At 35.8% G+C, this 144,179-nt stretch overlaps 9 protein-coding genes, 2 long non-coding RNA genes and 4 pseudogenes across 12 annotated transcripts; 8 read left to right on the top strand and 7 right to left on the bottom strand.

Moving 5' to 3' along the window:
* Window positions 1–7,125: 7,125 nt before the first annotated feature.
* On the top strand, window positions 7,126–22,979 carry LOC133868878 (uncharacterized; annotated as a pseudogene).
* Window positions 22,980–34,916: 11,937 nt separating this feature from the next.
* LOC133868877 (G-type lectin S-receptor-like serine/threonine-protein kinase At1g11330) lies at window positions 34,917–38,446 on the top strand. Its single transcript, XM_062305883.1, has 6 exons — window positions 34,917–36,204; window positions 36,661–36,818; window positions 36,894–37,104; window positions 37,323–37,560; window positions 37,652–37,802; window positions 37,881–38,446. Exons 1-6 carry the CDS (start codon window positions 34,917–34,919, stop codon window positions 38,160–38,162), a joined length of 2,328 nt encoding a protein of 775 aa, XP_062161867.1. The 3' UTR covers window positions 38,163–38,446.
* Window positions 38,447–43,128: 4,682 nt separating this feature from the next.
* LOC133868054 (putative methylesterase 11, chloroplastic) lies at window positions 43,129–45,750 on the bottom strand. Its single transcript, XM_062304858.1, has 4 exons — window positions 45,120–45,750; window positions 44,345–44,488; window positions 44,065–44,196; window positions 43,129–43,868 (listed from the first exon to the last, which is right to left on the bottom strand). Exons 1-4 carry the CDS (start codon window positions 45,369–45,371, stop codon window positions 43,581–43,583), a joined length of 816 nt encoding a protein of 271 aa, XP_062160842.1. The 5' UTR covers window positions 45,372–45,750; the 3' UTR covers window positions 43,129–43,580.
* LOC133868053 (cell division control protein 48 homolog B-like) lies at window positions 44,355–50,161 on the bottom strand (annotated as a pseudogene).
* A 2,622-nt stretch (window positions 50,162–52,783) lies between these two features.
* LOC133868876 (uncharacterized) lies at window positions 52,784–60,779 on the bottom strand (annotated as a pseudogene).
* Window positions 60,780–61,729: 950 nt separating this feature from the next.
* Window positions 61,730–65,233, top strand: LOC133868051 (G-type lectin S-receptor-like serine/threonine-protein kinase At1g11330). Its single transcript, XM_062304856.1, has 7 exons — window positions 61,730–63,162; window positions 63,334–63,441; window positions 63,606–63,742; window positions 63,818–64,028; window positions 64,247–64,484; window positions 64,576–64,726; window positions 64,805–65,233. Exons 1-7 carry the CDS (start codon window positions 61,809–61,811, stop codon window positions 65,084–65,086), a joined length of 2,481 nt encoding a protein of 826 aa, XP_062160840.1. The 5' UTR covers window positions 61,730–61,808; the 3' UTR covers window positions 65,087–65,233.
* On the bottom strand, window positions 64,936–66,686 carry LOC133868055 (uncharacterized). Its single transcript, XM_062304859.1, has 2 exons — window positions 66,541–66,686; window positions 64,936–65,530 (listed from the first exon to the last, which is right to left on the bottom strand). Exons 1-2 carry the CDS (start codon window positions 66,663–66,665, stop codon window positions 65,329–65,331), a joined length of 327 nt encoding a protein of 108 aa, XP_062160843.1. The 5' UTR covers window positions 66,666–66,686; the 3' UTR covers window positions 64,936–65,328.
* A 12,935-nt stretch (window positions 66,687–79,621) lies between these two features.
* LOC133868060 (uncharacterized) lies at window positions 79,622–81,873 on the bottom strand. The gene is made up of 3 exons (XR_009900279.1): window positions 81,626–81,873; window positions 81,184–81,552; window positions 79,622–79,758 (listed from the first exon to the last, which is right to left on the bottom strand). It is a non-coding gene; the product is annotated as an uncharacterized LOC133868060 (long non-coding RNA).
* On the top strand, window positions 81,793–99,037 carry LOC133868057 (G-type lectin S-receptor-like serine/threonine-protein kinase At1g11330). The gene is made up of 7 exons (XM_062304862.1): window positions 81,793–83,229; window positions 83,405–83,535; window positions 83,680–83,817; window positions 83,895–84,105; window positions 84,324–84,561; window positions 98,479–98,629; window positions 98,716–99,037. Exons 1-7 carry the CDS (start codon window positions 81,879–81,881, stop codon window positions 98,995–98,997), a joined length of 2,502 nt encoding a protein of 833 aa, XP_062160846.1. The 5' UTR covers window positions 81,793–81,878; the 3' UTR covers window positions 98,998–99,037.
* Window positions 99,038–107,243: 8,206 nt separating this feature from the next.
* On the top strand, window positions 107,244–109,956 carry LOC133868052 (G-type lectin S-receptor-like serine/threonine-protein kinase At1g11330). The gene is made up of 5 exons (XM_062304857.1): window positions 107,244–108,628; window positions 108,804–108,911; window positions 109,054–109,211; window positions 109,289–109,499; window positions 109,718–109,956. Exons 1-5 carry the CDS (start codon window positions 107,281–107,283, stop codon window positions 109,954–109,956), a joined length of 2,064 nt encoding a protein of 687 aa, XP_062160841.1. The 5' UTR covers window positions 107,244–107,280.
* Window positions 109,957–110,054: 98 nt separating this feature from the next.
* On the top strand, window positions 110,055–110,558 carry LOC133868874 (G-type lectin S-receptor-like serine/threonine-protein kinase SD1-13). The gene is made up of 2 exons (XM_062305882.1): window positions 110,055–110,198; window positions 110,277–110,558. The coding sequence occupies exons 1-2, from the start codon at window positions 110,055–110,057 to the stop codon at window positions 110,556–110,558; spliced, it is 426 nt and encodes a 141-aa protein (XP_062161866.1).
* A 3,151-nt stretch (window positions 110,559–113,709) lies between these two features.
* On the bottom strand, window positions 113,710–117,321 carry LOC133868873 (pre-mRNA-splicing factor ATP-dependent RNA helicase DEAH10-like; annotated as a pseudogene).
* Window positions 117,322–119,902: 2,581 nt separating this feature from the next.
* LOC133868332 (G-type lectin S-receptor-like serine/threonine-protein kinase At1g11330) lies at window positions 119,903–123,401 on the top strand. 2 transcript variants are annotated; one of them, XM_062305186.1, is made up of 7 exons: window positions 119,903–121,247; window positions 121,420–121,527; window positions 121,692–121,828; window positions 121,904–122,114; window positions 122,333–122,570; window positions 122,662–122,812; window positions 122,891–123,401. In XM_062305186.1, exons 1-7 carry the CDS (start codon window positions 119,906–119,908, stop codon window positions 123,170–123,172), a joined length of 2,469 nt encoding a protein of 822 aa, XP_062161170.1. In that variant the 5' UTR covers window positions 119,903–119,905; the 3' UTR covers window positions 123,173–123,401. The 2 variants fall into 2 exon arrangements, with proteins under 2 accessions (XP_062161170.1, XP_062161169.1); XM_062305185.1 differs by having other exon boundaries at window positions 121,671–121,828.
* Window positions 123,402–127,931: 4,530 nt separating this feature from the next.
* On the top strand, window positions 127,932–142,750 carry LOC133868872 (uncharacterized). The gene is made up of 14 exons (XM_062305881.1): window positions 127,932–129,443; window positions 130,027–130,137; window positions 130,270–130,505; window positions 130,593–130,803; window positions 130,922–131,159; window positions 131,259–131,406; window positions 131,510–131,818; window positions 138,694–139,996; window positions 140,580–140,690; window positions 140,816–141,051; window positions 141,146–141,356; window positions 141,475–141,712; window positions 141,811–141,958; window positions 142,062–142,750. Exons 1-14 carry the CDS (start codon window positions 128,162–128,164, stop codon window positions 142,371–142,373), a joined length of 5,094 nt encoding a protein of 1,697 aa, XP_062161865.1. The 5' UTR covers window positions 127,932–128,161; the 3' UTR covers window positions 142,374–142,750.
* On the bottom strand, window positions 135,503–136,862 carry LOC133868337 (uncharacterized). The gene is made up of 2 exons (XR_009900320.1): window positions 136,387–136,862; window positions 135,503–135,817 (listed from the first exon to the last, which is right to left on the bottom strand). It is a non-coding gene; the product is annotated as an uncharacterized LOC133868337 (long non-coding RNA).
* Window positions 142,751–144,179: the final 1,429 nt, after the last annotated feature.

Here is a 144,179-nt window from a genome sequence, read left to right as displayed (position 1 = left end):
AATAGAAAACAGAAAACAAAGTGCTACGGTAGGAAACATGACTGCAATAGACTAGTGTTAAAAATAACAATTATACAATCACTTAGTTTCGAAATTTAACTGTTAATCCAACAATCTTTAACTGGTATAATAGTAACAATATGTCAACAATTATCAATTTCTATCAAATAATTATTAATGATTATTTTATTAATAGCTATTTGATCGTAATTATTTAATTTCAACCGTTAGATTAAAGTTGATTTGACTTTACAATTTGCTTTAGTGATGATCATTAAATCCAACCACTGATCTACCTAAGAAGCATTAGATGGTATAAATCAAACTATCAGATCAAATGATCTTAACCGTCCAAAATTAAATGGTCATGATCAGATTGCTCAGCATCAAGTGCGTCATCAACGTGCCACTAACACCCTATATCTCACTGCCACGCACATGCGCACGTGTCCGGTGCTTTGCACTAAACTAAAGTACACATACAAGTGCATATACCCAAGCATCACTTTATGTCAATTGCTTAAGAAAGCAATTTCTATACGGTTGTGGCAAAAACAAGGACTTTTTTGCCTTCTTATGAATAGTTGACACATCAATGTGAGGAAAAAAAAAAATGTAAAAACACTGAATCTAGTCTTTTTAAGTTTAGCTTTGCTAGGAAAAAACTCTGGAACCACTACAAAAATACTATCAATTTGACGCGTGTCTACAGTACCCGTTACTGTAGACACGCGTCCAATTTGACACGTGTCATTAAAGACACGTGTCAAATTGTAGAGCCGTCCAAAATGGACACGTGTATTGAATACACGTGTCCATTTGGACACGAGTAACTAATACACGTGTCCATTTGGACACGTGTATTTCATATGCGTGTCCAACTGGACACGTGTATTATTACACGTGTCCATTTGGACACGAGTAACTAATACACGTGTCCATTTGGACACGTGTATTTCATATGCGTGTCCAACTGGACACAAGTATTATTACACGTGTCCATTTGGACACGAGTAACTAATACACGTGTCCATTTGGACACGTGTATTACATATGCGTGTCCAAATGGACACGTGTATTATTACACGTGTCAGCTTTGGACGCGTGCTTCAATACACGTGTCCAATTGGACACGTGTATTTCATATGCGTGTCCAATTGGACACGTGTATTAATACACGTGTCAAAAATTTATTAATTCGCCAAATATATATTAAAAGAAAAAATTCTGTGTTGTATTAATTATTTAAAAAAAAAAATTTAAAAAAAAAACTCTTACATTATTAATCATACAAATCTAATCCAAAAATACGGTGTAGATTACCCTAACCTAATTTACATATTGTACTATATGCTATATGTAAAACCCTAAACCCTGAGAAAGTAAAACCCTAAAGCCTAAACCCTAATCCTAGATCCTTAAAAAAAATAAAAAAATAAATAAAAATCAAAAAAAACCTACACTTTCTAAAAAAAGAAACCCTAACACTAAAAACAAAAATCCTAACCTTAAACCCTAAACCATAAACCCGGCCTTAAACAAAAATATCCTACACTTTTTTTTAATTAAATAAAATTTCTACAAAGGGGGACGTGTATTTTAATTACACGTCTCCCGCGCGCCGCCGTTTTAAAATTCAAAATAATATATAGTACATATACTTAGGGTTAGGGTTAGGGTAGTATAGTATATATACTTATACTTAGTGTCATGATTTAAATTTAGGGTTTATATTTAGTTTTAATTTATAGTTTATGTTTTAGTTTTAGGTCTTAGGGTTTAGCAATGTGTACATGCAGTACATGCAGTGCATACACGTTCTGGGTTGCATGGGTTTATATGAAATATATATAATATATTAAATATATATATATAATATCTCGCTCCGTCTCTCCCTCTCTCTTCCTCTCTATCTCTTTCTCTCTCTGTCTACCTCTCTCTCTCTATCTCTTTCTCTCTCTGTCTAAAAGTTTATACTATATATAGTATATAGTATATATACTATATAAAGTACAATTTCTTTGAGGGTTAGAGTTTAATTTTTTAGGGTTATGAGTTAGGGTTTATGACTATATATATACTATCCCTTAAGGTTATAGTTTATATCTATATATAGTATATACACTTAGGGTTAGAGTTTAATTTTTTGGGCCATTAAATTATTATTTTATAAATAATATATATATATATATATATATATATATATATATATATATATATATATATATATATATATAAATATAATTATTATTTATTATATATATAGATATATTTATTACTTTTTTAATTAAATACAATTTCTACTATGGGGGACGTGTATTTTAGGGTTAGGGTTTTTTGCTATATATAGTACATACAGTTAGGGTTAGGGTTTTTTGCTATATATAGTACATACAGTTAGGGTTATGGTTTTTTGCTATACAAAATACATACACTTATAATTAGGGTTTATATGATGAGTTATATATATATATATATATATATATATATATATATATATATATATATATATATGGTGTACTTATAAGTACGTAAACCCTAACCCTAAATTGACATATTGTACTATATGCATAATTAAACCAACTTTGTGAAGCATATATGTAGACCCAAAAAAAAAAAAAAAAAAAAAAACTTTGCAACATGAGTTCATGCAGTGCATGTACATGCAGTACATGCACTGCATGAACTTAGGTTGCATGGGTTTATATAAAATAGATATAATATATATTAGGTTGCATGGATTTATATAAAATAGATATAATAAATATATATATATATATATATATATATATATATATATATATATATATATATATATATATATATATATATATATATATTATATTAAATATATATACCATTTGGAGACGTGTATTTATATACACGTCTCCAATTGGGCACGTGTACTAAGTACACGTGCCCAACTGTTTGGCCAGATGCTGCGCGGGAATTCTCCCGCGCGCCACCTGGCCAAACATTATATATTATATAATGTTTATATAATTTAATAAATTAAATATAATATATATTATATTAAATTAAATGTATATTATAATTTAAATGGGTAGCTTCCAGAGGAAGCTACCCATTTCGATCGTCTCTCTCTCTCTCTCATTTCTTCTGTCTCTCTCTCTGTCTCTCCGGCGAGCTCTTCCGGCCGGTGTACGTGGTCACCTCTCCCTCTCACCGACTGTCTCTCTCTCTAGCTCACCGACCTTCCCTCTAGCTCTCTCGCTCTCCCTCTCTCACAGCCGGCTCTCTCTCTCTCTCTCTCTCTCTCTCTCATTTCTTCTGTCTCTCTCTCTGTCTCTCCGGCGAGCTCTTCCGGCCGGTGTGGTCACCTCTCCCTCTCACCGACTGTCTCTCTCTCTAGCTCACCGACCTTCCCTCTAGCTCTCTCGCTCTCCCTCTCTCACAGCCGGCTCTCTCTCTCTCTCTCTCTCTCTCTCTCTCTCTCTCTCTCTCTTTCTCTCTCTTTCTCTCTCTTTCTCTCTCTACTGGGACGTCCCTCCGGCAGCGCGAGCAGGCCGTCGGTTCCCTTTCCTCCGGTCCGGTCAGTGGCTCTCTCTCTCTCTCTCTCTCGGTTCAGTCGCCGGTTAACCATTTAGTGTTATATATATGTTCTTAATATTATTTGCACATAAATTTAGTGTTATATATATATATACATTTGCTAACTTTTTTTTTTTTCTCCATAATGTATATCTGAATATGCAGGTATATATATATAGAAGGAGTCCTAAATTCATAGGAGATACCTACCATCGACAGTGAGTAAATTTCCCCTTAAATTTGTATTTCATTTTTTTTTTCAACATGTAAATGAAATACTAACTATATATATATTGTAATAATTTTTATTGTAATAATTTGGACATTTGTTCTTGATTGATAATTGGTTATGTTTTTTGGACTGTGTTATAATTTTTTTTTTCAATTTTGCAGAATTAGTGTAAGCTTAAATTTCTGTTTTTTTTTTTTTTTTTTCAATTTTGCTGAATTAGTGTAAGCTTAAATTGCTATAGTTTGTGTTTTTGTTTTCACTATTACTGCATGTATTTTGAAAGCCATGTTCTTTTTTGCCATGTTGTGTTTTTTTTTGTTTTTAATTTTTTCTGTCCTAAGTTTTTATTTGAGAGGTTATATATATAGATATTTTTGAATGTGTTATTATGGACCACAATGTTTTTTTGTTAGTCAAACAGAATCAATCAATATCCGATATTAGTTTAGCGTTATAAACCAACGATGACACTTTTGAAAATAATAAATGGGACAAACAAATAAAATGGGTACGAATAAAATAAGATAAAAATTAAAATTGACCGTTACAGTTTACCCAAAAAAAAAAATTATATATGTTCTAAAAATAAAAACCCTAACCCTAACCCTAAACACTTTACACACAATTCAAAAAAAAAATAACAATTATACACTTCCTAAAAACCCTAACCCTAAACCTTAAACCCTAAACCCTAAACAAACCCTAAACCCTAAAGCCTAAAAAAAAATATCCTACACTTTCTAAAAAAAGAAACCCTAACACTAAAAACAAAAGTCATATCCTTAAACCCTAAACCCTAAACCCTAAAAAAGAAAAATATCCTACACTTTCTAAAAAAAGAAACCCTAACACTAAAAACAAAAATCCTAACCTTAAACCCTATACCCTAAACCCTTAAAAAGAAAATTTCCTACACTTTCTAAAAAAAAAATTCCTAACACTACAAACAAAAATCCTAACCTTAAACCCTAAACCCTAAGAAACTAAAACCCTAAACCCTAATCCTAGATCCTAAAAAAAAGAAAAAAAAATTCCTACATTTTCTATAACCAAACCCTAACCTTAAACCATAACGAACCCTAAATCCTAAACCCTAACAAAAAAAAATATCATACACTTTCTAAAAAAAGAAACCCTAACACTAAAACCCTAAACCCTAAACCCTAAAGCATAAACCCGTATTAAAAAAAAATCAAATAAAACCATAAACCTATACCCTAAACCCTTAAGAAAAAGAAAAAAAACCAAAATCATACATTTTTTTTTTTTAAAAAAAAAAGCCTTAAGAAAAGAAAAAAAAAAAACAAAATCCTAACCCTAAACCCTAATCCCTTACAAACCCTAACCCTAAACCCTTAAGAAAAGAAAAGAAAAAAAACAAAATCCTACACTTTTTTTTTATAAAAAAAAAAGCCTAACCATAAACCCGAACAAACCCTAACCCTAAACCCTAACAAACCCTAACCCTAAACCCTAAAAATTATTTTGTTCGTAAATATTTGCTTGTTAACGAATATGTTATTAATTATTTGTTTGTGTAGTATGATTTCGTGTTGGTTTTGGGTAAAATAAATGTTGCGTTATTTGTGGTCGAAAATTACAAAATTTCAAAAATTAAAAAAAAATTTTAATTAACCCAAATAAATTTTAAAAAACAATAAATAAATTATTTTTTTTAAAAAAAAAAACCCAAATTCAGTTTTTTATTTAATTAAAATTTTTATTTAATTTTTTAATTGTATTTTTAATTAAATTAAAAATACAATTAAAAAATTAAATAAAAATTTTAATTAAATAAAAAACTGAATTTGGTTTTTTTTTCCAATTAAAAACAGTTTGACACGTGTATAGGAATACACGTGTCAAATTTGACACGCGTATTCCAATACACGTGTCAAAACATTTTGACACGCGTATTGGAATACGCGTGTCAAATTTGACACGTGTATTCAGATACACGTGTCAAAACATTTTGACACGCGTATTGGAATACGCGTGTCAAACTTGACACGTGTATTCCTATACGCGTGTCAAAATGTTTTGACACGTGTATTGGAATACACGTGTCAAATTTGACACGTGTATTCCTATACACGTGTCAAAAAAAATTTGACACGCGTATTGAAATACACGTGTCAAATTTGACACGTGTATTACTATACACGTGTCAAATTGTGCAGTTTGTAACATGCACATTTGACACGCGTAATACGCGTGTCAAACTACACGTGTCGAAATGTTTGACACGTGTACGACACTGTACACGTGTCAAACTGCACGTGGCTATTTAATGCGATTTTTGTAGTGAACATCACTCTCCTTCGCACAGGCATAGCCAACTACACTTCCACTTTTTTTCATAATGGACTCGTCTTATCCAATGTTCTTTAAAACATTTTGAAAACACAAAATAAATATATATACAAATTAATTTCAAAAATACTTTAACAAAAACTAAAAGTTAATAAAAAGTCAAACCACGTGCTGCACTCATGGTCAAGCGGACACTTGAAGCGTAAAAAATGTTCATGTAATCATGTTAAAATATTGTAAAAAAAATATACATACCTCTTCTAACTATCATTCTATTATCAATGTCATCATCAAATTATTAATTATGTCAATCTCTCCTTTAAACTAACAAAACAATGTCAATGTCCACCTCAAAGAAAGAAAAAAAGACAAAAATGACCTTAAAAAATTGTCAATAAGTAAAAAAATATCCTTATAAATTCGAAAAAAAAAAACTAAAAAAACTATTTAGAAAAAAAAAAAAAGAAAAACATAAAAATTAATTAATTGCTTTGAAAAGTAAAAATAAAAATGAACAAATAAAAAAACAAATAAAATAAAAATAAAATGATCGCCTTGGTTTTTCAGTTTTTTTAGTTTTTAGAAAAAATAAAATAAAATATGGTTTTTTATTTTATTCATTTTATTTTTGTTTTTTTTTATTTATCATTTTTTTTAGTTATATTTAAATATTTTTATAACTTTTAGTTTTTAATTTTTTTTTTTTATATAATTTTATGAAGGGTATTTTTGTCAATAAAGCACATTGATTTTGTTTTGGTGATTTAAGAAGAGATTGAACAATTAATAGTTTGTTAAACATTATCAATAAGTTGGTAGTTGGGTGTACTTTTCACTAAAACATTTCAACCTGCAGTCTAAACGAGAAGTTTTGAGTGATAGAGAGTTTAAACCATCGACAAAAAAGGCTTTGATAGAAATATCTGTCAATAAGTAAGAGGACGAGAAGCAATGAATCAATAATGCTTTCAAAATCTGCATCCGGCCATCCAAAATCTGAATTCTCAAAAACCAGAAGTGTTGAACCAATGGGACTTGTTCGAAATACCAACTTGTCAGCTCTTCTTGTCTTGCTATCTTGCTTTTGTTTAAAGTTTGGCTCTGCCACAGACACCATTACAGCCGCTAGGTTCATCACCGACCCTGAAACCGTAGTCTCTAATGGCGGTTATTTCAAACTAGGATTTTTCAGCCCTGTAAATTCAACCGATCGCTATGTTGGGATATGGTATGCTCAAATTTCTGTGCCCACTGTCGTATGGGTTGCTAACAGAAACAAGCCCCTCAAGAATTCCTCTGGAATTCTAACCATATCCCAAGATGGCAATCTGGTGGTATTAGATGGGCAAAAGAAGGTTCTTTGGTCATCAAATATTTCAAGTTCTGTAGTCAATTCGAGTGCCCAGCTTTTAGATTCTGGAAACCTTATCTTGCAAGGAAACACTACAGGGACAATCATATGGGAGAGTTTCCAACATCCTTCTGATACATTCTTGAAAAATATGAAAAGTAGTACGAGTAAGAAAGTGCAGCTGACATCATGGAAAAGTCCTTCTGATCCATCCATTGGAAACTTCTCTTGCGGTATTGATGTTCGTAAACTACCCGAAATTTTTGTTTGGAATAACGGTAGCCCATATTGGCGGAGTGGTCCATGGAACAGCCGGATCTTTATTGGAGTACGGCAAATGAATTCTTCATATCTTAATGGATTTAGTCTTACAGATGATGAAGGAACATTCTCTTTAACTTTTTCCTATTCGAACGACCCTCGCTACCAGGATTTTTTTGTCTTGAACGGACAAGGAAATCTACTGCATAAACATTCCGAAAATGGGGAGGATTGGGAGGTCAAGTGGTCAAGTATGGAAACTGAGTGCGATGTTTATGGCAGGTGTGGGGCATTTGGAAGCTGTAATTCAAAGAATTCACCAATTTGCAGCTGTTTACGGGGGTTTGAGCCAAAGAATACAGAAGAATGGAACAAAGGAAATTGGACTAGTGGATGTGTGAGGAGGACACCCTTGCAGTGTGAGAAGGTGAACAATAATGGCAATGAAGGGGAAAAAAAAGATGGATTTTTGAAACTGACGACGATGAAAGTCCCATACTTGGCAGATTGGTCAACTACTTCGGAAGAAAATTGTAGAACCCAATGCTTGGAGAATTGTTCTTGTATAGCTTACACATATGATTCTGGTATTGGCTGTGTGATATGGACAGGAAGCTTAATTGACTTACAGAAATTCTCGACCAACGGAGCTGATCTTTATGTTCGTTTGGCCTATTCAGAGCTTGGTGGGTTGTTTTTGTTTTCTCTCTAAATTTATCTTATTAAGAGTAAAGATAATTCTGTTTTATTTTGGATGAGTTAGTTTGATGTTTTCTCTGATTTACAGACAAAATGGGAAATGTGAAAGTAATCGTCACAGTCACAATAATCATAGGAGTAATATTCACTGGCATCTGCACTTACTTATGGTGGTGTTGGAGTTCAAAACAAAAAGGTAAAATTGTCAATATGATCTTTATAGCTACTTACAAAAAAAAAATTAAAAAAAAATGATGATATGTAAATTCTTATTGGCTTAGTAAACTAAGAAATGTTACAACATTTCTACATAGAGATTACTAACTACTATTGTATAAACACTCAGCATCGAAATTTCATGGTGAAGACAAGCTTGGAGAGAACGTGAACCAAGTTAAACTCCAAGAGCTACCATTATTCAATCTTCAGGAGCTGGCAAGTGCAACAAACAACTTCCATCAATCAAATAAGCTTGGGCAGGGTGGATTTGGTCCCGTATACAGGGTATTGGTTGTTCTTTTAGAGAGTTATTGTCTAACAATTTGAATATGTAATCAGTTGGTTGTTGTTTGTTTATAGGGAAAAATGTCAGATGGACAAGAAATTGCAGTAAAAAGACTTTCAAGAGCCTCTGGACAAGGGCTAGAAGAATTTATGAATGAGGTGGTGGTGATCTCTAAACTCCAACACCGGAATCTGGTTAGACTCCTTGGTTGCTGTGTTGAAGGGGAAGAAAAGATGTTGGTCTATGAATACATGCCAAACAAAAGTTTGGACGCATTTCTCTTTGGTTAGTTCATGATGCTGATGCCCTTTGTTAGTATTTTGCAATATTACAATCTAAAATAATCTACGTCGAGAGGAAAAAATGGAATTATATTCTTTGGTTGTGGTATTCTAATGTGAGTACTTCACCAAATTACTTGTGTTAAAAACATGATGTTCACTCACCTTAAAAGTTTAATCCGAATGCATTTTCTTTCTTCTGTTTGGTTTGAAAATTTTCATTAGATTCAGTCAAACCAAAACTACTAGATTGGAGAAGACGATTCAACATTATCGAAGGAATTAGTCGAGGTCTGTTGTACCTTCATAGGGATTCCAGGTTAAGGATTATTCATAGAGATTTAAAGGCAAGTAATATCTTGTTGGATGAAGAGCTAAATCCAAAAATATCAGATTTTGGCATGGCTAGGATTTTTGGAGGCAATGAAGATCAAGCCAATACTAAAAGAGTCGTTGGAACATAGTAAGTATATACCTTTGTTTGGCCAAATTGACTAAGATAGTAACCCTAATATTTGATATAACAAAATTGGGATGTGTCTTATTGTGAAAATTCAGCGGCTACATGTCCCCTGAATATGCAATGGAAGGGCGATTTTCAGAGAAATCGGATGTCTTTAGCTTTGGAGTGTTGTTACTGGAGATAGTTAGTGGAAGAAGAAACTCTAGCTTTTATGATGATGGGCAGGCCATGAGCCTTCTAGGATTTGTAAGTCTCCCCTATCTCATTGCATTATTTTTTAGAACTTCTATTGCTTGTTTCTAAGAATTTCAATCTTGTTTCCATGTTTCCAGGCATGGAAAATGTGGAACGTAGAAAACATATTGGCATTAACAGACCCGGTGATACGACAACCATGCTTTGAAATGGAAATTTTGAGATGCATACATGTCGGGCTGCTGTGTGTGCAAGATTTTGCTAAAGATAGGCCAACTGTATCCGTTGTTATTTCCATGCTTAAAAGTGAGACTTTTGATTTGCCTCTTCCAAAGCAACCTGCATTCGTCGAAAGGCAAATTTCCCTAGATGTTGATTCCCTTAACAATGTTACTGTTACAATGGTTCAGGGCCGATAGCTTGCATGTGTTTGTTTTTTAATTAAACAAAACACACAATCAGCTCCTGCTACAATGGTTATTCAAGTTGAAAGACTTTCAAGGTTATATTGCCTCTGGAAGGGCAAGACTTACCAAATCACCAGCAACCTTTCTTTAGGATTATTTGTACAAGTCTTTGATTTGACTACTTTGGGTTGTGAGCTTGTTGTTCCTGGTCCAATTTGGAAAGAGATTATAGTTGTTAGAGTATGTGATAAGGATAGAAATCCTTTGTGATAAATGAAGATTGATTACTCCAAGATTAGGATTAGAATACATTTGAAATTATTCAAATCATTTGTAAGCTCTATAAATAGAGTGTTATACACAATCAGATTAGTGAATAAGAGCATAATGTATCGCTATTGGCCCTTTTCTATTGGTGAACGTGAGTGTCCTTGTAAATTTTGCTCCTCTTCATGTCGCAAGTTTTTCTCCAAGCTACCCATATGGTTTCAAAACAAGCTGCCAGTCCCTCATAATTCATTCCTTTTAACCATCATTCTTTAGAATGTTAGAGTAGAACAGGCACAAAAGGAAATACAAGATAACGTTAAGGTATTTCGAGAGGTTACTCTGATAAAGGAAATAATACAAAAATCAACAATTCGATTTGTTCGTCCCCGTCCTCTAAGGTTGAGCCCATATTAAATTGCCCACTACCACTTCCAAACTTTCCACAAAGGTAATTACCAACTTAAACAAGATAACTCCCCATGAACTATCAATTGATTTGTCTTTCCTCTTTAATTTTGTTATCATTTAATTTTAAAAAATATCTAAATGATATGGATAAGATTCTATTTCAAAAAAAAAAAAACGAAAGAAGAAGTTATTGTGAAATGCATTTAAACAATAGAATAAAATGTTGTTTAATTTTCTAAATAATTTAGTAACCTATGCACCCTTAAATATAAAATAATAAAATTTGACGTGTGGAATGGTTTCTTCATTTCAAAACGGAGAGATCCTTTTCCAATTGAAGCGTCCAAGATGTTTATATCCACATATTTGAAGCTGTAGTCTAAAGAGGCAACTTTAATGATAGAAAGTCAAAACATCGAGGTCTAGATAGAAATATCTATCGAAGAAAAAGTATCAAGATGAGAAGCAACGAATTAATAATCTGTTAAGAGTCTCACATTGTATGCCTGGATTGTAGATTTTATAAGTCTTGAACAAATCTTTTATCTTAAGGTGCCTTTTGTGGAAGAGTGAGTCTCAATAGACTTTATCATGATATCAGAGCTTCAAGGTCTTGAATAATGATGGGTCTTCTTTCTCATTGTACAAGTGTTTGGACAATAGTGTCTTACGTGAGGGCGCGTGTTAAGAGTCTCACATTGCGAAGGAGGTGCATGAGTTATGAATAAGCCTTGAACAAACCTCTTCGCTTAAAGTGTCTTTTATGAAAGAGTAAAGCTCAATAGATTTTATCATAATATGCATTCTCACAATTCACAAACAAAAAGCGTTGAACCTATGGGACTTGTTCGAAATACCCACCATCAGTTCTTGTCTTGCCATTTTGCTTTTGTTTTGAGTTTGGCTCTTCCACAGACACCATCACAGCCGCTATATTCATCAGCGACCTTGAAAGGCTGAAACCATAAAAGGTTGTACGGGTGTGTGTAAGATGAAAAAAAATGAGAGATTTAGCCATGTAGGAAAAAGGCAGTATTCGGGGAAAATTTGACTTTTAAGAATTTTATAGAATGATGAATATGTATTTTTATTTTAAGTGTTGATATTTAATTATTTTAATTTTAGAAACGAGTGACACAAGCTAAAGGTATGGTAAATTCCCGTCGTAGTAGTGCAGGAGTTTAAGGTAAGTAAAAGTGTATATGAAAATAATATGCCCAAAATCAAAGTTTTTTAAAATAAAATATAGTTTGGTGTATATAATTGTGCATAAGTCGTATTATTATGAAATTTTAAAAGAGTTAATTTTTGAATAAATCCTGCAAATAAAGAGTCGAACTATATTTTGATCACACTAATGCAAAATGTGATATTTATAGTGGGTACCATCGTGAAATTTATATGTGAAATTTATATAAGTGTGAATTCTATTGTTGATTTAGAGAGGTACTGGCTTACCAATGTGACATATAATATTTTTATGATGAAATATGACACAGAGGGTTTAGGTATTGGAGATCGGCACCTTATTTATAGTTTATGAATGATTAATATTTGACTGTGAACATCTTGATTATTATTTGATGAAATGATGAGTCAATGAATCAGTAAGAAATCAATCTGATGTTAGTGTGTGACTCGTGCACATTTCATGCCATATATACATATAACAGCTTGCTAAAATCCATAATTCATTTTTTCTGAAAATGTTCATTTGTTATTCTTGTCACACTTTTATGAAAACCCTAAAAAACCTTTGGCTAAACATTTTCTTGTAATTAACTTTCACTAACTCCTTTAATAAAACTTGACTTGCAAAACATACATTTCTGTTTATCATGAAAGTATTCTATAAAACTTACATCATCCATAGAAACACTACATGTTACTATAAACTTTAAAAATGGGTGGCTAATGGGCTTCTTTTCTTTTCTTTGCTTTGCTTTATTTTCTTATTGTTAAACTTTTCCTTTCCTTTTATGTTTGTGTGCTCTGTAGAACCCCTAGAGCATAGGTTGTACTTCTTTCGAAATCAACCGTCTCAAGAAAATTGGCCCGCTCAACTTCTCTCTACGGTCGCCTTGTATGCTAACTCCCTTTGCTTAGTGCTTTGGCGGGAGAAATTTCCACCACAGGCCACACCCTATAGTGTGTTGCAATGTCCAATTTTGAAATTTATAACCCTTTTTTACCACCATGTCCTGTTCAATTCATTTCTTTATTACGATTACTTTCGTTAACCTTTATACATACATAATACTTAATTAGTTTATATCAAATTTAAACTGTATCTCAACCTTACGTTTTCCATCACTAGAACCCTCAATGGCTTACACAAACTTTCCCATTTCTTCCATTAAAAAAATGAAATAAACCGAAAAAAAAAAAAAAAAAAAAAAAAAAAAAAGCTTTTAAAAAAGGAAAAAGTATACATATCCGCTTAAATTACTATTTAATTGTAATGTTCTCCAAACTATCAATTGTGTTAATGCCCTCCTTCAGACTATTAAAAATGTCAATATTCTCTCTAATGACAAAAATATCCTTCATAAAATTATTAAATATTTTTTTTAAAAAAAATATAAAATATAAAATAACAAAAAGTTATACAAAAAAAATAAAAATAAAAAATAAAAATAAAACTTTTTTGTTTTTTTTTTTTTTTTTCATTTCATTAGTACATTTTTGTCTTATAAAAAAAATTAATGTCATTTTTGTCTTTTTGTTAGTCTTAAAGGGATATTGACATTTTTTAGTAATTTGAGGGAGAACATTAACACAATTGGTAGTTTGGGAGACATTGACAGTTGAATGATAGTTTGAAGAAATATCTGTACATTTCCCTTTCAAGAAAGTGGTGTGTTTTTTGTACAACCTCTTTTACACAACTTTCACACACTCAAGACACATTGGTATGACTCATGTATGTGGTTCCCATTAGAGAAGTGATTGGTGCACAACACAAGACACATGGAGTGGGACCCATGTGTGCACAAATTGTGTAATGTTGTTGTGCAAGAATATTTTTTTGTTTTCACTATGCATAAATTCTACCAATATATCTTAATTGTGTGAAAGTTTTATAAAAGAGTTATGAAATAATTATTTTTCTTTAAGAAATAATTTGGAGCCTGAAGTAAAACTGTGCTCGTCTGTACATGAAACTATATATATATATATATATATATAAAAGAGAAATGCTAGGGCATCTCCTGGTGTTCTCCTGGAATGGCATAAATGTAATTAAAAAAAAAATTACATCTATGCCCTTTTGGATGGTATAGATGTAATTTTTTTTTCCTCCAGGAGAACACTAGAAGAACACCAGAAGATGCTCTAGCATTCCTCTCTCTCTATATATATATATGTTTGCCTTTTTGTTTTGGACTCCGAGACGCGTCCAGCTAAATGGCGTTTGAAGAAATTGAAGAGAACAAAACGACTCCGTTGAACCATATTCTAGAGGGAAGAACCCGATGACCAGTGGGGTCCCCTCCCTGAGATTCACTTACACGGAGACAGTCCAAATCCAGGGCATTACAGCGGTCGTCCAACTTAGCTCAAGGTGACTTTAACCATAATAAAAGCCACTGTTTTTCTAGGTTGTTAATTCCGCAATCAATTGAGGCCGGCCTGTTTTGTTTCACGTGGAGAAGTCAACGTCTTCCATTATTTCAACTCACGTGCATTGGGGTGGCCGGTGGGGTCTAAACCTTTTCAACTTTGGTGTTCGGAGCGGCCAATTATGCTCTGTTGTTTTTGCTTTGCGGTGGAGAATCATATCAATTTGCCTTTAAACTATATTTGTTTATCAATCAAAGAGAAACGTTTTTTGGTTTAAAAATAGCCATACAACTGCCCCAGTTTTTTTCTTTGTTCTTTTATATATTATGTAGATATAACAAAAGAACAAGTTTAGTTGAATCGAGTAGTTACTATTTTGTTGGTTTTGTTCGAGGTGAGCAAAAAGAAAAAAAAATCTCATAATCAATTTAAATCAATTTTTTTGGTAAATTATGATCAGTCTCAGTCTTCCTATTACTAAAGAAGGGATTATCTGCCCAAACATGTTTTTTGTGCAAAAATTGTGATTCTCCCCTCCATGTGCCCAACTTGATCCTGTGCAAAACTGTTTTACATGAAAACTTGTAACGTCCTACCCTAAAATTTAAAGGGTGAATTGTGAAATTTTCTCAATTAATCATGATGGACTACTTCTACATTCTTAAAATGATTAACACAATGAAAATACCTGTAATAATTTTAGCTTTTGAATTGACCTAATAAACATATCAAACAAAACTAATCAGAGCGTCTATATCATTACTCCATATTAATACCATCTTCAATTACTACCCCATTGTACAAGTCACTACCATATAATGTTAAGTAAACTTCTACATCACGACATAAGGAGAAGATAGGAAGAGAAAGGAAAGGAAGAGGGAGGGAGAGGGACAGAAGAGAAAGGAAAGGCAAGTAAAGATAAGGAAGGGGGAGGGGGATTTTTTCTTTATCAAAGATAAGGGATAAGATATCTTCATAGCCAACTACAGCCTGACATGTATGTGATAGTAGATTAAATTTCCTTTTTATTTGAAGGCATCATCTTTTATAAATTATCGTATTTCTCCACCTCATTTTAATTATGTTTTTTGTTAATTAATGTTTGACCCCTTATTTAATCTAACTACAATTTACCACCTACAATTAATTATTTAACACCTTAAAACATATTCCTACTAGTTTATTATTCTAGTAAGTATATATATATATATATATATATATATATATATATATATATATATATATATATATATGTGTGTGTGTGTGTGTGTGCGCGCGCGCGCGTGCGTACTTGGACTTTGATCCCCAAACTATTAAAAAGTTTTTCAAAGGTCCAATTTGTCAAAATATACCTATAATACCCTTGTCACGTGTCATTTTTTAATTAAAAAAATAATTCTTTTTTAAAAAAAAAAATTAAAAACTACAAAAAAAAAAAAAAACTAAAATTTTATTTATTTATTATTATTATTAGTGTTTGGGGATGGTAGCCACCCCCCTAAGGCCAGGGGTGGACATCTTTGGGTGTATCCCATTTCTTCTTGAGCCGAAAGAAGCAGCACTTCGTGTAAGAGAAGAAAGAAAACGAACAAAAAGACCGAAGCCATCCCAAAAATGCCAATTCACAAGAGAAAACAAAGAACACCACCAACAACTTGTTGCTCTAGATTGAAATAACGTGTTTGAATCTTTCCTTGTTTCTTCACTATATGACATTGAGTACGTTTCTCAGTTTAACACGGTAGTTGATTTGGAAATTGGATATGGAAGACTAGTAATAGAGGCTGAGATTAGAGCAAGTCGGGGGTACCCATGTCATAATTTGTCTCTGCTTTGGGAAATTCATTAACACCACAGCCGAAGAATCTATTGAGGTGAGGGATTTTCCTACCCATCTTCCCCATTGAACCGCATTAGAAGACTTTGACTCCTCGACTCTTCAAAACCTCTCAAAATTCAAAAAAATTGATGGAAATCAAGGCGGCTGGTTTCAATCGTCCAATCTTGATGATGACTAAAACCATAAAGAAAAAGACTTCTCATCAAATAGACATGGGAGCACGGCAGCCGAGTGAGTTCGAGCCCAATGATAATTTCTTCCGTACAAATGATGCACTCTCCGATCAACTCAAAACCATCTTCAAATGTTACCTTCTCCAACCGCTCAATCGCAGATTGCATGGTCGGGATGGGTCTCCGGCAATTAATATTCTTCAATTAATTAATATTCTTACGGCACGAACTAGTGGTTGGAGTCTATGTACTTGACGACTTTGAGGGAGGGGTATTAATATTTTTAAATTTAATTTTTATTATTATTATTTTTTAATTGAAAAATGATACGTGACATGAGTATTATATGCATATTTCGACAAATTGAGCATTTTTGCAAGGCTAAAATGTAAGTTTTCCTATATATATTATTAGTTTTTGCATAGTATTGAACTGTTAGAAAAAGTAACAAAAAACAGAAAATCAAAGTGCTCCTGAGGTAGAAAACATGACTGGAATAGACTAGTGTTAAAACTAACAATTATACGGTCACCTAGTTTTGAAATTAACTGTTAATCCAGCGGTCTTTAACTGTTATTATAATAGTAACAATATGTCAACAATTATAAATTGCTATCAAATAATTATTAATGATTATTTTATTAATAACTATTTGATCGTAATTATTTAAGTTCAATCGTTAGATTAAAGTTGATTTGACTTTACAGTTTGCTTTAGTGATGATCATTAAATCCATCCACTAATTTGCCTAAGAAGCATTAGATGGTATAAATCAAACCACCAAATCAAATTATCTTAACCGTCTAAAATTGAAGGGTCATGATCAAATTACTAAGTGTCAAGTGCGCCATCAAGGTGCCACTAGCACCCTACATCCCATTGCCTCGCACATGCGAGCGTGTCTTGTGCTTTGCACCATACTAAAGTACACATACAAATACATACACCCCAGCATCACTTTATATCAATTGTTTAAGAGAGCAACTTCTATAAGGTTGAGGCAAAAACAAGGTCTTTTTTGCCTTCCTATGAATAGCTGACACGTCGGCATGAAAAAAAATAATAATAATAATGTTAAAACATTGGATCTAGTCTCTTCAAGTTTAGCTTTGCTAGGAAAAAACTCTGAAACATCACTCTCCTTCGCACAGGCACAACCAACTACCTTTCATCTTTTTCTCATATTGGACTCTCCTTATCCAATGCTCTTTAAAACATTTTGAAAACACAACATAAATGTATATACAAATTAATTTTAAAAATACATTATCAAAAACTAAACGTTAATAAAAAGTCAAACCATTTGCTGCACTCATGGTCAAGTGGACACTTGAAGCGTAAAAACTATTCACGTAATCATGTTAAAATATTGAAAAAAAGTACGCATTCCTTTTCAAATTATCATCCAATTATCAATGTCTTTTTTAAATTATTAATTATGTCGATCCCTCCCTTGAACGAACAAAATAATGTCAATGTCCACCTCAAAAAAATAAATAAATAAATAAAAGACAAAAATGACCTTAAAAAATTGTCAATAAGAAAAAAATATCCTTATAAATTCGAAATTAAAAAAAAAAACTAAAAAATCTATTTATAAAAAAAAGGAAAAAAATTAATTAATTGCTTTGAAAATAAAAATAAAAATAAAACAATTAAAATAAAAATAAAATGATCGCCTTGGTTTTTCATTTTTTTAGTTTTTAGAAAAAATAAAATTAAAAAATTTAATTGTCTTGGTTTTTTATTTTATTTTATATATTTATTATTATTTTTAGTTATATTTAAATATTTTTATAACTTTTAGTTTTTTTTTAATTTTTTTTATAATTTTATGAATGGTATTTTTGTCATTGAAGCACATTGATATTGTTTTTGATGGTTTGAGAAGAGATTGAACAATTAATTGTTTGTTAGACATTAACATTAACAATAAGTTGGTAGATGGGTGTACTTTTCACTAAAACATTTCAACCTGCAGTCTAAACGGAAAGTTTTGAGTGATAGAAAGTTCAAACCATTGACAAAAAAGCTTTCGATAGAAATATCTGTCAAAGAAAAAGGTAAGAGGAAGAGAAGCAATGAATCAATAATGCTTTCAAAATCTGCATCCGGCCATCCAAAATCTGAATTCTCAAAAACCAGAAGCGTTGAACCAATGGGACTTGTTCGAAATACCAACTTGTCAGCTCTTCTTGTCTTGCTATCTTGCTTTTGTTTAAACTTTGGCTCTGCCACAGACACCATCACAGCAGCTAAATTCATCATCGACCCTGAAACCGTAATCTCTAATGGCGGTGATTTCAAACTGGGATTTTTCAGCCCTGCAAATTCAACCGATCGCTATGTTGGGATATGGTATGCTCAAATTTCTGTGCCCACTGTCATATGGGTTGCTAACAGAGACAAGCCCCTCAAGAACTCCTTTGGAATTCTAACCATATCCGAAGATGGCAATCTGGTGGTATTAGATGGGCAAAAGAAGGTTCTTTGGTCATCATATTTATCAAGTTCTGTTGTCAATTCGAGTGCCCAGCTTTTAGATTCTGGAAACCTTATCTTGCAAGTAAACACTACAGGGACAATCATATGGGAGAGTTTCCAACATCCTTCTGATACATTCTTGGAAAAGATGAAAATTAGTACTGATGTTAGAACGGGTAAGAAAGTGCAGCTGACATCATGGAAAAGTCCTTCTGATCCGTCCATTGGAAACTTCTCTGCCGGTATTGATGTTCGTAATCTTCCCGAATTTTTGGTTTGGAATGACGGTAGCCCATATTGGCGGAGTGGTCCATGGAACGGCCGGATATTTATTGGAATACCGTTCACGAATCCTGTATATCGTGATGGATTTAGTCTTGTACATGATAAAGAAGAAGGAACATTCTATTTCACTTTTTCCTTTTTTCCTTTTTCCTTTTTGGACAACTCTTTCCGACTGGATTTTGTCTTGAACGAGCAAGGAATTATGCATGAAAAATATTCCGAAAATGGGGAGGATTGGGTGGTCACGTGGTCAACTTTGGAGACTGAGTGCGATGTTTATGGCAGGTGTGGGGCATTTGGAAGCTGTAATTCAAAGAATTCACCAATATGCAGCTGTTTATGGGGGTTTGAGCCAAAGAATACAGAAGAATGGAACAGAGGAAATTGGACTAGTGGATGTGTGAGGAGGACACCATTGCAGTGTGAGAGGATGAACAATGGCAGTGAAAGGGGGAAAAAAGATGGATTTTCGAAACTGACGAAGATGAAAGTTCCAGACTTGGAAGATTGGTCCTCAGATTTAGATGGGGATTGTAGAACCCAATGCTTGGAGAATTGTTCTTGTATAGCTTACGCATATGATTCTGGCATTGGCTGTATGACATGGACAAGAAGCTTAATTGACATACAGGAATTTTCGACTGACGGAGCTGATCTTTATGTTCGTTTGGCCTATTCAGAACTTGGTGGGTTGTTTTTGTTTTCTCTCTATCTTATTCTTGAAATTTGTCAATGTTGCAAAATTGGTAAAATTGTATTTCAATACAACCCAACTTCCCAAGCTAAGTAAGTCCTTGTAAAGATAATTCTGTATTGTTTTGGATGAATTAGTTTGATGTTTTCTCTAATTTATAGACAAAAAGGGAAATGTGAAAGTAATCGTCACAGTCACAGTGATCATAGGAGTAATATCCACTGGCATCTGCACTTACTTACTGTGGCGTTGGAGTTCAAAACAAAAAGGTAAAATTGTCACTGTGATCTTTGTAACTTCTGATCCTCTCTCTTCTCCTCTCTGTTCTTTCATTACTAACAAAAAAAATTGATGATATGTAAATTCCAATTAGCTCAGTGAACTAAGAAATGTTATAACATTTCTGCATAGAGATTACTAACTACTATTGTATAAACACTCAGCAACGAAATATCGTAGGGAGGACAAGCATGGAGAAAATGTAAACCAAGTTTTACTCCAAGAGCTACCATTATTCAATCTTCAGGAGCTGGCAAGTGCAACAAACAACTTTAATCTATCAGGGTAATTTGGTCCCGTATACAGGGTAATATGGTTGTTCTTGTAGAAGGTTATTGCCTAATAATTTGAATATGTAGTCAGTTGGTTGTTTGTTTACAGGGAAAAATGTCAAATGGAGAAGAAATTGCAGTAAAAAGACTTTCAAAAGCCTCTGGACAGGGGCAAGAAGAATTTATGAATGAAGTTGTGGTGATCTCTAAACTTCAATACCGGAATTTGGTTAGACTCCTTGGCTGCTGTGTTGAAGGGGAAGAAAAGATGTTGGTCTATGAATACATGCCAAACAAAAGTTTGGACGCATTTCTCTTTGGTTAGTTCATGTTGATGCCCTTTGTTAGTATTTTCCAATATTACAATCTAAAATAATTTACATCGAGAGGCAAAAATGGATTTATATCCTTTGGTCGTGCTATTCTGATGTGACTTCATCAAATTACTTGTGTTAGAAACATGATGTTCGCTCTTCTTACAAGTTTAATCTGAATGCATTTTCTTTCTCTTGTTTGGCTTAAAAATTTTCATTAGATTCAGTCAACCCAAAATTATTAGATTGGAGAAGACGATTCAACATCATCGAAGGAATTGGTCGAGGTCTACTGTACCTTCATAGGGATTCCAGGTTAAGGATTATTCATAGAGATCTAAAGGCAAGTAACATCTTGTTGGATGAAGAGCTAAATCCAAAAATATCTGATTTTGGCATGGCTAGGATTTTTAGGAGCAATGAAGATCAAGCCAATACTAAAAGGGTCGTTGGAACATAGTAAGTGTATACCTTTGTTTGGCCAAATTCACTAAGATAATAACCCTAATATTTGATATAACAAGGTTTGGATGTGTCTTATTATTAAAATTCAGCGGCTACATGTCCCCTGAATATGTAATGGAAGGGCGATTTTCAGAAAAATCGGATGTCTTTAGCTTTGGAGTGTTGTTACTAGAGATAGTTAGTGGAAGAAGAAATACTAGCTTTTATGATGAAGAGCAGGCCATGAGCCTTCTAGGATTTGTAAGTATCCTCTATCTCATTGCCTCATTTTTTAGAACTTCCATTGCTTGTTTCTAAGAATTTCAATCTTGTTTTTATGTTTCCAGGCATGGAAAATGTGGAATGCAGAAAACATAGTGGCATTAACAGACCCGATGATACGAGAACCATGCTTTGAAATGGAAATTTTGAGATGCATACATATCGGGTTGCTGTGTGTGCAAGATTTTGCAAAAGATAGGCCAACTATATCCGTTGTTATTTCCATGCTTAAAAGTGAGACTATTGATCTACCTCTTCCAAAGCAACCTGCATTCATCGAAAGACAAATTGCCCCTCATGCTGGCTCCCTTAACATTGTTACTATTACAATGGTTCAAGGCCGATAGCTTGTATGTGTTTTTTTTTTCAATAGAAAAAAACACACAATCAGCTCTTGATACAAAGGTAATTCATGTTGAAAGACCTTCAGGGTTATATTGCCTCTGAAAGGGGAAGCCTTACCAAATCCACTAGCCTTTCTCTAGGATTATTTGTACTAGTCTTTAATTTGATTAATTTGCTTTGTAAGCTTGTTGTTCTTGGTCCAATTTGAATAGGGATTGTCGTTGTTAGAGTATGTGATAAGGATAAAAATCCTTTATGATAAATGAAGACTAGATTACCCTAAAATTAGGATTAGAATGCATTTGAAATTAATCAAATCGTTTGTACACAATCAGATTAGTGAATAAGAGCATAATCTATCACTATTGAACCTTTTCTATTGGTGAATGCGAGTATCCCTGTAAATCCGGTGTCTTCATTTTCTTGATTTCTTTCTCTTCCTCTTTCATTTTCCATTTACTTGGAAACTTCTTCAACCATCGTCCGCTTTGTTGGGCTATATGGACTTCAACCATCATTCACCTTGCCACACAGTAAAAGATTGAGGAAAGCTACAATGGACGTGTAGCACCCAGTTCAACAAAAAATAAAAAATAAAATGAGATACTGGCCCTTTTTTTTTTTTTTTGAATATATATATATTGTACCTCAAGTTTCTCTCCAAGCTAACCATATGGTTTCAAAACAAGCTGCCACTTGATGTGCACAGTGTTACCTTACATTCAGAATCCATCAGCGGCAGAAAGCAATTGGTGCTAGGAGGGCTATTGAATTTGCTAGAGAAATGGGTTTTTCCTCAATTGAGCTTGGGGGTGATTCTCGAGAAGTTGTTTTGGTTTTGGGGAGCTCAGAGGAATGCTGCGGCTTTTATGGGAATATAGTAATGGAGACTAGGCTGTTGTTAGGTTTGTTTCCATGTTGGAGGATTGATCATGTGGGACGTGATGGGAATAAGGTTACTCACTGTTTGGCTAAGCTAGTTGTTTCCCAGTATAGTCAACATGTGTGGGTTGATGTTTGTCCCTCAGTTGTATTGGATATTGTATGTGCTGAACAGTTTTAATGAAAAGATTCAATTTCCCCTAAAAAAAAATTAAAAAAAATAAAACAAGCTGCCTCTCTCTCACCTAGTTCATTCCTCAAAATTTGAAGAGCCTAAAGGAGCGTGAGTCATATATTCTGCGAAACGCCATTCTTTCGAGATTTGTTTTAGATATTTAATACATAGATTCCAATAAGCATATCTTGGGTTGGTAAGGCAATGGGATCCCCAATAGCCAGAGACGAGATTCATATGAGAAAACATAAGTACACGAGCCTTTGCTTGAGCCTCTAATGATAAAGGTACGTGAACCACCATTCGATCCCCAACAAAATTTGCCTCTATTCTTCTCTAGTTATCAGGGAGACGATTCCTTTGTTTCTATCGCATTTTATCTCATTGTATCACATTCTGTTCTGCGATATTATTTAGGAATCACCGTTAATACCTTTGTGGCGACTTTTTTTTTTTTTTTTTTTTAATACAAACAGAAATGAGTCATTATAGTGACACGATTACTTGTCTCTCAAAAAACATGTGGTACACAACCCATAATATGTACCTGATGCATAGAGTCATATCCATGCAACGAAGCATAAACATAACTGAATAGAGAAAAATACATTTATAAATATAACTGTATACACCAAAGAACCATACATAAGTCTATCTAATAGACATAGCTCCACAGATACATGTGTCATAGGCGACACTAGCCAATACAAAAGACTATAAAATGATGGACAACCCATGATCCAACAATTACAACCGTCGCGGTGACCTTTGGTCGTAATATCTCAGATACTGTGCTACGTGGTCATCCTCACATCTGCTGTACCTGCAGCCAAAGGAATATCATCTATATGGTTGTGGTGTTAGCATTCACAACAATTTCTCAACTATTTTTCCTAGATATAGGAAACAAAACTACTTTTTACTTCCCTATAAAAAAACACTCCACGATAACTTCTTTTTATCTTTGCTTATAACATAAAAATATTGTTCTTAATTTTTTTTCTTTTGCTTTTTTATTCATTTCTTTTCTTCTCTCTCTCTCTCGTTGCCTTGTCTCCGTCTTCCTTTCGACGCAAGATGCAGAACCCAGCCGTCGATATATACAGACGAGATGCGGGATACGCTAGCAGCTGATTTTTTTCGACCAAAGACGAAGAGGTATATCTGTAAGCATAATATATAAATAAAATGCTATAAAATAAATAAGCCGCGGAATTATAAATACTTCCAGCCATAATTTGTTCAAGCTTGATGAAGAACGAAGAACGAAGAAATTTTCTGCAACACTAAGTATTCTGAAAAGACAAAATTTAGAGAGTTCTTCTGGCCTGTGCCTATAAGTGTCCCAATAGATAGATACACATGGCTCTTTATATAGGTAGGCTAGGGACCCTCATCATCAATTAGATAGCTGATTATTCTCCTCCCATCAAGGAGAATAAATCAGAAAATTAACATAAAAACCGTTTTAAACCGTTACGATTTCATATAACTTAATGTGGAATAAATCATATTCAATCCTTATATTAAATAATTATTGTTATGATAATTATTTAAATTCCAACCGTTACAATAAATTAAATAATTACCGTTATGATAATTATTTAATTTCAGCCGTTACAATGAATTAAATGTGTCTAAGGGACACATATGTAATTTCTTACAATATCTTGATTGGAAGGTGTCATAAAGCTGAAATTTTCAAAATTCCATGACACGGCACCGTTTAATAACTCTTGCACTTGCTATCTCTCTAGAGGCCTCCGCCACATAGGAGTTGCAATCCTGCATCTCCATCTTCAAAGCCTTTGACGCACCTTCATCTCTCCCTCTCAAAATCAGAAAATCTAACCCAAATGAGAACATATGCGGAAGCTTCAAGATGGGATGGTTTTTATGTGATTATTATTTTTCTAGATCTGATGTATTTTATTTCTTCACAAGGAAAAGAGGAGCAGAGATAGTCGGCGATTGGAGAGAGAAAGGAGCAGTGATTCCGATGACAAGTATGAGAAGGAGAGGGAGAAAAAGAAGCAGAGAGAAAGGGAAAGAGCCAGAGAGAAGAAGAGGGAAAGAGAGAGGGAAGATACAGAGAGGAAGAGGAGATGCGTGTTGCTGTCAGAGAGGAGAGAGGCATCAAACATAACTATAGTTTAAAAGTAATATGAATAACTTTTGGCTTGTTGGATCAGCTAGTCTGCTTATTACTTGTACTTGCTCAATTATGACAATGTCTTATGCATTTCACACACTCAAGTTCAAGCTTCATGCTCAAATCAATAAATTTTTACATTTCATGTTCATGCATTGAGCACATAATTTTCTCATAAAAACACACAAATATTTCAACGGGCCATTTTCGTAATCACAAATCTCTCCTTTTATATCTTAAATTCTGTATACAATAAAACTCATTTGAAATCTATATCAATTCATATTTTTCATTTCAAAACTCATAAAACTAAGTCAAAGCACACTTCAAAATATATTTTCATATTCATATCATTTTCTCCATCACAATTTGTGTAATTTAAATCTCAACCCTAGCAGGCAATAAAACATCAAAACATATCTCAAATCATGTTTACATACTCATATCTCAAATCACTTAAACGTCATTGTCATATCTCAACATACTTGAAAATATTGAAATCATCCAAAACACATCATCAACATATTGTCGGTTCGAATCAAAACGACATATTATATGACATTTTTATAAAATACTCAAAACATAGTAACTTTTCTCACTGAGTAGAATACTCACCTTTAGCTATGCGGATATTAAGCTCAACTATAGTTTCTTATTCAATAACTTGCAATGTATTGCTGCATTTCATAATGCAATAACACATTAAAACTAAATTGAAACACTTTTAATTCTAAACACCACATAGGTTCTTTGTTTACCTCAAGAACCCATCACTATGACAACCTATGTAGTTTCTAGGGTTTACTTTTATTACTCATTAATTAGTTAGACCAATACTTAGAACACTCATTGGTTTTTAATTAAAAACCCCAATTTTATAGAACTCATTAACATTAGGACCTAACCCCATAATTACCCATATTCTCTGGAACCCATAGATAACATAGGATTACTTAGCACTCTAAATGCAATTATCCACAAGTTAATAATTTAGGGTTTAAACACCTAAAACCCCAATTTAACTTAACCCATCAAATTTAAGGTTTATGCCCATACTTCAACAACTAATAGAATCGAAATTTTGATATTTGAATCCAACAAACCATGGCTTATATAGTGTATAGGAATTCACTATACACAAAAGCCTTAAACTAATTTTAGCAATTTAGTCTAACACCCAAAATCGACCGAACTTAGACAAAATTAGGGATTACAAAATTACCTTAAAAGAATCGGTAGATTGGAAATTCTAACACCAATAATCGTTACCCAAAGCTCAAAAACAATGAAAACTTTGATTTGGAACTACACCCATGCCAAAAACTGAATCACTTGTTAAAGAGGGGAAGAGACTCACGGTTCAGCCCAAGAAGCACAAAAATATAGCTTCAAATGTTGAGACTCATAGCCTGCCCACAATCCATGTGAAAGAACAAGAGAGGAAAGAAGAGTTTAAGAAGCTTGAAAAATAGGCTAGTTGTGCATGAAGAATTGAGAGATTTTTTTTTTTTTTTTTTTTGAGTTGGGAAAATGATTTTTACACAACAAGTGCACAATCCACGTGTATAAGTCCCACCCATATTTCTTATTATGCACATGTTATGCACACATTTTGCTGTCCATGTATCACTCCTCTTTGAATTAAGTGAAGCAAAAGTGAAGAGGTGTTCAATGCAGCACGTAAGAAGTGAAAAAAATCAAAGTGGTGTTGTCTTAGGGCATCTCCAGCAGATGCTCTATTTTAGCCAAAAAGTTAAATTTAACTATTTTTGGCCTTTTTTCTTTTCCAGCAGATTAGTTACTTTAACCATTTTTTCTTAACAGTGAACAGTAAATAGCCAACAATGGCTATTCACTGTTCAACACTACAAACATTTTTTATTAATATTTTCTCACTCTCCCACTCTCCCTGTTCGTCCCAACACTACAACCCCCAAGTTCTCACTCTCCCATTTTTCCAGCACCGAAAGCGCAGTGTCCCTCCTCTCCTCAAACCCACTTCCGGCCACAGTTGTTGCCCCGCATGTCTTGTAGAGCAACTCCATGCCTGAAATCTGAGTAAACCCAGAAACCTCATAGAGAATGGAGCAGCCAAGGAGCTGGACTCTCGCGGCTATGGTTTTGCACAGACTTTTGGTCAAGATTGGTACAGAAAATCAGAGAGAGAAGAAGGAGAAGTGGCAGGTTTTTTATGGGGGGTTATGAAAAGTGGGTTTTGGTGAAACTGAGGGAAGGATCTGTCATCGCATCAATGGGTTGTGTTTGATTCTTTGATTTCTGCAGCTTTTTTGCTGGGAAGGGTTTGGATTTCAGATTTGGGAAGGGTTGCCCTTTGGCAACTGCGCTTGGGGTTTGGGGGAAACCGGAGAGTGAGAGGGAGACGTGAAAAAAAATAAAAAATAAAGAAAAAGATTAAAAAAATAATATTTTAAGAAAATGAAGAATGGAATAGAAATTATTGTTGGAGTATTTTTAAGATAGCCAGTGGTTAAAGTAGAGATTGGTACTTTTTGAGTAGCTATTTTAACTCCAACTACTGGAGATGGCCTTAAGTGTTGAAAAGTCAAAGTGTATAAAAAAGAGAAAGGATAGAGGAATGTCAGAGCTCTTTTTAGTGTCATTATGAAATCTTTCTATTTTGGCATGGCATTTTATTTTTAATAAACAAAAAAATTACAACTTGATTTCTCTCTCCAGTTTTTATTAAAAAATACAGGATGTCATTTCAGTATAGAAGAATCCCATAAGGTTACTTGAAGGAGCTCTAGTATTTCTTAAAAGAATAAGGCTATGTATGGTTTCATTATTTTTTATTTTTTAATTTTTAATTTTTTATTTTGAGACTAACGTGTCTGCGTTCTCAATTTCACGAGGAAGAGTCAAAAGTAGGAGTGGTCCCCACATGTAAGACAACAAGAGGAAACAAGGTGTGAGTGTAAAAACCAGAAATGCCCTCCAACTTAAGTGGGAACATGAGTATTTGTAGGCTTTAGTAGTAATTCACTAATTCATGATTTGAACCCAAAAATGTCATTCTTATTTTCTTTTCTCATGCTAACATTTACAAGTTCATAGGATAAAAATAAAATACTTTGTTTTATTTTGCCGTACTAAATTGATTTATTTTGATTTAATCCTAATAAACCTATTAAATATTTTTTTAGACATTACAACTACGGTGTATGTCCAGGATAATCTTTTATTCCAAAGTCTGAGACTATTTACAACTAACCAATTACGCGTAAGAACGTGCCCTTGAGAGAGGAAGGGATAATAGAACAGACAAAAAGGAAATACAAGATAACGTTAAAGCTATTTCGAGAGGCTACTCTCCTAAAGGAAATAATACAAAACTCAAACAAGTGGAGCCCATATTAAATAGGATTTTAGTTCCCAATAATTGCCCACTACTCCTTCCAAACTTTCCACGAAGGTAATTACCAACTTAAACAAGATAACTCCCCATGAACCATCAAATGATTTGTCTTTCCTCTTTAATTTTGTTATCATTTAATTTAAAGAATATCATTAAAGAAATGAGTTTTACTTAAAACAGGGACTATCTTGTTTCACAAATATACCGTGGGGCGTGGGATAAGGCTTCTTTTTCTCGCCAGAGCTCCACACAAACTAGTAAACCAAATCCATCCTCGACACTCCTTCGAATGGAAGGTTTTGACCTCTTTGTTTTGTATAAAAGTTTCAGGCCATTTATTCCTCTTAGGTGTTTTACGTCGATATATTCTTTTCTTTATTTATATATATATATATATATATATATATTTTCCTTTATAATGCAATCAGAAATTGTCCAAATTATCTATATCATGTCTTGAGGGATATATATATTCTGAAGTTCATCAAATACTTTTAGCAGCTTTTGATCTATTGCCATATGCTTTGTTTATATCAATGGTTATCTTACCTTATAATATTTTTAAAATTACAGTTAAGTGTTTGGTAATATTATAGTTTAATATTTAAAGTTGTGGGTTTTTAAAAATGTATTCTTTTACCTTGGATGCCTTGTTGAGGCCTTGGTATGTTTTTTTTAGGCTTATTTGGATTATATTTGTTTCATGTTTTTATTTATTTATTTATTTTATTTTATGTTTTTATGTTCTACTGTTTGTTTTTGGTACTAGCTTATCTAAAAATATATAAAATAGGCTACTGAAATTAGAGAAATGTTACACATACTTTTAATTGCCCACTTCTTAACACGGCAGTGAAAATCACGATTACATGTTACATTTCTACATATATTTTTATTTGATATTTTATTCAATGGTGATTTTTACAGTCATGTAAGTCTGAAATGCGGTTAAGGTTAGCGATTATCACCTCTAACCGTAACCGTAACCGCCTTAGGCGGTTAGTCTAATTTGCTAACTCTCTCCGCATCACCTTATTGCGCTGCTATAACCGCTTTTAAAGTTAGGCATTTTTGGCCTGTTTTAGATGGCAGGCCTAAATTGGGCTTGTTTTTTGGGCTAATTCCAGACTTGATACATTAAATATATTCATATACAACAACCATAAAATCCCAAATACAATTAAAAAAAATGAACCAAAGAAAATAAAAAAGAAAGAAAGAAGGAGGGATAATAAGAACAGCAAAATCTGAAATATTAGAGAACATGAGAATGCACGGCTGCCACATTCTGAGATATACTATCATAGTCCATAGAAAATGCAATAGTTCCAACATAATTCCCATATATAGCACAATTTTAGATCATCAAACAGAAATTCCAAAAGGCCAATATTTCTAAATACTCAAATAGTCCAATTCAATGGCGAGAGTCAATCAGTTCTGAGCTCAGTCAATTTAGATTCATAACTTATTGACCCAGATCACAAAATCCTAAAACAAACCACTTTTGAGCTATAGGAACAAAAAAAATAAAACAATTTGAGATTGACGACTAAATGACCCATAACACAAAATCCCAATTAACATGGTAAGGAAGAGAGGGATCAAAACGGAGAGATGAGAGGGGTACTCCTTGACCTTCTTAGCCAAGCCACCAGCACCACCACCACCAAAGGCAGAGAAGCAGAGTCTACGAGCACCTCCTTGACCTCCTTCTTACCATATCCAAAGTTGGCTAACGTTGTGCTCAAGCGGTTTTTGCCTATTGCTGTGAGATTAGTGGCTTTTCCAACTGCCTCTAAAGTTTGTTAGGTGGGAAGCGGATATCAATTAGTGGGTAGTTAATAACTGTCTACCTTTTAAATCTTTTAGTAACGTCAGGAAAAAAGCATTTGAGAATATGTATATCATTCATATTGAAATGAAGATGCTAAGGAACTCGGATTTTCAATAGATCACTTGAATCTAGACCCTACTTTAACTAGGCCTTCCAATCACGAAATTGTTTGAAATTCTTGGCCTTGGAGAAGGCCTAAAAGATAAGTGAAATGGTAATATAATATGTTGAGGTATCAATGTATCTTTTAAGTTAGAAAATTATGCTTATGGGTTTCAAGATAATACAGTTTAATTAATTTCTCGCTCTTGTGACTATTATTCAATGCATATAAGCTTAACTACTTCCACCGTCCTTCACCTTGCCACAGTCCTTCGTGTGTGTGGAAAAATTACAATTTAACTTTCTAAATTGCCAGTCATTTTAGATTGCTAATGCTTGGACTCTGGCCTCCAAACTACCAAAAAGTGTGTAGAAAAATTACAATTTAGCTTTTTAAATTGTTAGCGATATTACAAATAGCCCCATGAATTATCAATGCTTGGACTTTGTCCTCTAAACTACCAAAATGTTTCTCAAAGGTCCAATTTGTCAAAATATAACTATAATACACCTACCACGTGTCATTTTTCAATTAAAAAAAGAAACTAAAAAATTAAAAACTAAAATTTTATTTATTATTATTATTTTAAAAAAAAAAAAAAAAAAAAAAAAAAAATTCCACCACAGGCCACCCCCTATAGTGTGTTGTAATGTCCAGTTTTGAAATTTACAACTCTTTTTACCGCCTTGTCCTGTTCAATTCATTTCTTTATTATGATTACTTTTGTTAACCTTTATACATACATAATACTTAATTAGTTTATATCAAATTTAAACTGTATCTCAACCGAATATGTCCAGTTCAATTTAGTTCTTTTTTTTTTTCGTTTTTTAAATTTTCTTTTTCTTTTTCTTTTTCTTTTTTTTTTTTTAAAAAAAAAATCGTTATTTATTTATTTTTATTTTTAAAAAAAAAAATAGTTTTTTTTTTTAAATTAGTTTTTTCCATTTCATAAGGACATTTTTGTCTTACTAAAAAAAATTAGGGTCATTTTTGTCTTTTTGATGGTTTTAACATGATATTGACATTTTTTAGTAATTTTAACACAATTGGTAGTTTGAGAGACATTGATGGTTGAATGATACTTTGAGGATATATTTGTAAATCTCCCTTTTAAGAAAGAGGGGTGATTTTTGTACAACCATTTTTAAATAACTTTCACACACTCACGATACATTGGTGAGACCTATGCATGTGATTTTCATTATGCATTGTCCCACCAATAAGTCTTAATTATATGAAAATTGTGCGAAAGGCTTCTGAAACAATCATTTTTCTTTAAGAAATAATTTGGAGCCTCAACCAAAACTGTGCTAATCAGTACATGAAACTATAGATATATATGTTTGCCTTTTCTTTTGGACTTTGAGATGCGTCCAGCTAAATGGCGTTTGAAGAAATTGAAGAGAACAAAACGACTTCGTTGAACCATATTCTAGAGGGAAGAACCCGATGACCAGTGGGGTCCCCTCCCTGAGATTCCCTTACACGCAGACCGTCCAAATCCAGGGCATTACAGCGGTCGTCCAACTTAGCTCAAGGTGACTTTAACCATAATAAGCCACTGTTTTTCTAGGTTGTTAATTCCTCGATCAATTGAGGCCGGCCTGTTTTGTTTCACGTGGAGATCTTCAACGTCTTCCATTATTTCAACTCTCATGTGCATGGGTGTGGCCGGTGGGGTCAAAACCGGTCACCTTTGGTATTCGGAGCGGCCAATTAAGCTGTGTTGTTTTTGCTTTGCGGTGGAGAATCACATCAATTTGCCTTTAAACTATATTTGTTTATCTATCAAAGAGAAACGTTTTTTGGTTTAAAAATAGCCATACAACTGCTCTAGTTTTTTTCTTTGTTCTTGTATATACTTTGTAGATAGAACAAAAGAACAAGTTTAGTTGAATCATTTGTTGGTTTTGAGGTGAGCAAAAAAAAAAAAAAAATCTTATAATCAATTTAAATCAATTTTACCTGTAATAATTTTAGCTTTTGAATTTTTATGCAGCACCAGGCTTAGCTCAATGGTTTGAAGCTTGTCACTTTATGGACATGAAGGTCCCAAGTTCGAACCCCATATGAGCCAAATTTTTTATTTTATTTAAATGCTACTGTAATGGGCTACTATATTGGGTTGGGCTTCTGGGTCACAAGATTCCAAATGGGCTACTGTATTGGGCAATTAGGTCAACCCACTTAATCGGGTCAGCCCTCTAGGTCTATGTATAGTGCTGGCCCAAACTAGGTCAGCCCACTTAAATGGCCCAAAACTGCATGGGTTTTAAAAAAAACCCTACCCGAAAATATATCCAACCCAGAAACTTTAATGGGTCGAAACCCTACCCAGTCACCAACCAACCAGACCCATAATGTTCCAGATGGGTTGAAAACCCTAAAAATTGGAACCCTAGCCGCCACCCCTTTATTAAAATACCCATATCAAGATTACGGCAACTCAAAAATAGGCAGTATATCACAATACACAGAATAGTGATAATAATAATAATAAAAAATTGCCATATCAAATTTATGAGTTTTCAAACGTATGTGAACAACAAATTTAATTGTATTCACAAAACATCTACTGGATTGAACAAAAATATGTTCACAAAACTATGATTTAATAACTGAACGTGAACAAAAAAAAACAGACTATGTTCACAGAAATTATGGATTCAACAAAAACTTATTGCTAAACAAAATAGCATAGAAGTTGGCTCTGATACCACATGTTAGAATATATGTAAACATATTGCTTAAACTAACATGCGTAGCTGAAAACAAATAAGACAGGATTCAGGCTTACCTCTAGCCATATTTGCTCGAGCGTTTCCACGATCCATCTGAAGAACAAGAAAAGATTATCTAAGAGATCTTCTAACCTATGCCTATGACTGTATTGCCGTACTGATGGTGTACACAGGCTATTAATTTATAGGCTAGGTCAGGGACCCTCAAATATGGTAAATACCGTATTGTTTCCTTCCATCAAGGAAACAATATTGTTAATTGATTTTTTAAATCAATTAACCGATTCCATATTTACGGTAATCTAAATTAACCATAATACCGTATATTTGTTTATTAAAATATAATAAACGATTCCATATTCCATTACGGTAATTTAATTAATTAAATTACCTAACCGTAATACCGTATATGCTATTTATTTATTAAATATTAATAAATACTTATTTATGTGACATATAGGCTATATATGGAGATAATATCTTACATACTATCTTAAATTACTACCATATAATGTTAAGTCAACTTCTATGTCACGACATAAGGAGAAGAGAGGAAGGAAAAGGAAAGGAAAGGAAGAAAAGGAAAGGGAGAGAGAGGGAGGGGGACAGAAGAGAAAAAAAAGACAAGGAAAGATAAGGAAGAGGGAGGGGGATTTTTTCTTTATCAAAGATAAGGGATAAGATATCTTCATAGCCAACTATAGCATGACATGTATACGATAGTGGATTAAATTTCCTTTTTATTTGAAGGCATCATCTTTTATAAATTACTGTATTTCTCCACCTCATTTTAATTGTGTTTTTTGTTTATTAATGTTTGACCCCATATTTAATCTAACTACAATTTACCACCTACAATTAATTATTTAACACCTTAAAACATATTCATACTAGTTTATTATTCCGGTAAGTGTATATATATGTGTGTGTGTGTGGTCCCACAAATTACTAGGCTTGGACTCTGGTCCCCAAACTACTAAAAAGTTTTTCAAAAGCCTAATTTGTCAAAATATACTTATAATACTCTTGTCACGTGTCATTTTTCAATTAAAAAAATATTTTAAAAAAAATTAAAAAATTAAAAACTACAAAAAAATATATATATATTATTTTTTATTATTATTAATTTTATTTTTTAAATGAAAAAATAAAAAAATTAGTGTTTGGGATGGTAGCCACCCCCTAAGGCCTGGGGTGGATATCTTTGGGTGTATCCTATTTCTTCTTGAGCCGAAAGAAACAGCACTTCGTGTAAGAGAAGAAAGAAAACGAACAAAAAGACCAAAGCCATCCAAAAAATCCCAATTCACCGGAGAAAACAAACAACGCCACCAACAACTTGTTGCTCTAGATTGAAATAACGTGTTTGAATCTTTCCTTGTTTCTTCACTATATGACATTGAGTTTCTCAGTTTAACACGACAGTTGACTTGGAAATTGGATATGGAAGACTAGTAATACAGGCTGAGATTAGAGCAAGTTGGGGGTACCCATGTCATAATTGGTCTCAGCTTTGGGGAATTCATTAACACCACAGACGAAGAATCTACTGAGGTGAGGGATTTTCCTACCCATCTTCCCCATTGAACCGCATTAGAAGACTTTGACTCCTCGACTCTTCAAACCATTTGCTGCACTCATGGTCAAGTGGACACTTGAAGCGTAAAAACTGTTCACGTAATCATGTTAAAATATTGAAAAAAAAGTACGCATTCCTTTTCAAACAAAACAATGTCATCTCTTCTTGTTCGAAATACCAACGTGTCAGCTCTTCTTGTCTTGCTATTCTGCTTTTGTTTAAAGTTTTGCTCTGCCACAGACACCATCACAGCCGCTAAGTTCATCACCGACCCTGAAACCGTAGTCTCTAATGGCGGTGATTTCAAATTGGGATTTTTCAGCCCTGCAAATTCAACCGATCGCTATGTTGGGATATGGTATGCTCAAATTTCAGAGCCCACTGTCATATGGGTTGCTAACAGAAACAAGCCCCTCAAGAATTCCTCTGGAATTCTAACCATATCCGAAGATGGCGATCTGGTGGTATTAAATGGGCAAAAGGAGGTTCTTTGGTCATCAAATTTATCAAGTTCTGTTGTCAATTCGAGTGCCCAGCTTTTAAATTCTGGAAACCTTATCTTGCAAGGAAACACTACAGGGACAATGATATGGGAGAGTTTCCAACATCCTTCTGATACAATGTTGGAAAAGATGGAAATTAGTACTGATGTTAGAACAGGTAAGAAAGTGCAGCTGACATCATGGAAAAGTCCTTCTGATCCGTCCATTGGAAACTTCTCTGGCGGTATTAATGTTGGTAATCTTCCTGAATTTTTTGTTTGGAATGACGGCAACCCATATTGGCGGAGTGGTCCTTGGAACGGCCGGGTCTTTATTGGACTACCGAACATGAATTATGTATATCTTGATGGATTTAGGCTTGTAGATGATAAAGAAGGAACATTCTCTTGCACTTTTTCCATTTCGAACAAGTCTTTCCGACTGAATTATGTCTTGAACGCGCAAGGAATTGTAGATGAAAAATATTCCTACAATGGGGAGGATTGGGTGGTCACGTGGTCAACTTTGGAGACTGAGTGCGATGTTTATGGCAGGTGTGGGGCATTTGGAAGCTGTAATTCAAAGAATTCTCCAATTTGCAGCTGTTTATGGGGGTTTGAGCCAAAGAATACAGAAGAATGGAACAGAGGAAATTGGATTAGTGGATGTGTGAGGAGGACACCATTGCAGTGTGAGAGGATGAACAATGGCAGTGAAAGGGGCAAAGAAGATGGATTTTTGAAACTGACGATGATGAAAGTCCCAGACTTGGCAGATTGGTCATCTACTTCGGAAGAAAAATGTAGAACCCAATGCTTGGAGGGTTGTTCTTGTATAGCTTACGCATATGATACTGGCATTGGTTGTATGAAATGGACAAGAAGCTTATTTGACGTACAGAAATTTTCTACAGGCGGAGCTGATCTTTATGTTCGTTTGGCCTATTCAGAAGTACTTGGTGGGTTGTTGTTTTTGTTTTCTCTCTAAATTTATCTTATTCTTGAAATTTATCGATGTTGCAAAATTGATAATTAAAATTGTATTTCAATCGAACCCAACTTCCAAAGCTAAGGAAGTCCTTGTAAAGATAATTCTGTTTTATTTTGGATGAATTAGTTTGATGTTTTCTCTGATTTACAGACAAGATGGGAAATGTGGCAAAAAAAAAAAAGGGAAATGTGAAAGTAATAGTCACAGTCACTGTGATCATAGTAGTAATATCCACTGGCATCTGCACTTACTTATTGTGGCGTTGGAGTTCAAAACAAAAAGGTAAAATTGTCACTCTGATCTTTGTAGCTACTTACAAAAAAAAAAAAAAAATGATGATATGTAAATTCCTATTAGCTTAGTGAACTAAGAAATGTGACATTTCTACATAGAGATTACTAACTACTATTCTATAAACACTCAGCAACGAAATTTCGTGGTGAAGACAAGCTTGGAGTAAACATGAATCAAGTTAAAATCCAAGAGCTACCATTATTAAATCTTCAGGAGCTGGCAAGTGCAACAAACAACTTCCATCAATCAAATAAGCTTGGCGAGGGTGGATTTGGTCCCGTATACAAGGTAATGGTTGTTGTTGTAGAGGGTTATTGCCTAACAATTTGAATATGTAGTCAGTTGGTTTTTGTTTGTTTATAGGGGAAAATGTCAGATGGACAAGAAATTGCAGTAAAAAGACTTTCAAGAGCCTCCGGACAAGGGCAAGAAGAGTTTATGAATGAGGTGGTGGTGATCTCTAAACTCCAACACCGGAATTTGGTTAGACTCCTTGGCTGCTGTGTTGAAGGAGAAGAAAAGATGTTGGTCTATGAATACATGCCAAACAAAAGTTTGGACGCATTTCTCTTTGGTTAGTTCATTCTGATGCCCTTTGTTAGTATTTTTCAATATTACAATCTAAAATAATCTATGTCGAGAGGCAAAAATGGAATTATATTATTTGGTTGTTGTATTTTGATGTGAGTACTTCACCAAATTACTTGTGTTAAAAACATGATGTTTGCTCACCCTACAAGTTTAATCCGAATGCATTTTCTTTCTCTTGTTTGGTTTGAAAATTTTCATTAGATTCAGTTAAACCAAGACTATTAGATTGGAGAAGACGATTCATCATTATCGAAGGAATTGGTCGAGGTCTGTTGTACCTTCATAGAGATTCTAGGTTAAGGATTATTCATAGAGATCTAAAGGCAAGTAACATTTTGTTGGATGAAGAGCTAAATCCAAAAATATCAGATTTTGGCATGGCTAGGATTTTTGGGAGCAATGAAGATCAAGCCAATACTAAAAGGGTTGTTGGAACATAGTAAGTATATACCTTTGTTTGGCCAAATTCACTAAGATAATAACCCTAATATTTGATATAGCAAGATTTTGATGTGCTTGTTAAAATTCAGCGGCTATATGTCCCCTGAATATGCAATGAGAGGACAATTTTCAGAAAAATCGGATGTCTTTAGCTTTGGAGTGTTGTTACTAGAGATAGTTAGTGGAAGAAGAAACATCAACTTTTGTGATGACGAGCAGGCCATGAGCCTTCTAGGATTTGTAAGTCTCCCCTATCTCATTGCATCATTTTTTAGAACTTCCATTGCATTTTTCTAAGAATTTCAATCTTGTTTCCAGGCATGGAAACTGTGGAATGCAGAAAATATAATGGCATTAACAGACCCGATGATACGAGAACCATGCTTTGAAATGGAAATTTTGAGATGCATACATGTTGGGCTGCTGTGTGTGCAAGATTTTGCTAAAGATAGGCCAACTGTATCTGTTGTTATTTCAATGCTTAAAAGTGAGACTATTGATCTGCCTCTTCCAAAGCAACCTGCATTCACCGAAAGGCAAATTGGCCCAGATGCTGGCTCCCTTAACAATGTTACTGTTACAATAGTTCAAGGCCGATAGCTTGCATGTGTTTGTTTTTTAAACAAAACACACAATCAGCTCTGGTTACAATGGTTATTTATGTAGAAAGACTTTCAGGGTTATATTGCCTTTGGAAGGGGAAGCCTTATCAAATCACCACTAGCCTTTCTTTAGGATTATTTGTACAAGTCTTTGATCTGATTATTTTGGTTTGTGAGCTGCTTGTTCCTGGTCCAATTTATTGTCTATCTAGAGAGGTATTGGGTTATCAATGTGACATATAATATTTTTATGATGAAATATGACATAGAGAGTTTAGGTATTGGAGATTGACACCTTATTTATAGTTTATGAATGATTAATATTTGACTGTGAACATCTTGATTATTATTTGATGAAATGATGAGTCAACGAATCAGTAAGAAATCAATCTGATGTTAGTGTGTGACTCGTGCACATTTCATACCATATATGCATAAAACAGCTTGCTAAAATCCATAATTCACTTTTTTTTCTGAAAATGTTCCTTTGTTATTCTTGTCACACTTTTATGAAAACCCTAAAAAACCTTTGGCTAAACATTTTCTTGTAATTAACTTTCACTAACTCCTTTAATAAAACTTGACTTGCAAAACATACATTTCTGTTTATCATGAAAGTATTCTATAAAACTTACATCATCCATAGAAACACTACATGTTACAATAAACTTTAAAAATGGGTGGCTTATGGGCTTCTTTTCTTTTCTTTGCTTTACTTTATTTTCTCATTGTTAAACTTTTTCTTTCCTTTTATGCTTGTGTGCTGTGTTGAACCCCTAAAGCATAGGTCGTACTTCTTTCGAAATCAACCGTCTAAAGAAAATTGGCCTACTCAACTTCTCTCTACGGTCGCCCTGTATGCCAACTCCCTTTGCTTAGGACTTTGGCGGAAGAAATTTCCAGCACAGGCCACAACCTATAGTGTGTTGCAATGTCCAATTTTGAAATTTATAACCCTTTTTACCACATTGTCCTGTTTGATTCATTTCTTTATTATGATTACTTTTGTTAACCTTAATACATACATAATACTTAATTAGTTTATATCAAATTTAAACTGTATCTCAACCGTACGTTTTCTATCACTAGAACCCTCAATGGCTTACACAAACTTTGCCAATTCTTCCATTAAAAAATGAAATAAACCGAGAAAAAAAAAAAAAAAAGGTGTTAAAAAAGGAGAAAGTGTACATATCCCCTCAAATTACTATTTAATTGTAATGTTCCCCAAACTATCAATTGTGATAATGCCCTCCCTCAGACTATTAAAAATGTGAATATTCTCCCTAATGACAAAAAGACCCTTCATAAAATTATTAAATATTTTTTTAAAAAAATATATAAAATAAAAAAAGTTATAAAAAAAGTTATAAAAAAACAAAAAAAATAAAATAAAACTTTTTTGTTTTTTTTTAAAATTTTTTTTTATAGTTTTTAATTTTCTTTTTTTTTAAAAAAAAAAAATATTTAGTTCTCTTTTCGTTTTTTAAATTTTTTTTTTTTAAAAAAAAAATAGTTATTTATTTATTTTTTTTATTTTTTTTTTTTTCATTTCATAAGTACATTTTTGTCTTACTAAAAAAATTATGGTCATTTTTGTCTTTTTGATGATTTTAAGGGGACATTGACATTTTTTGGTAATTTGAGAAAAAACATTAACACAATTGATAGTTTGGAAAACATTGACGGTTGAATGGTACTTTGAGGATATATCTGTACATTTCCATTTTAAGAAAGATGGGTGATTTTTGTACAACCCTTTTTGCATAACTTCTACATACTCAAAACACAATAGTGGGACTATGCATATGGTTTTCACTATGAATTGTCCCACCAATAAGTCTTAATTGTGTGGAAGTTGTGTAAAAAAGTTCTGAAACAATCATTTTTCTTTAAGAAATAATTTCGAGCATCAACCAAAACTGTGATCATCAGTATATGAAACTATATACATATGTTTGCCTTTTTCTTTTGGACTGCGAGAGGCGTCCAGCTAAGCTAAGTGGCGTTTGAAGAAATTGAAGAGAACAAAATGACTCCGTTGAACCATATTCTAGAGAGAAGAACCCGATGACCAGTGGGGCCCTGTCCCTGAGATTCCCTTACGCGCAGACAGTCCAAATCCAGGGCATTACAGCGGTCGTCCAACTAAGCTCAAGATGACTTCAACCATAAGCCACTGTTTTCTAGGTTTGTTAATTCCGAAATCAATTTAAATCAATTTTTTGAGTAAATTATGAGTCTCAGTCTTCCTATAACTAAGAAGGGATTATGTGCCCAAACATGTTTTTTTGTGCAAAAATTGTGATTCTCCTCCATGTGCCAAACTTGAGCTCAATATCTCACCGACATACATGATGTCGAGCAATAGGGACGGGATCCCGTGCAAAACTATTCTACATGAAAACTTGTAACGTCCCGCCCTAAAATTTTGATAAGTAACGTCCCGCCCTAAAATTTAAGGGTGAATTGTGAAATTTTCTCAATTAATCATGATGAGCTATTTCTACATTCTTAAAATGATTATCACAATGAAAATACCTGTAGTTATTTTTAGCTTTTGAATTGACCTAATAAACATATCAAACAAAACTAACCAGTGTTTATATCATTACTCGATATCAATATCTTAAATTACTACCCCATTGATCTATGTCGAGCATTCAGCCTCCTCAAACCAAGTACAACAAAATTGAGAAATATAAATTGGAAAACATAAGGGTTGAAGCAGAAAAGAAACCAAACATACGGGCATCACATGCAAAGCATTTCAATATTAAAATCCCAAAATAAAGTGGAACAGAAATTGATGCTCACAACTCCGATTTTTGTAACATACTATTTTCCTCTATTGCCTATCAGACCTTATAACTATTGTTACTAAAATATAAATAACAACCTTTAATGACAAATACCACCTAGACTTCTTCAGCAGAATGGTGAATCTTACACACATTTACATCAGAAGAATGAACTCATTTGAAAAGGACTGCGAGCTACTAATATAATGTCATTAGCACATTATGATGGTATATATGTTGTGAATACATGATTTTAATGTACTTTCCACGTTTTTGTATGAAATGCTCTCACATTTACAAATAGTAAGATGGTCCCGGGAATCATAGGTACTCAACTTCTACCTTCTCTACTGGAACTGGCGGAGAAGCAGTAGCAGGTTTGGAGGCAGGCGGATTATTCACAGCCTGCACTTCATTTGGAGCAGTTTCAGCATTATTTTTGCTGGTTTAGGAGCGCCTCTCCACTCCCAAACAGATAGCCCAATGAACTCTGTCCTCCACCGCTGCTAACTCCTCGGCCCATGCTCTCCCAAATCTTATAGAAAGAAGAACTCAAAAACCTGACATCCAAGCAAATAAAAAAAAAATAAAAAAAAAAATGGAATCCAGAACAAAATGTAAAGAAAATAACATAAATCATGCCATTTCATGCAAACGCCATCCAGAGAGCTTGAACACTTTATCAAAATTCACCTCGACCTCTTTAACTAGTACACAACATATATGCTCTATCATACAGAAGTGAGTCAATTTTACAAAACATAGAATACTTAACATCAAGCAATAATATTAAGGTTGATGATAACTTTGTTCCAACTTCCTACCTTTACTCTTTTCTCTTTTCTCTTTTTGACCTTTAATATGGTCGTCTTCTTCTTCTTCTTTTCCTTCTTTTTTTCCCCTCTTTTTGGTTTTTTTGGTGCATGCATTTGGAAGTTGGAACAAAGTTATCATCAGCTATCAAGTTTTTAAAAATAGTTAAATTAAATAAATGATTGTTTTCATTCTTCTAGATAGATAAAAAGAAGTGTAAAATTTATTATTTAATCCCTGAAATTCACATATGGGTCTTACATATTAAATAATATATATCTCACAAATTGTGTTGACTTTTTTGTTTACTTATCAAAAAATAATATATATATATATATATATATATATATATATATATATATATAGAAGATAAAAGAATGACACTAAGCACATCTCAATTAAAAAATTGTGAATCCGGTTCCATGTTTGTTAAAACACTTTTTTTGAGTTTAAAAAAAATGATAAAATTGGTTTATGAGTTTTGTTGGGTTATAAAATTAGTCATTTTGTCATCTGTCATCAGGCTTGTTTGCCACTTGTAAAAAAATCTATGTAAGACCTATCAAGCGTTGCCACGTGTACATTTTTTTTACCATATCAGCATATATCCTTAAAAAAAAAAGAGTGCAATACGCATATTTTACTTGTATTTATACAAAGAGAACTTGGTGGTTTTCCGGTGAGTTTCTTCCTTATTTTGCTGGAGCCCTGTTGTAGTCATCTAGGATTCAATCATCTGTAATTGCAATACGCGTCTATACTGGTATTTATACAAAGCTGTACCATTTGATAATTGATAAATAACAGTGAAGGAAACATTTCCACAAACATCTCTCGTGCTTCTTTACAGCCAACAAGGCTTTCTTCAGAGAACGTGCCCCCAGCAATTGGAAGCATATCTGTTACCATTCATTTGGCATGCCATAGATCGAGGTTGAGCAAATGGGTACAAAACAGGGTGCAGTTCCACTCTCATTTGATTAGAGCAAGTTACCATATTTTCATAAGGACCATGTTTCCTATAACATTTAGCCATATTCAAAATTAGGATGAAAAATACAAATAATACTATCACCAAATTTACCTCATTATCCTTTTAATACGAGTATTTGCTTACTTATCGTGCCTACGGATTCAGCCTATAATTTTAAGGGTCAAAAGTGTGTTTTTAAATAAGATCGCGAAAAGTGTTTAGAAAAAATGTGTTGTTTCAAACCGCAAGAAAGATAATGTATTTTTAAGAACACGCAACTTTTAATGCTGAATTGCCATTTTATTAAATATTTAATTATCACATTTTGAAACTATTGAACCAAACGAACACTTAACAGAAGTGAAATACGATTGATAGATGCTCATTGGTACTATCAAGCTTATAAAAAATATATGTAAACATCCTATACAGATTGAAAGATGCCAGAGGTACACCATATACATAATAGCTACAGGCCTACAATAAGGGAGCAACGGCATATGCATGCACATGATCATGATAGATTGTGGTTGCTTAACTCCAAATCTCTGACAAGACATGCACAATGCTGCTTATTATAGAGATATGATATGTTGCAACTCCATGACACAATTATTAATTTTTTTTTATTAAACAAAAAATCACAAAATCATGTAAACGGGTTGAGGTCTGGTTTTGTGTTTTTTATTTTAAAAAATAATAATAAATAAAGAAATTATAAAAAAAAAAATCAATAGTTGTGTCTTTGGGTGGCAAAATATCATTTCTCGCTTACCATATACCTGCCACAATGTGCCAGATATTTATCACGCCAGGCTTTGGTACAATCCTATTCAGGCATGCTTGGTGGAATTTGTGATATATCTACTAGTATTTTGTGCAGGGACTGAGGCCTTGAGAAGAAAGGTGCATGATCAAAACCTTTTAGCCAAAACACTGCTTCTGGGGGATTTGTGTGTACCATCTTCTCCTGTAGAGAAACGGATATGGCACAATCTTCTTGAGTAACTATATAGAATCTCCGAACAGAGCCAAAGTTCACTTCAGAAAGTGAGAGCTTCTCCATAACTGGTGCAAAAGGAATTGACCACATTGAAACTAATGCCAATGAAACATCCTGGACATGGAGAATGACACTTTCAAATTAGACCCGGTCTGTTTCCAACAGTTAAGAATGTTAAAATATTAATTAAATGATTAAATTAACTATTTCCTACCAACTTAAGGTTTTGGGATAAGTGATTCGCCATTACTTATCAGTTTAAATTTTTAGGATAATTGATGATTCAACAATAACAATGTTATAGACGTACCTTAGCAGGACTTTGATTGAACAAGAAGTCTTTCACCAATGCTTTGTCAAGCTCAATAGCAGTTGGAGGTTGATCTTTCCCGTTTCCATACAAAAATGTTTGAGCTTGTTGCATCAGATCATTTGAGCCCGCCTGTAACAGACTAATGAGTTTAAGCATATCAAACTAAAAGAATTAAGGGATGAAAGAAGAAAGCAGATAAAGGGTTTCCCTTGTTACAGTTATTAATGAACTAAAGATGCATAATTTTATGAGCCCAAGATAATGAGTGCCGGACAACCTGTTGGGAAAACACATGAAGGGTACTCTGCCCACTACTCAACATTGCTGCAGCTATAAAAATCGCTTTTGAGATTTTGGAGGGAAACAACTCCATTACATATGAAATACAAGCACCACCGAAATCATGTCCCACCAAGATCACCTGTATTTAGAAGAAAAATTTTAGTTCTTCTAAATGAAACATCTCCAGCTTTACTGCTATAGGAATACTGTGATAGATTTAATAATATTAAAAATTGACATATAATGGATCAGTCTATGTGAATGCTGAATTTAATTTCAATTATTTCACCACAATGCTATAAAGTTTCTTAATTTTGCAGAGGCAAGTGAAATTTACATGAACATTTTGTCCACCTGAATAGTAGAGTCTATATATAACAAAAGAAAATATTCATTTCAAATTGAAATGTGAGAAGCTTGGAATTTTTTTTTAAAGCCTGAAGAAAGGAGAGAAACAGGGCATGGAATCTATACACAAATAGAGAATGAAATAGCATATTAAGAGTGGGAAAGTGAGGATAAGTCACAAAATGGTAACTGTCGAATCATCCCTTTCTGTGCTAGTCATTGCTGTCTAAGATTATAACCATATGAAATTTTTATCCTTGTAAATTGCAATTGAAAGTAAAAAAACTAAGCCCAACTTATCAAATAACACCAGAGCTCAGGCATTGACAATATTCACCCTATAGGCATATATAAATACAAACAGTGATAGTGCACTACTAGACAGAGAGAGAGAGAGAGAGAGAGAGAGAGAGAGCAAAAACCTTTTCCCCATCTCCTAGTTTCTCTAGGATATCAGTAAGTGGCTTTACGTATTGTGCAAGAGTGGCAATGCTGTTTGTATCAAATGAATGAACTCCAGAGCCCGTTAAGTCAACTGCATCAACTCTGTATCCGCTTTCTTCCAAAAGTGTCATAGTTTTATACCAACACCAGGCACCAACGCAGGGAAAGCAGAGGATCAACCAAAACTCATTCTTAATTTGCCATAAACAGAATATAATTCCAAGACTCATTCTTAAGGGATCATTTTACCCTCTTAGTTGGTTCTTGTTTTGGTCTCCTTGGGCCACTGTTTTCTATCCCAAATCTTCCCACAGGATGCAGCCCATTGACTAGCCCATTTACTTATCCCAAGATTGTTTTGCAATGTTACGCATTTGTTTTGTCTACCACTTTGATTTAGAAACCAGATGGTTAAAATTGAAGCTTTCAGTCTCAAGGGCTTCTTAGTGTAGGTGAGTCATATAATGGGTGGGCTTCAACCCTAAGCATATTATAGCAACCAACAAAATGCAGCATCCAAGCAGCCCCTACGGCCTTCCAAGCAAGTACCATATATTTTCTAATTATAATAAAATACACCTTCTAAGTCTACATATCCCTAGTTGTGACTATGAAAAAGTTCGAACCTCAAGGAAAAAAAAGAAGCTTGGGCGGCATGAGCTGCAGCTTTAGCAAAGGTGGTTTTTGAGCATCCTGGAGGCCCATGCAGAAGAATTCCACGTACTGGAGACATTCCCAGCCCCGCAAATGCAGCAGAATGTTTAATAGGCCACTCAACAGCTTGCTGGAGCTTTTTCTGCCCATGAATAAATAAAGATATCCTTAAAAGTTCCATCAGACCTTCAATGCAAAATGTGAATTCTATATTACAAACCTTCAAATCATTTTTTTTTTTTTTTTTTTTTTTTTTTTTTTTATGAATACAAACCTTCAAATCTTTTAATCCTCCAATATCTTCCCAAGTAACCTTTGGGATTTCCACAGTAACACCTCTAGTTATGCTTGGCCCAACAATGGATCTAGCATGTTTCCAGTCTTCCATTGTTAAGCTGAGCACAGCAGCATTTTCATTTGCATCAGAAGACCTAACTGCAAACATAGTAGCCTCACGACATAAAGCTTCCAAATCAGCACCAACATAGCCATTGCAAGACGCAGCTATAGCCCGTAAGTCAACATTGGGATCCAAAGGAACCTTCTTTGTGTAGAGCTGAAGAGTAATTAACACAAATGATTTTGTACCCTTAAGCCAATAATAGTGTGATTACCTATCAAATATTCAATTAAACTAGCTAAAAAAAACTAGGGCTAAAACACATTTTGGCTGTCCAAGTTTTGCAGTCAATTAGATCCCAATACTTATAGATCTAGCGAACTCAACTCTGAAGTTTCAGAATGTTGCCAATTTGATACTTTTATCCATTTCCGTCAATTTGTTTTTCTTTTCTTTTTCCAAATAAATCATTTTCATCAATATACTGTTGTGAAATTGTCATGCGAGAGGCACATGACTTTCAAAACTATGCCATATTGGTAAATGAAACAATGAAACTTCAGGGTTAAGATTGCTAAAGTTAGGATAACATGGGCCAAATTGAAAGCAAACCTAAATTGAACAAACCAAAATATATTTTAATGGATAAATCAATAGTTGTCCCAAAAACTTAAGTTCATGGAAAATAGCAAATTTAATTATTTAATCAAAAAAACTTAATACACCCTTCACGTGTGGGTTCAAACCCCCTTTAAATAAGTGAGACATAATAAATGAAATATTTAGCTAAAATAAGAGGTAAAGTATAGAGTCAAGATTAAACTCAAGACCATTACTCTGATGTCATGATTAATTAACTCCCAAAGTAGCTTATGAAAAATAGTGAATTTAATCATTTAATTAAAATATTTTCTGACATTGTCCAGAAATTAAATTTAATCTCAAACGCTATTGACAAGCAGTTTGAGAGGCTGATGGGTGTCACTGAACAATGGACCGAGGGATAGCTCACAAATTTAACAGATTCATGCTTACCTTTTGAATTTGAAAGCGCTCCTCCTCCGTAGGCGTAGTAACTTCAATTTCAGCATCAAAATGCCCTGATCTTCTAAGTGCAGGGTCAATTGCATCCACTCTTTGTACATAGAAACAGATATTAAAAACACATCCAAAGTTTTAGACGGAGTACAAATTCAAATCAAGTTAAATATTGGAAAGAACTGGAAATTACATGATATTGAACCTATAGTAGTGTTCATAATGCTGCCATTAACAATTGAATAGCCATAAGTTCAATAGAAGATTAGCTAGGTATTTACGATGGTGTTCATATGAAATTTATAAGAAATCATTGGAAATTTGAACCACAACAAAATAACAGCTCATAACTCTTAATAAGCCCTTAGATACTGAAATAAGCTTTTACATAGCATGGCAGTAATATACATCTAAAAATTTCCATGCCGTTTAATTTGAGTGATTCCCAGGATCAAGATAGATCGGGAAAAAAAAAAAACCCAAAATTGACTTTATCTCCAGCTAGAAAGCTACACAAAATGTGATACGGCAAACTGTGGTCATATATTTCAAAAACTCTAGGTATATTTGATAAGTTGACACCATATTATACTATATATTAGACAAAATAAAACTCTTTAGGAAAAAACTCATATAGATATGTAATAGTCAAGTTTCGTAAGAAAACAGAGCTGCAGAAACTCTACAGAGATGCGAGAGACAATAACCTGTTAGTGGATGCAACTACAACAACTTGTGTTGCAGAAGTTGAGGAAGTTTTATTGGAGTCCATTAGTGTAAAGAGTTGCGAGGCTACACGAACATCTTGCTCCCTTCTGCATTTGAAACATAACTTAATGATTGTCACCTGTTCACAATTCAGCCAGATGGCATGCTCCACATAACCTTATAGATAGACAATAAATATGACATATGATGTTTTTTTCAATATAAGTAAATATAACATATGACATTATCTCTGCATTGTGAATAAAATGTCAATGCACAAGCGCACACAGAAAATAGTAAAAGAGATAAGTATTGCAAAGCAGATAGGGATCATAAAAGCTTGAGATTTTAGCCACAAGAAATATAATCAAGATTACATCCAAAGTAGTTAGAATAAGTTCACTGCAATAAAAAAAGAAAACATCAGTTGATCTCTTGGCTCTTAGGATCAACATCATCCACACTTCAATTACCATGATTTGATACTCACAGGACCACAAGACCCTACCTTTGAATAGAGCCTAAAGGAACTATAATAATTTGAAAATTTATTCTGACTCCAAAAGGCCTGAAAACTCAAACGAATCCAACCTAACAAAGCCCTGATTTGCAACTCTCCCAAACATCATATATTTTAGTAACTATGTGCCCACCTCGACCCATCTCACATCATACGCCACAACCCAAAGAGAAAAATTGAAAAATTAAACACTCCTCTTGTCCTTAGAGCACCTTCGGATATCTCAATTTCTATATAATACTTACTTTTTTACCCTGAATATTAATAGAAAGCACAGTTTATGAAGTCATGGGATTTAAGGATGAGGTAAAGATTCATCAAAGTACTCTTTAACATCATCTCCACACCTGGAATCACGACGAGGACAAAGTGCATCTCTTTCATCAATAAAGATAACTGATGGCTTGCCCATCATTGCATGGTATGATGCCTCTGAAAAGGCCTCCCGCAGGACACTCTCACTCTCTCCAGCATGTGCCTTATGGACAGAATGTGGACTGCAGAACATACCCACAAATAAAATTAATCACAAAATGATGAAACAAATAAAAAAACTTAATGACGTAAAATTATAAACCTATAACAGTTAACGAATAATGAAATGATCGTAAAACCAATTGTTTCCACACCATAACAAATGACAGAGTCTACAAAAGTCAAAGCAAACAACACCTCAACGAGGTGATCATGCAGTACCTGATAATGGTTAAATGAGCACCACATTCCCGAACAACTGCCCGTACCAAGCTTGTCTAGGATATAAGAAAATTAAAAATTAACAATCATATGACTTCAACTACAAACATGCAAAACCAAGACATTGTCTCATCACCAACTATAGACAGAGACATCATGCAGGCAATTAGAGAATCTGAATTCAAAACATGGAATCAGTTGTAAATCCTATCCTTACCATTCCCCGCATAGAATAACCCTCCATTTGGTTGCGCAAAAGAAAGAGTAACGGAAAATTGGCTCAAAAAAAATTTAGCACAAACTTTCGCTTCGTTTTTAGTATCTCCTTTACTTTCTGAGAACCAAACATAACCAACGAAATTGCAAATGGCATTTTCAGGGACAAACCAGCTTCCATTACTCAACAAGAACTCTAAAAATTTGCATGAACCAATGATACCCAATGTCACTTTACCAATACTTCAACAGTTCCATGGAAAGCAGAAATATCTCTTCCCTAATACTGCATTAGTGCATTTGCATCAACAAAAAAAACACACACACACACACATACACGTTCTCCATAAGACTCCATTTTCTTCGACATAAAATCTTTTGAGGAAGGATTTATCCATATTCAAATGGCAAACAGGATAAAAGAATCCTCAAACTTCACTGCAAAATACAGATTCGCATAAACACACCCTTTTTCTTTTCTCTGGGAAAATTAAATGGAGCCCAATTTACACTAGAACACATTTAAGGGTTTCGACTAAACGAGCCAATGAAGAAGAAATAAATACATTTCCCGTGCCCGGTGGACCGTACAGGAGCAAACCTCGAGGCCACTGGAAGCAAAAGCAGAAACCAATTAACACAGAAAACTAAAGCCTGGAGAGCTTCGGCGTTCCCGGCAACCTCTTCCTCTGCTCACCACTGCTTCTTGCTGTTGTTGTCATTATAGCTGCTGGTGCTGCCATGGCTTTCCATGTGAGCACCAAGTGCGGTCACAGACACACAGAGTGTGTGGGGGTTTTGAGATTTTAGGGGACGCTGAGGAATACGGAGAAGCAGTCGTGGTTTAAGAAAACTTACAGAATTTTTTCTAACAACATAGACTTTTATTTTTTTTCTTAGCCAGAGAGTTTTTAGTCACTTTGTCAAAATATATTAATCCTCAAATCTAACTTGAATTATTTGAATCTCTTTAATAATTCTGAAGAAACTAAATATTAAAACCAGCAGGCAAACGGACCACGCGAAGCCCATATTAAATTGATGAGACTTTTAATTATAATAATATGATAGTAAAAATTAACTATTTATTATTTTTTTACAAATTCTTACCGATATAAAGGTTGAATTTAATTAAAATGCCATTTTAATTTATGATATTATGATAGTTGTGTAAAAGTTTATTAGTCTTATTCACTCTTAAAAGACGCTTTAAGAGAGGAAAGGGCATCATGACTTATGTCCAATGAATCAGCTCTGATATCATGTAAAAGTTCATGGACCATACTTATTTTGAAAAGACGCTTTGAGAGATGAGGGGGTGTCCATGCTTATAAAGTTTCTAGGTCATATATATCTTGGTGATGCGGGACACTTTAACACACCCATCATCTGTGGTAACTTTGGCCAAACACGTGTTCATCGTCGGGAGGGATAGGCATATCATCGTCCAAGAAATCCGTTTTGATACCATGTAAAAGTTTATGAGTCTTACTAATTCTCAAAAGACATTTTGAGAGAAGAGACACCAGGTGAAGGAAATCTTAGCGGTGTAAGACACTTTAACACGCCATCTCAAATCTAACTTGAATTATTTGAATCTCTTTAATAATTCTGAAGAAACTAAATATATTTTATGATAAATCTCTACTTATCTTAAAAATTAAGTTACTAAAAAATAATAAATTTAATTTCTTAATTAATATTTTAACATTGTTCATAAATATATTGATGTAAATAAAAAAATAAATCATTACAGCTAACCTACTAACAAAAAGAAGTGCGACCTTTTTTGAATGCCCAATATATTTATTTATTTTAAAAGAAAAATAGAAACTAAAATTAGAGTATTTCAATATTATGGCATTTAAAATATTTTTAAACTTATTAGAATGATCTTAAGTACTCAGAAGGTGCTTGCAAAAGTGTTTAGCATTCTGAAAACGGAAATTTGTCGCCTTAATTAAAGAGTAGGAATATTACAGTACGCATTACGAGAGTATTATGAAGTCGATAGTTTTGAGTAGTAAAGATGACATTGCTTTCATGTTTCAACATAATTCTGACTGCCATAGTTTTGAATTTTATAACTTTATATTTGGTTGTCTTTTTCCTAATTATGTCCCCTTGAAAAAATCGGTGGGGTTAGAAATACAATACACAACGGAATAAATTATTCGATACCTTTTATGAATCGAAATAAATTTGATCTTATGTAGTTATTGAACATGCTTTGTTCTTAAATTCTTCAATGTCTTTCTTCTCTCGAATGGTAGAACATACTATTATAGCACTAGTAGCAGTCTCCTTATATTGGTTTTCTTCCCTAAATATAGGAAAAATTTCACAAAAAAACTCAAAAAAAATTCTACAATAGTCACCCTATATTTAGATAATTCGGTTGGGTAGCAACAGTGCTACCCAATCGAATATTTTATTCACATAATCACTACAACGGACATCCTCATTCCTCATTCACGCTTTTCTCTCTCAATTCTCTCTCCTCCCGATACTCATGCGACTCCTCCCGCGGGCCACCGCCGGCCCATACCCACCACCGCAACCATATCCACCCCCGCCACCTCCTTGCCCACCAGATCTCTCATTGCCAGCCCATACCCACCTCCCAAAAGTCATTTTTCACACAGGATGCTCGGAGTCGCCCCGCCAATTAAGAAACAGTGTCGTCTCCCAATGCCTGATTTTACATGTTGAAATCATCATCACCGCTTCATAGCCATTTGATTTTACAAAACCAAACAGAGATAGAGAAAGTGTATGTGTGTGTCGGAGAGAAAGAGAAATAGAGAGGATCCTTTGTTGTATGGAAGGCGATTTCGGTAATTAAGCAAATCATCGGCTCCGCCCATTCAGGCAAATCATCATTTGTCGTATGGAAGGTGATTTTGGTCAGGGTCTTGCTCATTGTGGAGCCTTGGGAACAAGCTTGGCAGTGAGGTCGCCGTCAGAGATGGAGAAGTGATGAGGTGAGGACTGGGCTGAGGTGAAGACCCAGGGCGACGTTGCTTCTGGAATCAAGATAAAAAATAAATAATTAAAATAATTAAAAAAAAAGTAAGTAAAAATTAATATTTAATTGATATAGAGAAAATTAAGGGAATCTATTATGGGGTATTTTTTTATAGGGAAGCAAAAAGTAATTTTGTTCCCTAAACATAGGAAAAATGGTTAGGAGATTGCTGCTAGTGCTCTTAGAGCAATACTCACAATTTCTACGGTCTAAATATCTTCCACAGATTCAGAAAACGAGAGACATGAGTATTCAAACACATGGTGCTCTACGTTTTTTTGTCTCTTCTGTTCAATCACCTTAACGGAAATGGTGCATTACATTTTATACACAATATTTGGCATGTAACCGTTCAACAGGTACAAGCCATTGAGGGTGCGTTTGAAATTTGAATTTCGTAGACAAAAAATACGATTTTAAACTAAATTACAGAAAATAAATGAATTACATTTTTTTATAAATTGCGATTTAAGTAAAACGTTTGGCAACGTTACATTCAGCATGTTGAGTAAATGCCCATTGTGGCGCCACTTCCCTTTCTACAATCGGGTAGAAGAAAACTTCAATTATTTATTTATTTATTTATTTATTTTACAATTTGTGGAGGCACTTTTGGTTTACAAAATTATAGGAACTCTGAAATTGAGCAGATTGAATTGGAGAAAGAAAGAGAGGAACACATGCCAGGGGTTAACCAAGGGCACCATGAAGTCAAATTTGGAGGCATGTGAATTACTGCACTTCCTGCAGATGCCTGATTTGCTGCACGGTTACTACCAAAATTCTTTCGATTCGATTCCCTTGCAATTCTTGAACCAAACTACACCACAGTAAATCGGAACGATTAAATCTCTTAATAATCAAATAGTGGTGTTCATAGGTAACTGACATTGCAATTAGATCAACTATAATTGGATTTTGTTATTTAGTTGCATCTGAGTTTTTAATACTGGAAAACCAGTCAAATTGATATCATGTGATTTTATCGTCTTTCAAAACGATAAGATGAGATATATTATGTTATTTTCGATCAACAAAATTACTATGAAAAGAGACATACCTGAATTGCTCTTTTAGGCAGAACTGCTGCTTCATATAAACCAAGCAATTGTGCAAAACTTTCATATTAGCAGCAAAAGAGATATCAATATAGACCAACCACCAATAAAGGGCAGGAAACTTAATCAGTTCAAGGAAAAACCGTATGGAAGCATTATATGAACACAGCAAGATGATGAGTCGACAGGGAGTGAACCTAAAGAAACTTCAATCTAGATTAGATAATTAAGAATGTTACCCCCAACTTCACTTAACATTCTCCGGTTCCCTCCACTTCAGATGCCCTATCAGAGCATCCCCTTCAGCATAGAGCTGCTCAAAGTTAAATCCAATTGAACAGCAATAAGCTTGACTTTTTTCCAACAGAACTTTATGTCATCCACATGGTTAGCTTGACAGTTCAACTATCAGGGAAAATAACCATGCACAAGATAGTTTGAGTTACTACTATAAATGGGCAGTAAATAAACTGTGATTCACTTGACCAATTTATTGTCTGCTACTTTCAGATGATGTCGATCTTCAGTTTCCACCAAAAACAGCTAGCTTCTGGTCAGGGTAATGGTATTCTTTCAACCATCAACAATTTCAAAACCATATGACTTCCAAAACTATTGGTTTTGATCCTTCAAAAATTCATGAATATAATATCAGTAGAGATATAGATGCTTCCAGTAGAGATATAGATGCTACAATGCGTACAAAACTTCTCCCTGTAAATGGTTTGTCAGACACTCCTCCTTCATCAACACAATACTCATGTCATATGATGACTTGAGGCACAAGTAATATACTATGATGCATTGCAGAGATTATAAATGTAAACATCGTGCATAAAAACCCAGGAAAAAGATGCTCTTACAAAAGCATGCACATATGCTGGCACTTTCTCAGATGTTACAGAAACTTTAAAAAACATATACATAACCTCATATCTGTGTCTATCTCACCTATCATAGATGAGGGTATGACAGAGAATGTAAACTTAACAAAAGATATGGCACTGACCTCTCTCAGAATCTTCTTGTCACCGGTTCCACTAGGTTGATCAAGGTTGGCAACCTCCCACAAAGGAATATTAAGCAGAGTCCTTATAACATTTTCATCCAAGTGAAAAATTCTGTAATACTATATTCAAAAGGCTTAAGTTACAATGAGACGGCAGTAGGCTTTATATACACAGCCATTGGTAATTCAAACTAGGAAATAAACTATGAAAAAGAAAAACAATTCTGTCATGATTTGTTACAATAGAGCACAGATTTTCCTTTACATAATTGGTGCTGAATCTTTCCTTTCGATGCTTTGATTCTTCCCTTCTCTAGAGGATTTGATATTGAGCGGCATGCTGACCTTGAGACTTGATGTTGCCGTGGGAGTTACTCTTGACTTGAAGGGCACGTTTGATACTATAAGAGGATGGGACTTTATGCGGCTGCTGGTATGGTTGATTTCCTTCCATCTTGGTTTGTTAGAATCTTGGGGATATTTGGTAGCATGACGTGTTGTAGACATGGGGAGATAGACTGCTGTTATAGGAAGATTTGCTGCATAATATGCAGCATGATATGCGGCTATTGGTGTGGAAGGGTAGGCTGATATGGAAAGGCTTGCTGGGCTAGGAGAGTCGGCTGCTGAGGTGGTTTGGTGGGCAGCATGGTGGAGAGGGGATGGTGTGCCATGTGTCCCTGCTACTGATGTGGCTAATGCTGCATATGTGGCTGCATGTGTGCCATGTGTAGCTGCATGTGTGCTGTTATTAGGATGATGTCTTGGTGATACGTTAACAGCCCCCCTCAAGCTGATAGGGGGTGAAACCACCAGCAGCTTGGAGCGAAGATAAAGGAATCGAGGAGAGGGTAAGCCTTTGGTGAACACATCAGCCACTTGATCGAGAGTAGAAATGAACTAGAGGATAATATCTCGATTAAGTACCTTCTCCCGAGTAAAGTGATAGTCAACTTCAATGTGCTTGGTCCGGGCATGAAAAACCGGATTAGAGGCTAAAGCAAGGGCACTAACATTGTCGCACCAGAGAACAGGAGCCACGGACAGAGGTATACCAAGTTCTTTGAATAACATCCGGAGCCAGAAAAGTTCAGCCGTGGTAGTGGAGAGAGATCGGTATTCAGCCTCAGTACTGGACCTGGAAACACCAGCTTGCTTTTTGGCACTCCAAGAAATGAGACAGTCACCTAGAAAAACTGCAAAACCGGTTGTGGATCGTCGATCATCAGGGCAGCCAGCCCAATCGGAGTCACAGAAGGCATTAAGTTGGAGAGGGCCTTTAGTGTAGAAGAGACCATGATCAGACGTGCCTTGTAGATATCTTAAGACCCTCTTAGCTGCTGTCCAGTGAGTAGAACAAGGTGCATGGAGATGTTGACACAGCTGATTCACAGAATAAGCAATGTCAGGCCGAGTGAGAGTGCAATACTGAAGAGCGCCCACGATTTGTCTATAAACAGTAGGATCGGGAAGAGGGCTGCCACCAAGCCTAGACAATTTGGAGCCAGACGGACAGGGAGATTTGGCTGATTTAGCTCCACTCATGTGAGTTTTGCTAAGTAAATCAGTGATGTATTTAGTTTGACAGAGATGTAGACCAAGAGGGCTTCGAGTAACCTGAATGCCAAGAAAAAAATAAAGGGGTCCCAAGTCCTTTAAGGGAAATTCACCCTGCAACCTGCACACAAAGGCCATAGAGAGCCTTGTGTAACCTGCACACAAAGGTAGGGTGAAGGCTGTTGATGAAACCTTGAGGCTGCTCCATATATACCTCTTCAAGCAAAGAACCCTGCAGAAAAGCATTAGACACATCGAGCTGCCGAATTTCCCAGTCAAAATGGACAGCCAAAGTTAAGATAACACGAATAGTAGAAGGTTTAATCACAGGGCTAAAGGTTTCAGTGTAATCAATGCCACTTCTTTGGTCAAAACCTTTAGCAACCAGCCGGGCCTTGAATCTCTCCACAGTGCCATCAGCATGTCTTTTAATTCTATACACCCATTTGTTCCAAATTATGTTGTAATGAAGAGGCCGGGGACATAAAGTCCATGTGCCATTAGAAATAAGGGCATCATACTCAAGCTGCATGGCAGCCTGCCATTTGGGGTCAAGGGCTGCCTTGCTATAGGAACTAGGCTCAGTTTCAGAAATGAGGGTATGGAAGAGTTTATAGTCAGGAAAAGGTTTAAGCCTGAGGGTCCCGGTTCTAGAGCGAGTAACCATAGAGTGAGTGGGAGGTGCAGGGATAGGAAGAGAGGGGGAGGGATCAAGGGAAGAGGCAGGTTGGTCTGGCAGAGAAGGGGTGGGGAGAGCAGAAGGTGATGGTTGCAGAGAAGAAGGAAAATTGGCAGAGGAATCAGGAGCTGCAGGAGAAGGGAAGTCAGGAGACAAAGGCTCAGGATTAGAGCTAGGGGAGGAGGGGTAATGGTATTCTTTCAAAATTGGCAGATGATGTCGATCTTCAGTTTCCACCAAAAACAGCTAGCTTCTGGTCAGGGTAATGGTATTCTTTCAAACATCAACAATTTGAAAACCATATGACTTCCAAACTATTGGTTTTGATCCTTCAAAAATTCATGAATATAATATCAGTAGAGATATAGATGCTGCCAGTAGAGATATAGATGCTACAATGCGTACAAAACTTCTCCCTGTAAATGGTTTGTCAGACACTTCTCCTTCATCAACACAATACTCATGTCATATGATGACTTGAGGCACAAGTATTATACTATGATGCATTGCAGATTATAAATGTAAACATCGTGCATAAAAACCCAGGAAAAAGATGCTCTTACAAAAGCATGCACATATGTTGGCACTTTCTCAGATGTTACAGAAACTTTAAAAAACATATACATAACCTCATATCTGTGTCTATCTCACCTATCATAGACGAGGGTATGACAGAGAATGTAAACTGAACAAAAGATATGGCACTGACCTCTCTCAGAATCTTCTTGTCACCGGTTCCACTAGGTTGATCAAGGTTGGCAACCTCCCACAAAGGAATATTAAGCAGAGTCCTTATAACATTTTCATCCAAGAAAGGAAATCTAGCCTTTGGGGAAAAAAAGGAAGAATTAGATGCTTACCAAATGAGTCGAATCAATGACATAATTAATAATCTTCGTCTAAGGTTTTAGCAATACCTCTTTCCCGTTATCAGCAATACATCTATCATCTCTTCCAAATTCTCAGCATGTCCAGTTTCATTTCCTCATGTAGCCCAAGCCAACTGGTACAGCATATGAGACCACCAGCATGAGTTGGCGCAATAAACTTGTATCACTCCACAATTTACCAAATGATTTGTTTAGTTATAGGTCACTACATACGCTGAATTAAATCAAATCACTGTCACTCTAAACAGGATAAATATCAGTTGCTAACATGCTAATGCACAAGAGGAAGGGTAATTCTGTCTCTCAGAATGAATTTAGCACTGATAAGATTCCTTTATAAAAACAATAAATTTCAGAAGACCCTATCACTAGGGTAGCCCAATATGTGTATTAACCCATACAAAAGAAGAATACAACTCCAGTAGATGCGGACCTGCTATAACTGTGAAGTTGGCCCATAACTAAAAGGCCACAGCAGGAAGTGAATCACAGTAGCCACCGAAGTAAACATACAAATCATCTTACTCTTTTCTTCCTCCTCATTTGGTCATGATTAGCTATCAAATTGAGGGGATTATTTTGTTCTATACTTAATAGAGTAATTTTGTTAAAAGTTGACAGGGATTAGTGGCAGCACCAAAGGAAGTTTTAAAGGCCTTACCTCAACTCTTGAGGCCCAAATTCAGATAAAGGTGTCGGGATGTTAAGGGCCACTTTTCATGATTTTCAGCAACTAAATTTTGTTCAAACAATCTCACCTAGTTCCATTGTTTCAGATGTTATTCCAGCTGCAGCAGCAAGCTACTTTTCATGTTTTATGTTTCATTCGGTCAACAAACTGATATTAGCAAAAGAATGCTACTTTACAACATATAAATTGAGCAAACAATCACATGTGCACACACACACAAATTGGTTTCAGACATGCAAAAAAAAGAGTTCACAAGATCATCTAATTTATTCCAGATAAGTGCATACCTTTCCTGTCTATATTTTGTTCTATGCCTACCATAGCCGGCACATTGCTCATAAGCCCCAGAACCAACAAGGACAATCCTGGCCTTTGACTTGTATTTAACACGTTCAAGATCCTCAACATTATTATTGTTATTTCCTTCACACACCCAACCACTGCCGCTACCGGCCAGCCATAAAGCTATTCCTATGTTAAGGTCCTGCAATTTCAGTTTCACTTGAGATATAATATACTATACATTCAGAAAAACATAATAGCAGACATGTTGTATCAATGACAAAAGAAGAGAGATCTGGAATTGATTCAATTTACTCTGTTATTTAGTTATTTCATGGGACAAAACAACCATAGGACAAAATAAGTTTAAAGATCATAAGGTACCTTATGAGATCTAAAGGTGAGATTACAACCTAAGCCTACACTTAAGGAACATCAAAAGCTCGCTAATGAGATAATTGTGTATCTGTGATGTTATCCCATAATATCAGGAGCTTTGTATCAGTTAGAACGACATAAGAATTTATGGTCATTTATGTAATTCATTGGACGCTAAAAGCAGGGCATATCATAGACTAACGCAAGCTGCTCTACTCTAAAGAAAGAGACGGGCTACCATGTAAGTATTTGCAGGATTTATTAGTGACATGATGTGCTTTGTTTCAAAATCCAATTTCGATAAATCAGCATCAGTCTCCACAAGTTTCCACCTGCAGTCCAATATAATCTGAATTGGTTAGAAATAGCACTAAGCAAGACAATTATAGAGGATGTGACATTAAGACAGGTGTGAAGCTGGGGTACTTTATACAACATATAACACAAAAAGCTTCTTAGTACGGGAAACCAGAGACCAGGACAAAATTTAAATGCCATAGTCCATACCTTCTCAAGGGTGCAATTCTTCTCAACTCCTTTACCCCTGCCTTGGCAGAGATTCTATCGGGAGCAGACTGACCATCGAAGCTCACATTAAGTAGATCGATCTCATCTGTCAATGAAATTTGATAGGACATGAGCTTAGAAGCAGGCTTGACAGAAGGATTTTATAATACATGCGATTATCTTAGCTTTCCAGTTTCAACTCCAAAAAATTGGAGCCCATTGAGATATGTACAAAAATAACACAGAACATTAAGAGGGAAAAAAATGTAAACATAGCTTTCACTGCAACACTTACAGCTGGGATCAAGGCATTCATCCAGTAATGCTGCAAGTATCATAGAATTCAATCCACCAGAGAAAAGAACTGCCACTGGTGCGAGTTCCCCTTGTCTTATATCACAGGTAACTGCCTATGCATTTCATCTCAAAAGAATTCAATTAGAACAAAAATCGATAAATCAAAAAAAAAACCCAAAAGAGAAATAATTAAGCTTACTCAAGGTTAATAAGTTGCAAAATATTTTTACTCATCAATGAAGTGTTCAATAAAAAATATATCATATATGCATATCTCACTACCCCATATAATGAAACTGGGTACAATTGAAATTCAGTTCAATCAGCTCTTGAACCTGAAAAATTCTATGCTGTGAAGTGCACCGCATCACAGATTCCCTTAAAGCAACCAGCACAATCTGTGCTTGCCCTGAAACTGAAACTGGAAGTCGTTCATATATTGCAACTAAAGTTTGGAATATCTACATGTAGCCCTTCTAGAGAATGGTATGACATCCACCTGATTTGGACGGCAATATATTTGAACTAGGTGAATGCATATCATGTTGCTCTCTAGGTGGCTTACAAAGAGAAAGGTATAAATCTTCAGGTTTGGGTTCAACAGAAGTTCTCTCCCAATCAAGCAGTTCTTTCAGAATGGCATCCCTCCATTCATGTTTTCTGCCTTCACCAACCAGAAACCCATCCAATTTTGGAGCATCAAAAGATATGCCATATAACCCACATGGAAGCTCTTCCCAGAAATTGAGGTTGTTAATTCCATTTTCAGCTTCAAAACCTACAGTGCATTGACATCACTTGATATAAAAATCTTTCTGGTATCAAGGGTCAATAATTGGCAAAACTGAACAGCAAAAATGAAAGGGACTCGTTGGCTAATAAACTTGTAATTATACTAGTTCAGTAATGAATTATTTTTCATGGCACGTAGTCATTGATATTTTACAACAGTATTAACAGCGTCAGCAAAAATTTGATAATGTCTGTATCTAAAGAGAAATATTTTATTGTTAACATTTCCAGCTCAGATTTGAAAGGCAAAAAACAAGGAGGATAAAAGGAACAGACATGCAGAAGAGGGAAGGTCCATGACTGCATGATATTTCATGGCAGCACTTGCTCAGTTTGGCTCATTGCAGCCTATGGCAAAGTATTAGGAATAGCTCAATTTGCCAAAGGTGTATTAATAGTCTTGCCCAGTGAGTTCTTTTCCTTTTCCATAAACTGCAACTAGGAAAAAGATGGTGTGTTGAGAAAAAAAAAAAAAGAAAAGAAAAAAAAATCCATAAAAGGCTCAATGCATGTGAGTTTCCACATGCAACCAAGTAGCAGCCTACAAGGTACACATCCCACCCTGCACATTGCACATTGTACAATTGCCTATTGCATGTAGAAGTTCATAACATGTCACATAGCATTGCCTGAATTCCGTCAGCCATAGAGGGGACCTTTTTGTCAAAGTAGTGAAATGTATTATGGCAATCTTTACATATGAACTAATAAAGACAAGGAGACTGACATGGAGAACAAAATTTCAGAAAGGAAAAGGCTTGGAATAAGGAGAACTGCATGGAGAGATGTCCTATTACATGGTTTCTCAAGATCAAGGAACAGAACTAAAGTAAAAGAATAGAGATGGAAGAATGAAAAAGAAGAATATGTTCTTGAATAATAACATGCACAATTTACTTGACAAATCATTTCAGAATTACTCGTGAGCTAGAAAATCAACTTCAGCTCATTGTATTACTATTACAAGCCACTGCACAACAGAAGTTGAACCAGAACAACCAAATGAGTAAAGCTCTAATGAGGATTATATACCAGAACTCTGCTCAGGGTATTAGAATCGGGCCACACCTTCACTTGCCACGCAAAAAGTAAATTTTTTTTCACATTTTTAAAACGTCATATTTTTCAAACATACACTTAAATGAGACCATTTTATTCAAAAGCGTGTATTTGACCTTCAAACCGCAAATAAAAAATCAAACGCGTATTTGTGGTTACGTGTACTTTTTGCCAAAACAATACAACGTGCAGTCCAGACGGAAAGTTTTGAGTGGTAGAAATATCTGTCGAAGAAAAAGGTAAGAGGACCAGAAGCAATGAATCAACAATGCTTTCAAAATCGGCATCCGGCCATCCAAAATCTGAATTCTCAAAAACCAGAAGCGTTGAACCAATGGGACTTGTTCGAAATACCAACTTGTCAGCTCTTCTTGTCTTGCTATTCTGCTTTTGTTTAAAGTTTTGCTCTGCCACAGACACCATCACAGCCGCTAAGTTCATCACCGACCCTGAAAGCGTAGTCTCTAACGGCGGTGATTTCAAACTGGGATTTTTCAGCCCTGCAAATTCAACCGATCGCTATGTTGGGATATGGTATGCTAAAATTTCTGTGCCCACTGTCATATGGGTTGCTAACAGAAACAAGCCCCTCAAGAATTCCTCTGGAATTCTAACCATATCCGAAGATGGCAAGCTGGTGGTATTAGATGGGCAAAAGAAGGTTCTTTGGTCATCAAGTTTAACAAGTTCAGTTGTCAATTCGAGTGCCCAGCTTTTAGATTCTGGAAACCTTATCTTGCAAGGAAACACTACAGGAACAATCATATGGGAGAGTTTCCAACATCCTTCTGATACATACTTGCCAAAGATGAAATTGAGTACTGATGTTAGAACGGGTAAGAAAGTGCAGCTGACATCATGGAAAAGTCCTTCTGATCCATCCATTGGAAACTTCTCTGCCGGTATTGATGTTCATAATCTTCCCGAAATTTTGGTTTGGAATGACGGTAGCCCATATTGGCGGAGTGGTCCATGGAACACCCGGACCTTTATTGGAATGCCGAACTTGAATCCTGTATATCTTGATGGTTTTGATCTTGTAAATAATAAAGAAGAAGGAACATTCTATTTCACTTCTTCCATTTCGAACGACCCTCTCCGAAAGTATTTTTATGTCTTAAACGCGCAAGGAAATATGCTGCATAAATATTCCAACAATGGGGAGGATTGGAAGGTCAAGCGGTCAATTTTGGAGACTGAGTGCGATGTTTATGGCAGGTGTGGGGCATTTGGAAGCTGTAATCCACATAATTCACTAATTTGCAGCTGTTTACGGGGATTTGAGCCAAAGAATACAGAAGAATGGAACAGAGGAAATTGGGCTAGTGGATGTGTGAGGAGGACACCCTTGCAGTGTGAGAGGGTGAACAATAATGGCAGTGAAGGGGAAAAAAAAGATGGATTTTTGAAACTGACGATGATGAAAGTCCCGTACTTGGCAGATTGGTCAACTACTTTGGAAGAAAATTGTAGTACCCAATGCTTGGAGAATTGTTCTTGTATAGCTTACGCATATGATTCTGGCATTGGCTGTATGACATGGACAGGAAGCTTAATTGACTTACAGAAATTCTCGACCGATGGAGCTGATCTTTATGTTCGTTTGGCCTATTCAGAATTTGGTGGGTTGTTTTTGTTTTCTCTCTAAATTTTTCTTATTCTTGAAATTTATCAATGTTGCAAAATTGGTAAAATTGTATTTCAATCCAACCCAACTTCCCAAGCTAAGTCCTTGTAGAGATAATTCTGTTTTATTTTGGATGAATTATTTTGATGTTTTCTCTGATTTACAGACAAAATGAAAAATGTGAAAGTAATCGTTACAATCACAGTGATCATAGGAGTAATATCCACTGGCATCTGCACTTACTTATTGTGGCGTTGGAGTTCAAAACAAAAAGGTAAAATTGTCACTCTGATCTTTGTAGCTACTTAACCAAAAAAAAAAAATGATGATTACTAAATTCCTATTAGCTTAGTGAACTAAGAAATGTTACAACATTTCTACATAGAGATTACTAACTTCTACTGTATAAACACTCATCAATGAAATTTCGTGGGGAAGACAAGCACGGAGACAACGTGAACCAAGTTAAACTCCAAGAGCTACCATTATTCAATCTTCAGGAGCTGGCTAGTGCAACAAACAATTTCCATCAATCAAATAAGCTTGGGCAGGGTGGATTTGGTCCCGTATACAGGGTAATGATTGTTCTTATAGAGGGTTATTGCCTAACAATTTGAATATGTAGTCAGTTGGTTTTTGTTTGTTTATAGGGGAAAATGTTAGATGGACAAGAAATTGCAGTAAAAAGACTTTCAAGAGCCTCTGGACAAGGGCAAGAAGAGTTTATGAATGAGGTGGTGGTGATCTCTAAACTCCAACATCGGAATTTGGTTAGACTCCTTGGCTGCTGTGTTGAAGGGGAAGAAAAGATGTTGGTCTATGAATACATGCCAAACAAAAGTTTGGACGCATTTGTATTTGGTTAGTTCATGCTGATGCCCTTTGTTAGTATTTTCCAATATTACAATCTAAAATAATCTATGTCGAGAGGCAAATATGGAATTATATTCTTTGGTTGTGGTATTTTGATGTGAGTACTTCACCAAATTACTTGTGTTAAAAACATGATGTTTGCTCACCTTACAAGTTTAATCCGAATGCATTTTCTTTCTCTTGTTTGGTTTGAAAATTTTCATTAGATTTAGTCAAACCAAAACTATTAGATTGGAGAAGACGATTCATCATTATCGAAGGAATTGGTCGAGGTCTGTTGTACCTTCATAGAGATTCCAGGTTAAGGATTATTCATAGAGATCTAAAGGCGAGTAACATTTTGTTGGATGAAGAGCTAAATCCAAAAATATCAGATTTTGGCATGGCTAGGATTTTTGGGAGCAATGAAGATCAAGCCAATACTAAAAGGGTTGTTGGAACATAGTAAGTATATACCTTTGTTTGGCTAAATTCACTAAGATAATAACCCTAATATTTGATATAGCAAGATTTTGATGTGCTTGTTAAAATTCAGCGGCTACATGTCCCCTGAATATGCAATGGGAGGACGATTTTCAGAAAAATCGGATGTCTTTAGCTTTGGAGTGTTGTTACTAGAGATAGTTAGTGGAAGAAGAAACACCAGCTTTTGTGATGACGAGCAGGCCATGAGCCTTCTAGGATTTGTAAGTCTCCCCTATCTCATTGCATCATTTTTTAGAACTTCCATTGCATTTTTCTAAGAATTTCAATCTTGTTTACAGGCATGGAAACTGTGGAATGCAGAAAACATAATGGCATTAACAGACCCGATGATACGAGAACCATGCTTTGAAATGGAAATTTTGAGATGCATACATGTTGGGCTGTTGTGTGTGCAAGATTTTGCTAAAGATAGGCCAACTGTATCTGTTGTTATTTCCATGCTTAAAAGTGAGACTATTGATCTGCCTCTTCCAAAGCAACCTGCATTCACCGAAAGGCAAATTTCCCCAGATGCTGGCTCCCTTAACAATGTTACTGTTACAATAGTTCAGGGCCGATAGCTTGCATGTGTTTGTTTTTTAAACAAAACACACAATCAGCTCCTGTTACAATGGTTATTTATGTAGAAAGACTTTCAGGGTTATATTGCCCGGTTATATTGCCTTTGGAAGGGGAAGCCTTACCAAATCACCACTAGCCTTTCTTTAGGATTATTTGTACAAGTCTTTGATCTGATTATTTTAGTTTGTGAGCTGCTTGTTCTTGGTCCAATTTATTGTCGATCTAGAGAGGTACTGGGTTATCAATGAGAAGCAGTAGCAGGTTTGGAGGCAGGCGCATTATTCACAGCCTGCACTTCATTTGGAGCAGTTTCAGCATTAGTTGTAGCTGGTTTAGGAGCCTCTCCACTCCCAAACAGATAGCCCAATGAACTCTGTCCTCCACCGATGCTAACTCCTCGGCCCATGCTCTCCCAGATCTTATAGAAAGAAGAACTCAAAAACCTGACATCCAAGCAAATAAAAAAAGAAAAAAAAAAAATTGGAATCCAGAACAAAATGTAAAGAAAATAACATAAATCATGCCATTTCAAGCAAACGCCATCCAGAAAGCTTGAACACTTTATCAAAATTCACCTCAACTTCTTTAACTAGTACACAACATGTATGCTCTATCATGCAGAAGTGAGTCAATTTTACAGAACATAGAATACTTGACATCAAGCAATAAAATTAAGGAGAAACCTTCAATATGAAACCTCAAAGATCTCAAACTTCAACATGGCACTGCCTCTATTTCTACACTTTGATGCCTTACATAGGGCATCATCCAAAATGTGTAGGCTTCTGTCTAATGGGAGGATATGAAGTTCCATGGCTCAACACAGAAGTGTGAGATCCAAAAAAAAAATTCTTGCCTAGATCATTAGTTCAAAACCAATCATGTTTTCTACAAATTATTCCACTTCCCACCACTGCTTATTTTCTTCATTTCTCCCTTTTTAGATGAATGAGAACTTTTACTCGACCAAACAAAACAAAACAATAGAAACAGAAAACCAGCAGGCTAGCTGCAAACAACAGGAACAAAGGCCCTCTACCAAATTTTCCAAAACAAAAGCAAGCCAAGAAACAGAAAATCAATGTAGCTCAAGAAAATAGTGAACATTTCAGTTGCTGCACCATCTTCATGCCTGCATCGAGTCCTTCAAATTTCTTCGAGATGTAACTCTGTCTCTCATATTATTTATAATAGAAGGCAGTGAAGTTTTTCACCACTGAAATTGACAGAAAATTCTAGGATTCCTTCCCAACCCTTCATTTTATTCTGTCGTAATTAGAATAAAGAAAGGCCAGTAAGCTACACTATACAAATTGCAATTATTTCCACCTAAGTATATTAATTTTGTAAGATTTAGAAAACCTAACAAGCAATTCAATACATGCGTAGGCTTGTGGTTTGGTAAACAAGTGAAAGGGAAAAGAGATCCAGCGTTAGGTTTTGGCAGGTTTACCTTGTTGCTCGGATCAGATCTAAAGAGAAGCTCCGAAGCTGAAGAGAGAGCGACAAAGAGAAAATCAGATTCGTTGAATTTGAACTTTCCACGTGTATACTTACTTTTACCAGATTATTTTCCATTTTTTCATTTCGTAACTTGTAGACCGCACGATACTTGGAACGAGGGAAAAAGACGTGAAGATAGTAAATAAGCGGGTGGATGGATGAGTGGATCATATGGCGGAAAATGAACTCATATGTCTCATCCATGAACGACACACATGATAAAACGCTCCCTTCATCCATTTCACTTCCAACCTTTACTCTTTTGAGCCATGCTACACATATGCACCCCACATCCCCTCATCCTTTTTTTATAATAAAAAAATTAGTTTTAAGAAAAAAATTGTCTATGATGTGACATTAGAGACAATTTTTTTTTTAAAATCAATTTTTTTAAGAAAAATAGGGAGACAATGGAGGAATGAGGGGTGCATTTCTAGCCTTTCTCTACTCTTTTTGACCTTTTATTTAGTCTTTTTTTCCTTTTTTTCTTTTTTAATGTGAAAATTGGAACGAAGTTACCATCAACCCTCAAGTTTTAAAAAGTAGTTAAATTAAAAGAGAAATTATTGTTTTCATTCTCCTATATAGGTAAAAGATGTATAAATTTAGAGTAATTTTATATGTACAATAAGTGTCTATTATGTGTTCATAAAAAAATAAAGTAGCTTTTATAAAAGTAATTCTATTAGTACATTAAGTGTCCATCAAAAAATAATATGGTTTTTAAAATCACCATTTGATCAATCATACGTCCATTGATGATTTTAAAAGTTACCTTATTTTTTAATAGACACTTAATATACTAATAGAATTACTCATTTTAAAATTACTATTGTGTGTGATTGATCAAATGATGATTTTGATCATGATAATTTTAAAAGTCATCTATTTTTTTATGAACACTTAATGTACATATAGAATTACTCGGATATTACAGATTCAATAATAGATTTTTTTCATAAAAAAAAAAATGGACATCATTTCTCTTTTAATTTAACTATTTTTTAAAACTTGAAAGTTGATGATAACTTTGTTACAACTTCCTACCTTTACTCTTTTCTCTTTTCTCTTTTTGACCTTTAATTTGGTCTTCTTCTTCTATTTTTTCCTTTTTTTTTACCCTCTCTTTTTGGTTTTTTTGTGCATGTATTTGGAAGTTGGAACAAAGTTATCATCAACTATCAAGTTTTTAAAAATAGTTAAATTAAATAAATGATTGTTTTCATTCTTCTAGATAGATAAAAGAAGTGTAAAGTTTATTAATTAATCCGTGAAATTTACATATGGGTCCTACATATTAAATAATATATATTGTCACAAATTGTGTTGACTTTTATGTTTACTTATCAAAAAATAATATAAATATATATATATAGAAGATAAAAGAATGACACTAAGCGAATCTCAATTAAAAAATTGTGAATCCGGTTCCATGTTTGTTAAAACACTTTTTTTGAGTTTAAAAAAAATGATAAAATTGGTTTATGAGTTTTGTTGGGTTATAAAATTAGTCATTTTGTCATCTATCGTCAGGCTCGTTTGCCACTTGTAAAAAAATCTATGTAAGACCTATCAAACGTTGCTACGTGTACATTTTTTTTTTTTACCATATCAGCATAGAGAAATATTACCAGCCACGTCATCTTGTTGTGGGGCTGTTGTGAGAAATTAGTGTAAGGATCATTTCTCATCAGCATATATCCTAAAAAATAAAAAATTGAGTGCAATACGCGTATTTTACTTGTATTTATACAAAGAGAATTTGTTGGTTTTCCGGTGAGTTTCTTCCTTATTTTGCTGGAGCCCTGTTGTAGTCATCTAGGATTCAATCATCTGTAAATGCAATACGCGTCTACACTGGTATTTATACAAAGCTGTACCATTTGATAATTGATAAATAACAGTGAAGGAAACATTTCCACAAACATCTCTCGTGCTTCTTTACAGCCAACAAGGCTTTCTTCAGAGAACGTGCCCCCAGCAATTGGTAGCATATCTGTTACCATCCATTTGGCATGCCATAGATCGAGGTTGAGCAAATGGGTACAAAACAGGGTGCAGTTCCACTCTCATTAAACCTTATTAACAAGGTGATGAGGGTGAATGAGAGTAGGATCGGTGCGTGAGTGCTGCCCAGAACTGGAACTCCTTGGGATCTTTTTAGGAGCAGGAGAGGGATAGGCTACAGAAGCGGAGCGGTTGAGGGGCAAAGAACCGCTCTGCTGATGATGCTGGAAGAGGAAAGCCGCGGCAAGCTGGGCCTGCTGTTGAATGAAAGCATCGTTGTAGTACTCTTGATCAAGATCTCCCTTCTTTCTTGCTTTTGCTTTTGGTAGTGGGGAAGGGCGAGAAAGGCGAAGAGTTGGGTAAGCGTTTTGAGGGTTCTCTTTCGAAGGACGTCACCTGCTGCTTCTCCTTGGGACTGAAACATGCACACGAATTTCCCATGATGGATCGACTCGACTCGACTCTGTAACCGGATATGTGTTGGTACCTTTATCTGATTTAGTCCTTGCATCAGACTCTAATATTGCATTTTCGGCTTCAGTCTCCTGATAGGGATTGCTGATGTTTTCAAGTGGAGGTTTAGATAGGTTTGCCTTAACATGTGCTTTTTTAATTTGCTTTTGTAATCGCTCTATGTTGCCCTTGAGAAGATTGGGTCACTTGTGATTAATTTCCTATCCTTTGTATGTATTTTTGTACTGTTTTATTTCATGTTAAGTTTGTTGTTAAGGCCGAGCTCACCAATTTTTTTTCGATTTTAAGATTGTGCACTCTCTTTTTCTTTCCGATCAAGAGCGGAAATAATCCTCCCTTATAACCCTTTTTTCTTATTAATTTTTTATTTTTTTTACTTTACTTAGAAACAGAGTTTATAACCAAATAGGTCAAACGGACTGGAGGTACCAATTTAATTTGATATGCTAAAAGGCGTATAGGGTGGGGAAGTAGAAGGTACCACACTTGGGCAGTGGGGAAGTAGAATATTTTGTCTTTGTTCTTAACTATCCAAAGTAGAAAATATAAAAAAGAGTAAAGTTGGAACCAGCCTTGCTACTACTGGTTGTCGGTGAAGGTGGGGTTATTGTGGTGACGCCTTCCCTCTGCTCCCACCAACCTCCTCGGCTTCAGCCAGGTCTTCCATCACTACGCCTGCACTCTACGCACCACTATGTTGCGCGTGTCCATTTCCACTTCGTTTTTGTCTGCACATTTACTTGTCGTCTTCCCCATTTCTCCTGTAATTGGTATCCTTTTTTGGGCTATAGAGATTCACAAATCTTGTTGCAATTTTTGATTTGGTGTCCTCCAAGCTCTTCCTGCCGAGTACCACATTTTCTGGACATTGTGGTGAGACTTCTCTTCGGCTGCTCCGAAGCAACCTTCTTCAGTGCTTGTTCTATTTTTAAGAAGTGTCTTCTTACTTGCCACAGTTGCTTCGTTGGTTGTTCCATTTACAGAACTTGGCTACAAACCGCCATTTGTGGTAGCCCCAAATTCTCTCAATGGGCAATGTCATTTATTTGATAATTTTAAGTAGTTTTAAGTTTTATAGCATTGATTTATGGTTGTTTTCAAGCTCCTATTTGGGTTGCCCACCCTTTATTATTTCTCCTCGTTTTTTTTTTTTTGGTACAAATAACTCGTTGGTTTCATGATTTCATCAATGAATGCTCCAATTATCTAATAAGATGCACTACAAGGATAAGGAGCCAATAGGTTGATAAGGAATGCTGTGAATTAAGATAAATATATATATATGAACAATTAAGATATATCACCAGCAGTCAACAACAATTTCCCCCTTCCTAAAATAGAATATGAAATCTGAAACTCATTCCTGGTCTCTTGCAAGGCTTTCTGACTGACTGATGATGACTCGGTTACTCACCAATGCTCAAGGCTGCCACAACCCCATATAGATTAGTAGTAAGTTGTGGAATGAACTGAAAACATGTACACGTCCCAAAGCAAGTAAAAGGGACTCAAGAAAGCTGCAACTTATTCAGTTGCTCATATGCCTCTAAGCAACGGCCATTCTTGTTTTCACATTGAAATAGTGTCTTCGGTCACATTGATAGCAATGTCCACAGATAACTGGGAGCCACCTCCTAATTTTCTAAAGAAGCTCTTCAATGTCATATCCATGGCACATGCGAAGCCAGAAATCCCTGTCCGGACAAGATTGAAAGCCAGGGCCAAACCGGAAAAGGAGCCATCACATTCTAGTTTCCAGCGAGATTTCCATCAAAAAACAGCCACTCCTCTCAACAATTAAGTAAAAAATATCAGGCTACAGAATGCCATGGTAAGCAACTTCCCATGCCTGCACAGGTTTGAAAAAGTAGCTTTGAGTTTGCTTCTACCTTACTCATTTAAGTTGGGACCCGTGCAGGTACAACATGGTCAGAAGTTGGTTGATTATATTCATGATAAATTAAGCATACCAAGAGTGAACAACAGAAAAAATGAGAACAACCCACAAACTGTCAAATGAACCAAGAGAATTCGTGATCTTACCAGTTAGTATTGACAACAAGATTTAATTTTGCATGCAATAATATTGAGGAGCCAGCTCAGCTAACCACACGTAATCGATTTTAGTTATGTTACGGATGTACTTGTGATTTGTTTGGACTAGTTCATTGAAAACTATGCACTCTGGTTTTGCCCGGAATAACACAGAAGAAGGGTGGATCTGCACGACCTGACTACTTGCCAAAGCCCTGCCATTTAGTTAGGTAAGCATGAGAAGTCTAATTGAGAATAGAACATTAAAGTGACTAGACATTTATAAACTAAACAAAAATACAGACATATGACAATTGAAAGTCGAATAAAGTCACTAGACATCTCATCGACAAACTACGGGAACATCTTCAAATGTGATATTGACCTCATTAAAAGGTATAAAGAGAAGTGGAACTATAAGAACTGCCAGATGCATTTCAACATCATTCATGTCAAGGTTACACTCAATAGTCCATACCTGTATGTTCCCTCAGGCTGCTTCAAAGCTGCATTGAGGAAAAATGAAGCAGCAAGACATCTGCAGAACTGAAGCATGTCATCTCCACAAGGAGCAAGACAAAGACCCATATGTTCAACATTTCCCCGAATTTGACTGCAATAAAGCACCTAATAAACTTGAGGATGGAGATTGGTGTAAACTAAAATGGATCAGATATTAATGATCTTCTGAATGGTGAAACCATTTTGGTACATTCCTGACAAGGATAATAGACAGCCAACCTGTGGATGTCACGAGCGTGCCTCAGGGAACAACTATTGATAAAATTTTCCTTGCACCACTTTCTCAGAATTTTTTCATTTTTCTCTTTACTAAGCCCCACTGTTCTTGTTAGGAAATAAGTCCTATTTCCCAGGACCCGTGAGAAGCGAAAAATTAAGAAGACAATGGATAAATAAAAAAATCACCCACAAATGACACAAAGATTTAAGTGGTTCCCTCAAACCGAGGTACATCCACTGTAGGAGACGCAGAGAAAATTCACTATTAAAAATAGTTACAGGGAGAAAATCACTCAAAGCCCAAAGCCCCAATACACCCAGATTTCACTCACTTGTGTATTGTTGTACGACACATCTAGAAGAGAAAACCTCTCTTTCTTTTCCTGTTATCGCACACCAAGAAGGATAAACTTCCTTCTATCTTTTGCTTCTATATCTTCTCTCTTACTGAGAGTGTTTTCTTCAGCATACCATTTCTGTCTTCGAGTGATCCCTTTAAAGGCTTCAAGCCTAGTGCCACTCAATGAGTGCTATTTACTCACGTGAAGAGTGGAGAAATCCACTCAATGCCATCAACTCTTTATTGAAGAGTGGAGCCACTCAATGATGTTGTCCGCCACTCAATGAGTGCTATTTACTCACGTGAAGAGTGGAGAAATCCACTCAATGCCATCAATTCTTTATTGAAGAGTGGAGCCACTCAATGATGTTGTCCACCAAGACTTAATAAAATCAAGTCAAACATAACAATCTCCCACTTGACTTAATTTTTCATCATGTCCCGAATTTTCTCAAGATGTCTCCTCCACTTGTCTTCAAGCTCGAAGACCAACTGAAGCTGCGCACAGCTTCAGTTTCTCAACAGTCACACCTTTTGTAAACATGTCTGCTGGATTCTCTGTACCTCGAATCTTCTCAAGTATCAACTGTCTGCTCTCCAGTAGTGAACGTATGAAGTGATACCTCAACTGAATGTGCTTTGTCCTTGAATGATACGCCGGGTTCTTCGCAAGAAAAATAGCGCTCTGACTGTCACTGTGTAGAACGCTCTTCTCATTCTTCTTACCCAACTCATCCAAGAAACCCTTTAGCCAGACCATCTCCTTTCCGGCTTCTGTCACAGCCACGTATTCAGCTTCCGTAGTAGAAAGGGCCACAATTTTCTGTAACTTTGAGGCCCAGCACACCGCTGTACCACCCAGGGTATATACAAACCCTGTAGTACTCTTCTTGCTATCAACATCACCAGCTAAATCAGCATCCACGTAGCCCTGCAGCTTCAAATCTGCTCCTGTGAAGCAAAGGGACATATCTGAAGTTCCTCTCAGATATCGCAAAATCCACTTGACTGCCTCCCAATGCTGTTTCCCTGGATTGCCCATATATCTGCTCACAGCTCCCACTGCATGTGCAATATCCGGTCTAGTGCAGACCATTGCGTACATCAAACTTCCAATAGCTGAGGCGTAGGGCACCTTGCTCATGTATGCCTTATCCTGATCTGTCTTTGGTGACTGATCCTTGGTTAGTCTGAATTGACTTCCCAAGGGTGTGCTTACCGGCTTAGCTTTATCCATGCTAAACCTGCTGAGAATCTTTTTCACATACTCTGTTTGTGAAAGCTTCAGTGTACCATTAGTTCTGTCTCTAATGATTCTCATACCCAGGATTTGTTTTGCAGCTCCCAAATCCTTCATTGCAAACTGTGATGACAACTGTTTCTTCAATTTCTTGATCTCTTCCATACTGGACCCTGCAACGAGCATATCATCCACATACAGCAGTAGGATGATATAAGAGTTCTTAAAACTCTTAATATAACAGCAGTGATCTGCATTGCACCTCGTAAATCCAGCAGAGTCCATGAAGCTGTCAAACTTCTTGTACCATTGTCTTGGAGCTTGTTTTAAGCCATACAAGCTCTTCCTCAGTTTGCATACCTGACTCTCTTTCCCCTGCACTGTGAATCCCTGTGGCTGCTTCATGTAGATATTTTCCTCCAAATCACCATGAAGGAATGCTGTCTTCACATCTAACTGCTCAAGATGTAGATTCTCTGCTGCCACAATTCCTAGTACCAGTCTGATGGTTGTCATTTTCACCACTGGTGAAAATATATCGGTGTAGTCAATACCTTCCTTTTGCTGAAAGCCCTTGACAACCAATCTCGCCTTGTAGCGCTTGCTATTATCATGCTCACCCTTTATTCTGTACACCCACTTGTTATGTAAAGCCTTCTTACCTGCTGGCAATTCAGTCAGCTCCCATGTCTGGTTAGTCAATAATGAGTCCATCTCATCTTTCATTGCTAACTCCCACTTGATTGAATTTTCAACCTGCAAGGCTTCATCATATGTCTCCGGCTCACCGCCATCTGTCAACAGAATATAAAACAAGGAGGGTGAATAACGCTGTGGAGGTCTAATGGTTCTAGTAGACCTTCGGACAGCCATTGTAGGTGTTCCTTGCTCAATCTGTTGTTCTTCAGTTTCTTCATCTTCAGAATCTTTTCAGCTTCTGGATCCTCATCAACTTCTGAATTTCTTCTTTGAGCTGCATCATTAGAAATCTCATCCAAGCTGATAAAATCAGGCTTTTCAGCCTCAGATTCTATACTTGCAGGCTCTGCACTAGAATCATTTTTATACATAACATTTTCATTAAAAGTAACATTCCTACTTCTAATGATCTTCCGGTTTTGATCATCCCAAAACCTATACCCAAATGCCTCATCCCCATAGCCAATGAAATAACATTTTCTAGACTTTGCATCTAGTTTGCTACGAGCATCAGATTCAATATAGACATATGAAACACAACCAAAAACTTTTAAGTGGAAAAGTTTTACCTCCTTTCCACTCCAGACTTCTTCAGGTAGTTTATGGTCCAAAGGAACTGAAGGTCCTCTGTTTATCAGGTAAGCGGCAGTGCTTACTGCATCAGCCCAAAAAATTTTCGGTAGCCCAGCATGCAGTCTCATACTTCTTGCACGCTCATTGAGAGTTCTGTTCATGCGCTCAGCCACGCCATTCTGCTGTGGCGTTCCAGGAATGGTTTTCTCCATCCTAATCCCGTTCACCGCACAAAACTGTTTGAAACTCCCATCTTCATATTCTCCCCCATTGTCTGATCTTAGACACTTTAATTTGAGACCAGTCTCTGTCTCTACCATGACCTTCCATTTCTTAAAAACTTCAAATACATCAGATTTAAGTTTTAAGAAATAAACCCATACCTTTCTACTTGAGTCATCAATGAATGTAACATAGTAGCGCGAACCTCCAAGAGATGCCACTGGAGAGGGACCCCACAAATCCGTGTGTACCAACTCCAACTTCTCGGGCTTCGGAGTTCTGCCAACATTCATGAAACTTACCTTCTTCTGTTTTCCTAGGATGCAGTCTTCACACAAATCAGATTCAACTGCCTTCAGTTCTGGTAGTTTCCCCTTTGACAGCAACACCTTCATCCCTTTTTCGCTCATATGCCCAAGCCTTAGGTGCCATAGTTTAGAGTCACCTTTTGCAACTGCAACTGCAGCTGTATCTCTTAAATTAGTAGTCAAATAGAGAGTACCTATTTTATATCCTTGAGCCAAGAGTCTGGCTCCCATGCATACTTTCCATTGACCATCGTGAAATTTTATGGCATGTCCTTCTTCGTCAAGTTGTCCCACTGAAATCAGGTTCTTCTTCAGCTGTGGAACGTGTCTGACCTTTTGTAGCTTCCATACCGAATCGCTGTGGACTCTAATGCGAACATCGCCCATGCCCACTATATTCAGAGGCGTTCCGTCAGCCAAGTACACTTTCCCGAAATCTCCAGCAACATAGTTTTCGAGTACTTCACGGATCGCAGTGGTATGAAAAGAGGCTCCCGAGTCCATGACCCAAGAGTCAAGAGAACTGTCAACAGAGAGAATTAGAGCATCTTGTATTTCTTCTGTTGCCACGACGTTTGCGGAGTCGTTACCAGTCTTCTTCCTTGGTTCTTTACAATTTTTCTTGAAGTGGCCAGTCTTGCCACAATTCCAACACTCTGGTTGTCGTCCAGATTTGGATTTGCTTCTACCCTTTCTGGATTTTGATCTGCCCCCGCTAGAGTTTCTGTCTTGTACTCTACCTCTAGTCTCGAGGTTTAGGGCTGTACCAGAAGTCGAGGTTTCACCGGCGTCTTTTCTCCGAACTTCCTCGCTTAGAATCAAATCCCGTATGTCTTCATAACTTAGTTTGCTCTTCCCTGCAGAATTGCTCACAGCCATCCGCACAGCTTCCCAGCTATTTGGCAAAGATGCCAAGACGATCAATGCGCGAATCTCATCATCAAAATCAATTTCCACCGAGGATAGTTGATTTGTGATGGTGTTGAATTCATTTAGATGTCGCGCCACCGACGCTCCTTCCGCCATTTTCAGGTTGAACAGTTTCTTCATCAGGTGCACCTTGTTGTTAGCCGACGGCTTTTCGTACATGCTTGACAAAGCCGCCATTAGACCAGCTGTGGTCTTCTCCTTTACAACGTTGTGCGCCACTGATTTTGACAATGATAACCTGATAACTGCCAGGGCCTTACGATCAAGCAGGGCCCACTCGTTATCATACATGTCGTCAGGTTGTTCTCCCAAAAGCGGTTGATGGAGGTCCTTCCCATAAAGGATATCTTCAATCTGCACTTTCCAGTACCCAAAATCTGTGCCATTGAATTTTTCGATTACCATCCTCCCTTCTTCTCCTGCCATCGCTCCCACCCAAACCAAACCTTGGCTCTAACCAAGAAAAAATGGCTCTGATACCAGTTGTTAGGAAATAAGTCCTATTTCCCAGGACCCGTGAGAAAGCGAAAAATTAAGAAGACAATGGATAAATAAAAAAATCACCCACAAATGACACAAAGATTTAAGTGGTTCCCTCAAACCGAGGTACATCCACTGTAGGAGACGCAGAGAAAATTCACTATTAAAAATAGTTACAGGGAGAAAATCACTCAAAGCCCAAAGCCCCAATACACCCAGATTTCACTCACTTGTGTATTGTTGTACGACACATCTAGAAGAGAAAACCTCTCTTTCTTTTCCTGTTATCGCACACCAAGAAGGATAAACTTCCTTCTATCTTTTGCTTCTATATCTTCTCTCTTACTGAGAGTGTTTTCTTCAGCATACCATTTCTGTCTTCGAGTGATCCCTTTAAAGGCTTCAAGCCTAGTGCCACTCAATGAGTGTTATTTACTCACGTGAAGAGTGGAGAAATCCACTCAATGCCATCAACTCTTTATTGAAGAGTGGAGCCACTCAATGATGTTGTCTGCCACTCAATGAGTGCTATTTACTCACGTGAAGAGTGGAGAAATCCACTCAATGCCATCAATTCTTTATTGAAGAGTGGAGCCACTCAATGATGTTGTCCACCAAGACTTAATAAAATCAAGTCAAACATAACAGTTCTCTTCTCCAAGAATTCATCAGATGTGCGATATACATTAACCAAAGTGAGGTGGTCTCCCTCTGGACATGAAAAGCTTTTCATTGCAGTTCTTGCCTGACCAATTCGGGGATAACATGGCAGAAACAATTACTACAAGTCCATAGGCATGACAAAAATAAAGCAACAAGGATAAGGAGCTACAGTAGTCCTCTCTACAATGAGATAATACCCACCGAAATGGGTGATAACAGATCAATATCAAAAAGTTCCAAGAATTATTTAAGCTACGAACTACTCTTTCCACAATTACTGCCTAAACTAATATTCCCGCCACCCATTGAAGTATTAATCTCCCACTAAACAGATCCACATGATATAATTGCGTCCTTCAAGACCCTTCGCCAATAATCATTATATCTAATAGCAAACCAAACTGAACCATCTAACATATGGATTAAATTCTTGCTCATTACCACTTGCTTATATTACTTATCTGAATAATGCAAATAGCATTAAGTATTCATTCGGTCACTGTCATATCATTGCCCAACTATAACATCAATGAAAATATTATCACAAACACATTAGAAGTAGCAATTTCCATGCAATATACCTCTTCTAACTTTTCACGAGGGGCATAAAAAATAGATTCCACTGAGAGCATCGCAACAGTTATCAACATTTCTTCCAAGCAGTTGAACTGACTAGCCAGGGATAAGCGCTCTTGAATAAATAGGATCTAAGGGGAGCTGAGCCATTTGATGGCCAACAAGATCTGAAAGTTTACACTCATCTGTTAAAGCACCTAGCAAGAACAACTGCTCCAATGATTTGACAATAGATGCCCTGTCCGAATGTGCCAAAACAAAAAAAAAAAAAAAATCATGTACCAAGAGACATCTTTGAAAGATAATAAAGCTTTAGTTTAGTAACAATAGAACAGATTGATAGATGCAATTAAAACACCTAGAAGCCTTCTAGAAAACAATACAGGTTCCATGAGAGAGCACTATTAAGAAACAGACGACTACCAAAGCATATCACTGAAACCGCAATCTGGTTTGAAAAACAAATCCAACCATTAAAGATGTTCACTTGATAATGATGATTCTAATAATCACCAGCTATAATGGATCCGCAACTGCTGGAATTGACCCGATTATAATAGATAAATAGGCAGATTTACACTTCTGAAACCAACCAAGGGATCTAACATTTTCAACCAATTTTTACTTCCTAAAATTTATTATACATTTTCCAAATGAATTAATAGGCTGGCCTCGGGTTTTTCTTCAATGGAGGAGCTGACTGAGAAGATCCATGTGGCCAAACATAGTCAAAGTCAAGTCTTACTCTTAGGGTTCAAGTCATAATATTACACAAACATGGCGCACCCACATATGCAAAAGGTAAAGAAGAATGATGAACCAACTGCCTACGAGTGTTTTTATATTTCTAGCTTTCATGACTTCTTTTTATAAAAATCTTTTTCCTTTATGGATAAGTGTTTCTCTTGCACACTTCTTGTGTACTTGGGTGCACCCTTTGTGTTTTTAATGAAGTTCATTTACTTATACATATATATAAGAAAAAAAAATTAGAAAAAGAAGAAGAATGATGAACCATCTACAAATATTTACCTTGAAGGTTTCTCCATGAAGTCAAACCCAAGAATATCATCGACACCCAGAGCCTTGAGCTACAAAATGACATTAGAGAGGTTGCACCGCTTGATCTTAGGCTTTGTTGAATCCTCAAGTTTCTCAAATTCATTCTCCGGGTAGAGACGAAAGCACATTCCAGGTCCTTCACGCCCTGCACGTCCACTGCAGTAGGAAATCAGTAGTCATCCTGGATTATTCCTTTGTGACCATCCTTCTTGAGTATCTAGGGATATACCAATCTAACGGTGGATCATAACATAAAGAACAGGACAAGGAGGAGGAAGACAAGGAAACACAAATGCATGCATTGAGATGAAGATAATTAATACAGGGTACACATGGTTGGTATCCAAATTAAAACTATTAGTGTAAATCACAAACTATGTCACAAATATTTTGGCAAACAAGACCTTATATAAATTGAAAAGGAAGTCCAACTATGGTGGCAGGTGGTGTTAACTAACAAGACTTTTTAAGTAAAACGCCCATTTGGCAGTGACAGGTGTCAATAACTAACGAGCAATATCTGTTATTGAGTGAAAAGGGACACTTAATCGGTGGTGGAGGATGTAGTTAACTTTAGTAAATAAGCACACAAGAGACCATCATACAAACTCAACTTATTCAGATTTGTATATAATTATTCACTTAGAACCACCAAGCATGATCAAATATGCCTACCTCCTCTGATGTTGGAACAATGACCAAGGATTCCATCCCTTTGACCGGATCATAGGAGCGTGCTTTTACAAATCCAGGATCTATAACATACCTGATTCCAGGTATTGTCACCGATGTCTCAGCAATATTTGTTGCTAATATTACCTAAAAAACCGGTCATTGACAGATTAATTGCTTACTTAGAATGAAAGAATAATTACTAATTTTTCCTAGTAATTTAAAGTTTTACCCTAAATAAACAGCCATCAAGAACAGAATGACAACTTAGGAATAAAATAAATAACACTGAAGTACAACTGCAAGATAATCCCTCCATTTCAAGTATAGAAAGGAATTTTATACTTGGAACTATAACAAAGAGCTAAAAGCATCTTGACATATATTATAGCGTCATGGAGGGTTGAAGCAGGCTGTCTAACCAACCAGTGCTGTGATTTTCACCATCATTTAGAAAAGAACATACATCCTTGATCAGATAACTCATTTTCTATAGATGAACAGTATTGTTATACAGCAAATTCCAATAACACTTAAAAATTACATAACAGAACTAGATCTCACATTTATCAACGTAAAATACGGTCGGATGGATGATTGACAAGTTCATTTAATTTCAGTCAAAAGAATAAAACCTAGATAAGTTCTCATCCATCAGTTACATGTGAAAAATTCATTTCCTATAATAATGATTGGTGGAGTTGGTCATGCTAGTGGCTCATCAGCAGTAGCAAACGCTACGGTCCTGGTGGTGATAGTGGTGCTGATGGTGTGCAGTCTGTAGCAACAGCAAAGAATCTAAAGATGATTATAGTGATCGTGGCAATTGCAGTGTTTTTTGTAGTGATATGGATGGAGGTTGAAGCAAGAGTTTTCTGTAGCGGTGAAGCAGAAAGGGCCATAGTGGTAACAGTAGAAGTGACAGAGGTGGCATATTGCAGTGATGGCATCAGTAGTAAGCAAGAATAACGTAGAAGGTTTAGAAGTAGTGGGGTCATTGTGGAGTTTTTGGATGTGATGCCATCTGCAGAGGTAAAACTGGGCGGAAAAGGCGGTGCTGTGGCCAAATTGGTGGGGAAAGTGGAGGTTAGCTGAGCACCAAAACAGGGGAATAGTGGTTGAGGTTGTGGCAGTGATGTACTGGAACTTGTAACAAGGAAGGTAAAAGCAACGGGGGTGGCAAAAACTATGGAACTTGTAGTAGTTATAAGTGGTGGAGGAGATGGTGGCTGTACATTGGTATCATGATGGTGGTGATTTGGTTTCCACTGAGTTTGAACAATCACTAAAAAGAGTGCACTGGTTGATTTGCTTAATAGAGGGTTCTAAAGCATAATTCTGTCTTCATGTGTAAAAGACCTGGACACCATATGGTATCAGCCCAACAGCTATGGCCTACAGGCACGAAGGTGCATTATCTAAAAATATGATCACATTTCCTAAAATCAGATTAACTTGATCATGTCATAGATTTTAAAATTCAATGAGCACTTAATCAAACATCTACTACATCAATCATCTACACATATGCATAATACAATTAATAAAAGCCCACATGCAACATAACTCTACCTTACGGAAACCGGCTGGAGCTGGTGCAAATACTCGCATTTGCTTTTCTGACGGAAGAACTGAAAATATGGGAGCAGTTAACAGATTTCGACTGCCTTCTGTAGTTAACAGTCATCAAAGACCGTGAAACCATAATCTCTAATGGCGGTAACTTCATACTGGGATTTTTTCAGCCCTCCAAATTCTACCGATCGCTATGTTAGGATTTGGTATGCTGAAATCTCTGCACCCACTTTCATATGGGTTGCTAACAGAAACAAGCCCCTTACCATATCCGAAGACGGCAATCTGGTAGTAATAGATGGGGAAAAGAAGGTTCTTTGGTCATCAAGTTTAACAGATTCTGTTGTCAATTCGAGTGCCCAGCTTCTACAAAGAGAATCAAACGTTTGAAATAATTACAATTTTTTTTTTTTAAAAAAATAATAATACCTTAAACTACCTTTAGAATCGGGCCACACCTTCACTTGCCACGCAAAAAGTAATTTTCTTTTCACAATTTTAAATCGTCATATTTTTCAAACATACACTTAATTTGACCTTCAAACCGGAAATAAAAAATCAAACACGTATTTGTGGTTACGTGTACTTTTTGCCAAAACAATTCAACATGCAGTGCAGACGGAAAGTTTTGAGTGGTAGAAATATCTGTCGAAGAAAAAGGTAAGAGGAGGACCAGAAGCAATGAATCAACAATGCTTTCAAAATCTGCATCCGGCCATCCAAAATCTGAATTCTCAAAAACCAGAAGCGTTGAACCTATGGGACTTGTTCGAAATACCAACTTGTCAGCTCTTCTTGTCTTGCTATTCTGCTTTTGTTTAAAGTTTTGCTCTGCCACAGACACCATCACAGCAGCTAAATTCATCACCGACCCTGAAACCGTAATCTCTAATGGCGGTGATTTCAAACTGGGATTTTTCAGCCCTGCAAATTCAACCGATCGCTATGTTGGGATATGGTATGCTCAATATTCTGTGCCCACTGTCATATGGGTTGCTAACAGAGACAAGCCCCTCAAGAATTCCTCTGGAGTTCTAACCATATCCGAAGATGGCAATCTGGTGGTATTAGATGGGCAAACGAAGGTTCTTTGGTCATCAAATTTTTCAAGTTCTGTTGTCAATTCGAGTGCCCAGCTTTTAGATTCTGGAAACCTTATCTTGCAAGAAAACACTAAAGGGGCAATCATATGGGAGAGTTTCCAACATCCTTCTGATACATACATGCCAAAGATGGAAATTAGTACTGATGTTAGAACGGGAAAGAAAGTGCAGCTGACATCATGGAAGAGTCATTCTGATCCATCCATTGGAAACTTCTCTGCCGGTATTGATGTTCGTAATCTTCCCGAATTTTTGGTTTGGAATGACGGCAGCCCATATTGGCGGAGTGGTCCATGGAACAGCCGGATCTTTATTGGAGTACCGTACATGGATTCTTCATATCTTAATGGATTTAGACTTAGAGATGATAAAGAAGGAACATTCTCTTTCACTTTTTTCTTTTCGAAGGACCCTCTTCGAAAGGATTTTGTTGTCTTGAACGCGCAAGGACATCTACTTCAAAAACGTTCCAACAATGGGGAGGATTGGAAAGTCAAGCGGTCAAGTTTGGAGACTGAGTGCGATGTTTATGGCAGGTGTGGGGCATTTGGAAGCTGTAATCCACAGGATTCACCAATTTGCAGCTGTTTATGGGGGTTTGAGCCAAAGAATACAGAAGAATGGAACAGAGGAAATTGGACTAGTGGATGTGTGAGGAGGACACCCTTGCAGTGTGAGAGGGTGAACAATAATGGCAGTGAAGGGGAAAAAAAAGATGGATTTTTGAAACTAACGATGATGAAAGTCCCATACTTGGCAGATTGGTCAACTACTTTGGAAGAAAATTGTAGTACCCAATGCTTGGAGAATTGTTCTTGTATAGCTTACGCATATGATTCAGGCATTGGTTGTATGACATGGACAGGAAGCTTAATTGACATACATAAATTCTTGACTGGCGGAGCTGATCTTTATGTTCGTTTGACCTATTCAGAACTTGGTGGGTTGTTTTTGTTTTCTCTCTAAATTTATCTTATTCTTGAAATTTATCAATGTTGCAAAATTGGTAAAACTGTATTTCAATCCAACCCAACTTCCCAAGCTAAGGAAGTCCTTGTAAAGATAATTCTGTTTTATTTTGGATGAATTAGTTTGATGTTTTCTCTGATTTACAGACAAAATGGGAAATGTGAAAGTAATTGTCACAGTCATAGTGATCATAGGAGTAATATCAACCGGCATCTGCACTTACTTACTGAGGCGTTGGAGTTCAAAACAAAAAGGTAAAATTGTCACTTTGATCTTTGTAGCTACTTACATAAAATAAACATAAAAATGATGATATGTAAATTCCAATTAGCTCAGTGAACTAAGAAATGTTACAACATTTCTACGTAGAGATTACTAACTACTATTGTATAAACACTCAGCAACTAAATATCGTAGGGAGGACAAGCATGGAGAAAACGTAAACCAAGTTTTACTCCAAGAGTTACCATTATTCAGTCTTCAGGAGCTGGCAAGTGCAACAAACAACTTTCATCTATCAAATAAGCTTGGGCAGGGTGGATTTGGTCCCGTATACCGGGTAATATGGTTGTTCTTGTAGAATGTTATTGCTTAACAATTTGAATATGTAGTCAGTTGGTTGTTGTTTGTTTATAGGGAAAAATGTCAGATGGAGAAGAAATTGCAGTAAAAAGACTTTCAAGAGCCTCTGGACAAGGGCTAGAAGAATTTATGAATGAGGTGGTGGTGATCTCTAAACTCCAACACCGGAATCTGGTTAGACTCCTTGGCTGCTGTGTTGAAGGGGAAGAAAAGATGTTGGTCTATGAATACATGTCAAACAAAAGTTTGGACGCATTTCTCTTTGGTTAGTTCATGCTGATGCCCTTTGTTAGTATTTTGCAATATTAGAATGTAAAATAATCTACGTCTAGAGGCAAAAATAGAATTATATTCTTTGGTTGTGGTATTCTAATGTGAGTACTTCACCAAATTACTTGTATTAAGAACACTATCTTCGCTCACCTTACAAGTTTAATCCAAATGCATTTTATTTCTCCTATTTGGTTTGAAATTTTTCATTAGATTCAGTCAAACCAAAACTACTAGATTGGAGAAGACGATTCAACATTATCGAAGGAATCAGTCGTGGTCTGTTGTACCTTCATAGGGATTCCAGGTTAAGGATTATTCATAGAGATCTAAAGGCAAGTAACATCTTGTTAGACGAAGAGCTAAATCCAAAAATATCAGATTTTGGCATGGCTAGGATTTTTGGGAGCAATGAAGATCAAGCCAATACTAAAAGGGTCGTTGGAACATAGTAAGTATATACCTTTGTTTTGTCAAATTCACTAAAATAATAACCCTAATATTTGATATAACAAGATTTGGATGTGTCTTATTGATGAGTACCAAATATTGTGTATTTGGACCCCTTAATTTACATTAGTTAAACCTTTAGCTTTGTTATTTTCTAATGCTTTGGTTAGTTTTAGTGTTTTTATATTTTGTAGGACAATAAGAGAGAAATGATACAATTCAAGCAAAATACAAGGAAATTCGGATGCAGCAGACCAGTACATTTAGACTGATCATAACAGAACCAAAATATATCCGTTTTGGGAGTTTCTTAGGTCTAAATTGAAGTTCAAGATGTCAGCTTTCCAACACAACAAGTTTCAGCCAATTTGGAGATGCGTGGAAAAAGATATGGCTGTTTGAATTTCAGTCGTTGGATCATCCCGAAAATCCGGAACCATCTCTCTTATTATTTTTCTTTTGCTTCATCCCTTGTCTCCCCAAAGCTAGAGCCAATACACGTTTTTCTCCACATTCTCAGCCACTTAATCACCTTTTTTTCCACTCAACATCATTCCATAAAACACTCACCACTCATTCCATAAAACACTCACCACTCATTCCATAAAACACTCATACACCCACTCACCCATTCCACACAAACCACTTGGCTATAAAAGGAGACCAAGGCTGAAAATCAAGAGGGAGAGAGGAGGCATGAGCCTCTTTGTACATAACTTCTTGCTTCTCTTCTTCTTGTAGCTTATTTCTTTCCTTTTGCAACTCTTTGATTTTTATGCTTTTAATGTTTTAAGTTGTAGTTATTTTATCATGTGTAGCTAATATTTTCGTTTGGGGTTGAGGATGAAACCTCACCATTGAAGAGAAACCGAGTTTCTTGCTTGTTCATGCTATTTGAGTTTATGGGTTTGATTTCTCATTGTTCTACTTCGATTTTCTTGAAATGATGTTTTGATATCTCTTGTGGTTTCCGGATACAAGTGATGATGTGGAATAAGTTTCATTAAATCGGTTGCTTGGTTTTTCATCTATCAAAACATTGGACATTCATTGTGCGTCGTTTGACTAATACATTGTTTTATCGGTTCGAATGAAGATATCCATTGTGATTGAATGATACATTGGATGTTTGGATTTCAATTGGTACTCTTTGTGATTTGTGCTATGAACGAAATCATTGAATGATCTAAATGATTTTTGAAGCAATGTAGAGCATACCTAAGATTTATACGTGACAACCTCGAATAAGTGTGATGAGCATGAGATTAGGTTGATATGATTTGATAAGAAGAAGAGGCATGAGCCTCTCTCACCCCACCACTTTTTTTTTTTTTTTTTTTTTTTTTTTTTATATTTTTTTTTAAAGATTAAAAGATTAGGGTTTTGGAATCCACACTCACCAAATCATATCAACCTAATCTCATGCTCATCACACTTATTCGAGGTTGTCACGTATAAATCTTAGGTATGCTCTACATTGCTTCAAAAATCATTTAGATCATTCAATGATTTCGTTCATAGCACAAATCACAAAGAGTACCAATTGAAATCCAAACATCCAATGTATCATTCAATCACAATGGATATCTTCATTCTAACCGATAAAACAATGTATTAGTCAAACGACACACAATGAATGTCCAATGTTTTGATAGATGAAAAACCAAGCAACCGATTTAATGAAACTTATTCCACATCATCACTTGTATCCGGAAATCACAAGAGATATCAAAACATCATTTCAAGAAAATCGAAGTAGAACAATGAGAAATCAAACCCATAAACTCAAATAGCATGAACAAGCAAGAAACTCGGTTTCTCTTCAATGGTGAGGTTTCATCCTCAACCCCAAACGAAAATATTAGCTACACATGATAAAATAACTACAACTTAAAACATTAAAAGCATAAAAATCAAAGAGTTGCAAAAGGAAAGAAATAAGCTACAAGAAGAAGATAAGCAAGAAGTTATGTACAAAGAGGCTCATGCCTCTTCTTCTTTTTTGATTTTCAGCCTTGGTCTCCTTTTATAGCCAAGTGGTTTTGTGTGGAATGGGTGAGTGGGTGTATGAGTGGAGAGATGAGTGGTGAGTGTTTTATGGAATGAGTGGTGAGTGTTTTATGGAATGATGTTGAGTGGAAAAAAAGTGATTAAGTGGCTGAGAATGTGGAGAAAAACGTGTATTGGCTCTAGCTTTGGGGAGACAAGGGATGAAGCAAAAGAAAAATAATAAGAGAGATGGTTCCGGATTTTCGGGATGATCCGACGACTGAAATTCAAATGGCCATATCTTTTTCCACACATCTCCAAATTGGCTGAAACTTGTTGCGTTGGAAAGCTGACATCTTGAACTTCAATTTCAAACTAAGAAACTCCCAAAACGGATATCGTTTGGTCCTGTTATGATCAGTCTAAATGTAGTGGTCTGCTGCATCCGAATTTCCTTGTATTTTGCTTAAATTATATCATTTCTCTCTTATTGTCCTACAAAATATAAAAACACTAAAAATAACCAAAGCATTAGAAAATAACAAAGATAAAGGTTTAACTAATGTAAATTAAGGGGTCCAAATACACAATATTTGGTACTCATCAAATACCCCCAAACTTACATTTTGCTAGTCCCTTAGCAAAACAAAATGAAAAACAAAATCAAAGCATGAAACATAAATCCTCTTTCGTGGGAGACACGATTGCATTTAGCATATGCAACAAGCCTTTTAAACCCCTAGGACTCCCTAGTGGACGAGTGAAGTCTCGTGAGGGTTTGCCAGAAATGATACCCACAAACATTCAAACATTATGCTGTCAACGAGAAAAAGTTTTACCCAGACCATGGTTCATACGTCATTGGCATGCTTAAAAAGACAAACCCCATCATAAACATTAACAGGGGATCCAAACATCAAATCACTCATAAATGGACAGTTAAGACATCACATTTCCTCAAAAGTGTAGAGTGAAATCAACATGCAATTATGAGGTTTCATTTTAATCTCAAGATAAGTACTTCAAAAATCATTGGAATCCCTATCAAATGAAACAACCAAGGCAATATATGCAAATTATTTTATTTTATTTATATATATATATATTTTGTTTTTTTGTTTTTTTTGTTTTTTTTTTTTGTTTTGTTTTTTTGTTTTGTTTTTTTTTTTAATATGTTGGCTGTGCAATGCTCGGCTCCCTTAAGCTTTCTAATTGACCCATGTAACGAGTGTTGGGCCAGTGGCTCCCAAACCAAATGGTCTTAGGGCACTAGATGTAGAAACATCCCTAAGGGCTTAATTACTCAAGTCAAAAAGGCTACGAAGCCAAACTAGCCATACAATTAACCAAACTGAAATTCTCACCTTTTGACGCGAACACTCAATGCTTAGTGAGGCAAGAGGCCCGGTTACTCAGTGAAAAACTCAAAATGATCTTTTTTTTTTTTTTTTTTTTTTTAAATATATATATATCTTGCAAGCCAAGGTTATTTATCAATAAGTCATCCAACAACTCTCAAAATACACAATTAAGCACAAATTCATACCCCACAAATTACATGCTAACGTGCTCGTGATAGTTCAACTCAAGTGAAATCTTACTAGCCCAAAAATAAGTCAAAAGACTCAGATTCCTAAAGACATGATGTGTTCAAAAACTTAAGCAAGCCGATGAAATGCAAACCACAGCTATGGCTTAACTCAAACTTGAAAACATAATTTTTTTTTTTTTTTTTTAATTAAAACATTTTAAGAACAAAAAGACAACTAAAAATAACTAAAAACAATTAGAAAAATTAAACAAACACACAAATGGAAACTTAAACAAACAGAAAATTTAAACAAACAAACAAATGAAATAAACAAACAAACAAATGGAAACATTTTAAGAACAAAAAGACAACTAAAAATAACTAAAAACAATTAGAAAAATTAAACAAACACACAAATGGAAACTTAAACAAACAGAAAAAATAAACAAACAAACAAATGGACAGAGTGCTTTTCCATACCCCCAAACTTGAATTACACATTGTCCGCAATGTGTAGTGTAGAAATACATTACCAGAAATACGGAAACATCGAGGTGTGAAAGGTCAAGGCGTCCCCCAAACTTAAACACCAAAACACCTGTCAACAAAAACTAACAGCAACATTTCTCATAGACACAAACATCAAAATGTTAGTTGCTGTCAGAAACGAAAATAAAATGAAAAGAAATAAAAATGAAAGAAATCAACTGTACAAAAATGTAAGAGAAAATTTACAGCGCCTTCCCCGATCATGTGGATGTCCAACCAATCCCTTCCACCCTTTCTTTTTTAGAATCTGATATCCCTCTGGAAGAATGTGTCGCCTTCTCAGGTGGCCAACTTGCTTGCTTCGCAGGATCTTCGTAGCGCCATTTTTTTTTCTTTTAATCTTCAAAAAAAAAAAAAAAAAAAAAAAAAGTATATTTTGCTAGTGTGGTCTTACGGCGCTATCCAAGTGTCTAGGCAAGTTCTGGCTAGGAAAGTCTTGGGATTTAAGTGTGTCCGGTGTGACCCCCCTCACTTTCCTGGGAACGAACCTGGCTCTTAGAGAATTCTGTTTGCCCCACTTGCAGCAAAAAATTTGGTTCATATCTTTGGTGGGATATTTTCTTGCTATAGGGTGTAAGTGAAGCATGGATTCTTATTTTGATAATCATTGTGATTTTCCTGCACAATATGCTTCACCTAGTGGTAGGACTTTTGCTCCAACCAACTACCCTTACAGTTTCAACCCACATGAACCATGTTCATATTGCTCTGATCCTTATCACAGTGCTAGTAATTGTCTCTCCTGGGGACAATTCTATCATTATTCACATGAGCAAATGAACACAAACTCCTCCAGCCCGGGATTCGATTCAAATCCCAATTTTTACAACCCGGACTGGAGCAACCATTCTGACTTCTCATGGCAAGCTCAAGCCATGGGAAGTTATGCTCCCCAATTTCAGGAACTGCATCATCCTGAATATCTGCAGTTCGAAAGCTCATCCTATGATCCCCTTCCCCAAAAATCATTAGAAGATACACTGAAGGACTTCATAGAGATGACTGGCCACTCCACCATTCAAGCTCCACACCCAGAGCTGTCATTAGAAGACACTCTCAAGGACTTCATGCAGTTTTCAAGCCAAACCATTAATGAAATGAAGAATGTCACTTTGGAAAACATTCTGACCATTAATGAAGTAAAGAATGCCACCTTGGAAAACACTCAGGCGATTGCCAGGATAGAAAGACAGTTCGAATATCTGGTTGCCGAGTATAACAGACTGGAGGAAGAAGAGTTTCAAGGTCAGTTGATGGCTAAAGGGCACTACATGATTGATGAGGATGATTCCAGCAATCTTCATCATGAGCATGTCCAAGACACATCAACAGTTGAGAGTGCGGAAATGGTGGATAGCAATGAAGAGGAAGGAAAGGAGGAGCACCCGGAGCAAGCAGCGCCCCCGCCCAATCCAAATACATCCGAATACGGAATGAGTACTGAAGCTCATTCCTTCATCACCATCCCTCTTGAGACATTTCATGAGCCCCAAGCTTTAATTCTTACATGTCTCAAAGAGCCATCTTATGCCAAAACTGTCAAGGATCTATGCACACAACCGCGCAAATCTAGGAACCATCGTCCTACAAAGATCCTTCGAAGCAAGCAAGTTAGCTACATAAGATGGCGAAACATTTCTCTCGAGGGACATCAATTCTTTAAGAAGAAAGGGTGGAAGGGATTGGTTGGACATCCACATGATCGGGGAAGGCGCTGTAAATTTTCTTTTACCTTTTCGCACAGTTGTTTTTTTTAATTATTTTTGTTAAATATTTTGTTTCTGTTTTACCTTATTTTGTTGTCTGTTTTTGTTTGTTAGTTTATTTTTAATTTTTCAATGGTGGGATAACTTCTTGCTATAGGGAGTAAGTGAAGCATGGATTCTTATTTTGATAAATATTGTGATTCTTCTGTACAACATGTTTCACCTAGTGGTAGGACACTTGCTCCAACCAACTACCCTTACAGTTTCAACCCACTTGAACCATGGAAAGCTTGCTAAATGAAAACATGGAAGCCTCGAAGGAGAGGAAGGTGGGGAATGTGAAGAAAGCAAAGAAGGCGAGGCAAGCAATCCGGAAAGGATATGAGCGCGGTACTCATATCGTAGTGCTCTCTCTCTTCTGTCATAGATCGCCATCACCGGATTGAGGATAGATGTGAAGAGCGTCCAGGTTGACAAGACGGAAGAGAAGGTCTTGCATGATCAAGAATAATCTTGCTTCTGGATAGTATGATCAAGAATAGTCTTGCTTCGTTGTCTGTGAATCTGGTTGTGATGCTGCATTTTTCCCAACTTTAAACTTTGAAATTGGTTATGAACTACATCTTCCCTTCTAGGAAGCGATGATGAGTTCAAATTAGAAGAAAGGTTTGGCTCTCGAAGTGTGAAGGGTTGAGAGCTCATAGGTGTGCTTTGCAAGAGAGAAGACGAGTGAACTTATAGAGAAAATTTGAGAGGGGACGGTGCAAGTGGTGCCGACAGTAAATCATAATATCTCCATCCCTTTCTCGGAACGCTCATCCAGCTCATTCTCGGGATGCCCCTCTACGACTGCTAGTTGCGGAAAGTGCGGCGATGAATCCGGAAAAGTCATTAGGTAAATTCGGAATTCGAGAAGGTGAAAAGGGTGAAAACTCAAAAAGAAGAGAACTCGTGATTCGAGGGCGGCTGTCTACTAGTGATAATGGAGGCTGCGCTCAAAAAGTAGAGAACTCGTGATTCGAGGGCGGCTGTCTACTAGTGATAATGGAGGCTGCACTCAAAAAGAAGAGAACTCGTGATTCGTGGGCGGCTGTCTACTAGTGATAGTGGAGGCTGCGCTCAGAATGACGTTGATTAGACCGCGTCTCGCCCACTGATTAAGTTCTCTTTCCTTCCCTTCAAATATTTCGAATCACCGCTTCATTTCTATCCTTCTCTCCTTCAGATTCTTTGAGGAATATCATCGTTTCCTAAGTTTTCCAGAAAAATGGCTTCTTCCTCTTCCCAAAATAATCTTGATCTGAATGCTACGCCAGTAGTACAACCCGAGATTTGGCGTCCATTATTCTTAACGCAAAAAGGTCCTCTCATGACCAATGACTCTGTGATGCTAAATGATGCAGCAGCTACATCCATGGCTCAGGGCATCATACCCAAAAAAAAAAAAAAAAAAAGCAAGGTTTTCTGTTTTATTGTTATTTCAGGTTGTGCGGAATTTTGCGAAGTCGATCGATCGAACCAACACTAGAGGTGTTACCTGGAAAAGTTCAGTAGCAGAAATTCTTGCCAAAAAATTTATTTTCTTTGGTCCAAATTTGTAAGTTTTAATTCTTGTCTTTTTGGTGTCTTTGGTTATTTTATGCATTCTTGTTAGTCTTCAATTTTTTTTTTTTTATTTATTTTGTTTGTGCTATTTTTTTTTTCTTTCTTTTAATCTTTAAAAAAAAAAAAAAAAAAAAACTTTGCTAGTGTGGTCTACGGCGCTATCCAAGTGTCTAGGCAAGTTCTGGCTAGGAAAGTCTTGGGATTTAAGTGTGTCCGGTGTGACCCCCCTCACTTTCCTGGGAACGAACCTGGGCTCTTAGAGAATTCTGTTTGCCCCACTTGCAGCAAAAAAATTTGGTTCATATCTTTGGTGGGATATTTTCTTGCCATAGGGTGTAAGTGAAGCATGTATTCTTATTTTGATAATTATTGTGATTTTTCTGCACAACATGCTTCGCCTAGTGGTAGGACACCCGATCCAACCAACTACCCTTACCATTTCAACCCACATGAACCATGTTCATATTGCTCTGATCCTCATCATAGTGCCAATAATTGTCCCTCTTGGGGACAATTCTATCATTATTCACATGAGCAAATGAACACTAACTCCTCCAGCCCGGGATTCGATTCAAATCCCAATTTTTACAACCCGGACTGGAGCAACCATTCTGACTTCTCATGGCAAGCTCAAGCCATGGGAAGTTATGCCCCCCAATTCCAGGAACTGCATCATCCTGAATATCTGCAGTTCGAAAGCTCATCCTATGATCCCCTTCCCCAAAAATCATTAGAAGATACACTGAAGGACTTCATAGAGATGACTGGCCACTCCACCATTCAAGCTCCACACCCAGAGCTGTCATTAGAAGACACTCTCAAGGACTTCATGCAGTTTTCAAGCCAAACCATTAATGAAATGAAGAATGTCACTTTGGAAAACATTCTGACCATTAATGAAGTAAAGAATGCCACCTTGGAAAACACTCAGGCGATTGCCAGGATAGAAAGACAGTTCGAATATCTGGTTGCCGAGTATAACAGACTGGAGGAAGAAGAGTTTCAAGGTCAGTTGATGGCTAAAGGGCACTACATGATTGATGAGGATGATTCCAGCAATCTTCATCATGAGCATGTCCAAGACACATCAACAATTGAGAGTGAGGAAATGGTGGATGGCAATGAAGAGGAAGAAAAGGAGGAGCACCTGGACCAAGCAGCGCCCCCGCCAAATCCAAATATGTCCGAATACGGAATGAGTACTGAAGCTCATTCCTTCATCACCATCCCTCTTGAGACATTTCATGAGCCCCAAGCTTTAATTCTTACATGTCTCAAAGAGCCATCTTATGCCAAAACTGTCAAGGATCTATGCACACAACCGCGCAAATCTAGGAACCATCGTCCTACAAAGATCCTTCGAAGCAAGCAAGTTAGTTACATAAGATGGCGAAACATTTCTCTCGAGGGACATCAATTCTTTAAGAAGAAAGGGTGGAAGGGATTGGTTGGACATCCACATGATCGGGGAAGGCGCTGTAAATTTTCTTTTACCTTTTCGCACAGTTGTTTTTTTTAATTATTTTTGTTAAATATTTTGTTTCTGTTTTACCTTATTTTGTTGTCTGTTTTTGTTTGTTAGTTTATTTTTAATTTTTCAATGGTGGGATAACTTCTTGCTATAGGGTGTAAGTGAAGCATGGATTCTTATTTTGATAATTATTGAGATTCTTCTGTACAACATGTTTCACCTAGTGGTAGGACACTTGCTCCAACCAACTACCCTTACAATTTCAACCCACATGAACCATGGAAAGCTTGCTAAATGAGAACATGGAAGCCTCGAAGGAGAGGAAGGTGGGGAATGTGAAGAAACAAAGAAGGCGAGGCAAGCAATCTGGAAAGGATATGAGCGCGGTACTCATATCGTAGTGCTCTCTCTCTTCTGTCATAGATCGCCATCACCGGATTGAGGATAGATGTGAAGAGCGTCCAGGTTGACAAGACGGAAGAGAAGGTCTTGCATGATCAAGAATAATCTTGCTTCTGGATAGTATGATCAAGAATAGTCTTGCTTCGTTGTCTATGAATCTGGTTGTGATGCTGCATTTTTCCCAACTTTAAACTTTGAAATTGGTTATGAACTACATCTTCCCTTCCAAGAAGCGATGATGAGTTCAGATAAGAAGAAAGATTTGGCTCTCGAAGTGTGAAGGGTTGAGAGCTCATAGGTGTGCTTTGCCAGAGAGAAGACGAGTAAATTTATAGAGAAAATTTGAGAGGGGACGGTGCAAGTGGTGCCGACAGTGAATCGTAATATCTCCATCCCTTTCTCGGAACGCTCATCCAGCTCATTCTCGGGATGCCCCTCTACGACTGCTAGTTGCGGAAAGTGCGGCGATGAATCCGGAAAAGTCATTGGGTAAATTCGGAATTCGAGAAGGTGAAAAGGGTGAAAACTCAAAAAGAAGAGAACTCGTGATTCGAGGGCGGCTGTCTACTAGTGATAATGGAGGCTGCACTCAAAAAGAAGAGAACTCGTGATTCGTGGGCGGCTGTCTACTAGTGATAGTGGAGGCTGCGCTCAGAATGACGTTGATTAAACCGCGTCTCGCCCAGTGATTAAGTTCTCTTTCCTTCCCTTCAAATATTTCGAATCACCGCTTCATTTCTATCCTTCTCTCCTTCAGATTCTTTGAGGAATATCATCGTTTCCTAAGTTTTCCAGAAAAAAATGGCTTCTTCCTCTTCCCAAAATAATCTTGACCTGAATGCTACGCCAGTAGTACAACCCGAGATTTGGCGTCCATTATTCTTAACGCAAAAAGGTCCTCTCATGACCAATGACTCTGTGATGCTGAATGATGCAGCAGCTGCATCCATGGCTCAGGGCATCATAACTCCTCGAGATAATAAGTTATTGGCGGATAGGACTGATGCTCAAGCCATCAATGACTCTTTGGCTTTCAGTATTCAGAGTGCTTCTTCAGTTACAAACATGGCTCGACGTCTGCAAGTTCGAGGGAATGAAGTTCAAGCGCTAAAAGGTCAAATTTTGGCTTTGCAGCGAATGTACATGGACTTTAGGCGTAGGAATCGGGTCCTACAACAAGAAAATAAAAAGCTGAAGAAGGTGGTAGATTCATATGCGAAAGACTTGGAGAAGAGGTATGCTGAGTTGGAGCAAAATACCAATCGTCTCCAAGAGCAACACCAGGACCTCTTGCGTGTAGTCCAAAACCTCAGGGTTTTCCGCCCAGAAACTTAGTCAGGTATAAGCATACTCTGGGGATGTTGCAGGAAAGGTCCGATTCGCAAGTTTATGTTTTCTTAAAAGTACTTCGTTTTGTAAGACAATAATTATATTTTTATTTTCTTTATTTTTTATTTTTATTTATGTTTTCTTAGAAGTACTTCGTTTTGTAAGACAATAATTATATTTTTATTTTTTTATTTTTATTTTTATTTTCTTTATTTTTTATTTATTTATGGACTGTAATAATAATAATAATAAAAAAAATGGCGCTACGAAGATCCTGCGAAGCAAGCAAGTTGGCCACCTGAGAAGGCGCTGTAAATTTTCTTTTCCCTTTTACTTTTTTTTGTATAGTTGATTTCTTTCATTTTTATTTCTTTTCATTTTACTTTTATTTCTAACAGCAACTAACATTTTGATGTTTGTGTCTATGAGAAATGTTGCTGTTAAGTTTTTGTTGACAGGTGTTTTGGTGTTTAAGTTTGGGGGACGCCTTGACCTTTCACACCTCGATGTTTCCGTATTTCTGGTAATGTATTTCTACACTACACATTGCGGACAATGTGTAATTCAAGTTTGGGGGTATGGAAAAGCACTCTGTCCATTTGTTTGTTTGTTTATTTCATTTGTTTGTTTGTTTAAATTTTCTGTTTGTTTAAGTTTCCATTTGTGTGTTTATTTAATTTTTCTAATTGTTTTTAGTTATTTTTAGTTGTCTTTTTGTTCTTAAAATGTTTTAATTAAAAAAAAAAAAAAAAAAATTATGTTGTCAAGTTTGAGTTAAGCCATAGCTGTGGTTTGCATTTCATCGGCTTGCTTAAGTTTTTGAACACATCATGTCTTTAGGAATCTGAGTCTTTTGACTTATTTTTGGGCTAGTAAGATTTCACTTGAGTTGAACTATCACGAGCACGTTAGCATGTAATTTGTGGGGTATGAATTTGTGCTTAATTGTGTATTTTGAGAGTTGTTGGATGACTTATTGATAAATAACCTTGGCTTGCAAGATATATATATATTAAAAAAAAAAAAAAAAAAAAGAAAAAAGAAAAAAGAAAAAAGAAGATCATTTTGAGTTTTTCACTGAGTAACCGGGCCTCTTGCCTCACTAAGCATTGAGTGTTCGCGTCAAAAGGTGAGAATTTCAATTTGGTTAATTGTATGGCTAGTTTGGCTTCGTAGCCTTTTTGACTTGAGTAATTAAGCCCTTAGGGATGTTTCTACATCTAGTGCCCTAAGACCATTTGGTTTGGGAGCCACTGGCCCAACACTCGTTACATGGGTCAATTAGAAAGCTTAAGGGAGCCGAGCATTGCACAGCTAACATATTAAAAAAAAAAAAAAAAAACAAAAAAAAAAAAACAAAAAAACAAAAAACAAAAAAATATATATATATAAATAAAATAAAATAATTTGCATATCTTGCCTTGGTTGTTTCATTTGATAGGGATTCCAATGATTTTTGAAGTACTTATCTTGAGATTAAAATGAAACCTCATAATTTCATGTTGATTTCACTCTACACTTTTGAGGAAATGTGATGTCTTAACTGTCCATTTATGAGTGATTTGATGATTGGATCCCCTGTTGATGTTTATGATGGGGTTTGTCTTTTTAAGCATGCCAATGACGTATGGACCATGGTCTGGGTAAAACTTTTTCTCGTTGACAGCATAATGTTTGAATGTTTGTGGGTATCATTTCTGGCAAACCCTCACGAGACTTCACTCGTCCACTAGGGAGTCCTAGAGGTTTAAAAGGCTTGTTGCATATGCTAAATGCAATCGTGTCTCCCACGAAAGAGGATTTATGTTTCATGCTTTGATTTTGTTTTTCATTTTGTTTTGCTAAGGGACTAGCAAAATGTAAGTTTGGGGGTATTTGATGAGTACCAAATATTGTGTATTTGGACCCCTTAATTTACATTAGTTAAACCTTTAGCTTTGTTATTTTCTAATGCTTTGGTTAGTTTTAGTGTTTTTATATTTTGTAGGACAATAAGAGAGAAATGATACAATTCAAGCAAAATACAAGGAAATTCGGATGCAGCAGACCAGTACATTTAGACTGATCATAACAGAACCAAAATATATCCGTTTTGGGAGTTTCTTAGGTCTAAATTGAAGTTCAAGATGTCAGCTTTCTAACGCAACAAGTTTCAGCCAATTTGGAGATGCGTGGAAAAAGATATGGCTGTTTGAATTTCAGTCGTTGGATCATCCCGAAAATCCGGAACCATCTCTCTTATTATTTTTCTTTTGCTTCATCCCTTGTCTCCCCAAAGCTAGAGCCAATACACGTTTTTCTCCACATTCTCAGCCACTTAATCACCTTTTTTTCCACTCAACATCATTCCATAAAACACTCACCACTCATTCCATAAAACACTCACCACTCATTCCATAAAACACTCACCACTCATCTCTCCACTCATACACCCACTCACCCATTCCACACAAACCACTTGGCTATAAAAGGAGACCAAGGCTGAAAATCAAGAGGGAGAGAGGAGGCATGAGCCTCTTTGTACATAACTTCTTGCTTCTCTTCTTCTTGTAGCTTATTTCTTTCCTTTTGCAACTCTTTGATTTTTATGCTTTTAATGTTTTAAGTTGTAGTTATTTTATCATGTGTAGCTAATATTTTCGTTTGGGGTTGAGGATGAAACCTCACCATTGAAGAGAAACCGAGTTTCTTGCTTGTTCATGCTATTTGAGTTTATGGGTTTGATTTCTCATTGTTCTACTTCGATTTTCTTGAAATGATGTTTTGATATCTCTTGTGGTTTCCGGATACAAGTGATGATGTGGAATAAGTTTCATTAAATCGGTTGCTTGGTTTTTCATCTATCAAAACATTGGACATTCATTGTGCGTCGTTTGACTAATACATTGTTTTATCGGTTCGAATGAAGATATCCATTGTGATTGAATGATACATTGGATGTTTGGATTTCAATTGGTACTCTTTGTGATTTGTGCTATGAACGAAATCATTGAATGATCTAAATGATTTTTGAAGCAATGTAGAGCATACCTAAGATTTATACGTGACAACCTCGAATAAGTGTGATGAGCATGAGATTAGGTTGATATGATTTGGTGAGTGTGGATTCCAAAACCCTAGACCCCTTTATCTTCATTATTTTTGTTCATGTTTTCTTTTATCAAAAACCCCTAAATTTGGAACTAGGTTAAAATAGGATTAGTTTGAATAGAGATTAATTTTCGCAACACAATTCCTTGTGGGATCGACCTCGCACTTGCATAACACTATATTGCAAAATGATTCGTGCACTTGCGAGTACTATTTTAAAACACATCACTTATTGTTAAAATTCAGCGGCTACATGTCCCCTGAATATGCAATGGGAGGGCGATTTTCAGAAAAATCGGATGTCTTTAGCTTTGGAGTGCTGCTACTAGAGATAGTTAGTGGAAGAAGAAACACTAGCTTTTATGATGACGAGCAGGCCATGAGCCTTCTAGGATTTGTAAGTCTCCTCTATCTCATTGCCTCAATTTTTAAAACTTTGTTTGCTTGTTTCTAAGAATTTCAATTTTGTTTATATGTTTCAAGGCATGGAAAATGTGGAATGCAGAAAACATAGTGGCATTAACAGAACCGGTGATACGAGAACCATGCTTTGAAATGGAAATTTTGAGATGCATACATGTCGGGTTGCTGTGTGTGCAAGATTTTGCAAAAGATAGGCCAACTATATCCGTTGTTATTTCCATGCTTAAAAGTGAGACTATTGATCTGCCACTTCCAAAGCAACCTGCATTCACCGAAAGGCAAATTTCCCCACATGCTGGCTCTCTTAACAATATTACTGTTACAATGGTTCAGGGCCGATAGTTTGTATGTGTTTTTTTTTTTTTTTTTTTTTAAAGAAAAAGCACACAATCAGCTCCTGCTACAATGGTTATTCATGTTGAAAGACTTCCATTGCCTCCTGGAAGGGGAAGCCTTACCAAATCACCACTAGCCTTTCTCTAGGATTATGTGTTCTAGTCTTTGATTTGATTACTTTGCTTTGTGAGCTTCTTGTTCCTGGTCCAATTTGAAAAGGGATTATCGTTGTTAGAATATGTGGTAAGGATAAATATCCTTTATGATAAATGAAGATTGGATTACCCTAAAATTTGGATTAGAATACAATGGAAATTAATCAAATCGTTTGTACACAATCAGATTAGTGAATGAGAGCATCATGTATCACTATTGGCCCTTTTCTATTGGTGAACGTGAGTATCCACGTAAATTCGGTGTCTTCATTTTCTTTATTTCTTTCTCTTCTCTTTCATTTTCCATTTACTTGGAAACTTCTTCAACCATCGTCCACTTTGTTGGGCTATATGGACTTCCACCATCATTCACCTTGCCACATGGTCAAAGATTGAGGAAAGCTACAATGGACGTGAAGCACCCAGTTCAAAAAAAAAAAAAAAAAAAAAAAAAAAATTGATATACTGCTCCCTTTTTATATATTTATATATCGCACCTCAAGTTTCTCTCCAAGCTAACCATATGGTTTCAAAACAAGCTGCCACTCCCTCACATAATTCATTCGACAAAATTTAAAAAACCTAAAGGACCATGAGTCATATGTTCTGCGGCATGCCGTTCTTTCGAGATTTGTTTGAGATATTTATTACATAGATCCCAATAAGCATATTTGGGGTTGGTAAGGCAATAGAATCCCCAATAGCTAGAGACAAGATTCATATGAGAAAATATAAGTAAACAAGCCTCCGTTTGAGCCTCCAAAGATAAAGGTACATGAACCACTATTTGACCCCATCAAAATCTGCCTCTATTCTTCTTTAGTTAACCGAGAGACGATCGCTCTGTTTCTATTGCATTTTATCTAATTGTATCACATTCTGTTCTGCGATATTATTTGGGAATCATCGTCAATACCTCTATGGCGACCAATTTTTTTTTTTTTTTTTTTTTACACAAACAGAAATGAGTCATCACAGTGACACGACTACTTGTTGCTCAGCCAAAATGTGGTATACATCCCATAATATGTATCTGATATTTAGAGTCACATCTATGCAATAGAGCATAAACATAACTGAATTGTGGAAAATACATTTATAAACATAACTGTATACACCAAAAAACCATACATAAGACACTAACCATATACAAAAGACTATACATTGCTCTGTAGACACATGTGTCACAGGCGACACTAACCATATACAAAAGACTATAAAATGATGGACAATCCATGGTCCAACAATTACAACCGTCGTGGTGAGCTTTAGTTGTAATATCTCAAATACTGTGCTACGTGGTCATCCTCACATCCGCGGTACTTGCAGCCTAAAGAACATCATCTATATGGTTGTGATCCGTGGCGGAGCCAAGATTTTGGTTCGGGGGGTCAAATTTTTTTTTTTTTTTTGCTCTGTTCTGATAATTTTTTTTACTATAAACCTACGATGCTTTCAACAAAATAGAAAAAAAAAAAAAAAAAAAAAAAAAAAAAAAAAAAAAACGAATTACCTTTGCTTTTGCAACTAAAACATTGACAGTGTGATATTAATATATTAAGTCAGTAACAACAGTGTGACGTAGGGTAGGCATGGCACGCTAAAACGTTTGGACCTTTGGTCAACTAACATTTATTTAAACGACTCGTTTTGGAGAATACTAAAAGACACTGTGTCATCTTCTTCTACCTTCATCTAACCTAAAAGCTGAAACTAACAGGAAAAAAAAAAAAAATCAAAGACATTGTCGGCATTGCGTGAGTCTTTGCTCGTGAATCTTGATGTTTGATGAGTAGGGAGCCCTCATGGCAATGATTGCCCTTGATGAATGGACTAGGGTGGGCAACCAAGGGTCAGGAGGATTTTCCATCAGAATTAGGAAAATTTATGGGGGGCGGGGGGGAAGGGGGGGGGGGGGGCACTTGACCCCTCTCGACTCCCCCTCCCCCACTCCCTCCCTCCCTCTGCCCCTGGTTGTAGTGTTAGAACATTTACAGCAGCTTCTCAACAATTTTCCCTAAATATAGAGAACAAAACTAACTTTCACTTACCTATTAAAAAAACACCAGCTTTTCTTTATCTTTTCTTATAACATTAAAATATTATTTTTAATTTTTTTCTTTTACTTTTTTTATTCATTTCTTTTCTTCTCTATCATTGTCTTGTCTCTGTCTTCCTTTCGACACAAGATGCAGAACCCAGCCGTCGATACAGACGAGATGCGGGTTACGCTAGCATCAAGGACGAAGAGGTATACCCTGATAGGAAGGTGTCGTAAAGCTGAAATTTTCAAAATTCCACAACACGACGCCATTTAATAATTCTTGCACTTGCAGATACTATCATCCTATCTCTCTAGAGGCCTCCGCCACATAGGAGTTGCAATCCTGCATCTCCATCTTCAAAGCCTTTGACACGCCTTCATCTCTCACTCTCAAAATCAGAAAATCTAACCCAAATGAGAATATATGTAGAAGCTTCAAGATGGGATGGTTTTTATGTGATTACTATTTTTTTGATGCATTTTATTTCTTCACAAGGAAAAGAGGAGCAGAGATAGTCGGCGATCGGAGAGAGAGAGAAGCAGTGATTCCGATGACAAGTATGAGAAGGAGAGGGAGAAAAAGAAGCAGAGAGAAGAAGAGGGAAAGATAGAGGGAAGATAGAGAGAAAGCCCTCATGTTAAAATCTTATTTGAGAAAAAAGAATTCCGGCGAGAGAAAGCTTACCTCGGACGAGACAGATCCGGCGAGAGAGTTTTGGAGAGATCCGTAGGTTACCGACGAGGGCAAGCGAGATCCTGCGGGAGAATGAGAGTTTACGGCAAGACTCGGTGAGCAGAGAGGGATTTCCAATGAGATTCAGCAAGATCCAAGGGTTCTCAGCGAGAGCAAGCTAGATACGGCGGGAGAATACAATGTCCAGCGAGATCCGTCGAGAGAGAGAGTTTACGGAAAGACCCGGCGAGAAGAGAGGGAGTTCCGAGGGTTCCTGGTGAGAGAAAGCGAGATACGGCGGAAGAACGCGAGGTCGTTGAGAAGGGAGAGATCCGGCGAGAAGACGAGAGAGAGAGAGAGAGAGAGAGAGAGAGAGAGAGAGAGAGAGAGAGAGAGAGAGAGAGAGAGAGAGAGAGAGAGTTTTGAATTTTGTTTTTTACTTTTGGTTTGTTTTGTTCTGAGAGGACCGCCCATTTCATGAATTTTTTAAAAAAAAAAAAAAGAAAAGAAGTGCCACGTGTTTATGAAAGTCGGATGAAAGTGGGATAGGAGTGAGCCGTATAGACGAACTCCTCTTCTCCACATAAGCTTGGCTTGTCATGGGTAAGGGCCGGATTTCATGGGGAAGACAAAGAAAAAGGGTTTAAAGGGCTGAAACCATAGGTAATTTCTCGACTCTCTTTTGCTCTCTCGTTCTCTTTCACGTAGATCATGGTTTAAGCATGGGTTTACACTTCTAATTAGCTATGGCAGTGCATAGGAAAGAGTATAGGGGCTGATTTGGCGAGTTAAAAATTCTGAAATTCTCACTTTTCTCTACCCTTTCACGTGAAGCTTGAGCTTTGAGCATGGGTCTTGCTTCCAAGTGAAAGTTTCCATCATCTTCAAGCCTTGAGTAGCGATTATCAACCTCAAAGATTCAATCTACAGATTATTGTGAGGTAATTTCGTAATCCTTAATACTTCTCAAAGTTAGGTCAATTTTGGATGTTAGACTAAATTGGTAAAATTAGCTTGGGGCTTTGGTGTATAGTGAATTTCTATACACTATTCAAGCCATGGGTTGTTGGATTAAAGGATTAAAACTCCTATTCTATTAATTGTTTAAAGTATGGGTATAAACCCTAAATTTGATGAGTTGAATTAAATTGGGGCTTTTAGTGTTCACTTTTAAGTACTTATTTTCTGATGTGTCAGTGAAAATTATATTTGAAATAAATAACAAATGAAATTACATCCAACGATAATTTACTGTCACGTTAGGAGGTAAATACTTGAAAATGAGTATTTGAGAATATGTGTAGCATTTTTTTAATTAAAAAAAAAAGCGATTTTTACAAAGAGAATCAAACGTTTGAAATAATTACAATTTTTTTTTTTAAAAAAATAATAATACCTTAAACTACCTTTAGAATCGGGCCAGACCTTCACTTGCCACACAAAAAGTAAATTTTTTTTTCACATTTTTAAATCGTCATATTTTTCAAACACACACTTAAATGAGACCATTTTATTCAAAATAATAATGCCTAGGACTCTCTCGTATCTACAGAGTCCTAGGCATATATGTTAATTAATTAGTATTTTAGTACTACGTTAGTTAGTGTAACAGTGAAGATGTCGATGCGATTATTAGTAATATTTATATTAGTATAATATTATTATTACTTTTGGATATTTGCATTTACATAATTATTAAATACGATTATCATCTGTTATTTCCATATGCAATAATAATGACCATCTAGAACTAATATCCAAATATATATGCAAGCTTAAATAATGTTGATAGTATTATATGCAAGATTTCACTTGTTATGCAATTCATAATTATCAACCATAGAGAGAGTCATTGTTTCATAGAGGAAACGAGATTTGGATTAGTCAAATAAAAAAAAAAAGAAAAATGGGTAATTAAATGTAGTAAGGTATGATTTTGAGATGATTGTGAAAAAAAAAATAACATAACTTAAAAATCCTAAACTTACCCAATTGAAGACGATGTTATTTTAGTAGTGAATTTAATTTAATTTATATTAATTATAACATATATTTTAGTAGTGAATTTAATTTAATTTAACATATATTTATTATATGTAATGAGAATGCACATGCATACAGTACATATGAACAACTTTTTCAAAACAGTTTGTGGTTACGTGTACTTTTTGCCAAAACAATTCAACATGCAATCCAGACGGAAAGTTTTGAGTGGTAGAAATATCTGTCGAAGAAAAAGGTAAGAGGACCAGAAGCAATGAATCAACAATGCTTTCAAAATCTGCATCCGGCCATCCAAATCTGAATTCTAGAAAACCAGAAGCGTTGAACTTGAACTTGAACCAATGAGACTTGTTCGAAATACCAACTTCTCGGCTCTTCTTGTCTTGCTATTCTGCTTTTGTTTAAAGTTTTGCTCTGCCACAGACACCATCACACCCGCTAAGTTCATCACCGACCCTGAAAGCGCGCGTAGTCTCTAATGGCGGTGATTTCAATCTGGGATTTTTCAGCCCTGTAAATTCAACCGATCGCTATGTTGGGATATGGTATGCTCAATACTGTGACCTTTAGTTGTAATATCTCAAATACTGTGCTACGTGGTCATCCTCACATCCGCGGTACCTGCATCCTAAGGAACATCATTTATATGGTTGTGATCCATGGCGGAGTCAAGATTTTGGTTCGGGGGTCAAAATTAATTTTTTTTTTTTGCTCTGTTCTGATAATTTTTTTACTATACACCTACGATGCTTTCAACAAAATAGAAAAAAAAAATAAAATAAATAAAAGCTAATTACCTTTGCTTTTGCAACTAAAACATTGACAGTGTGATATTAATATATTAAGTCGGTAACAACAGTGTGACGCATTTAAAAAAAAAAAAACAAAAAATAACACGGCAGTGAAAATCACGATTGCATGTATTTTTATTTGTTATTTTATCCAATGGTGATTTTTACAGTCACGTAAGTTTGAAATGCGGTTACAGTTAAAGGTTATCGTCGCTAACAATAACTGTAACCGCCTTTGGCAGTTAGTCTAATTTGTTAACTGTCTCCGCATAACCTTATGCGGTTAGCGATTATTTATACCTATAACTGCGCCGCTGTAACCGCTTTTAAAGTTGGGCATTTTTGGCCTGTTTTAGATGGTAGGCCTAAATTGGGCCTGTTTTTTGGGCTAATTCCAGACTTTAGACATTAAATATTTTCATATACAACAACCATAAAATCCCAAATACAATTAAAAAAATTAACCAAAGAAAATAAAAAAGAAAGAAAGAACGAAGGATAATGAGAACAACAAAATCTGAAAAATTAGAAAACATGAGAATGCACAGCAGCCACATTCTGAGATATAAAATGCAATAGTTCCAACATAATTCCTTTTATTTTTACATGGAAAGTCGGTCACGTGCAAGTCACGTGATTTTGGGAGGGTTTCTGTCTTAAACGGTCACGTGACTTGCACGTGACCAATTTTTCGTCCAAACGAACGGTCGATTGGACGGAAGGTTGATTTTGCCACACGTTGGCAAGTTCGGGGGGGTCATGTACCAATTTTGGTACATTGTGGGGTAAATCGCCACACCGTGGATAAATCAGGGGGGTTAAGTGTAATTAACAAATAAAAAAATGAACAAATAAAAAAACAAATAAAATAAAAATAAAGCGATCGCCTTGATTTTCCAGTTTTTTTAGTTTTTAGAAAAAATAAAATAAAATATGGTTTTTTATTTTATTTTATTTTTTATTTATTTTTTTTTGTTTTTTTTATTTCTCATTTTTTTAGTTATATTTAAATAAAATTATATAACTTTTAATTTTTAAATTTTTTTTTTATAATTTTATGAAGGATATTTTCATCATTGAAGCACATATCAAACAAAACTAATCAGAGCGTCTATATCATTACTCGATATTAGTAATGATATTAATACCATCTTCAATTACTACCCCATTGTACAAGTCACTATCATTTAATGTTAAGTAAACTTCTACATCACGACATAAGGAGAAGAGAGGAAGAGAAAGGAAAGGAAGTAAAGGAAAGGGAGAGGGACAGAAGAGAAAGGAAAGGCAAGTAAGGATAAGGAAGGGGGAGGGAGATTTTTTCTTTATCAAAGATAAGGGATAAGATATCTTCATAGCCAACTACAGCCTGACATGTATGTGATAGTAGATTAAATTTCCTTTTTATTTGAAGGCATCATCTTTTATAAATTACCGTATTTCTCCACCTCATTTTAATAATGTTTTTTGTTAATTAATGTTTGACCCCTTATTTAATCTAACTACAATTTACCACCTACAATTAATTATTTAACACCTTAAAACATATTCCTACTAGTTTATTATTCTAGTAAGTATATATATATATGAGTAATGATTCACTACCACCTAAATATACAACTTTTCATCACCTTGCCTATGTGGCAAGGTGGTCCTCCACTACTTTTTGAGTTTTTTTATTTTTTAAAAATAAATTAAGGTAGGGGACCACCTTGCCACATAGACAAGGTGGTGAAAAGTTGTATCTTTGGGTGGTATTCAATCATTACTCTATATATATATAGAGTAATGATTGAATACCACCCAAAGATACAACTTTTCACCACCTTGTCTATATGGCAAGGTGGTCCCCTACCTTAATTTATTTTTAAAAAATAAAAAAACTCAAAAAGTAGTGGAGGACCACCTTGCCACATAGGCAAGGTGATGAAAAGTTGTATCTTTAGGTGGTATTCAATCATTACTCATATATAAAAATAAAAATAAAAATAAAACAATAAAAATAAAAATAAAATGATCGCCTTGGTTTTTCATTTTTTTAGTTTTTAGAAAAAATAAAATTAAAAAATTTAATTGTCTTGGTTTTTTATTATATTTTATATATTTTATTTATTATTATTATTTTTAGTTATATTTAAATATTTTTATAACTTTTAGTTTTTTTTTTTAATTTTATGAATGGTATTTTTGTCATTGAAGCACATTGATATTGTTTTCGAGGAATGCTACATATCATCCCTTTATCCTCATTTTGTCCCCCCAAAATTGATGTGGCTCTTAAAATCACCATTGGATCAAAATCCAATAATGATCTATCATAAATTCAATAGTAATTTTAAGAGCCACATCAATTTTGAGAGGATAAAAGGAGGACAATGGGATGATACGTAGCATTTCTCATTATTTTAATGGTTTGAGAAGAGATTGAACAATTAATAGTTTGTTAGAATTTAACATTAACAATAAGTTGGTAGTTGGGTGTACTTTTCACTAAAACATTTCAACCTGCAGTCTAAACGGAAAGTTTTGAGTGATAGAAAGTTCAAACCATTGACAAAAAAGCTTTCGATGGAAATATCTGTCAAAGAAAAAGGTAAGAGGAAGAGAAGCAATGAATCAATAATGCTTTCAAAATCTGAATCCGGCCATCCAAAATCTGAATTCTCAAAAACTAGAAGCGTTGAACCAATGGGACTTGTTCGAAATACCAACTTGTCAGCTCTTCTTGTCTTGCTATCTTGCTTTTGTTTAAAGTTTGGCTCTGCCACAGACACCATCACAGCCGCTAAGTTCATCACCGACCCTGAAAGCGTAGTCTCTAATGGCGGTGATTTCAAATTGGGATTTTTCAGCCCTGCAAATTCAACCGATCGCTATGTTGGGATATGGTATGCTCAAATTTCTGTGCCCACTGTCATATGGGTTGCTAACAGAAACAAGCCCCTCAAGAATTCCTCTGGAATTCTAACCATATCCGAAGATGGCAATCTGGTTGTATTAGATGGGCAAAAGAAGGTTCTTTGGTCATCATATTTATCAAGTTCTGTTGTCAATTCGAGTGCCCAGCTTTTAGATTCTGGAAACCTTATCTTGCAAGTAAATACTACAGGGACAATCATATGGGAGAGTTTCCAACATCCTTCTGATACATTCTTGGAAAAGATGAAAATTAGTACTGATGTTAGAACGGGTAAGAAAGTGCAGCTGACATCATGGAAAAGTCCTTCTGATCCGTCCATTGGAAACTTCTCTGCCGGTATTGATGTTCGTAATCTTCCCGAATTTTTGGTTTGGAATGACGGTAGCCCATATTGGCGGAGTGGTCCATGGAACAGCCGGGTCTTTATTGGAATACCGACCATGAATTCTGTATATCTTGATGGATTTAGTCTTGTAGATGATAAAGAAGGAACATTCTATTTCACTTTTTCCAGTTCGAACAAATCTTTCCGACTGGATTATGTCCTGAATGCGCAAGGAATTGTACATGAAAAACATTCCTACAATGGGGAGGATTGGGTGGTCACGTGGTCAAGTTTGGAGACTGAGTGCGATGTTTATGGCAGGTGTGGGGCATTTGGAAGCTGTAATTCAAAGAATTCACCAATTTGCAGCTGTTTATGGGGGTTTGAGCCAAAGAATACAGAAGAATGGAACAGAGGAAATTGGACTAGTGGATGTGTGAGGAGGACACCCTTACAGTGTGAGAGGGTGAACAATAATGGCAGTGAAGGGGAAAAAAAAGATGGATTTTTGAAACTGACGATGATGAAAGTCCCATACTTGGCAGATTGGTCATTAACTTCGGAAGAAAAATGTAGAACCGAATGCTTGGAGAATTGTTCCTGTATAGCTTACGCATATGATACTGGCATTGGTTGTATGACATGGACAAGAAGCTTAATTGACGTACAGAAATTCTCGATTGATGAAGCTGATCTTTATGTTCGTTTGGCCTATTCAGAACTTGGTGGGTTGTTTTTGTTCTCTCTCTAAATTTATCTTATTCTAGAAATTTATCAATGTTGCAAAATTGGTAAAATTGTATTTCAATCCAACCCAACTTCCCAAGCTAAGGAAGTCCTTGTAAAGATAATTCTATTTTATTTTGGATGAATTGGTTTGATGTTTTCTCTGATTTATAGACAAAATGGGAAATGTGAAAGCAATCGTCACAGTCACAGTGATCATAGGAGTAATATCCACTGGCATCTGCACTTACTTATTGTGGCGTTGGAGTTCAAAACAAAAGGGTAAAATTGTCACTCTGATCTTTGTAGCTACTTACAAAAAAAAAAAAATGACGATATGTAAATTCCTATTAGCTTAGTGAAATAAGAAATGTTACAACATTTCTACATAGAGATTACTAACTACAATTGTATAAACACTCAGCAACTAAATATCGTAGGGAGGACAAGCATGGAGAAAACGTAAACCAAGTTTTACTCCAAGAACTACCATTATTCAGTCTTCAGGAGATGGCAAGTGCAACAAACAACTTCCATCTATCAAATAAGCTTGGGCAGGGTGGATTTGGTTCCGTATACAGGGTAATATGATTGTTCTTGTAGAATGTTATTGCCTAACAATTTGAATATGTAGTCAGTTGGTTGTTGTTTGTTTATAGGGAAAAATGTCAGATGGAGAAGAAATTGCAGTAAAAAGACTTTCAAGAGCCTCTGGACAAGGGCTAGAAGAATTTATGAATGAGGTGGTGGTGATCGCTAAACTCCAACACCGGAATCTGGTAAGACTCCTTGGCTGCTGTGTTGAAGGAGAAGAAAAGATGTTGGTCTATGAATACATGCCAAACAAAAGTTTGGACGCATTTCTCTTTGGTTAGTTCATGCTGATTCCCTTTGTTAGTATTTTTCAATATTACAATCTAAAATAATCTATGTCGAGAGGCAAAAATGGAATTATATTATTTGGTTGTGGTATTTTGATGTGAGTACTTCACCAAATTACTTGTGTTAAAAACATGATGTTTGCTGACCTTACAAGTTTAATCCGAATGCATTTTCTTTCTCTTGTTTGGTTTGAAAATTTTCATTAGATTCAGTCAAACCAAAACTATTAGATTGGAGAAGACGATTCAACATTATCGAAGGAATCGGTCGAGGTCTGTTGTACCTTCATAGGGATTCCAGGTTAAGGATTATTCATAGAGATTTAAAGGCAAGTAACATCTTGTTGGATGAAGAGCTAAATCCAAAAATATCAGATTTTGGCATGGCTAGGATTTTCGGGAGCAATGAAGATCAAGCCAATACTAAAAGGGTTGTTGGAACATAGTAAGTATATACCTTTGTTTGGCCAAATTCACTAAGATAATAACCCTAATATTTGATATAGCAAGATTTTGATGTGTCTTGTTAAAATTCAGCGGCTACATGTCCCCTGAATATGCAATGGGAGGGCGATTTTCAGAAAAATCGGATATCTTTAGCTTTGGAGTGTTGTTACTAGAGATAGTTAGTGGAAGAAGAAACTCCAGCTTTTGTGATGACGAGCAGGCCATGAGTCTATTAGGATTTGTAAGTCTCCCCTATCTCATTGCATCATTTTTTAGAACTTCCATTGCATGTTTCTAAGAATTTCAATCTTGTTTCCAGGCATGGAAACTGTGGAATGCTGAAAACATAATGGCATTAACAGACCCGATGATACGAGAACCATGCTTTGAAATGGAAATTTTGAGATGCATACATGTTGGGCTATTGTGTGTGCAAGATTTTGCTAAAGATAGGCCAACTGTATCTGTTGTTATTTCTATGCTTAAAAGTGAGACTATTGATCTGCCTCATCCAAAGCAACCTGCATTCACCGAAAGGCAAATTGCCCCAAATGCTGTCTCCCTTAACAATGTTACTTTTACAATGGTTCAGGGCCGATAGCTTGCATGCATTAGTTTTTTAAACAAAACACACAATCAGCTCCTGTTACAATGGTTATTTATGTAGAAAGACTTTCAAGGTTATATTGCCTTTGGAAGGGGAAGCCTTACCAAATCACCACTAGCCTTTCTTTAGGATTATTTGTACAAGTCTTTGATTTGATTACTTTGGTTTGTGAGCTGCTTGTTTCTGGTCCAATTTATTGTCGATCTAGAGATGTATTGGGTTATCAATGTGACATATAATATTTTTATGATGAAATATGACATAGAGAGTTTAGGTATTGGAGATTGGCACCTTATTTATAGTTTATGAATGATTAATATTTGACTGTGAACATCTTGATTATTATTTGATAAAATGATGAGTCAACGAATCAATAAGAAATCAATCTGATGTTAGTGTGTGACTCGTGCACATTTCATGCCATATATACATAAAACAGCTTGCTAAAATCCATAATTCATTTTTTTCTGAAAATGTTCCTTTGTTATTCTTGTCACACTTTTATGAAAACCCTAAAAAACCCTTGGCTAAACATTTTCTTGTAATTAACTTTAACTAACTCCTTTAATAAAACTTGACTTGCAAAACATACATTTCTGTTTATCATGAAAGTATTCTATAAAACTTACATCATCCATAGAAACACTACATGTTACAATAAACTTTAAAAATGGGTGGCTTATGGGCTTCTTTTCTTTTCTTCGCTTTACTTTATTTTCTCATTGTCAAACTTTTCCTTTCCTTTTACGCTTGTGTGCTCTGTTGAACCCCTAGAGCATAGGTCGTACTTCTTTCGAAATCAACCGTCTCAAGAAAATTGGCCTGCTCAACTTCTCTCTACGGTCGCCCTGTATGCCAACTCCCTTTGCTTAGGGCTCTGGCGGGAGAAATTTCCACCACAAGCCACACCCTAGTGTGTGTTGCAATGTCCAATTTTGAAATTTATAACCCTTTTTACCACATTGTCATGTTCAATTCATTTCTTTATTACGATTACTTTCGTTAACCTTTAAACATACATAATACTTAATTAGTTTATATCAAATTTAAACTGTATCTCAACCGTACGTTTTCTATCACTAGAACCCTCAATGGCTTACACAAACTTTGTCAATTCTTCCATTAAAAAAAAAAAAAAAAAAACTGTTAAAAAAGGAAAAAGTATACATATCCGCTCAAATTACTATTTAATTGTAATGTTCCCCAAACTATCAATTGTCTTAATGCCCTCCCTCAAACTATTAAAAATGTCAACATTTTCCCTAATGACAAAAATACCCTTCATAAAATTATTAAATATTTTATTAAAAAAATATAAAATAACAAAAAGTTATTAAAAAAAACAAAAAAATAAATTTTTTTTGTTTGTTTTTTTAATTTTTTTTATGGTTTTAAATTTTTTTTTTTAAAATATTTAGTTCTTTTTTCGTTTTTTAAATTTTCTTTTTTTTAAAAAAAAAATCGTTATTTATTTATTTATTTTTTAAAAAAAAAGTTCTTTTTTTTTTTTTTTTCCATTTCATAAGTATATTTTTGTTTTATTTTTAAAAAAAATTAGGGTCATTTTTGTCTTTTTGATGGTTTTAAGGGGACATTGACATTTTTTAGTAATTTGAAGGAGAACATTAACACAATTGGTAGTTTGGAAGACATTGACGGTTGAATGGTACTTTGAGAATATATTTGTACATTTCCCTTTTAAGAAAGAGGGGTGATTTTTGTACAACCTTTTTTGCATAACTTTTACATACTCAAAACACATTTGTGGGACTATGCATATGGTTTTCACTATGAATTGTCTCACCAATAAGTCTTAATTTGTGTGGAAGTTTTGTAGAAAAGTTCTGAAACAATCATTTTTCTTTAAGAAATACATGAACTCTGTCCTCCACCGCTGCTAACGCCTCGGCCCATGCTCTCCCAGATCTTATAGAAAGAAGAACTCAAAAACCTGATATCCAAGCAAATAAAAAAAGAAGAAAAAAAAATTGGAATCCAAAACAAAATGTAAAGAAAATAACATAAATCGTGCCATTTCATCCAAACGCCATCCAGAAAGCTTGAACACTATTAAAATTCACCTCAACCTCTATAACTAGTACACAACATATATGCTCTATCATACAGAAGTGAGTCAATTTTACAAAACATAGAATACTTAACATCAAGCAATAATATTAAGGTGAAACCTTCAATATGAAACCTCAAAGATCTCAAACTTCAACATGGCACTGCCTCTATTTCTACACTTTGATGCCTTACATAGGGCATCATCCAAAATGTGTAGGCTTCTGTCTAATGGGAGGATATGAAGTTCATGGCTCAACACAGAAGTGTGAGATCCAAAAAAAAAATTCTTGCCTAGATCATTAGTTCAAAACCAATCATGTTTTCTACAAATTATTCCACTTCCCACCACTGCTTATTTTCTTCATTTCTCCCTTTTTAGATGAAGGAGAACTTTTACTCGACCAAACAAAACAAAACAATAGAAACAGAAAACCAGCAGGCTAGCTGCAAACAACAGGAACAAAGGCCTTCTACCAAATTTTCCAAAACAAAAGCAAGCCAAGAAACAGAGTTTATAACCAAATAGGTCAAACGGACTGGAGGTACCAATTTAATTTGATATGCTAAAAGGCGTATAGGGTGGGGAAGTAGAAGGTACCACACTTGGGCAGTAGGTTTCAATTTTACATGGTCAGTTTTTTTGTAACGAACCCACGAATATTTTGTCTTTGTTCTTAACAATCCAAAGTAGAAAATATAAAAAAGAGTAAAGTTGGAACCAGCCTTGCTACTACTGGTTGTCGGTGAAGGTGGGGTTAGAGGACGACCACGTGACAAAATGCTGTTTGCAAAACGATGGCCGTTTGTTCCAATTTGAATGTTCTTCAGCTTGACCCAGATATCCTACCAACCTATTCCTTTGTTTATGGAAGAAATCAAAACACATTTAGAAGGACAGGTAAGACTTTTTTCCCATTGAGTGCAGGCTTCAGCGAGTTACATTTAATAACAACATATTCCAAACTTGCCATTTTCTTTTAAATAATTCCATCAATTGTGAGCAGTATTTATGCAAGCTCCTATTTGGGTTGCCCACCCTTTATTATTTCTCTTCGTTTTTTCTTTTTTGGTACAAATAACTCGTTGGTTTCATGATTTCATCAATGAATGCTCCAATTATCTAATAAGAGGCACTACAAGGATAAGGAGCCAATATAACTCGTTGGTTGATAAGGAATGCTGTGAATTAAGATAAATACACATATGAACAATTAAGATAGAATATCACCAGCAGTCAACAACAATTTCCCCCTTCCTAAAATAGAATATGAAATCTGAAACTCATTCCTGATCTCTTGCAAGGCTTTCTGACTGACTGATGGTGACTCGGTTACTCACCAATGCTCAAGGCTGCCACAACCCCATATAGATTAGTAGTAAGTTGTGGAATGAACTGAAAAATGTACACGTCCCAAAGCAAGTAAAAGGGACTCAAGAAAGCTGCAACTTATTCAGTTGCTCATATGCCTCTAAGCAACGGCCATTCTTGTTTTCACATTGAAATAGAGTCCTCGGTCACATTGATAGCAATGTCCACAGATAACTGGGAGCCACCTCCTAATTTTCTAAAGAAGCTCTTCAATGTCATATCCATGGCACATGCGAAGCCAGAAATCCCTGTCCGGACAAGATTGAAAGCCAGGGCCAAACCGGAAAAGGAGCCATCACATTCTAGTTTCCAGCGAGATTTCCATCAAAAAACAGCCACTCCTCTCAACAATTAAGTAAAAAATATCAGGCTACAGAATGCCATGGTAAGCAACTTCCCATGCCTGCACAGGTTTGAAAAAGTAGCTTTGAGTTTGCTTCTACCTTACTCATTTAAGTTGGGACCCGTGCAGGTACAACATGGTCAGAAGTTGGTAGATTATATTCATGATAAATTAAGCATACCAAGAGTGAACAGCAGAAAAAATGAGAACAACCCACAAACTGTCAAATGAACCAAGAGAATTCGTGATCTTACCAGTTAGTATTGACAACAAGATTTAATTTTGCATGCAAGAATATTGAGGAGCCAGCTCAGCTAACCACACGTAATCGATTTTAGTTATGTTACGGATGTACTTGTGATTTGTTTGGACTAGTTCATTGAAAACTATGCACTCTGGTTTTGCCCGGAATAACACAGAAGAAGGGTGGATCTGCACGACCTGACTACTTGCCAAAGCCCTGCCATTTAGTTAGGTAAGCATGAGAAGTCTAATTGAGAATAGAACATTAAAGTGACTAGACATTTATAAACTAAACAAAAATACAGACATATGACAATTGAAAGTCGAATAAAGTCACTAGACATCTCATCTACAAACTACAGGAACATCTTCAAATGTGATATTGACCTCATTAAAAGGTATAAAGAGAAGTGGAACTATAAGAACTGCCAGATGCATTTCAACATCATTCATGTCAAGGTTACACTCAATAGTCCATACCTGTATGTTCCCTCAGGCTGCTTCAAAGCTGCATTGAGGAAAAATGAAGCAGCAAGACATCTGCAGAACTGAAGCATGTCATCTCCACAAGAAGCAAGACAAAGACCCAGTTGTTCAACATTTCCCCGAATTTGACTGCAATAAAGCACCTAATAAACTTGAGGATGGAGATTGGTGTAAACTAAAATGGATCAGATATTAATGATCTTCTGAATGGTGAAACCATTTTGGTACATTCCTGACAAGGATAATAGACAGCCAACCTGTGGATGTCACGAGCGTGCCTCAGGGAACAACTATTGATAAAATTTTCCTTGCACCACTTTCTCAGGATTTTTTCATTTTTCTCTTTACTAAGCCCCACTGTTCTCTTCTCCAAGAATTCATCAGATGTGCGATATACATTAACCAAAGTGAGGTGGTCTCCCTCTGGACATGAAAAGCTTTTCATTGCAGTTCTTGCCTGACCAATTCGGAGATAACATGGCAGAAACAATTACTACAAGTCCATAGGCATGACAAAAATAAAGCAACAAGGATAAGGAGCTACAGTAGTCCTCTCTACAATGAGATAATACCCACCGAAATGGGTGATAACAAATCAATATCAAAAAGTTACAAGAATTATTTAAGCTACGAACTACTCATTCCACAATTACTGCCCAAACTAATATTCCCGCCACCCATTGAAGTATTAATCTCCCACTAAACAGATCCACATGATATAATTGCGTCCTTCAAGACCCTTCGCCAATAATCATTATATCTAATAGCAAACCAAACTGAACCATCTAACATATGGATTAAATTCTTGCTCATTACCACTTGCTTATATTACTTATCTGAATAATGCAAATAGTATTAAGTATTCATTCGGTCACTGTCATATCATTGCCCAACTATAACATCAATGAAAATATTATCACAAACACATTAGAAGTAGCAATTTCCATGCAATATACCTCTTCTAACTTTTCACGAGGGGCATAAAAAATAGATTCCACTGAGAGCATCGCAACAGTTATCAACATTTCTTCCAAGCAGTTGAACTGACTAGCCAGGGATAAGAGCTCTTGAATAAATAGGATCTAAGGGGAGCTGAGCCATTTGATGGCCAACAGGATCTGAAAGTTTACACTCATCTGTTAAAGCACCTAGCAAGAACAACTGCTCCAACGATTTGACAATAGATGCCCTGTCTGAATGTGCCAAAACAAACAAACAAAAAATCATGTACCAAGAGACATCTTTGAAAGATAATAAAGCTTTAGTTTAGTAACAATAGAACAAATTGATAGATGCAATTAAAACACCTAGAAGCCTTCTAGAAAAACAGACTACTACCAAAGCATATCACTGAAACCGCAATCTGGTTTGAAAAACAAATCCAACCATTAAAGATGTTCACTTGATAATGATGATTCTAATAATCACCAGCTATAATGGATCCGCAACTGCTGGAATTGACCCGATTATAATAGATAAATAGGCAGATTTACACTTCTGAAACCAACCAAGGGATCTAACATTTTCAACCAATTTTTACTTCCTAAAATTTATTATACATTTTCCAAATGAATTAATAGGCTGGCCTCGGGTTTTTCTTCAATGGAGGAGCTGACTGAGAAGATCCATGTGGCCAAACATAGTCAAAGTCAAGTCTTACTCTTAGGGTTCAAGTCATAATATTACACAAACATGGCGCACCCACATCTGCAAAAGGTAAAGAAGAATGATGAACCAACTGCCTATGAGTGTTTTTATATTTCTAGCTTTCATGACTTCTTTTTATAAAAAACTTTTTTCCTTTTATGGATAAGTGTTTCTCTTGCACACTTCTTGTGTACTTGGGTGCACCCTTTGGGTTTTTAATGAAGTTCATATTTACCTTGAAGGTTTCTCCATGAATTCAAACCCAAGAATATCATCAACACCCAGAGCCTTGAGCTGCAAAATGACATTAGAGAGGTTGCACCGCTTGATCTCAGGCTTTGTTGAATCCTCAAGTTTCTCAAATTCATTCTCCGGGTAGAGACGAAAGCACATCCCAGGTCCTTCACGCCCTGCACGTCCACTGCAGTAAGAAATCAGTAGTCATCCTGGATTATTCCTTTGTGACCATCCTTCTTGAGTATCTAGGGATATACCAATCTAACGGTGGATCATAACATAAAGAACAGGACAAGGAGGAGGAAGACAAAGAAACACATATGCATGCATTGAGATGAAGATAATTAATACAGGGTACACATGGTTGGTATCCAAATTAAAACTATTAGTGTAAATCACAAACTATGTCACAAATATTTTGGCAAACAAGACCTTATATAAATTGAAAAGGAAGTCCAACTATGGTGACAGGTGGTGTTAACTAACAAGACTTTTTAAGTAAAACGCCGATTTGGCAGTGACAGGTGTCAATAACTAACGAGCAATATCTCTTATTGAGTGAAAAGGGACACTTAATCGGTGGTGGAGGATGTAGTTAACTTTAGTAAATACGCACACAAGAGACCATCATACAAACTCAACTTATTCAGATTTGTATATAATTATTCACTTAGAACCACCAAGCATGATCAAATATGCCTACCTCCTCTGATGTTGGAACAATGACCAAGGATTCCATCCCTTTGACCGGATCATAGGAGCATGCTTTTACAAATCCAGGATCTATAACATACCTGATTCCAGGTATTGTCACCGATGTCTCAGCAATATTTGTTGCTAATATTACCTAAAAAACTGGTCATTGACAGATTGCTTACTTAGAATGAAAGAATAATTACTAATTTTTCCTAGTAATTTAAAGTTTTACCCTAAATAAACAGCCATCAAGAACAGAATGACAACTTAGGAACAAAATAAATAACACTGAAGTACAACTGCAAGATAATCCCTCCATTTCAAGTATAGAAAGGAATTTTATACTTGGAACTATAACAAAGAGCTAAAAGCATATTGACATATATTATAGCGTCATGGAGGGTTGAAGCAGGCTGTCTAACCAACCAGTGCTGTGATTTTCACCATCATTTAGAAAAGAACATACATCCTTGATCAGATAACTCATTTTCTATAGATGAACAGTATTTTTATACAGCAAATTCCAATAACACTTAAAAATTACATAACAGAACTAGATCTCACATTTATCAACGTAAAATACGGTCGGATGGATGATTGACAAGTTCATTTAATTTCAGTCAAAAGAATAAAACCTAGATAAGTTCTCATCCATCAGTTACATGTGAAAAATTCATTTCCTATAATAATGATTGGTGGAGTTGGTCATGCTAGTGGCTCATCAGCAGTAGCAAACGCTACGGTCCTGGTGGTGATAGTGGTGCTGATGGTGTGCAGTCTGTAGCAACAGCAAAGAATCTAAAGATGATTATAGTGATCGTGGCAATTGCAGTGTTTTTTGTAGTGATATGGATGGAGGTTGAAGCAAGAGTTTTCTGTAGCGGTGAAGCAGAAAGGGCCATAGTGGTAACAGTAGAAGTGACAGAGGTGGCATATTGCAGTGATGGCATCAGTAGTAAGCAAGAATAACGTAGAAGGTTTAGAAGTAGTGGGGTCATTGTGGAGTTTTTGGATGTGATGCCATCTGCAGAGGTAAAATTGGGCGGAAAAGGCGGTGCTGTGGCCCAATTGGTGGGGAAAGTGGAGGTTAGCTGAGCACCAAAACAGGGGAATAGTGGTTGAGGTTGTGGCAGTGATGTACTGGAACTTGTAACAAGGAAGGTAAAAGCAACGGGGGTGGCAAAAACTATGGAACTTGTAGTAGTTATAAGTGGTGGAGGAGATGGTGGCTGTACATTGGTATCATGATGGTGGTGATTTGGTTTCCACTGAGTTTGAACAATCACTAAAAAGAGTGCACTGGTTGATTTGCTTAATAGAGGAGTTCTAAAGCATAATTCTGTCTTCATGTGTAAAAGACCTGGACACCATATGGTATCAGCCCAACAGCTATGGCCTACAGGCACGAAGGTGCATTATCTAAAAATATGATCACATTTCCTAAAATCAGATTAACTTGATCATGTCATAGATTTTAAAATTCAATGAGCACTTAATCAAACATCTACTACATCAATCATCTACACATATGCATAATACAATAAATAAAAGCCCACATGCAACATAACTCTACCTTACGGAAACCGGCTGGAGCTGGTGCAAATACTCGCATTTGCTTTTCTGACGGAAGAGCTGAAAATATGGGAGCAGTTAACAGATTTCGACTGCCTTCTGTAGTTAACAGTCATCAACGACCGTGAAACCATAATCTCTAATGGTTTCATACTGGGATTTTTTCAACCCTCCAAATTCTACCGATCGCTATGTTAGGATATGGTATGCTGAAATATCTGCACCCACTCTCATATGGGTTGCTAACAGAAACAAGCCCCTTACCATATCCGAAGACGGCAATCTGGTAGTAATAGATGGGGAAAAGAAGGTTCTTTGGTCATCAAGTTTAACAGATTCTGTTGTCAATTCGAGTGCCCAGCTTCTACAAAGAGAATCAAACGTTTGAAATAATTACAATTTTTTTTTAAAAAAAAAATAATAATACCTTAAACTACCTTTAGAATCGGGCCACACCATCACTTGCCACGCAAAAAGTAAATTTTTTTTCACATTTTTAAATCGTCATATTTTTCAAACATATTATTCAAAAGCGGGTATTTGACCTTCAGACCATTTTATTCAAAAGTGTGTATTTGACCTTCAGACCGAAAAGAAAAAGTCAAACGCGTATTTGTGGTAACGTGTACTATTTACCAAAACAATTCAACATGCAGTCCAGACGGAAGTTTTGAATCAATGAATCAACAATGCTTTCCAAAATCTGAATTCTCAAAAACCAGAAGCGTTGAACCAATGGGACTTGTTCGAAATACCAACTTGTCAGCTCTTCTTGTCTTGCTATTCTGCTTTTGTTTAAAGTTTTGCTCTGCCACAGACACCATCACAGCAGCTAAGTTCATCACCGACCCTGAAAGCGTAGTCTCTAATGGCGGTGATTTCAAATTGGGATTTTTCAGCCCTGCAAATTCAACCGATCGCTATGTTGGGATATGGTATGCTCAAATTTCAGAGCCCACTGTCATATGGGTTGCTAACAGAAACAAGCCCCTCAAGAATTCCTCTGGAATTCTAACCATATCCGAAGATGGCGATCTGGTGGTATTAAATGGGCAAAAGAAGGTTCTTTGGTCATCAAATTTATCAAGTTCTGTTGTCAATTCGAGTGCCCAGCTTTTAGATTCTGGAAACCTTATCTTGCAAGGAAACACTACAGGGACAATGATATGGGAGAGTTTCCAACATCCTTCTGATACAATGTTGGAAAAGATGGAAATTAGTACTGATGTTAGAACAGGTAAGAAAGTGCAGCTGACATCATGGAAAAGTCCTTCTGATCCGTCCATTGGAAACTTCTCTGCCGGTATTGATGTTGGTAATCTTCCTGAATTTTTTGTTTGGAATGACGGCAGCCCATATTGGCGGAGTGGTCCATGGAACAGCCGGATCTTTATTGGAGTACCGTACATGGATTCTTCATATCTTAATGGATTTCGTCTTAAAGATGATAAAGAAGGAACATTCTCTTTCACCTTTTACTTTTCGAACGACCCTCTCCGAAAGGATTTTGTTGTCTTGAACGCGCAAGGAAATCTACTGCAAAAACATTCCGACAATGGGGAGGATTGGAAGGTCGAGTGGCCAATTTTCGAGACTGAGTGCGATGTTTATGGCAGGTGTGGGGCATTTGGAAGCTGTAATCCACAGAATTCACCAATTTGCAGCTGTTTACGGGGGTTTGAGCCAAAGAATACAGAAGAATGGAACAGAGGAAATTGGACTAGTGGATGTGTGAGGAGGACACCCTTGCAGTGTGAGAGGGTGAACAATAATGGCAGTGAAGGGGAAAAAAAAGATGGATTTTTGAAACTGACGATGATGAAAGTCCCATACTTGGCAGATTGGTCAACTACTTTGGAAGAAAATTGTAGTACCCAATGCTTGGAGAATTGTTCTTGTATAGCTTACGCATATGATTCAGGCATTGGCTGTATGACATGGACAGGAAGCTTAATAGACTTACAGAAATTCTCGACCGATGGAGCTGATCTTTATGTTCGTTTGGCCTATTCAGAACTTGGTGGGTTGTTTATGTTTTTCTCTCTAAATTTTTCTTATTCTTGAAATTTATCAATGTTGCAAAATTGGTAAAATTGTATTTCAATCCAACCCAACTTCCCAAGCTAAGTCCTTGTAAAGATAATTCTGTTTTATTTTGGATGAATTATTTTGATGTTTTCTCTGATTTACAGACAAAATGAAAAATGTGAAAGTAATCGTCACAATCACAGTGATCATAGGAGTAATATCCACTGGCATCTGCACTTACTTATTGTGGCGTTGGAGTTCAAAACAAAAAGGTAAAATTGTCAGTATGATCTTTATAGCTACTTCACCAAAAACAAAAAATGATGATTACTAAATTCCTATTAGCTTAGTGAACTAAGAAATGTTACAACATTTCTACATAGAGATTACTAACTACTATTGTATAAACACTCATCAATGAAATTTCGTGGTGAAGACAAGCATGGAGACAACGTGAACCAAGTTAAACTCCAAGAGCTACCATTATTCAATCTTCAGGAGCTGGCTAGTGCAACAAACAATTTCCATCAATCAAATAAGCTTGGGCAGGGTGGATTTGGTCCCGTATACAGGGTAATGGTTGTTCTTGTATAGGGTTATTGCCTAACAATTTGAATATGTAGTCAGTTGGTTTTTGTTTGTTTATAGGGGAAAATGTTAGATGGACAAGAAATTGCAGTAAAAAGACTTTCAAGAGCCTCTGGACAAGGGCAAGAAGAGTTTATGAATGAGGTGGTGGTGATCTCTAAACTCCAACACCGGAATTTGGTTAGACTCCTTGGCTGCTGTGTTGAAAGGGAAGAAAAGATGTTGGTCTATGAATACATGCCAAACAAAAGTTTGGACGCATTTCTCTTTGGTTAGTTCATGCTGATGCCCTTTGTTAGTATTTTTCAATATTACAATCTAAAATAATCTATGTCGAGAGGCAAATATGGAATTATATTCTTTGGTTGTGGTATTTTGATGTGAGTACTTCACCAAATTACTTGTGCTAAAAACATGATGTTTGCTCACCTTACAAGTTTAATCTGAATGCATTTTCTTTCTCTTGTTTGGTTTGAAAATTTTCATTAGATTTAGTCAAACCAAAACTATTAGATTGGAGAAGACGATTCATCATTATCGAAGGAATTGGTCGAGGTCTGTTGTACCTTCATAGAGATTCCAGGTTAAGGATTATTCATAGAGATCTAAAGGCAAGTAACATCTTGTTGGATGAAGAGCTAAATCCAAAAATATCAGATTTTGGCATGGCTAGGATTTTTGGGAGCAATGAAGATCAAGCCAATACTAAAAGGGTTGTTGGAACATAGTAAGTATATACCTTTGTTTGGCTAAATTCACTAAGATAATAACCCTAATATTTGATATAGCAAGATTTTGATGTGCTTGTTAAAATTCAGCGGCTACATGTCCCCTGAATATGCAATGGGAGGACGATTTTCAGAAAAATCGGATGTCTTTAGCTTTGGAGTGCTGTTACTAGAGATAGTTAGTGGAAGAAGAAACACCGGCTTTTGTGATGACGAGCAGGCCACGAGCCTTCTAGGATTTGTAAGTCTCCCCTATCTCATTGCATCATTTTTTAGAATTTCCATTGCATTTTTCTAAGAATTTCAATCTTGTTTCTAGGCATGGAAACTGTGGAATGCAGAAAACGTAATGGCATTAACAGACCCGATGATACGAGAACCATGCTTTGAAATGGAAATTTTGAGATGCATACATGTTGGGCTGTTGTGTGTGCAAGATTTTGCTAAAGATAGGCCAACTATATCTATTGTTATTTCCATGCTTAAAAGTGAGACTATTGATCTGCCTCTTCCAAAGCAACCTGCATTCACTGAAAGGCAAATTTCCCTAGATGCTGGCTCCCTTAACAATGTTACTGTTACAATAGTTCAGGGCCGATAGCTTGCATGTGTTTGTTTTTTAAACAAAACACACAATCAGCTCCTTTGACAATGGTTATTTATGTAGAAAGACTTTCAAGGTTATATTGCCTTTAAAAGGGGAAGCCTTACCAAATCACCACTAGCCTTTCTTTAGGATTATTTGTACAAGTCTTTGATTTGATTACTTTGGTTTGTGAGCTGCTTGTTCCTGGTCCAATTTATTGTCGATCTAGAGAGGTACTGGGTTATTAATGTGACATATAGTATTTTTACGATGAAATATGACATAGAGAGTTTAGGTATTGGAGATTGGCACCTTATTTATAGTTTATGAATGATTAATATTTGACTGTGTGAACATCTTGATTATTATTTGATGAAATGATGAGTCAACAAATCAGTAAGAGATCAATCTGATGTTAGTGTGTGACTCATGCACATTTCATGCCATATATACATAAAACAGCTTGCTAAAATTGATAATTCATTTTTTCTGAAAATGTTCCTTTGTTATTCCTGTCACACTTTTATGAAAACCCTAAAAAACCTTTGGCTAAACATTTTCTTGTAATTAACTTTCACTAACTCCATTAACAAAACTTGACTTGCAAAACATACATTTCTGTTTATCATGAAAGTATTCTATAAAACTTACATCATCCATAGAAACACTACATGTTACTATAAACTTTAAAAATGGGTGGCTTATGGGCTTCTTTTCTTTTCTTTGCTTTACTTTATTTTCTCATTGTTAAACTTTTCCTTTCCTTTTATGCTTGTGTGCTCTGTTGAACCCCTAGAGCATAGGTCGTACTTCTTTCGAAATCAACCGTCTCAAGAAAATTGGCCTGTTCAACTTCACTCTACGGTCGCCTTGTATGCCAACTCCCTTTGCTTAGGGCTCTAGCGGGAGAAATTTCCACCCTAGTGTGTGTTGCAATGTCCAATTTTGAAATTTATAACCCTTTTTACCACATTGTCCTGTTCAATTCATTTCTTTATATATTATGATTACTTTTGTTAACCTTTATACATACATAATGCTTAATTAGTTTATATCAAATTTAAACTGTATCTCAACCGTACGTTTTCCATCATTGGAACCCTCAATGGCTTACATAAACTTTGCCAATTCTTCCATTAAAAAATTGAAATAAACCGAAAAAAAAAAGCTTTTAAAAAAAGAAAAAGTATTCATATCCGCTCAAATTACTATTCAATTGTAATGTTCTCCAAACTATCAATTGTGTTAATGCTCTCCCTCAGACTATTAAAAATGTCAATATTCTCCCTAATGACAAAAATACCCTTCATAAAATTATTAAAAAATATAAAAATATAAAATAACAAAAAGTTATTAAAAAAATAAACAAAAAATAAAACTTTTTTTTATATAATTTTTAGTTTTTTTTTAAAACAAAATAGTTCGTTCTTTTTTTTCGTTTTTAAATTTTCTCTTTTTTTAAATTTTTTTTTTTTCGTTTTCTCTTTTTTTTTTTTTAATTTAATTTAATTTTTTTTCCATTTCATAAGGACATTTTTGTCTTATGAAAAAAAATTAGGGTCATTTTTGTCTTTTTGTTGGTCTTAAAGGGATATTGACATTTTTTAATAATTTGATGGACAAACAGTAACACAATTGGTAGTTTTGGAGACATTGACAATTAAATAGTACATTTTCCTTTTAAGAATGGGGGGTGATTTTTGTACAACCTCTTTTACACAACTTTCACATATTCAAGACACATTGATGAAACTCATGCATATAATTCCACCAATATGTTTTAATTGTGTGAAAGTTGTGCAAAAGGCTTATGAAACAATTATTTTCCTTTAAGAAATAATTTGGAGCCTCAACCAAAACTGTGCTCATCAGTACATGAAACTATATATATATATATATATACGTGTTTGCCTTTTCTTTTGAACTCCAAGACGCGTCCAGCTAAATGGCGTTTGAAGAAATTGAAGAGAACAAAACGACTCCGTATAACCATATTCTAGAGGGAAGAACCCGATGACCAGTGGGGTCCCCTCCCTGAGATTCCCTTACAAGCAGACAGTCCAAATCCAGGACATTACAGCGGTCGTCCAACTTAGCTCAAGGTGACTTTAACCATAATTCCTCGATCAATTGAGGCCGGCCTGTTTTGTTTCACGTGGAGAAGTCAACGTGTTCCATTATTTCAACTCTCATGCGCATGGGTGTGGCCGGTGGGGTCTAAACCGGTCAACTTTGGTGTTCGGAGGGGCCAATTAAGCTGTGTTGTTTTTACTTTGCTGTGGAGAATCACATCAATTTGCCTTTAAACTATATTTGTTTATCAATTGTACGAAAACAAAATATTTGTTTCTCAATGAAAGAGAAACGTTTTTTGTTTTAAAAAATAGCCCTCCAACTGCTCTAGTTTTTTTTCTTTGTTCTTGTATATATTATGTAGATAGAACAAAATAACAAGTTTAGTTGGTTTTGAGGTGACCAAAAAAAAACTCATAATCAATTTAAATCAATTTTTTAGTAAATTAGGAGTCTCAGTCTTCCTATTACTAAGAAGGGATTATGTGCCCAAACATGTTTTTTGTGCAAAAATTGTGATTCTCCCCTCCATGTGCCAAACTTGAGCTCAATATCTCACCGACATACATGATGTCAAGCAATAGGGACAGGATCCTGTGCAAAACTGTTCTATCTGAAAACTTGTAATGTACTGTCCTAAAATTCAAGGGCGAAGCGTAGAATTTTCTCAATTAACCATGATGCACTATTTATATACGTTCTTAAAATGTTCTTTTGGCTACAGGTACTTCGGTCGTAGTTGTTGGTGTTGTAGATGCGCACTTGGATATTATGACTGAAGTTCGCTGCGACGATCGTAATAGTGGGACCATGGGCGTCTTTTGTTTTATGGGTATTGTTTATGGCTTGTGACGCCTATATCACTTGTTATTGTATAATCATTTATGTTATGTATTTAATTTGAAGATAGATTTAAACAGATAAATATAATATTGGCTCTTGATTATGATTAATTTATGATAGATATTTAAGATGTGATTTCTGCTATTAAGTTTATGTTTTCTGCTGCATAGTAAATAGATGTTATACTCTGATTTACCAGGTACATATTATGAGGTATGTACTATATGTTGGCTTTGCGACATATCTCCGTGCCACCGTGAAGATCCGTTTATATTTTAAGAGATTTATGTATTTGCAAACGTTTCGTTAAAAAAAAATAAAAAAAAATTAGGGGTCGTCACAAAGAGCCACGTGGAACTTAACCAACTGGCCATGAAAGCCCAAATGGAGCTCATCTCGATCAGGAAACGCGAGCTTCTTTGGCAGAGGGTGACAAGGAAGTTATCAAATAAATAAAACCCTAAAGACAAAACAAAAACAAAAAAAAAAAAAAAAAAGAAGAAGAAGGCGGGGCTGCAGAAAACATCCATGGAGGGGTGGTATGGCGGTTTTTTATCGTGATATGGACAACGTGGTTAGACTTTTGACCTATGAGAAATTGATAATTATAAATTATTATTATTATTATTTTATTTTATTTTAAGTTTTTTGTTTGATTTTATTTATGAGAAAAATGTACAATTCGTCTTTGTAGTTGGCTTAATATATACATCGCTCTATGTGATATCAAAGTGAATTCAAAAGATTTTATGATTGGCCTAATTTATAAATTGTTCCCTGAAGTTAAAATTCGTTAAAAGAGGAAGGGGTATCTTCGTAGCCAACTAAAGCGTGACATGTGACATTGGATTAAATTTCCTTTTTATTTGAAGGCATCATCTTTTATAAATTACTGTATTTCTTTGCCTCATTTTAATTATATTTTTTGTTTAATTAATATTTGACCCCTTATTTAATCTAACTACAATTTACTACCTAGAATTAATTATTTACCACATTATGACGTATTCCTATTAGTTTATTATTCTGTTCTCATTCTATTTTACTTAAGATAAATTTATTATTATTATTATTATAGCTTTTATTCTAAATTACTCCAAGCATAATTCATTCCATTAATTAATTCAAATGCTCTGAAGTTACTAATATTAAACTTAATTATTATTTTGGGTGTTACAAAACTTGCCCGAATCCTTCACGTTTGAACATATATTGAAGTAAGAGAAATGTCTCCTGCAAAATAGTTGCCCACAACATGTGCACAACCGTAGATACATGGGTCATGGAGTGGAACCTATGTGTTGAGATCTACTCACATGGGTCCTATCCTATATGTCTACAGGTGTGAAGGGATCACTCCACTTTCAGTAATCCAAGCAAATACATATGGCCTAAAGGCTTTCAAATGAGCTGCCCTATCGCAGTATAGTAGGATCATCCCGAATCTAAGTTCGAAGAATAGAAATGGGAAACCCAAAAAGAAAAGAAAAGAAAAGAAGAAGAGTATATACTACATAGTACCCATCCCATCATGATTAAGAATTATTGAGTTGAAAATATTGCAGAAAAATTAGTCTAGAAAAGCAATAATGTGTATAAGCTTAAAAAGATGGAACTTTACTATTACCTGGTCCAGTGGCTTTTGGTGGGAACTGGGAACCAATGGGTGAGTTTAATATCATGTCATTACCTCCTTTAAAAATTCAGAATAGAAAAATACTACTTATTAAGCAGATGTTTTGGAAGCGTGTCAATGGCGTATAGGATTGAAAATTTGAAAACTTTGTGGCTTTTACCTAACCGATATTCGTCCACTAGTTTGGACTTTTGGCGTAGAACCGCGGTAGATCACCAACTAGAGCTGGTCAATATATATTTTTCAAATGGAATTTTCTCAAGTGTAACTTTTTCGATTCATCCAATAGAAGAGAGTCCAACTTCTCCTTCTCACATGATCACATCATCTTCAAGATGGCAAATATTGGCGGCCATTAATGAAGCTTGTTCTTTGATATCAGACACCATTAATATTACTACTTCCAGATCTCTTCCTGCAGGTGAATCTCAATAACCCTCACCTACTGTGAGATGGGCATCCCTCTGTTCTCGTTCCTTTTCATTTCCTGCTTTCTTTCATTGTTTTGCCATGCAGCCAACAATACAATCACACAAGGCCAATCTTTAAGAGACGGCCAAACTGTGATATCAGAGGGTCAGAACTTCGAGCTGGGATTCTTCAGCCCTGGAAATTCATCGTCACGATACGTTGGGATATGGTATTACAACTTTACGGACCCAGCGGTCGTATGGGTTGCAAACAGAGGAAGTCCAATCTCTGATAAATCCGGGGTCTTAAGGATTGGAGATGACGGTAATTTGAAGGTTTTCGATGGGAACAACAGTGAAGTGTGGTCAAGTAATGCTTCAATCACATCGAGAAACACAACAGCAAGACTTGATATTTCCGGAAATCTCATCCTCTCCGGCAGTGACAATCTGGACTATTGGCAGAGCTTCAATGATCCAACGGACACATTTTTGCCCGGGATGAAAGTGGTAGTGAATGATCAAATGGGTGAGAACCGTGCTTTCATTTCATGGAAATCTGCTAATGATTCTTCAACAGGAAGCTACACCATGGGGGTTGATCCTCGTGGCTCACCACAGATAGTGATATGGGAGGGGGAGAATAGGCGGTGGAGAAGCGGGCATTGGGATGGAAGAGTTTTCTTAGGTGTTCCAAATATGCCAGGAAACTATATGTACGGTTTTGGACTTTCTGATAAAGATAATAATGGAAGCAGGTATTTTACATATACCCCAACTAACAGTGGGGATAAGTTGAGGTTTCGGATCCGTTGGGACGGATATGAAGAGCAGTTAATTTGGGAAGAAGATAAGGGGAAGTGGGGTGTTATTCAATCTCAGCCCGCTAACGATTGCGAGCTCTATAATAAGTGTGGTGATTTTGGGGTTTGTAGTGTATCGGATTCACCTATATGCACTTGTATGAAAGGGTTCGATCCAAGGTACCCAGATGAATGGAATAGGGGGAATTGGTCTGGTGGGTGTCTGAGGAGGACTCAATTGCAGTGTCAGAGGAATATTAGTAATGCGACAGTGGGAAATGATGGAGAAGATGGGTTCTTTAATTTGAAGTGTATGAAGTTGCCAGATTTTACGGATTTGACGAATATGCGTTTCAATGAGAGTTGTGAGGATAAATGTCTGCAGAATTGTTCTTGTGTTGCATATTCAGAAGTTGAGGAGATTGGATGCATGATATGGAATGGGGACTTGATTGATATTCAGCACTTTGCAACAGGTGGGAATACCTTATCTATCCGTCTTGCGCATGCTGACTTAGGAGGTAAGTTAAAATCCCATTGTCATTGTAATTGTTCTTGACTTGGAAGTTTATCATAATTATTCAAACAGCAGAATCCTTAAATATGGGAATTTCTCTAAGATGTCACTGAAATAATTGGATCAGTAGTTCTCATATTTATTTCCAAATCCCATTATGACATCTGTTTCTTGTTATTTCCCTAAACGCAACAGACATAATAGTTTGTATTTTTTTTTTGAACAATAATGGGCTAAATTGCATCTCCATTTGCCCAGATCTGTAATGGAAATTCTTCTATAGTCATTCCCATTATTTTCAATGTGTTATAGTGCTTCACCAAGTTCTTGTTTTTGCCAATACTAACGGGCAGATGGGTATGAAACTACCACTTGATTATTCTTTCATGTCCATTCAAACTGTTGAAAATGTAAAACATAATACAAAAAAAGGCAAAGGCTAGCAGTGAAGAATTGCTGACCATTTTAATAAATCAATTCAAACTGGTATTTCTTTTATTCCCTATGGTTGCGTAGAAGATGCAAGAAAAACAGAAAATATATGAAATCTTGCATATCATGACGTTCTTGTCTCTTTGTATATATAGGTGGCAAGAGCAAATTATCCACCCCTGTGATAATAATAATTTCTGTAGCGGGAGTAGTCCTCCTAGGTGTATTATTATTTCTACTCTGGAGGTTCAAAACAAAACTGAAAGGTAATGCCTTAATTTTTCCATTAGGCTCATGATGAAAGTAATAATTTTCAAGAAAGCTTAAGACAAATGTAATTATTCATGATTTCTACTTCTCACTTTTATCTTTTTTATTTTTTATTTTTTTGCCCACAGCATGTATATCCTCAATTGCATGCAGCAAGAACAGCAATGAAATACCAATTCTTGTAGTGAACAGAAGTGGAGAATTTTCTACAGATCTTTCAGGATCAGTTGATCTTGCCATAGAAGGAGATCAAGCAAATAGACCAGAATTACCATTGTTCAATTTCAATTGTGTAGTCGTTGCTACAAACAACTTTTCTGAAGAAAACAAGCTTGGGGAGGGGGGATTCGGTCGTGTCTATAAGGTGAATATTTATCCTAGGCTTGTCTTCTAAAGTTCAAAGAAGGGAAGTTAAAACTGTCCTAAAGATACTACTTTTTTCCATTACCAGGGGAAGCTTCCAGGGGGACAAGAAATAGCTGTAAAGAGGCTTTCAAGAAGATCTACTCAAGGTTTGGAGGAATTTAAGAATGAGATTATACTGATTGCCAAATTACAACATAGAAATCTTGTGAGACTTTTAGGCTGCTGCATTCAAGGTGAAGAAAAGATGCTGCTTTATGAATACATGCCAAACAAAAGTCTGGATTGCTTTCTTTTTGGTATGTTCCCTTTTCCCAATTTACGGTTTGCTAGTGTGCTAGCAATAAATTTATAGAGGCTGTCGCAGTAAAGAGTTTCTTTCTATAACTGTCTCCATTTTCTATTGAACTTATGCAGACAAAACCAAGCAATCACTACTAGATTGGAGGAAACGTTTCACAATTATTGAAGGGATTGCAAGAGGACTCCTTTATCTTCATCGAGATTCGAGGTTGCGAATAATTCATCGGGATCTAAAGGCCAGCAATATTTTGTTGGATGAAGACATGAATCCAAAGATTTCAGACTTTGGCATGGCCAGAATATTTGGGGGAAACCAACATGAAGCCAATACAAACAGAGTTGTTGGCACCTAGTAAGTATGGCATGTCTATGCATGTACATTATATGTCTGCCTTTCATCTGTTGTCTACATCTTATTAATCGCGATTTCACAATCTTTGCTAAAATGTAGCGGCTACATGTCTCCTGAATATGCTATGGAAGGCTTATTCTCAGTGAAATCAGATGTCTATAGTTTTGGGGTATTACTCCTAGAGATTGTAAGTGGCAAGAGGAACACTAGCTTTCGCTTATCCGAACACTTGAGCCTTATAGGATATGTAAGTACATTTATTGTTTTTCTAGCTTACTATGAGACTAAAAACGAAGCCTGTAATCATTGATTAGATGTTTTAGTGACATAATATCTTGGAATGGTATTAGGTATGGCATCTTTGGAATCAAGAAAAAATAACTGATCTCATTGATCCTTCTATTCGGGATTCGTGTTCTCGCCATGAAGCATTGAGATGCATACAAGTGGGGATGCTGTGTGTCCAAGATTCTGCAGCTCAGAGACCAACTATGTCAAATGTTGTGTTAATGCTAGAGAGTGAAGCCGCAAGTCTTCCATTGCCTAGAGAACCTGCTTTTACTTCGATGAGGGGCAGCTTTGTAGAAACAGAATCCTATACATCTGGCCCTGACATCGTATCCTCAAACGCTATGACTGTTACAATGATTTTTGGAAGATAGAGTAATTTTTTTTCCCCTTTCTTTAGTTTCAGGCAGTGTGTATACATTTTTTTTTTTACCACAGAAGACTCATAAAGCGAAGTATATTCCATTGATTATGATTTTGGTTAGAAAATGTTCATTCATAATTAAAGGGGAAATGAACTGAGATTCAATTGGCTTGGGAACTGCTTAGGCCCAAAAAAATTATTCTAAAAGCTGATCTCCATGTGCCTGTGAGGTCTGAAGAGTTGTAAGCTTGCATACAGACTTCTGAATTTGCAGCCATGAAGTGTTTTATCATTAGAATGGTTGAGAGTATTTACAAAACTTTAAAGGTAGTGTTTGATCATAGTCTCTCATTTTTCCAATCAATATCCAAAAGAAAAGAATAGCAGGGTCAGAAGTAATCAAAGATGCTTCTAGAATTGAAATATTGTCAGAGGGAGTACTTCTCCCAAACTCAAAAGAAAAACAAGAGGTGGAGGTGGGGAAAATCTTAAGAATTTCACCAATGGAAGAGGGAGGAAAAAAAGAAAAAATGTAAGAGGGTCACGAAATCATGGGTTCTTTGGGTTGGTCAAATGATGAAGCACAGTCCAATAGCAAGGTAGAAATTCTTCTCCTAAAATGATTTACTCTCAATTTCTACTTTCTAAACTTAGCTTATCTTTACCTTACGTAACCAATCTCCATTTAGGTGGTTAATTTTCCTTTTATATCTCTACTATTTTATTATTGAAGTTAGTGTAACAGGACACGTTTAATCAAGAATCAATTTCTGTCTTGTCAAAGTTTGAGTTCTTTGAATTTCTTTCATTCAGAAGAGTTAGAAGCTTCTTCACGTATTTTCTTTCTTTCTTCTGTATGCAGTCAATGAAAGATATATTTTAACTACTATGCGTTGAATCCTCTGCATGATTGACTTAGCAAATCGTTGATGATAGTCCAAGGTTTACAATTCTTTGTTTTATCTGTATAATTAAGCATGTGGAAGGTCTAAAAATGCATTATATAATGCTAATGGCAGAAGAATATTGTATTAGCAAGTTGGGCTTCTTTGTGATAGCTTAATTCAAGCCCATTAAGGATTCTTTGAATAATTTGGTCAACAATCCAATTTCTAATTGAATGAGGATAAGACTCCCACACCAAATCAAACTCTAAGCACTCCTAGTTGGACAAGAATTTCCTACAAACAAGTTTGTAGGAAATTTCCTACAATCCACATAAAAGATTGGCATGTGTCCTTTAAGCATGTGAAAAGTACATGTTATTTTATTAATGCTATTAAAAAAGCATGTGAGAAGTACATGCTATTAAAATAACATATGTTTCTCACATGCCAAAAGACACGTGTCAATTTTATAGGTGGGTTGTAGGAAATTTCCTACAAACCGGTTTGTAGGAAATTTCTGTCTCTCCTAGTTTAAGTGGGAGTAGTTAACCCAAATCAGGTTTGACCCTACATCTTTGCTTATAAATAGGCTCATACCCTAAATATAAATGACAGACTGATTATTTTATGCATTTAACAAGGTTGTCTTCATTAATTAGGAATAATAGTCTTTGTCTACTTGATAACTAGATTGAATAATGTTTTTAGCCGTATTTAAATGTTGTGTCCAGGCTACAGGCAATTAAAGAATCAAATTTATTGATCATTCTCATTTCTTGATCGACTATGATTGAAATATATATTATCTTTGAATTGAATGAGCTGATGGTGAGCAAATCGGCAAATGGAAAGGCCAAACTGAGGAAGCACTAACTAAAATAGATGTTCCCATGCATGGTTGGTAAAGAGTCATAGGCTGGCTTTATAGATTTTGAGACTTAAACTATGATAAGTTTAAGTGACACATTTTCTTATATTAAAATATTAAATAAATAATAAATATTTAATTTTTATGTAAAGTTGGAGAATTTGCCTCTTCTGAGCATTTAATTATTTTTTGTCTGTTTTGAACTATGCAACATTCAAATTGATGTTCGAGAAGATTATTATTTGATGAAATGATGAGTCAACAAATCAGTAAGAAATCAATCTGATATTAGTGTGTGACTCGTGCACATTTCGTACCATATATACATAAAACAGTTTGCTAAAATCCATAATTCATTTTTTCTGAAAATGTTCCTTTGTTATTCTTGTCACACTTTTCTGAAAACCCTAAAAAACCTTTGGCTAAACATTTTCTTGTAATTAACTTTCACTAACTCCTTTAATAAAACTTGACTTGCAAAACATACACTTCTGTTTATCATGAAAGTATTCTATAAAACTTACATCATCCATAGAAACACTACATGTTACTATAAACTTTAAAAATGGGTGGCTTATGGGCTTCTTTTCTTTTCTTTGCTTTACTTTATTTTCTCATCGTTAAACTTTTCCTTTCCTTTTATGCTTGTGTACTCTGTTGAACCCCTAGAGCATAGGTCGTACTTCTTTCGAAATCAACCGTCTCAAGAAAATTGGCCTGCTCAACTTCTCTCTACGGTGGCCCTGTATGCCAACTCCCTTTGCTTAGGGCTCTGGCAGGAGAAATTTCCACCACAGGCCACACCTTAGTGTGTGTTGCAATGTCCAATTTTGAAATTTATAACCCTTTTTTACCACCTTATCCTGTTCAATTCATTTCTTTATTATGATTACTTTTGTTAACCTTTATACATACATAATACTTAATTAGTTTATATCAAATTTAAACTGTATCTCAACCGTACGTTTTCTTATCACTAGAACCCTCAATGGCTTACACAAATATTTTTTATATTTTAATTTAATCATATTAATTTAAAAAAATTAAATTTTATTCACAAAAAAAATATTAATATAAAATAATATAAAAGTATTTTTTTAAAAATTTGGCATATACAAATTCCGGCAAAAGTTGCCGGAATCCGGCCATTTTCGCCGGATTCAGGTGAACTTTTCCGGAATTCGGAACAAAATGGCCGGATCCAGGCCAGTTGACCGGAAACCGGCCATCCTGGCTAGTTTCCGGCCAGCTGGCCTGAGATTCGGCCAGAATAGCCAGATCCGGCCAGATGCTGGGGGTCCAGCCGTTCTGGCCGCTGATTCGGCCTCTCCAGCCAGTATCCCGGCCAGACGGCCGGATCCGTCCAGGATTCCGGCCGCTTCGACTGGCCGGAATCTGGCATGGTATCCCCGAAATCCGGCGACATCTGCCGGACGTCGCCGGATTTCGGCTTAATTTGTCAAATTCCGGCACCGACCGGAGTTGGATTCTGACTTGTCGAAATTCGGCAATAGTCAACTACTTGAACGTAAAGGTTAACTGCGTTGTTTAAAAAAAAATCGACTGCATCTACCATTTACGAAAAATGATTTACGCTTTTAAAAAACATAAATCATTTTCTGAAATTTATTAAGCATTTTTGGTCAAACGGAAATCATTTTCCGATTGACCATTATTTTCACTCCTACCAAATACCGAAAAATACTGAAACTATTTTTTAAAAATCATTTTACGCCGAAACAAACAAAGCATTAGCTCAAGATGACTTCAACCATAAGCCACTGTTTTCTAGGTTGTTAATTAATTGAGGCCGGCCTGTTTTGTTTCACATGGAGAGCAAGTTTAGTTAAATCGAGTAGTTACTATTTTGTTGGTTTTGATCGAGGTGAGCAAAAAACAAAAAAAAAAAAAAAAAAAAAAAAAATCTCATAATCAATTTAAATCAATTTTTTAGTAAATTATGAGTCTCAGTCTTCCTATTACTAAGAAGGGATTATGTGCCCAAACATGATTTTTGTGCAAAAATTGTGATTCTCCTCCATATGCCAAACTTGAGCCCATATCCAACATTACAACATAAAAATTTCACTATATCCTAGTTACATATAATTCTATAAACAAAATTAAAAAGCTAAAGCAACATGATCTTGTTTCATCATCGATCGGTACTTCTCTTGTGAGATGGTCAGCAGTGCTTGAAATTTCTGTGAATGCTTTGGACCACTGAAGAGGAAATGATCTAATAGCCTTCCTGCAATATTTTCAAGTAAGTTTTAGAGTTTTTTGGGTTAACAGAAACATTTAAAAAAAAAAAAAAAAAAAAAAAAAAAAAAAGAAGAAGCAAACCAGCTACCAAATCAACAGATAACAAAAAATCAACAGAAAGGGATTGAAGAAAAGGCTTAAAGTTTTGAGAGGGTAAGAGATTGCAGAAAATTGTAGGATTTTACAGATTCGTTTTTCTGCAAATGAAGTGGATTAAACTTAAACACCAGCAATATGACAACTTTTTCTACAACAACAAAACCAAGCACAATTCGGTTCAGACATTTTGTCGAACACCAGGCGAGCATCTTCAAGAACCAAAAAAAGACCACAAAGAATTATCACAACCACAAAACCAAGCACAATTCGGTTCAGCCATTTTGTCGAACACCCGGCAAGCATCTTCAAGAACAAAAAAAGACAACAACAACTTATCAAAACAAAACCAACCGGTGACCGGCCGTTGAGAGAGAGAGAAAAAATAGAAAACAAACCCACAATGGCCGAGAGAGAGACCACAGAGAGAGAGAGAGAGAGAGAGAGAGAGAGAGATACCGTAGAGAAAGAATACGGGGGTCAGCTCGGCGCCGGAACTGCGGTGGGCGGTGCTCCGATGGGTGGCGGTCGGTGGGTCTGCAACGAGATAAAAGGAAAGGTGAGAAGAGGAACGAGAGAGAGAGACCTCGGTCAGCGGTGGAGACGGGCAAAGATCTCGGGTCGGCACCGGAAAAGGGGGGAGTTCTGCCGGAAATGGGGGCAAATCGGAGCCGGAAATGGGGGGAGATCGGTCGGCGGTGGAGATGGGCGGAGATCGCCGAAAAAGGGGGGAATTCCGCCGGAATTGTTTTTGCTTGAGGTCTGCAACAAATGACTGAAGCTAGGAAGAAGACAGTCTTTCTTTCTTTTTTCCCTTCTTTCTTTTCTTTTTTTTCTTTTTTTTTTTGGGAGGGAAACAAATTTTTCTTGGGAAGCCGTGTAAAATTGTGGCAAATTCTCATCCTTTGGATCTAATGGAGGGCCAGGATTCTCAAATGGGGATCCCAGTCCGAAAACTTGTGACGTCTTGTCCTAAAATTCAAGGGCGAAGTTTGAAATTTTCTCAATTAACTACGATACGCTATTTTACATTCTTAAAATTTAACATTCCGGAAATACCTGTAATAATTTTAGCTTTTAAATTGACCTAATAGACATATCAAACAAAACTAACAAGACGTTTGGAAATTGAATTTGTTGAACTTATAATAGAATTCTAATTCATTACTCGAATTTTGAAATTTGACTTTGTGAGATAAAATTTAAAAAAATTAAATAAAATATAATTTATTTTTGAAAAAAGTAGAGATGAATAGAGAAGAATTCTGATTCAACTCTGTTTTGCCAACAGACCAATATCATTACTCGATATCAATAATATCTTAAATTACTACTCCTTTGTACAAGTAACTACCATATAATGTTCACTAAAGTTGTACATCACGACATAAGGAGAAGAGAGGAAGAGAAATTAAAGGAAAGGAAGAGGGAGGGAGAGGAAGAGAAGAGACAGGAAAGGCAAGGAAAGAAAAGGAAGAGGGAGGGGGCTTATATCTTTACCAAGGATAAGGGATAAGATATCTTCATAGCCAACTAGAGCGTGACATGTGATAGTGGATTAAATTTTTTTTTTATTTTAAGGCATCATCTTTTATAAATTACTGTATTTCTCCGCCTCATTTTAATTATATTTTCTTTATTTAATTAATATTTGATCCCTTATTTAATCTAACTACAATTTACCACCTAGAATTAATTATTTAACACATTAAGACGTATTCCTATTAGTTTATTATTCTATTCTCTTTCTATTTTACTTAAGATAAATTCATTATTATTTTTATCATAGCTATTATTCTAAATTACACCAAACGTAATTCATTCCATTAATTAATTCAAATGCTCTAAAGTTACTAATATTAAACTTAATTATTTTCTTGGGCATTACAAAACTTGCCCGAATCCTACACGTTCGAACATATATTTAAGCAAGAGAAATGCCCCATGTACAACATATGCACAACTGTAGACAAATGGATCATGGAATGAGACCCATGTGTTGAGACCTACTCACATGATTCTCATCCCATGTGTTTACAATTGTGCAAGAATCACACATCTTTAAGTAATCCAAGCAAATATATATAGCCCAAAGGCTTTCACATGAGCTGCCCTATGGCAGTACAGTAGGATGAGCCCGAATATAAGTCCAAAGAATAGAAATCGGAAACCAAAAAAGAAAAGAAAGGAAAAGAAGAAGAGTATACTACAAAGTACCCATCCCATTATGATTAAGAATTATTGAGTTGAAAATATTGCAGAAAAATTACTCTAGAAAAGCAATAATGTGTATAAGCTGAAAAAGATGGAACTTTGCTATTACCTGGTCCGTGGCTTTTGGTGGGAACTGGGAACCAATGGTTGAGTTTAATATCATGTAATTACCCACTTAAAAAATGCAGAATAGCTAAATCCTACTTATTAAGCAGATGTTTTGGAAGCGTGTCAATGGCGTGTAGGATTGAAATTTTGAAAACTTTGTGGCTTTTACCAAACCGATATTCGTCCACTAGTTTGGATTTTTTGGCGTAGAACAGCGGTAGATCACCAACTAGAGCTGGTCAATATATATTTTTCAAATGGAAGTTTCTCAAGTGTAACTTCTTCGATTCATCCAATAGAAGAGAGTCCAACTTTTCCTTCTAACAAGATCACATCATCTTCAAGATGGCAAATATTGGCGGCCATTAATGAAGCTTGTTCTTTGATATCAGACACCATTAATATTACTACTTCCAGATCTCTTCCTGCAGGTGAATCTCAACAATCCTCACCTACTGTGAGATGGGCATCCCTCTGTTCGCGTTCCTTTTCACTTCCTGCTTTCTTTCATTGTTTTGCCATGCAGCCAACAATACAATCACACGAGGCGAATCCTTAAGAGACGGCCAAACTGTGATATCAGAGGGTAAGAACTTCGAGCTGGGATTCTTCAGCCCTGGAAATTCATCGTCACGATACGTTGGAATATGGTATTACAACAATACGGACCCAGCGGTCATATGGGTTGCAAACAGAGGAAGTCCAATCTCTGATAAATCCGGGGTCTTAAGGATTGGAGATGACGGTAATTTGATGGTTTTCGATGGGAACAACAGTGAAGTGTGGTCAAGTAATGCTTCAATCACATCGAGAAACACAACAGCAAGACTTGAAATTTCCGGAAATCTCATCCTATCCGGCAGTGACAATCTGGACTATTGGCAGAGCTTCAATCATCCAACGGACACATTTTTGCCCGGGATGAGAGTGGAAGTGAATGATCAAATGGGTGAGAACCGTGCTTTCATTTCATGGAAATCTGCTAATGATTCTTCAACAGGAAGCTACACCATGGGGGTTGATCCTCGTGGCTCACCACAGATAGTGATATGGGAGGGGGTGAATAGGCGGTGGAGAAGCGGGCATTGGGATGGAAGAGTTTTCTTAGGTGTTCCAAATATGACAGGAAACTATATGTACGGTTTTGGACTTTCTGATACAGATAATAATGGAAGCAGTACTTATTTTACATATACCCCAACTAACAGTGGGGATAAGTTGAGGTTTCGGATTCGTTGGGATGGATATGAAGAGGAGTTAATTTGGGAAGAAGATAAGGAGAAGTGGGGTGTTATTCAATCTCAGCCCGCTAACGATTGCGAGCTCTACAATAAGTGTGGTGATTTTGGGGTTTGTAGTGTATCGGATTCACCTATATGCACTTGTATGAAAGGGTTCGATCCAAGGTACCCAGATGAATGGAATAGGGGGAATTGGTCTGGTGGGTGTCTGAGGAGGACTCAATTGCAGTGTCAGAGGAATATTAGTAATGTGACAGTGGGAATTGATGGAGAAGATGGGTTCTTTGATTTGAAGTGTATGAAGTTGCCAGATTTTACGGATTTGACGAATTTGCATTTCAATGAGAGTTGTGAGGATAAGTGTCTGCAGAATTGTTCTTGTGTTGCATATTCAGAAGTTAAGGGGATTGGATGCATGATATGGAATGGGGACTTGATTGATATTCAGCATTTTGCAACAGGTGGGAATACCATATCTATCCGTCTTGCGCATGCTGACTTAGGAGGTAAGTTAAAATCCCATTGTCATTGTTATTGTTCTTGACTTGGAAGTTTATCATAATTATTCAAACAGCAGAATCCTTAAATATGGGAATTTTTCTAAGATGTCACTGAAATAATTGGATCTGTAGTTCTCATATTTATTTCCAAATACCATTATGACATCTGTTTCTTGTTGTTTCCCTAAACACAACAGACATAATAGTTGGTATTTTTGTTTTGAACAATAATGTGCTAAATTGCATCTCCATTTGCCCAGATCTGTAATGGAAATTCTTCTATAGTCATTCCCATTATTTTCAATGTGTTATAGTGCTTCACCAAGTTCTTGTTTTTGCCAATACTAACGGGCAGATGGGTATGAAACTACCACTTGATTATTCTTTCATGTCCATTCAAACTGTTCAAAATGTAAAACATAATCCCGAAAAAGGCAAAGGCTAGCAGTGGAGAATTGCTGACCAATTTAATAAATCAATTCAAACTGGTATTTCTTTTATTCCCTATGGTTGCGTAGAAGATGCAAGAAAAACAGAAAATATATGAAATCTTGTATATCATGACATTCTTGTCTCTTTGTATATATAGGTGGCAAGAGCAAATTATCCACCCCTGTGATAATAATAATTTCTGTAGCGGGAGTAGTCCTCCTAGGTGTATTAATATTCCTACTCTGGAGGTTCAAAACAAAACTGAAAGGTAATGCCTTAATTTTTCCATTAGGCTCATGATGAAAGTAATAATTTTCAAGAAAGCTTCAGAGAAATGTAATTATTCATGATTTTTACTTCTCACTTTTATCTTTTTTATTTTTTTGCCCACAGTATCTATATCCTCAATTGCACGTAGCAAGAACAGCAATGAAATACCAATTATTGAAGTGAGCAGAAGTGGAGAATTTTCTGCAGATCTTTCAGGATCAGCTGATCTTGCCATTGAAGGAGATCAAGCAAATAGACCAGAATTACCATTGTTCAATTTCAATTGTGTAGTCGTTGCTACAAACAACTTTTCTGAAGAAAACAAGCTTGGGGAGGGGGGATTCGGTCATGTCTATAAGGTGAATATTTATCCTAAGCTTGTCTTCTAAAGTTCAAAGAAGGGTACGTAGTTAAAACTGTCCTAAAGAGACTACTACTTTTTTCCATTACCAGGGGAAGCTTCCAGGGGGACAAGAAATAGCTGTAAAGAGGCTTTCAAGAAGATCTACTCAAGGTTTGGAGGAATTTAAGAATGAAATTATACTGATTGCTAAATTACAACATAGAAATCTTGTGAGACTTTTAGGCTGCTGCATTCAAGGCGAAGAAAAGATGCTGCTTTATGAATACATGCCAAACAAAAGCCTGGATTCCTTTCTTTTTGGTATTTTCCCTTTTCCCAATCTACAATTTGCTAGTGTGCTAGCAATAAATTTATAGAGGTTGTCATAGTAAAGAGTTTCTTTCTATAACTGTCTCCATTTTCTATTGAACTTGTGCAGACAAAACCAAGCAATCACTACTAGATTGGAGGAAATGTTTCACAATTATTGAAGGGATTGCAAGAGGACTCCTTTATCTTCATCGAGATTCGAGGTTGCGAATAATTCATCGGGATCTAAAGGCCAGCAACATTTTGTTGGATGAAGACATGAACCCAAAGATTTCGGACTTTGGCATGGCCAGGATATTTGGGGGAAACCAACATGAAGCCAATACAAACAGAGTTGTTGGCACCTAGTAAGTTGGCATGTCTATGCATGTACATTATATGTCTGCCTTTCATCTGTTGTCTACATCTTATTAATCTCGATTTCACAATCTTTGCTCAAATGTAGCGGCTACATGTCTCCTGAATATGCTATGGAAGGCTTATTTTCAGTGAAATCAGATGTCTATAGTTTTGGGGTATTACTCCTAGAGATTGTAAGTGGCAAGAGGAACACTAGCTTTCGCTTATCCGAACACTTGAGCCTTATAGGATATGTAAGTACATTTACTGTTCTTCTAGTTTACTATGAGACTAAAAACTTAGCGTGTAATAATTGATTAGATGTTTTAGTGACATAATGTCTTGGAATGGTATTAGGTATGGCATCTTTGGAATCAAGAAAAAATAACTGACCTCATTGATCCTTCTATTCGGGATTCGTGTTCTCGCCATGAAGCATTGAGATGCATACAAGTGGGGATGCTGTGTGTCCAAGATTCTGCAGCTCACAGACCAACTATGTCAAATGTTGTGTTAATGCTAGAGAGTGAAGCCACAAGTCTTCCATTGCCTAGACAACCTACTTTTACTTCGATGAGGGGCAGCTTTGAAGAAACAGAATCCTATACATCTGGCCCTGACATCGTATCCTCAAACGATATGACTGTTACAATGATTTTTGGAAGATAGAGTCATGTTTTATTTTTATTTTTTTTCCCCTTTCTTTAGTTTCAGGCAGTGTGTATACTTTTTCTTTTTCTTTTTTTTTTTTCTTTTTTTTTTCTTTTTTTAACACAGAAGATTCATAAAGAGAAGTATATTCCATTGATTATGATTTTGGTTAGAAAAAGTTCATTCATAATTAAAGGGGAAATGAACTGAGATTCAATTGGCTCAGGAACAGCTTAGGCCCAAAAATTTTATTCTAAAAGCTGATCTCCATGTGCCAGTGAGGTCTGAATAGTTGTAAGCTTGTGTACAGACTTCTGAATTTGCAACCATGAAGTGTTTTATCATTAGAATGGTTGAGAGTATTTACAAAACTTCAAAGGTAGTGTTTGATCATAGTCTCTCATTTTTCCAATCAATATCCAAAAGAAAAGAATAGCAGGGTCAGAAGTAATCAAAGATGCTTCTAGAATTGAAATATTGTCAGAGAGGGAGTACTTCTCCCAAACTGAAAGGAAAAACAAGAGGTGGAGGTGGGGAAAATCTTAAGAATTTCCCCAATGGAAGAGGGAGGAAAAAAAGAAAAAATGTAAGAGGGTGACGAAATCATGGGTTGGTCAAATGATGAAGCACAGTCCAATAGCAAGGTAGAAATTCTTCTCCTAAGATGATTTACTCTCAATTTCTACTTTCTAAACTTAGCTTATCTTTACCTTACATAACCAATCTCCATTTAGGTGGTTAATTTCCCTTTTAGATCTCTACTATTTTATTATTGAAGTTAGTGTAACAGGACACGTTTAATCAAGAATCAATTTCAGTTTTGTCAAAGTTTGAGTTCTTTGAATTTTCTTTCATTCAGAAGAATAAACAATCTCCATTTAGGTGGTTAATTTCCCTTTTAGATCTCTACTATTTTATTATTGAAGTTAGCGTAACAGGACACGTTTAATCAAGAATCAATTTCTGTCTTGTCAAAGTTTGAGTTCTTTGAATTTCTTTCATTCAGAAGAGTTAGAAGCTTCTTCACGTATTTTCTTTCTTTCTTCTGTATGCAGTCAATGAAAGATATATTTTAACTACTATGCGTTGAATCCTCTGCATGATTGACTTAGCAAATCGTTGATGATAGTCCAAGGTTTACAATTCATTGTTTTATCTGTATAATTAAGCATGTGGATGGTCTAAAAATGCATTATATAATGCTAATGGCAGAAGAATATTGTATTAGCAAGTTGGGCTTCTTTCTAATAGCTAGGCCAACCATGTCGTCTGTAATTCTCATGCTAATTGCTAAGTAGTGAAATGGATTTTCCTGTAACACAACTTTTCAAGCATTACCGATTCTTAGAGTACTGTTTGGAGAGTCGATAAGCTAATTCCTGTAGATGTCTATTTGCTATAACAAAACTTCGTGAAATACTATCTCAAGAAATCTATGAAGATCGAATTAGGTCTCAATAGAGGAGTCGGTGTTTTACTATTAGCCGCAAGTCTCGTATTGGGTGAAGTACTCATACCGGAGTTTAATTGTACCCTGTTGAAACATTTTTTATTTTACCCCATTCTGTAGTTTAATTGTATTTTATGTGTTCCCATTGTTTACTTGGTCTGAATAACAATATATAGTTGGTTGTGACGAAGCCCAAGTTTTGAACATATTTATTTAATGTCATTATTCTTTGTAATATGTCTTGTTTTGCTGTTTCGATAGAAGCCAATATGCAAGGGTGCATTGAATGCGTCACAGTGAAATTTTTGGGTTGAACATTGAATGCTACTTCAATTCAGACGTATCATGGTCACATGTAAACATGCCTTCCTCTA

The sequence above is a fragment of the Alnus glutinosa genome, chromosome 5, assembly GCF_958979055.1.
Source record: "Alnus glutinosa chromosome 5, dhAlnGlut1.1, whole genome shotgun sequence".
Lineage (NCBI taxonomy): Eukaryota > Viridiplantae > Streptophyta > Magnoliopsida > Fagales > Betulaceae > Alnus > Alnus glutinosa.
This window is presented reverse-complemented; position numbering and strand designations above follow the sequence as displayed.

Excerpts from the sequence above, each read along its gene's own strand:
- LOC133868054 (XM_062304858.1), bottom strand. The coding sequence starts at position 45,371 with ATGAGTCTTGGAATTATATTCTGTTTATGGCAAATTAAGAATGAGTTT. Across the intron at positions 44,489-45,119 it reads AACTAGGAGATGGGGAAAAG|GTGATCTTGGTGGGACATGA; the intron begins GTTTTTGCTCTC and ends TTCTAAATACAG. Across the intron at positions 43,869-44,064 it reads TCAATCAAAGTCCTGCTAAG|GATGTTTCATTGGCATTAGT; the intron begins GTACGTCTATAA and ends CTCCATGTCCAG.
- LOC133868332 (XM_062305185.1), top strand. The coding sequence starts at position 119,906 with ATGAATCAACAATGCTTTCCAAAATCTGAATTCTCAAAAACCAGAAGC. Across the intron at positions 121,528-121,670 it reads TTGGAGTTCAAAACAAAAAG|CAATGAAATTTCGTGGTGAA; the intron begins GTAAAATTGTCA and ends ATAAACACTCAT. Across the intron at positions 122,571-122,661 it reads AAAAGGGTTGTTGGAACATA|CGGCTACATGTCCCCTGAAT; the intron begins GTAAGTATATAC and ends GTTAAAATTCAG.
- LOC133868874 (XM_062305882.1), top strand. The coding sequence starts at position 110,055 with ATGTCCCCTGAATATGCAATGGGAGGGCGATTTTCAGAAAAATCGGAT. Across the intron at positions 110,199-110,276 it reads CCATGAGTCTATTAGGATTT|GCATGGAAACTGTGGAATGC; the intron begins GTAAGTCTCCCC and ends TCTTGTTTCCAG.
- LOC133868051 (XM_062304856.1), top strand. The coding sequence starts at position 61,809 with ATGCTTTCAAAATCGGCATCCGGCCATCCAAAATCTGAATTCTCAAAA. Across the intron at positions 63,743-63,817 it reads GATTTGGTCCCGTATACAGG|GGGAAAATGTTAGATGGACA; the intron begins GTAATGATTGTT and ends GTTTGTTTATAG. Across the intron at positions 64,485-64,575 it reads AAAAGGGTTGTTGGAACATA|CGGCTACATGTCCCCTGAAT; the intron begins GTAAGTATATAC and ends GTTAAAATTCAG.
- LOC133868055 (XM_062304859.1), bottom strand. The coding sequence starts at position 66,665 with ATGGAAAATAATCTGGTAAAAGTAAGTATACACGTGGAAAGTTCAAAT. Across the intron at positions 65,531-66,540 it reads GATCTGATCCGAGCAACAAG|GTTTTTGAGTTCTTCTTTCT; the intron begins GTAAACCTGCCA and ends CTTGGATGTCAG.
- LOC133868872 (XM_062305881.1), top strand. The coding sequence starts at position 128,162 with ATGGGCATCCCTCTGTTCTCGTTCCTTTTCATTTCCTGCTTTCTTTCA. Across the intron at positions 130,506-130,592 it reads GATTCGGTCGTGTCTATAAG|GGGAAGCTTCCAGGGGGACA; the intron begins GTGAATATTTAT and ends TTCCATTACCAG. Across the intron at positions 131,819-138,693 it reads TTACAATGATTTTTGGAAGA|ATCCTCACCTACTGTGAGAT; the intron begins TAGAGTAATTTT and ends TGAATCTCAACA.
- LOC133868877 (XM_062305883.1), top strand. The coding sequence starts at position 34,917 with ATGTCATCTCTTCTTGTTCGAAATACCAACGTGTCAGCTCTTCTTGTC. Across the intron at positions 37,105-37,322 it reads TTTGGACGCATTTCTCTTTG|ATTCAGTTAAACCAAGACTA; the intron begins GTTAGTTCATTC and ends AATTTTCATTAG. Across the intron at positions 37,803-37,880 it reads CCATGAGCCTTCTAGGATTT|GCATGGAAACTGTGGAATGC; the intron begins GTAAGTCTCCCC and ends TCTTGTTTCCAG.
- LOC133868057 (XM_062304862.1), top strand. The coding sequence starts at position 81,879 with ATGCTTTCAAAATCTGCATCCGGCCATCCAAAATCTGAATTCTCAAAA. Across the intron at positions 84,106-84,323 it reads TTTGGACGCATTTCTCTTTG|ATTCAGTCAAACCAAAACTA; the intron begins GTTAGTTCATGC and ends ATTTTTCATTAG. Across the intron at positions 84,562-98,478 it reads AAAAGGGTCGTTGGAACATA|CGGCTACATGTCCCCTGAAT; the intron begins GTAAGTATATAC and ends GTTAAAATTCAG.
- LOC133868052 (XM_062304857.1), top strand. The coding sequence starts at position 107,281 with ATGCTTTCAAAATCTGAATCCGGCCATCCAAAATCTGAATTCTCAAAA. Across the intron at positions 108,629-108,803 it reads TTTGGCCTATTCAGAACTTG|ACAAAATGGGAAATGTGAAA; the intron begins GTGGGTTGTTTT and ends TCTGATTTATAG. Across the intron at positions 108,912-109,053 it reads TTGGAGTTCAAAACAAAAGG|CAACTAAATATCGTAGGGAG; the intron begins GTAAAATTGTCA and ends ATAAACACTCAG.